Here is a 144,179-nt window from a genome sequence, read left to right as displayed (position 1 = left end):
TTCCTGCCAGTAGGAGAAATGTGTTTGTTTTAGCATGACATTGAATAGATGTAAACATTTTTTTTTTAAACCTCCTTGTGTGGCCACCTCAGTTGTTCAGGATGATGTAAGCCACTGACTTTCCCCCTTAAGTGGTTATGGAGTTAACCTAATACATTTTTTTGGGAGAAGGCAAAGATATCTTTTCTTAGGTGGTTACATGATCTATTAACTGGGTATGCAGAGAGAGGAATTAACCATAAACCAAATGCTGGACAGTGCTGATTTACAGGGAGGATCCTTGGGGTCAGTTTGTGATTGCAATTTCTGTTCATTCCCTGGGCTCTCGTGAGGACGAATGTTCACCATGCGAGGTGGCACTTTGGCAGCTGGGCAGCAGCCAAAGTGTCAGAGGATGACCAACTCCAATTTACAGTGAGACTTTCAGCAAAGTGGAGACTAGTTGTTTGGGGGTGTGTGTGTGTTTTTCCTGTAAATGTAGCCCTCCTTCAGTACAGATGGGCCAGAGTAGGAACTGCTGAAACGTACCTGTGGAGCAAACCCACTGAGATCTCGATGAAGCAGTGGGCTGCGCTTGCTGCCGGCGCTCAGCTGCTCCATGTTTCAATGTACTCTGGAAGTGCCTTTGCAGGTAATGAGCATCAGACCCTTGTGACCTTCAGTTAGAGGTTTTTATTCAGGAAATATTGACTGAGAGCCATAGAAAATGCCACAGTCTAAACTGATATATGTACTTAATGTTTTTTCCAAGTAATTGCATGCTTCTCAGTGCTACTTATTAAAGTGTTTCCTCTTCCATCCCCCATTAGCTGTTTCCAGTGCAAATGCTTCAAATGTAATCTTCACATATTTCCAGTGAAAATGTTAACAGTGTCATGTAATGACAAATGGACCACAAAGTTCTATCTGTAAACTGTAGACACCCCCCCCCAAAAAAAAACCCAAACAAACAAACAAAAAACCCCCCACTAAAACAAACAAACCAAAAAAACAATCAAACAAAAAAGGCAAAACACAAGAAAACATTTTTCCACCTTATGAATAATAACTTCATGAATAATAATGCAACTAAGGATTTTCACCCAGGTGAAAAGACAGCCAAGTGTTAGTGACTGCATCTTGGGACATATATTTGATTTTATTACATGATAGTAGGAAGTGAGGGCTATAGTTCAATTATTGTAGATTCTTGTGGAGCAGCTGTGGTGGCTACATTTCTCTCCACAGAACTTGAACAGAGTTTTTTGAAGCATAACGCAGCTCTATGTGAGCCTGTCTTCCCCAAGCCCACCAAATGTCCCATCAAACACACAGAAGTGTTGACCGTGTGTTTCTGGTCGGAAGTTGGTATAAGTTGCTGTAAGTGAGTAGGATGAGAACAAAAGAAGTTATCTCCAAAATAAATTATTTCCCTTTCCCTACTTCCTTCTTCCTCTCTGACCTCCTCCCTACATTAAGGCCAAGGGACTTTCCAGGAATTTATTGCACAAACAAACATCTATAAAGCTTTTAATATTTATAGCATAGTCTAGATTGTTTTGTTGTCCGAGATAGTTTTGGCCAGAGCTTTCCAGTAAAAATAGCGCTGCTGGCAAGACAGTATTTCCAGGCTCTGGATTTGCATAAGAATTCCTCTCTGCTTAGTAAGCTGTCGGCTTAGATTCTGCTTTGAAGCTGCTTAGACCACCCCAAGCAGTTATTGGACCCTTAGCTCCAAACATACCGTCTTCTTATCACTGGAGAAGAAGAAAGATCTGCTTTTCCTCCTTGCTCTGAGTTTTGTAACTCTGGATACACAGGTCCTGTTGGAGATGGGTGAGACCTACCACACAGGTCTCCTGCCCCTCTCCTGCTGTCCGCGGATTCGCTGGGCTGCATGGTGGAACAAGAAGGTGAAAGCAAGAAGGAGCCCAGCACCTAAATCAGCAGTCCCTCTCTTCTCTTCCTCCTGCTCAGGAGCTGAGTGGTGGGCTTCTGGTTCAGCTCTTAAAGTACAAATTTGGAAGGTTGTTGGTTGCAGAAGAGATGAGTAATTGTTCAGGTATTTTTTTTTAGAAGTAATAAAGACAGGAAGTACAAACGTTTAGGATTGAGTGTACCTAATTGTTTCCCAGTTGGAAGGCTTGTCTGGGATGCTGCTGATGTGGCTGGGCATTAACCCTTGAATCAGCAGGCCACTGGTGAGCTCCATGGCCCTCTCTCCTGCTGTCATGCAGCGATTGCTCTGTGGCTTTTTTGTGGGGATGGGCTGGATTTTTACTAACAGCATCTGCCCTGACAGATTCTTGCTGCCCTGTAGTCAAGTAGGGGATTTCTTTCCTTCCCCAGTGTGGCTCTTTCCGTGAGCTGGGTGAGACTCACTCCCCATTATCAGGGAGAGAAGGAGAGGTTAGTGTGGTGTGCTAGGTCACACACACGGTCCACATCAGCTCTGTGGTGAATAACGTGCACCTGATTGCTGTGACCGTGGTCCCAATGAGCTGTAGGTCAGAACTAGCTTACAAGTATACTTGAATAGCAAATGAATCTGGGACTAGAAAACTAAAAACCAGAATAAAAGGCTAATGTGATATGGTACATAAGTTGTTCTTTGATTTGCAAAGTTTGTTTTCCTGTGAAATTGTGGGAACAGTTTGGAGGGATGATGTGTCCCGCAGCATGGTGTTAACACAGAGCTAATGTGAGGGAGCCATTATTTAAAAAACAAAAAAGTTTGACAGTGTATGACCTCCTTGGATGGCACAGGCATGATTCACCTAGTGCTGCACAGAAAGGTCTTTAATAAAGTAAAATGGGCAAGTAAGCTGGGGTGGACTGGGAGGGAAGTGAGGCACTGAGACAGACACCCAGGGGTGCTCACGCCTGGGTGAGCCTGGCCACAAGAAATGCATTTGACTTGCTACTGACTGGAGTTTGCTGTTGTGCTTGGGATGGATAGGGTCTGTGTGTGGGGAATAAGGCCTCTAGCAGGATGTGGAAGAGGGTCAGGTTTCAGTATCATGACTCATTTTCCCAGTGGTTGACCAAAGAGGGGGAGTGTGATGGGAAACTGTGATGAGAAGTTCTCCCGTTGCCATCAATAATGTGCGGGGAATGAAAAAAACATCACTAGAAATTTCAAGTTCAGAAAACCTGAACCACCCCTGGTAACTGAAGCACTTGATGTCTCCCACAGTTTACTCCTGCAAAGGTGGGGTTTTCTGTCTAGATTCCAAAGAAGTATTTCACATGTTTTCAAAATTCAGCAGCTTTCAAGCACCCCCTGTTCTCACACAGTGCTTGCTGCTGACGTAGCTGGGTGTGATCAGAGACATCTTGGTGAGAATGGTCGAGTCTGGCAGCGTTGACTTGGGGCAGGAGCTGCAAGGTGGTGGGAGTTGCACCAGCCTGACTAGTTTGAGTTGGACATACATAATATGTCTACATCTTAAAATTAAGTGAAAGTCAGTTATAAAAACACACAACCAAACAAAAGCCACTAGTGGAAGAAGAAATGCTGCCAAAGCATGGTTCTCTCATTGTTTTCCAGTAATCTTACCTACCTTTCACCCTTAAGACAAAATCGCAGGTGGTGTCCTAATGGAAAGGGACACACGAAGTGACCCCAAAGGCTTCCTTCTGTCGATCAAAGCACCAGGCCAAGCAACGTTTCTGTTGTTTTTTCTCTAAGTCTTGAGTGACTTCCAGCGATGAACAGTCCATTCAATCTGTTGCTGTCTTCTCCCTTTGCTGAAGCGAGGCGGCTTGTGGTGGCATGGGTGCTGCATGTGCACTTGGGCAAGTCGGATGTTCCTCTAGGTGGCCCCAGCTTGGCTGCCCCTGCTGAGCACCTTGGGCAGTTTCTGCATTGCCATGCTTGCATGCCTGCAGAAGGCAGTGTTGTGTTCATCATGCTTGTGCTGCTTTTATATTCTAGGATAAATCTCCTGCTAAGGAAACAGGACTTGTCTGGCAAGAGGTTCTGTCTAAGGCAGCACTAGGTCTGATTCTTCTTTTTACTTTTTGTGTCAAATCTATCTGATTTATTAGATTTATTATTTATTTATTAAATATTGATTTATTTATGATTTATGGCTGCAGGTGTGAAATGAAAATAGGATCCTGTTGATGAAGAGGATTCAAATAAACATTTTAACAAATGAGAAAAGGCCAAGAAAATTAAAGAAGTAAAAACAGGCACTATTTCTTCATCTTTGAGCTGTGCTAAACCAAAAATACACTAAGTAAGCATGTATGTGTTTTGCATTTGTGTGTTTTTCTTCTCTCAACCTACTGTCTGGAAACTTTTAATATTATTCTTCTACAAGTTTCTAGACAATGAGAATAACTTGAACTTTCAAAATGTAGCTGCATGTAACTTTGCGGGACATTTACAATCAAGCTGCTGCCTATTCTGCTGTTGTATCTGGGAGAGCAGACTGCTTGCAACATCTGGCTTTTCTCTTCCTTCCCAGCCCTCCCACTCTAAAACCAATGCACATCACATCAGGTGGCTTTCAAAATGATAAGCTCGTCGCTAGATCCTCTTTTCATTGCCCTGTTTGGTGCAACTTTTGAGAACAATATAAAATGGATTTTTAAGGGGTGGAAATTCTGCAGTGCACAAGGACAGGTAGATGCAATTATTAATAGGTTTGAGAACTGGAGATATTGTAATGGATACACTGGTGCATTTCAGATGAAAATTTGTTCTTCAAATAGAAATTGTGTTGATCTGTACTTGGACTATTAATTGCGCATTTGATTCAGAAATGCACAAAGTATCATTTGTGTGCACTTCTGAAATGCACACAGTAAAGTTCATGTGGAAAAGCTGAATCATCCAAGCCATTTGAATGATGTACACTATTCTGTGGCTGTTCTCTTCAGTGGGCAGCTGGTGATCTCTCTTCCTGTATTCAGGGTGGGGAGGGGAAGAAAAGGAAGATGGGAAGGAGTCTCCTTCGGGGGGGGGGCCCTCTTGGCTTATATGTGCAAACTATGACTTTCCTGAGAGATCTCTAGATTTGTGGTAAGTTAAAACTGTATTCAGAGGATTGAAGAGGCAATATATATTACAGCTAGGCTATAAAGTGTTTTTTATGTTAAAGTAATAATGCTTTATACACTTTTCAGGCATGATTTGCTTAGTATAAGTTATATTTCAAGCAGTGCTTCAGGGGGAGGACATGGGAGTTGTGCTAAGGCTGGGGATCCTTCAGACTGGGTGGCTTCTGTGTTTCCTGCTCCCCTCTCAAAATCAGGAGGTGAACTGTGAAGTTTGATGCCTCTCAGCTACCAGCCAGAAAATGGTTACTCGTCTTATCTCTTGTGCTGCCTATGTTGTAAAATTAATAGTTAATTTACATGTGTATGTACCTAAGCTCAGTGGTAGTGATGGGCTGTTTAATGCTGGAAAAACTCACAGCTAAGGAGTGGGACGCACAGGTGATAGAGCTGGGTGGGATCAGTAGTTTTGCAGACACCCCTGTACGTACTTCCTGTAGTTACATCTTTAGTTTTCCACATATAGGATCTATCTAGTTTTCTGTGGGATATTTTGTTTACATTGACCTTGGCAAACAACTGCTTTTTATGCTCTATGCCTTTATTACAATCTGTCTTATCTATTTAGATCGTAAGAGTTTGTTGTTTGTTTGTTTGGTTGGTTTTTTTTTTTTTTAGCAAGCCATATCTTACAGTTGCAACTTCCTGAGTGTGATGGGTTGGTAATTTAACTGGCCTCTGGGCATTTTCATACTAAATAGTAATAATACAGTTCAAAAGACCTAAAAACCAGCAGAATTGAAAAAGCAATGCAGAGAAGCTTTACTTAGAGGTCTTTTTGTTGGCTTAATCTTTTTTTTTTTTTTTTCCCCCAAAGCTGAAGAGGGACACAACCAGCAGGCATTCAAATCTTCTTTTGAGTCTACACCAAACTCTGTGACTGTGTCAGTATGAATAATAATCTGCCTGGGAAATGATGGTAATTTGCTTGTGTTTCTAACCAATGCAGAAGAGAAAAAATGGTTGGGGCTGTTGTTCTCAGCAGGCTCTTCAAGAGAGTCTCTCATTGGCTGCGCTAGGAATGCATTTCCATTCCTTTTTGGTGACACTCATTTTAGGGTTGGCAGTGCCTGCCACATAACCTGAAGTACTCACCATGGCAGGTAGTTCTACTTAGGGGGCAACATCCCCCTTATAGGGCTCTTTGCTTAGAAAACATTGGCCTTTGAGGAAATATTAAATAAAATGATGTTGCATAGTCTTAAGAAGAGGTAACTGAATTGGTGTCATAAGAACAAAAATGATAAAGATTTATGTAAGAAATTTATAGGACAAGAGACAGTTGTCTTAAATTACCACATGGAGCTTGAAGTTGGTAGAAAAATCTAATGTCAAGGAGAGTTAAACACTGGCTTATACTGCTGAAGGAAGCTGTGGAACCTCCATTATTTGATGTCTTTGAGAACAGGTTAGGCAGCCTCTGTCAGGAATAGCCCAAGTATAATTGATCCTGCTGGGAGGAACAGACTTAATGATCTCTTGATGTCTCTTTGCAACTTTATGAATCTGCAGAGATGCAAGTAGGCTGTATATAGTTGCATCCCGGTAGAGTTCATCAAGTGCTTTCAGATTGTTCTGGATAAAAGCCACCATATACACTTCAAATCACTATAACTGCAGTGAAGTTTGAGGCTTAAAGGAGTCTGAAGTAATTGAATGAACACATGAGAAGATTCTATTCGGTGGCACCATACAGGAAAAAAGGACAGGGAACAGTAACATACAAAATCAATACTTTTGCAGTTTTGTTGTTATCTAGAATAAATCATCATCTTCTGCAATTACCATTGCTATTCCTTTAGTTGAGGGACTTGCATGATATTGGAAAAACATAGCTATATATTTTGAAGAACTATGGGGGGTTTTTTCCCCTTAACAAAAGTATGAGAGATGGCATTACATTTCTGAGTCTTCAAGGGAAAGTGTATTGATAGCTCTGAAAGATATTTTAGTCTTTGAAAACCAAGACAACAGATATACAAAATCTGCTATTATATTCCTTCTTTTGATATGATAGGATTGAAAGACAACCCACCCACCCCACCCCCATTCCTATTGTAATCCTTCATTTTTAAAAATGAAAATAACTTGCGGACAGGCAGGGTAGTTCAGTGCTTATGGAAGTAGCTTGTTTCTGTATACAAGTTCCTTGTTAAAACAAGCTGTGAAGCAGAAAAGTACCCACCCTCATCTTCTTTCAACCGATGGGTGGCTTAGGGATAAGAGCTTTGTGGGGAGACACAGTGATGGCTTTATATTGATAAATTAATTTCCCACACAGTGCAAGTCATCAGTGCCCAGAGTCTCCAGAAAGCAACACCAGATGCCCTGAATATTTTGGCATGCAAGTCTGTAGAAAACTCCAAAGAGAAGGAAGTGAAAGAATGGTGTCAAGTGTCTTACAAGCAATTTTAGAGATGTGGGACTTCATTTGCACATGAGTACGACAGCTCTCTTCAGCAAAAAGCATGGTGGGAAGTGGGATAGCCATCTGCTGAGAGCCATCTGCTTTTCCATGTCATCACAGAACACTGTCTTGTCTGCTGTCTTTATCTCTGCTATGGACTATTCATTCTTTCCATAAGTAACACACATGTCTCTTCAGGTCTGTCACTATTACCCTCACTGTGATTCAATGTACATGTAAAGGCAGTAGTTATTTTAGGAAGCAATAGCTGAGTCTGTGCATCTGATTCTAAGATATATTCTTGGGCAAGTTTTCAGATAATACATTTATATGCAATTAAAGTGCTTTGAAGATATAAAGTGCCATGTTACTGATAAATACTGATTAGTCATGCAAATAAATGGAAATATTTTAATTAGGGCAATTTCAGCATGACTCATACTGTGGAAAAGAGCCTATATAAACGTATTAAATAGGTAATTTATTAGTGGGAACAACCTGTGATTAAGGGCGTTGTGTTTTAATTTTGGAGGGGGGGGAGGAATAATATACATAGCAAAGTAGCAACGCAAGAAAATAACAATTGGATAAGCTAAAAACCAATAACTAATAACCTCTGTATTTCAAAGTATGCAGAAAACTACACATGAGATATTTGTATCTCTTCATCTCTGTGTGAACTGCAGTACAACTCCAAGTGGGTTGGGGGTGCTCGGATATGTACGGCCTGAAACGTGGCAGCTTTGCCACTGGGCGCTGTTTGAGTCTACTTACACGTCCTACGGTGCTATAGTAATTTTGTTCTAGGATTTGCCATAATTTTTCTGCCAGAACCCTTCTTTCTTGCAAAGTGGTGGGTGTTTTGTTGTTGGGTGTGGGGTTTGGTTTTGTTTTGGGTTTTTTTTGTGATCTGCCAGCATTCTGACTGAGAGTAACAGCAAGTGGCTGGAGTGTTTGCCACGAGGCCTTCTGGTGTGTTACGGTGGAGATGTATGTCAAATGTTGCTAGGTCATTTTATATCTACTTCATAGTCACTTTTGCATGTGTGTACAATTGAATGTAAGGTGAATAAGAATGGACGGCCAGTATCAAGGTATTTGTGTTATGCTACATGTGTTCAGGAAGGCTTTGGAGAGTTAGAGCCAGATGTTTTATGCTCTTGAATGTGGTTGCACCCTACGCTTTTGCTTCCCTTAGAAAACAGTGTCAGGTACCTCTGTGATGGTGAATGGAGCAGAATATCAGACTATTGTTATTGATATGTATGTGTTTATCACCTTTGACTGTATATCTGGGCAATGTAAGTGGTGAATGGTTGATGGACTATGCGTATGCATCCATGAAATTATTCCTTGTCTTTTTAGTGCCAGGACTTGTTTATAGTAGAATGCACCAGAGTTCAATTAACCTCCAATTAAAAATCAGGAGAAGCAACAGTTTGCTTCATGGTAAACACCATGTAGTGCCTCAATTTGTCATCTACCAGTTAGTCACAAACACCCACGGTCTATTTAATTTATGAATAAAATGCAAAGGCTTAATGTAAAGTGAATCTTCCAGTCCAGCTTCCTAGTATCAGTGGAGTTTGCCTGAGCTTTATATGAGTGTGTTTACACAGAATCATAATGGTTTGGGTTGAAAGGGACCTTAAGGACAATCTAGTTCCAACCGTGCTGCCACGGGCAGGGACCCCTTCCACCAGCCCAGGTTGCTCCCAGCCCCGTCCAGCCTGGCCTTGAACCCTTCCAGGGAGGGGGCAGCCACAGCTGCTCTGGGCACCCTGTGCCAGTGCCTCACCACCCGCACAGGAAAGAACTTCTTCCTTATATCTAATTTAAATCTTTCAGTTTAAAACCATTACCTCTTGTCCTATCCTTACACCTCCTGATAAAGAGTCCCTCCCCATCTTTCCTGTAGGCCCTCTTTATGTGCTGGAAAGCTGCTATAAGGTCTCCCCAGAGCCTTCTCTTCTCCAGGCTGATATGTGTATGTCTGTGAGTATAAGTATATATACCCATTTATTTTTGAATCCTGCCCAAATTTAAACTATTCATCTACAATATTTATCAGAGATCAAATGGCAGGACTTGTCAGCTCTGTCTTTAAGTCACTTTTTCACTTTTGCTGCAACACTTTCCAAAGGGTTGTAAACAATAGTCAAGGTAGACAGGTCTTCTAGTTGCCACATTTCCCTCTCCCCACATCAAATCCCCTTACCTAAAAAGGGGATAAAACAAGGCTCAAGTGATAGTTGTAATGATGCAGCTTTTGTGTAACTTGCAACTTTATGTCTGTACGAGAGTTACTTTTCTTGGTTTTGTTTTCTTTTTCTTCTTCAAACTGAGAATATACAATAATAAATTTTCACAATCATTGAGGTTGTAATGCTTACTGAGTAGGTATTTAATTTTTTTTTATGGCTGTCTACCCAAAGTTCAGTGCAAAACATCTTGTTAATCATTGCTATTCTCTTTCTATCATAAGGTTTACACTCCAAGTGCAGCTGTGTCTGCCTTTAAAAAGTGATCAAATTGACATTTAGAGTTGTGCTTTGAAAAAACTGCTGTGACTTCATGACCTTTCTAAAACTGGTATTCTCTGCCTTTTAAATAGGGACTTTCACTTGAAGGAATTTACAACAGATTTTCCTCTCAATCTTTCACACTTAAATCCTGGCTTTGTTCCAGATTGTAGAAACTAGATTTGTAATTGCCTTATTTACAAGGTGCGGTTTCCCCCCCACCTTGTTTGCTTAACTTGACAGATTGTAGACTATCAGGCGCCACTTAACATTTTTTAAAAAATGTTTTATTTCAATCCCTTTTGTCTTAAAGATCCATTTATTCTCTTGAAAAGACCTCATCAGACTGAATAGGAAAAGTAGGTTATTCTGGATTAAATTTGTAATACCAAAGACTTTGTCAAATTGTGGGTTTACCAGAACGGGAGAAACTAGATTAAAGTTGTATTAGCAGACAACTTGACTTAAAATTCCTATTTTATTTTTCCTGTGAATTTGTAGATTTGGATAAAATTTGGGTAAAACTGTGGACTGATTTTCCATTCCAAGCTTCAGACAAGACTCAAAGATGGTAAACATTTCAGGGAACAAACTCCTTATCCCAAATAGCTTCTGGCTTGAGACTGTGGGTTATTTATCTGTTTTTACCTTCAGTCTCTGCCTCCTGTGATATCTGACTGGCACTAAGAATCTGAAGCACAGCTCAGAGGGACACACAGCCAGCACAGGAACACTCATTGGGAAGACTTGTGCATTCAGGACATACTCAAACCTTTCTCCCCCAAACATGCCACCATGTGCCCTTCTGCCTACTTGCTGCCCAAAACTGCTCCTCATCAGTACCTTCTTCTTCCCAGTGACCCTACTTAGCAGGTCCTGGGCCCAGCATTCTCTTTAGGAAGAGATAGTTGATGGGTGAGAGACAGCGTAGTCTAAAGTTTGTTTTGGGACCAGTAAGCTCCTGAGTGAGCCAGTTGTCTTTCTGGCATCTGTGGTTTTCCACTGAACTCCTCCCACTGCAGGAAAGGGCTGCAGCAGGGCCAGGTGCTGCTCATGACGCTGGAGGTGGGGGAGGAATGGTACCTCCTCTTTGTCGTGGTAGGGTCTGGACCATGGCTGGAGGAGCTGGGGTGTCTGTCTGATTACCCTGTTGTGCCAGGAGCACTGGGTGTTGCTGAAGATCCCTGAGGAGGATTCTAGATTGCAGCAAAGAGGAAGATACTCCACACCAAAGCACGTTTGATGTCTGCAGAGTCTACCCACACATCACCGTCATCCTACGAGCTGAAAGGAGGTACAGTTGTACCACCACTGAACTTCACTCCTCCGAGACCGGCTCCAAGTGACTTCCCAGCATTGGTGCCCTGAGGCATTTGTGCCCGTGGTGCTGGTCAGAAGGTCTGTAGAAGAAAGGTCTTTCTCTTGGAGGCAATACCCTTTCGTGCTTGCCAGCTGGAGCCTCCTCACCCTGCCTGTCAGGGTTAAGTGGATCCTTCACAGAGCATACAAGGACATTAGAGGTACAGCTGGAGAGATCTGGTGCTTTTCTGCAAACTGCAGCATCTTGCGTTGGTAACCCTGGCAGATGCTATGTCAGTCTCTGCTGGTTTTGGCCAAGATGACAACTTCTGTGTGAGTGTGCAGACAGTGACTACTGAAATTTGTATTGTTTATACAGCATATTCTTATACATCTTTCTCTAGACTTATTTCAAACGGATCCATGCAAAAGGCTAGCCCTCATCTGGAATTTCTGACAATGTTTTTGTTGTCATATTTAACATTTTTTTTCAAATATCACTGTGTGAGCAGATGGTGTTTGAGGTCTGGTGTGTTGGACAGTCAAGCTTTTATCTGTATAACTGTTGCATGAGAGCACAACGGTAAATATTCAGCTAGCTGGGCTACTGAGGAGTTGCTAGTGGTGACTGGCGCTGGTTGGATTTTCTGCTCAGCCCTCTCTTTTGCCTTATCTCAAATAGATTGTGGAAAGATTCTGAATTGTACAAATGGACTTGTTTTGTAACAGTGTGACAAGCAGCTTGTGTATAACAGCCTGGTGTAGAAGTCCTTTGGAAACTATTTGCTTCTGTGGTTTCCTATTTGTTATTTGTGGCCTATGACTACCTGTCTGAGCCGTGTGGGTCTCTCTCTGCTCTCTGACAAACTTTTACAGTGGGAGAAAGATGTTTTATTGTCCTCTGTGGCTGAATATGGGTATTCACACAAAGCACAGACTTAGTCATGCACATATATAAAAATCCATTCAAGATAATTATAATGAAAAAGGAACATATATAAGTAGAATAGATCCTCTTCTGTAAATCCAGATAATAGCGAGGTCTGCAGAATCTACTTAATTTAGGCCCTGGTCCTGCAAGCATTTATTAGCATGTGAATACATTTACGTAACACTGTTGACTTTTAGAGGACTGCTTGAGTTTATAAGATTAGTCCAAAGGCTATGGAATACCCAGAGTAATTTTGTTAAATCTCATCTATTTTAATGCATTATCATCTGTAGGCTGTGGTCATATGTATTTTGTATTTCATAGGCAGGGAAAGGTTATCTCAGAGGTGAATAGCTGTTCACTGGGAACTTGCAAGCTGTGAGCATAGGTCCCAGGGCTGCTGCAGCCTGCCTATCATCTTGTGTCTCAACAGTAGGAAAAGGGAAGTCGTGGTAGAGAAAGCAATGTCTAACTCTCATGTTACAAAGTCTTATAAGAGTGAATACTTTTGAAAATGTGAGTCAATCAAGAACTAGTCATGGCTCTTTATATTTCCCAGCTCTTTATATTTCCCATTTGGGGTCCACAGGGTGACTGACATTTGGTAGTGCATGTAGCGTATTACAAGGTTTGGGTGTGCAACTTGCTATAAATGCCTTCAGAAATAGAATCTAAAATGACTTATTTGTTCTCATCCACAAACCAAAACAACCAAAGAAAATGGCTTTGGAACTAAATGACAATTTAAAACCACTCTAGAAATTTTTTTTATTTTTTTTTTTTTAAGAAAAGAGATTTAAAGGATGTATATGTTATAAATAACTATCAATGTTTGTTGTTATCATATTTAACTATAGTTCTTTTTGATACGTTGAAGACTTGTAAACGGTGGTATCTCAGTAGATGCTGAGCAGAATGATGCTCATTCCTGCACCATCGTTGCTGTTGAGCTGATTGAAATGTGAAACTTCAGATGTCTCTTTAGGGGACAGTCTCATGCTTTATCATATACATGTGTTTTATCAGAATTCACATTTGAATTGATTCCATGACAATGAAAAATAGTGTGTAGCTGAGTGGTAATGGAAACCTGGATACAATGAATAACAAGAGAAGAACTTGAAGGGAAAGAATGAAAACAGAAAGTCTAATCTTAAGCTTTTCTATATATAGAAAACACTTCAAGGGTAAGCACATACTGTTTCGTATAAATACGTTTAAAATGTGTTTTGTAAGCACATATTTTCAATGTGTTGTCATGATCAGAAACACATGTAGACTCTGAAAAATTATGTGAAGCATGCAGAGCCCTTGCTCATGCACATAAGTAAAAGCTGTGTGCAGTGTATACGTGTGTAAATATTTAGCTGGAGGAACAGCCACATGAGAACTACTTCAGAACACTTCCCAAGTCAGGAAGCCACAAATTATAGGCTGAAATTTACCACACTAGCATATCTGCATAAATAAAACCAACTGGAAAGATAGGAGAGAGAAAAAAAATGCATTTACAAATGGTATTAGAGAAGAGGAAAAATGCTAAACCATTTTCTTTGCTCTAATCAGAAGGCAGGAAGGTTATTAGAGACAGGAGCCTGCAGACTTCAGCTAAACAACTTCCCGGCTCTGAGTCAGAGACTTGATTTTTATTTACGTGTATGCATACAAACAGGGCTTTACACATAATCATTATTTTGATAGAGGCCAAGAGGGGGCATGGTTGGGTTTGGTTTTTCCCTTTCCAGGAACATTGCCACCATCATATTGCCTCCTTACCTTTGACAGATCTTTGGGGGTAGGATGATGTAATTTTCTTTATCTACCCACTATCTACCATGCTGAGGCCTTGATCCTGACAAAGAGTGTTAGCTCTTTCGTGAATGTTGGATTGGGAAGCAGCCATAGGAAAGCTGAATTTCTGTTGCAGACAGCAACACTTCAGCTAGAGTAAATACAACTGATACTTATAAAACCACCAAGTCAACTGCTGGTTGTCACAAGGCCTTATACAGGCATTGGTACGTCAGTCCTCCCACCCTTAGCCTACGCCAGAGCGAGCTCCCAGAGCTTCTCTCCCCACTCAGTTGTCACTCTTGCAACTCAAACTCGGCTGCAGCCAGACTGCTGGAGGCTTGGAAGAAGCAGCTACCTGGAATGGTCAGTTGCTTCTCAGATCCAGGTGTTCCTGGAGCTGGAGTAAGGATAGCAGGTAAAATATAATCCTTTGAACTGAAAGAGTAGAAAAAGGGGATGTCATTAGGTCTGAAGACAGAAAATGACGTAACTGTATTTGTTTGTCTGGAGTTGTCTTTTCCTTCTGCGTCTCTGAAGAGAATTGCTGAGCAGAGATGTAATCATCTATGAAGTGGAGCATCCCCACATGATACAGAAAGTCTGTCACTCACCTCATCTCCCAGTTGGGTCTGGGAGGTCTGTAGCATGAGTGGCAAGAATGTAGCAACGACTGCTCCTCTTCCTCATGCAGACTTCTTGGCTTTGTCCACATCCTCTGCTTCGCTGGCTTGAAGGATCTAAGGGAAGAGGAGAAGAGGGGAAAGCATTATGTAAGTTGAGGAGACTCCCTTACTATCTAGCAATGTCTGAAACTTTTGAATAGGGCAGGTAAAAGCAAGTATTTTCTTGAGACCACGTCATGAAACTAGAATTGAACACACAGATTCAGTTCTGTCACCTGGCTTCTATGGAAAGGAAATAGGAGGAGTTCATTCTGTAAGTTCTTGGAAGCTGGAAGGTTGGTGTAGGGAACTCTCTTGCTACAGGAAAAGGATCAGTAGGTTTAGAAAGCTTAGTTCTATCCTTAGGCTCTGCTGTTAGAGATCGTAAGCAGATGCTGCATATAACCCTAAGGAAAATGACTCTTGAGAACGAATCAGCATTAATGGTCTTACGTGGCAGCTCCTGAGAACTGGAGCACTGGTAGCACCTGGAGCAGAGGTGTTTCTGTGAGAGGTACCTCCTGTTCTCGCACCGAGAGCCAACCTCAGTGTCATTGTAGCTATGGCATTGCCATCAGTTCTATTAAATTAAAATCATGACAGTTTGATCAGCAATTAATATTCTTTGCATCTTTTTAGTTCCTCTGATTGAAAGGCTAACTGTTGCTATTAATGAGGTAGATTGATCTCAATTGGCATCTAATAACAAATACTTGTTTTGGACGGTACCTGGGGACGGCGGTCCCCACAGCAGGAGAGCCGAAGTTCCTTATAATGTTCAGTGGTTTTACATCTGCTCTTCACAACATTTCCATCTGCAGAAGAGAACAGCTGTCGCTTTCCTTGGGTGATTTGGGGAACTGAGATGGAGGTAAGCCAAGTTTGCTCAGCACTGCAAAGCAAATGGGGGAATGGAAAGCCCTTAAATTGTAAACTAGTGCTCTTCTACAGCTGGACTATTTTCCCTGCTGTCATTCTCTTAACTGTTCCGTGGCTGTGGATCATTCAGTTGTAAGTGGTGGTCACTACAAGTTATTAAGTCCTTCATATGGCATCTGCTTGATGGGGTTCCTGTGCCTGCAGGGAATTTGTCTGAACTGTATTTAATGAAGAACATTAAAAACTTCTCTGTCCAGAACAAGTTTTAATTTTATCTTAAGATTTTTAGTCACCACTTTAATCTGTTTGGAGTGATTTCACTTTCTTTTTGTGGTAACAGGAGTGGTCAGGGTCTCAATCTTATTTCTGTTTAATTCTCCTGTATTAGAATGCCCATAGTTCTCCTTACTGGAGAAGGGGAAGGAAATGGTTTGAGCTGTGGTACAGAGATGTTGTGTAAAGAGAGGCTCAAGGTTTGTGGTTTGTGATGCTTCCACTGCCTGATCCACTGTGCGTGCATAGACTGTGTTCTCTGGGGACAAGATATATTTACTGTTGTCATCTTCTGCAGCAGAAGGCTGAGTAGACAGCTGCAGGAGGGAGAGTCTCTGCTGAGTTGTAATAATTGGAGCAAAGCTGTTATCTTCTACAGATTTTGGTAGACTTGAACTTACACATGACACTTCTTTCAAAATATCTACCTACATCTTTTCCTAGAGCTTTTTAGCTGTATGTTATGTTCTTTTTGGACTTCCCTGTATGTGATAGGGAAGGACTGGGGAAGGAAATTTAAATATTTAATTTGACTACTGTTAATGGGATTAAAAATTGATTTCAACTAATGCTTTCTTGAATACCTTGTATAACTGTAATCTCTAACATTTTACACAACTGAATGCTGTTCCAGCATAACCAGCTTCTACCATGTTTTGGTTGGATAGAGCTGATGGAGTAGTACACAGAAACTAGATGTTTTACTAGTTTCTCCTTGTGTTATCTGGAGCATAAGAGGTCCATGGGAGCCTTCTACTGAAACCTGAGCTCTCCACAGGGTGAGCCCTGCATGCAGGTGCAGGTCCCTGCTTACATCTCTGCTGGAGGAGGTCACTCCACCAGCCACCACGTTTTGCTCTTTAAACGAGCACTTCATCCAGCTGTAACAGAGTGGCTAGACCAGGAAGTCCATGGAATATTCCATGGTCCAATAAGTAGTTAATAGTTAAACACTCTGTGGCTGGTGGACGTTAGATGATACACTGATTCAAATTTTTTTATGTGGGGTTAGGCTATAGGAGAAATCTTGAACTGCTGCAGTTGAGTGTTTCTGGCAGACAGCCTAAGGGATGGGACAGAAAAGCTTTTGTAAATACACTGCTGTACAAATGTATGGTTGATGTGTGCATGCATACATAGTATTTATTAAACAAGTAGCTTTGCACAGCAGGAGAGGCGAGCAGCTGTTCTGCATATGGCTGGGGCATGACGATGCTTCCCAGCACAGCCTGGCCCCTCCTCTCTCCTGCTGGGTGTCACCAGCTCCTCTCCCTCCCTCCCTCTCTACTCTCCCTCCCTCCCTCTCTCCTCTCCCTCCCTCCCTCTCTCCTCTCCCTCCCTCCCTCTCTCCTCTCCCTCCCTCCCTCTCTCCTCTCCCTCCCTCCCTCTCTCCTCTCCCTCCCTCCCTCTCTCCTCTCTCTCCCTCCCTCTCTCTGCTCCTCAGCACCTCAAGCCCCAACTTCCAGGTGAAATTGTTATTGTTGTTTTTATTACTGTTGTTAATCGTCCAACTCAGGATTTCTGAGAAAATTGAATATCAGTGCTTAATCTATAGGGATTTTCCTTCTGAAGATGGACAAAAGCTCGCAATTATAAAGATTGTTTAGTAGGAAGCACTTATCAACAAGGAAGAAAATATCCTGGATAAAATTTTAATCCCAGATGTCTGTGGTTAGGGGGAATGTTAAAGAAAGCATCACATCTCTCTCCTTCATTAGGTTAAAGTGTAGAAATCACAATAACTTCAACTTCAGCATCAGCCTGGTAGTTAAGAAATCAAATAAAGTAGCTTTAAAAACTGGACCTAAATGATATGTGAACGTGTGTTAAGATTAAAATAAGAGGACCAGTTAAAAAGGATAAACAGTTTGAAATGGCATCATGTTTAAATGTGCCATTATCAGAAACTAAATGTTTATCACCCATCGAAGGAGATTTAAAAAGTATCAACGAAATGAAAAAGATAGTGTGTGTAAACAGTGAATTACAAGAGTCTATTAGAAATAAAATTATGCTTTTCAAAAAAATAGAAGTCATATCCAGTAGAGTAAAATGGAAAAGACCATAAGTTCTGGTAAATAAAGTTGTCGGTCTTTTTGGTTTGATTGCTAAAGTAATAAAATTATAACTAGAGAGAGGGACACAGCAAAATCTTTTCAGATCATCAGAAACAGAAACCTGAGCGATTTTGATACTGTTTCAGTTGTAAAAGTGGGAAAAGATGACAAGATCATAAGAAACAGTGTTACATGAGCCCTTGTACTAAATGTTTCTAGAGGAGAGCCTTTATGTGTGGAAGGAATCTAAGGAATTGTCTCAAACTGAACTACTGCAAGAATATCCTTTAAAACAAATAAGTAAAAGTGGCTGATAGATCATCAGGACTTGGCACGATTTACAGAGAATTCTAAAGCAACTGGAGAAAGAAAATGCTAAATTATATACTACGAAATTGATAACCAGGTGGATTCACAGGTATCAAGGGAGAGTAATACTAACTTTCTGGTTTTGGAGTCAAGAGGATGTTTTTCACAAACCCAGCGTTCTTTGGATTTGTGAGCCCAACTGAACTGCAGGTGTGTCCAGCTGATAGAGGATGTGGTGCCATAGGCGGTTTAATTCAGATCCCGAGTGCGCTTTGGAAGCAAATCTCCTGATGATCTCCACTTACCTTGCTATGGTTCACACAGTAGACTGTCCTTGCATTATACAAAATTAGTATCCTTCGAATAAAATTAAATCAGATGTGTTCCAGGAGTGTACTGCTAATCAGTCCATGAGACTAGACTACCAATACTCATTTGCAATATTTGTGTGCATGTCAGATCCTTGGCACCACCTACTGTGTTCTACAATTTTGCTGTTATTGGCCTATTGCACTGCTTGTCCATGTGTGTATCAGTGCAGTGAACTTGGATTTCCAGAAATCTGTTGGCAGGACTATTGCCAAAGGCTTGTGACAGCTAGGCAGATACAGGTCTTTTGTGAGTTTAACAGCCAATTAAAAGATGGGAAGTGAAGGTCAGAAGCAAGGTATGGAAAAGGGGAACTAGAATTTCAGTACCTTTGGGCTCCATTGTTTAAAAACGTGGATTGAGAGGTAATGTGATAAAGGTCTACTAGTTACGATTGGCACAGAGATGGTTACAGGGTGGGACTGAATACCCACTTTTTCACAGGAAAACTAATATGCACCATTTATTAAAAAAAAAACCCAAACAAACAAAAAAACCCAAATCAACCACCCGCACCCCCCAAACAAAAAACCCCAACAAGTCTGACGGTAAATTTAAGCGAAGAGGAAGTACTTTTTCCACACACCGTACGATTAAATTGTGGTAGTTAGTCTGGATTTTTGTTTTGCTGAGTGTATAAATGGGTTCCAAAAATAAGGAGAAACGTTTATGGAAGGAGAGGCCGTTGAGAGCTACTGCATACAATGAAGCTGTACAAATCTTTCAAGATCTGCCATTCCATGGTCTGGGCACAAGTCCACATGGAGACCTCACTGGACCTTGTTTCTCTTCCTGTGCTCTTTCAATATCTGCTGTTGGGCACTGTCAGAGGTAGGGTTTGAGATTACCTTCACTCTGGCCCAGTTCAGAGCTTTGAATAAAATTACCACTTTTATTTCTTCTCAAAATCTGGCATGTAAGTAATTCAGAAATAAAAATAATAATCTGTGAGATCAATTTTCTTCAGCTTGTTATTGAAGGTACAGGTGCTTCAACTCTGCCTTCCCTTGGAACAGCCAGATTCTCCATGCTTCTTTTTATATAGTAGCCTTGGGTTAAGCTCTCTAGAAAGTGCTGGGAATGAAATCTACACACGTATGTTCCTCTCGAACAGCGCGTGCACAGCATTACAGTGGCCAAGGAAGCTTGCTTTAATTCTGGAGATCCTGCTGGTGCTGTGAAGACTTGCACGGGGCCTCTCAGCCTTGCATGCTGCCTGTGAACTCACTTGCGGAGTCTTACTGTAGTTCCCAGCTGTGGGAAGTGCCTTGCTCGCGCTGTCTCTGTCAGCTTCGGGAGTGGTGTTGCCCTGAGCATTTGGGCCAAAGCTCAGTGGTAGCAGGGAGGTGGCTGGTGGGGTGTGGGGCAGGAAGAGAGGTGCTTTGTCGAGGACTAAGACAAGCAAGAATGCCCATAGGGTACCTTGGTAGTTTGTAACTGTGGGGAGCACTAGGGGCTTTGGTTACAGCTGTTGTAGCAGGCTGATACTACAGGAAGGGAACTCCTTTAAAGTGATGACACTGGGGAAAACATGTAGAGCTCCTTAGAGAGCTGAAATTGGAAGACCAGGTGGGTGGGTGTCCTGGCAAGCAGAAACTGTCCAGAGGGCTATGGAGAGCTCGTCAAAAGCTATAGTGCTCTTCTAAGTTTCAAAGATCCTTTGAACTCTTCAGCAAAGGACTGGTGCAGACTCTTGGAGAAAAGGTTTGTGGCAAAGCAGTAATTGCTTTGTCTGACTACATCTTCTCTCTTGTCTTCCCACTTCTCTTTTTTCACTCTTTCCATAACCATTCACCTTTTTTTCCCTTCATCTCTTTTCAGAATAGACAAAGAATTCCTATATAACAGGAACTGTTGGAATTAGTAATATAATATGTGAGCTCAAAGTGTTTGTTGAAGTGCTGCTATGCCCAAAGCACTGCATGATGAGTTGTTTGGGTCTCAGTGGCTATTTATAGCAGCAAAACAACTCTATAGGAAGTAGTGATGGGGTGGAGGAGCTCTGAGCCCTGCTTGAAGTGTTGGAGGATGGTGTATGGCAACTCCACTGAGTCACACTGCCTGTGGGGGTGGAGAGCAGAGAAAGGGCTCTTCATCTGCTTTGTTTCCAATAGCTTGAACCTTGATGCTTTTAGGGGAGCTGGCCCAAAGACTGATCATTTTGCGCATAAAAGGCAAATAAATTTCTGCTTCTGGTGATGAACTTGAAAATTTGCATTGACGATACCATAGACAATATTGTCTTTTTAATCAAGGAATATTTGGAAGGCTTTTCTGAGAGCTGATTAAGCAATTGCTCCCTTATGACAAATCAGAAACTATCTTCAGTGCTTTTGCATGGGAACTTTCAGTACCTTTGCACAGAACTACTGTCATTATAAATGTAAACTTGTTGGTAGAGGTGTCACAGTTCTTAGAGTTTTGTTTGGTTTTGTTTAACAAAGGTACAATCTAGTCCTAACATTTTCACATTCCTCATATATACAATGAGCTTAATACTGAGCTGTCTTCCTTAAGATGTTTAGAGATCTCTAGACTTATGTCTTTACCAAGGTGAAGTGACCTGTTGAGGCACATGTGAACCTAGAAGAAAAATGACTTGGTAAAAAAGGAACAGCAAGTCGCAATTACATTTCTTGAAGCCTAGTGCTTCAGTACTAGCACAGGAGCCTATTCAAAAGAGAGAGACAGATTTTTACCACTAGACCACGGTGACTCAAATGTTTACTAAGATGTATCGCAAAATGCTTTTATTTCCTTCTCTCACTTTATTATGACTGACTGTTGATGATGAAAAATGCAAATAAGCTGGGGGAGTGGAGGAAAGGTAAAAATCATAGCTGGGCAGAAAGGGTAACTGGAGAGCATCCTTCACCCTCCTCATCCTGGTCGGTTCGCTGCTGTGCTGGGGACGAGTGCTGGGGGGGAGGAGGAGGGAGAAAGAGGAAGTAGCAATCGCAGACGCTTTGCAACCTCAGCAGAAAAGACTGATGAGAAACAACAAACACGCAGCTGAGGTCGGTGCTCTTCCTGGTGAACGTGTCTGTGTGGCTGCATGACCTGGTTTGCTCCTCGGAGGTGTGAGAGCTCAGAGCCACCTTCCCTCAGCCCAAGGATGCGCAAAAGGAAATCAGCTGGGAGGGAATATGATTTGGGGAACTTAAATTAATACAGATGAACACAGATGATGTGTATATACCTCTAATGATAGTATCATTTGAAGAAACATCATTTGATAAATAGATGTGCAAACAAAAAGACCATGGTATGTTAGCCTTTTCTTGCCAATGTTTCAAAAATTGACCTTTTTCAAATTAAAGATTTTTGAAGGTTCTGCATTTCAGACGGCTGTATCATGATAGTATTTGAATTTAGATGCAGCTCATATGACCCTAAATTATGAGTGAATTCAATGCACACTCAGTGATTTATGTACAAAGAGATTCATATTTATTGATGAATTGTTGAATTTGATGACACAAGTTAATGGCTGTGTTGGCTTTCTATTTATCTTACAGCTGGAATGAGACATCTCTCTTTTGAGTCCTTTACAAGAAATTAGATGGGCTAGCCTTAGGAATCTTAGAGTACAACTCTAGAGTTATTTGGGAAAATAAATTTGAGTTTTGTGAAAATAATTATTTTTTTCAGAAGACTTTCAAACTCTTTAAAATATTTTAATTTTCAAGAAATATACTAACCTTTTTCCTTCTTAATTTTTGCTTTTCTGAAATGACCCTGTGTTTGGAATTTAAATGGTTGAATGAGAATGCAGAAAATGTGTGTGTGTGTGTTTTGTTGCTTTATTTTTCATATTTAACTTTTTTTTTTTTCTTCTCAAGGGAAGTGTTACATTCAGCAACTCCCCTGTTTTCTCAAATAATTTTAAAAACATGAAATAGGTGTATAAAAGTCATTCAATTTTCTGTCTGTGAAAATACATCCTTTAAAAACTTTAAGTTTGGATGACTTGGCAGAACAACTGAAATGTATGAATGAAGGAGAAGGATGTGTTGGCTTAGTGAGCAAAGCAAGCTTCTAAAGGAGCATAATTTTGAAGGTGTATAGTCTCAGTTCATTACCGTATCCCTAACAGTGATATTTTATGGTTGGATTTTAGCATAAATTTTTACAAATGTGTACAAGTGCAGAGATTCTCTTAAACTTCTATCTGTATTCATAAATATCCTGCTTTTTGAAAATACATGCATCTTTCTACTTCTGGTAAGACTTTTTAATATCTTCACTGAAGGTTTGTGGATGACCTGCTAGTCAGAGGTAGGCTTGGATCTAACAAGGAATATCAGGTTCATTGCACCACCCAGTCTGGAGGGGAGCTCAGGAGGTTGCAGCCCAAACTCTTGCTTACAGCAGGCCCAGCTGTGAGCCCAGACCAGCTCGCTCAGGGTTTTATCCTGTCGGGCCTTGAAAACCTCCAAGGATGGAGACTGCACAGCCTCTCTGGGTGACTGGTCCCACTGCCCTCATGGGGAAAGATGTTTTCCTCATAACTGGTCAGAAGCTCTCCTGTTTCAACTTCTGCCTGTTGTGTCTCATCTTTCTGCCATGCTGCACTGGGAAGAGCTCATCTCTATCACCTTGCTGACCCCCTCATAGGTGGTGAGGGCTGCTCTTTAGATGGTCCTTGAAGCTGTCTCTTCTCTGGGCTGGAAATGTCCCTGTTCCTCATCTTCTCACAGGACAAGTGCTCCAGCTCCAACAGTCTTGGTGTCCCCTGCTGAATTTGTTCCAGTTTGTCATCATCTTTCCTATTCTAGGGCAATCCCAATTGGGATACAGTATTTAGATGTGGTTCAAACCAAGCAAAGGTGAATAATTATGTCCCTCAACCTCTTGGCTATGCTCTCATCAATATAGTCCAGGATGCTGCTGGCCTTCTTGCAAGCCCACCACACTCCCAGTGTACCTGGAACACCCAGTTTCTGTCACAGGGTTATCAATAAAATTGTCCATGTGAATATTTACAATGGGAAGCTGTTGCAGGCCCTCTGACAAGTCAATGCATTTTGAACATATATAGCCACAAGCAGCAGCAGTAGTGTCAATATGACTGGAACTGCTGAAGGCTTTTTATCAGAGATGGAAGCAAAGCAGTGCCATAAGTTTGAGCAAAAAATTACTTTGAAGCAAAGAGTGGGATTTAGGATTCTGTACATATATTAAACTCCTTGATTAGTATAGTGCTGCAATAAAATCAGTGTCTAATGTTTAACTTTGGCAAACATTTGTTTTGAAGATATTTAAACAATTTTCTAGTCACTTCAAAGATGTTATTTTCTGATAATGTTGTCATTATAAAGATAGCTAATATATTGCCCTCCTGTGAAATAGTTAATCTGTGGAACTCCAAACACTTTAGAGGTATTAATTAGCAAATTTTCATAACATTCCTTCAATGTAGATAATTACTATGTACCTCCTTTAAAAGTGTGGAGGGGAAGCTCTGAAGTGGTCAGTTCAAAGTCAAGAGGTAAGTCAATGGCAGAGTCAGGGCTGTAGCCTCTGAGTGCTTGTTCCCTTCCCAAAGGCTGCCAGTCACATGTTTTCCATCAGTATTTTATTTTCAAAGTCCCACACTAGGATTTAGCCAAGTGGTAGAGACAAATATACAGCTGATTTTCTCTCCTTTGATTTTGCAAATAATGCTTCCACAAGGTTGACTTGATCTAAGGGGAGAGAAAAATACAAAACTAAAGTGATGTGTATAAAACCCCACCGTTCTCTCAACACTGTTCAAAGACTGGTTAGTGCTCCTAGTTTCAAATTTACTTCATTATGTGAAAAAAAGTTAAAATAGAAAAGAAACCTCACAGAGGAAGCTGGTACAGCTTTAGTGCTTAGAAGGAAAACTTTATGGTAGTGGCAGTTGGTAGCTTTCAATCATAAATGTTAAGTGCCAGCAGCAACTGGTTTGCATGCAACACATCAGTATGGCAAATATGAATCATATTCGTTGGTAGAGACTCATCTCATCCCACTTATGGTCTCTTCAGTCTGATAGAAGTCATGCAACCAATAGTGCTTGTTGGTAAGTGATATGTAATCTGCTCTCAGTGTGTTTTCCATACCTTTCAGTGCATTCATCAGTTAGTTAGTTGGCTGAATAGGCAAAAGAAGACTCAGATGATACCTTACTTTCCTGCCTGACAAGAAACAAACACTAACAGAGCATCTTTTAATAAAAAATACACAGTGCCTGTTGGAATTCTATTACAAATTAGCTGCAAACTGGGTCACTTTTTTTCTGATTCCTGTGACAAATGCTGCTTGGCTCAAGGAGAGAATACAGAAGCCATATCTTGAATTTTTAACCAGACAGATGTGTTTTCCCCTGCACAATACCCGGATCCATTGGATTTGAAATCTGTTGTAGGAACACAATGGAGAAGCAGTTTAACTTGCTTGCTTTCACCAAGCCTTACTCATCTCTATGAGTAGCCCTCATGTTCCTGGTACATACGATTTTGGTTATTCTGCTTCCACAGTCCTTTGATTTCTCACAGTGAGCTTGCCAGATAGATGGGAATTGGGAATTCCTAAATTTTTGTGGTTTCCCCTCCACACCCCATGTGTTCTTGTGTCCTTGTAGTCATGTTGTCAAGCTGTCAAGGACTTGAAAGTCCTGTCAGAAACCGCTCTTTTGCTCTAGCCTCTCCACCTCTCTGAATGGAAGCCTAGCGATTTCTACAGTCTGTATTTGCACAAATGTATGCATCATTTTTTAACTCTCTGCATCACTCATCCTACTGAAATTTTTATTCCTGTGATGCGTAGCATCTACTTCAAAAGTTAGTGAAGGTCTCTTTGCCACTGCTGTGGCCATAAGAAGTTAGTAAAACTCAGAGAATAGTTTTCTTACCCTGTGAAATTTGCCATGTATGTTTCAAACTAATGTTCCTGGAAATTACCTTATATTCTGCTCTATGCACAGAGTGAATCATTATTTTCCCTGCTTCAAATAGTGATATTTTCAATTCTACACCAAATTCCGTTCCAAGTTCATTGTAGCAGTGAGTTCCAAGCACTGTGCTCAAACCCACTTCCTTTTATATTGTTTATCACCTTTAATTATTTGCTCCTTCCCTTTCTGTTTTATATTACTGAGAAAGAGTTGTGTTTTCCTGATATAAATAATAATTCTAAATATTTATGCTGAATCCTTTATCAGTTATGCCACACTACAAAGCATTGTTTGTATTAAAATCCATCTTCCCCATGAGAGCTTTTTTTTTCCCTGTCAGTTCTTGCTCATTCTCTTCACTCTGTTTAGTCTTACAGAATTCTTTCTATTGTTTGTTGGTGATGGTTATTTTACATAATGTTTCATATAAAACTGCCATTGACTTAAACAAAAGCATTCTTAAATCTGTTATATTATTCACCATTCCCTTCCTTATTTGTCAGAACATTTTGTTTTGGTTTTGACCACAGCTGAACATTAAGTAGAAGCTGCCTTTGAACATGTACACCTCTTCTTTTAAGTTTGTTTGTAGCAACAAAGCTATTAAGTTAATCAGTTGAGTATTTTCACTTTAAATATAATTAATGGAAATTTAACAAGAAAAGTGCATATACTTACCTTTGTCTTACTGTGTATCTTCAAATGATATATTGGAGAGAAGTCTTTACAGGCATCACCTTAGTTATGGGTTAGAAAAGTGGAAAATGATGCTGTTGGTAAATGATGAAAAAAAAAAAAAGATAAAGCAACATAAAATAAGTTTATATAGTACATTCTGAAGGATATACAAGTGCTTTCCAACGCAGATGCAATGTACCATATGCATGCAATGTGAATACCAGTCATCGAAGTGTGATGCACTGAATTACACAGTCAATAGCTAAAAAGTAAATTAAAAGTGGAAAAGTTTGTTTGCTTGTTGTTTTTTTTTTGTTGTTGTTTTTTTTTTTTTTTTTTTTTAAGTGTGCAGTGTGCAGCCATTATGGAAACTTTCCTCACATTCATCTGTTTGAGGGTGAGGTCTGTCTTCATAGGAAGCAGTTGAGGATGTGGCAGTTCTCTCCTGCCTCCAGTGGCACAAGCTCTAAGGCAGATGGACTATGAATGCATTGTACTAGCATGTCCCTCTCCCACAAAAGATCCATCTTTGTAGCAAAATATCTGCTTCTGGGTGCACTAAGGGACCTAAAACAATGCATGTTGCTCAGTGTGAACAAGGTTTTCAAGTTACTTCTTGTAGACTGACATGAGTCATCTGGTTTTCACGTTCTTATGCTTCTGCCAAGATTACTAGAAAGCCCAGTAATTATAACAACTGGTATTCATGGCATCAGCAAGACCCAAATTAAATTTCTTCTGGGTGTCCTACAGGTGGCACTATAATTTCAATGTCATGAATAATAAAGCATTTAGATCTCTGGATGTCTCCTTTACCTGCCTTTGGACCCTGGAATTTCCCTGCCACAGTGGAGAGGGGTCTGATGAAACACAGGGAATCCTTAGGCAGCAGCGTCCATCTGTCCTGCTTTGAAGAAACCAGCCTGTAATGTTCCAGTGAGTCAAAAAAGAAAAATTCTCTTCAAAGCATGCGATCATCAACCTTATATTTAGCAAAGCCTATCACTTGAAGAAGGATGAGATTTAACAGAGCATGTGCTCTGTCTTTTCTAGACTAATGCGATACATGAAGTAAAGAGTTGTGTAGGGAAAGCGATGAAAATTTTTTAGATATTTGTGCTATAATTAGACACTTATTCATTCTTGAAGTCCACATACCTGTGGCTGAACTTGTTGAAGATGCAAGCCAGAAAAGTACCCAAAAGTATAATGTCCTGATTTTTATTTTTCTTTGTTCCCCGAGCCTAGTAAAAATATAACTTACAGAGCATAGAATCATAGAATGGCTTGGTTTGGAAGGGATCTTAAAGGTCTTCTAGTCCCAACCCCTCTGCCATGGGCAGGGACACCTTCCCCCAGCCCAGGTTGCTCAAAGCCCCGTCCAGCCTGGCCTGGAACCCTTCCAGGGAGGGGGCAGCCACAGCTGCTCTGGGCAACCTGTGCCAGTGCCTCACCACCCTCACTGTAAAGAATTTCTTCCTAATATTTAATCTAAATCTACCCTTTTTCAGTTTAACACTGTTACCCCTTGCCCTATCACTATAAAGAGTCCCTCCCCATCTTTCCTGTAGGCTCCCTTTAAGCATCTGTCTCATGTTTCTAATAGTGCTATTAATTTTGGTTTGTCATTGCATCAGCTAGTCAGAAAGGCAAAATAGGAAATAAAGATTGTTGATTTGATTCTATTAGATCCATGTGCTCTTCTGCAGACCTTGCTGTCAGCTCCATCTCTACTTGGATGGTGTTTCCTGGAACACACCTTGAAGATGACTCAGAAAATACCAAATTGGTGGTGCTTCATACCCCATCCTTCCTTTTGTCCCAAGGACTCCCTGGCCTTGGTATGGATGGGCTTGGACTGCCCTGAGCTCTCCTGCACCTCAGGGTGCAGGCTTGGACACTGGAGGGCTCCTGGGGGGCTGATGCTGAAGGGGCTCCCTGGGGTGATGGGTTAGCAACAGAGGTTGTCCTAACATTTATTGCAAGGCACCTATAATGTGCTTTCTCCTGTCTCCCATATACCCTGAGTCTCTTCTCAGAAGTATTTGATAGCACAGTTTTAAAACCAATTTCCATTTGTGAAACAAAAAAAATTAAATACTATCTATCTGGGAATATTTCTATTTTTGTAGTCCCATCCTCTACCCCATTTTCACCTATCTTGGTTCTAGTATTAATAGTTCTGGCAGGCATGGCTTTTAGCACTTGCTTTGATGCCTGACTTGTGGTTTGCATAGTCATGACTCGTAAAAGAGACACCAGTTTCCTCTTGGGCAATTTCAGCATTTCAACCAATTTCTGTAAGAGTTTCCTCTCTGCTTTGCAAGTTGTGGGAGTTGATGGGACAAGTGTGGCTGTTTGTCAGAATTCCTTGCTGGTAAGATTGTGGTTTATTTCTTTCCTCTTAAGTAATAAAAGTTAGTAGTTTCTGTCTAATGACATCTTTGTTTTTTTTTTTTTTTTTTTTTTAATATGGTTTTAGCTGATGAGAAGCAACGTTTAATTGGTAGAATAAAGGAAGTTCACATTGGCAAGTAATGGCGTTTCTTTTAAGGGCTGTGTAAGAGATCTTATGCTTCTCTTCCCCTCTTCCCCCCTTCCCCTTCCTTTGGTTAAAAGCTGCAAATAGATTACTTAAAAATAATGAAATCATTAAAAATAATGGAGTTTGTGGAGTGAGGACAAGTGACAGTGTGCATGTGAATGATTCCTATTTTAGACAAATTTATTCTAGTTATGTTTTAAGATCCATCGAAGGCCAGGGTGACATTCTACTTGTAACTGTTTCATGTAAATCAGATATTTGTGAAGACAACTGTATAATTTGTAAGTGGCAGCAATTCCTTTACTGCTTTCAGGTTCCTAGAGAAAAAAATGCAATTCTAGTATTGTATAAACAGTATTTAAGGTGCAATATGGGGGTAGACTGTAATGTGCTATGGTGACAACTCTGAGTAGATTGATTTCTGGTTTTAATGTGAAAAGAATTTTAGAATACATTAATTCTAATGTTTTTCTCATAGACATGAAATTGTGTGAGTAAAGACACAGCATAAGTACTATGTGAATGGGCTTACCTATAAGGTGAAAAAAAGCTGGAATTAAAATCTCCTGTCCTTCGCACTCAAACAGAAAACCCAAACCCCTGACTACATCTCTGGACTTGAATTTTCCTCAACAAAATATACCTCTGGTGAAAGTTGAGACTAACAGCTTGTTTAATCATTCACTTACCTACTTGTTTCCAACAAGTTCTTTTTGGGGGTGTTAGGGTAGTATTTTTCTTTACTGAGGCTAATTGTATTAACTGAATTTCTTGGAAGGTTTATTATCCCTGATCAGAAACTACAGTTCAGCAGGATTTTCTTGTCTGCAAGTTATGCCAACATTTAATGGTTTGTGACAATTCACGAAGGAGAGAGAAATTGTTTGGTAACGTCTCAGGAAGTGGCTTTTCTGTACCTTCCCCTGTGGTGAAATTTTTACACTTTTTAGAGGTGAAAAATGCCTCTCTGGGAAGGAAAGATTCGCACCATGCCCCTCTCTTGGCATTGACTCTGGTGACACAACTGCAGATGAACTGATGAGGTGGAAGTCCTGAGTGCCATGGGTCAGGGATGTTGAACCTCTCTGCTTTCAAATGCTGCATCGCGTTGGCTTTGCCCAGCGTGCTGCCTCACCACTGCCCCTGGATGCTCCTGGGAGCAGAGGGAGCAGGTCCCCACACACTGCCTTCCAACACCTGCTTTCCAACGGAAAGTCATACTGGTTTCGTAGGTGGGAAAAGTGAAAGGGCACATTAAAATGCATACAGTCTGCAAAAGTGTGCTTTGCAACAACATCTGTACCAGAGTCAGGAAGGAACACAGTGATGGAAAGTTCTGTTTCACTCGATAAATGGTAAGAGCCAATAATGCCAGGCTGCTAATGTTCACATCAACTCTTTGTGCAAGCTGCTGGCTACTTGTCCCCATGCATACTGGGAGACCTGGTTTCTCGCGGGGCTGTCTGGTGGCCAGAAAGCAGTATTTGTCTCACTTTTTTGGAGTGTGTTTCCCTGAGTGGGTGCCCAGCCAGGTCCTGCATGCTCAGCATGGCATGCTCTTCAGCAGTGTCTGTGCAGTCTCTGCAAGGTGGCTGGTGGAGGCATCGAGCCAACGTGGGCTGAAAAGCTCCCACAGTTGTTAAGATGCTCTCTGTTTCGTCCTTGTTAATTCAAAATGTTTCCCCTTTCCCCCCCAAATCCACCCCTTCCACACTCTCACATGATCTAGCTAAACTAATAGCAACTTAGTTGTGGGTGAATAGGATGAAGACTGGTTTGGATAAAGACGTAGCAGTAGGACACCATACAGACAACAGTACTGTGTACTTGCTTGATTAAATGGTACAGATGTGCAGCCTGCTGCTAATCAGCTTGTCATGTGGAGGTCCTAGCTGATTCTCAGCTGGTGTAGAAGCAGTAACCCAGAGAGAGGGCTGTGTTGCTAAATGACATGTTGAATAGTTTCACTATTTTGTGCATGGAACTGTCTTCAAGGGATCACTCAACCACTTACTAATGCACCTAGTACTATTTAAGGGCCAATGTAGCTTGTTTAATGGGCCAGTGTTTATGGCCCTGGAGAAGTGGGTCCTGCTCGATGCATTGCTTATTGCTAATGAAATCATGCTGAGTGTGGTTATACAATCACTAAACAGGGAGATCAGCACTGAGGTAATGTTGCATGTGAAACTATACCTATTACCCATTTCTGCATCTCAATTTCCCTCTCAGCTGAAGCAGAGACGCATTTCTGTCTCTTAAGGATTTTTCTGAAAAGCAATACGTGCAGTTAAAGGCGTAGTTCATCAAAATACCTATGTGTGTGCATTGTGTTTAGTGACATACATTTCTAAATATATTGCCCTTCTGCCTCCTCTACTCTCTAATTGGACACTTCTCTTTCCTATCATCAAGTTACAGGCTGGCTGCCCTACAGCGTCTGCTTCTTTTGCTTTTGCTATAGGGCATCTCTGGCATAAGTCCTGTGAATAGACTGAATTCTGCCACGACAAGTGTGTGTGTCCTCCTTTAGCTCTATCTCCTGCCTCTGGCTTAGATGAGTCACACTTTCTCTGTGCATAAGTTTTCAGTTGTCCCTATGTACTTGTCTCTTTCGTAGCCAAACAGGTCTTGCCAATTGCTTCCAAGGAGGCCGGGAGAAGGAGAATCAACATAATGACATGGCATTACCTCACCTACTACTTCTTTAACTGCTTCTTCTGCAGATATGGCTTACTTATCTGGGTAGAGCTCATCTGCCTTTGACTTCCTTACCTTGCTTTTCTCCAGAACTCGTCTTGTTGTTCTCCCTTTTCTCAGCTAGTATGTTTTTATTTCTTCTATTAAATACAATAAACCAACAAACCCCTTTTTTTTCTGCCATCATTTTATCCTGGCACTTACCTTTGATTTTATCTCAAAATCTCTTCTTAAAACCTTACCATCTGATTCTGTCTGCAAACAGTTATCCAGCTTTTTTTCTGAGACAATTTACAAATTGCCTTTCAGAATATCCTGGTATACCCCAAAATATTGTCTATGGTCTGCTAAAAGATCCTAACCTCTGATCCATTTTTCCTCTGCGCCTTATACCCAAGTAATTTTATTCGCGAACATCAGCATGGCTTCTCCTTTTATGAAGGATAGACCTAGTCCTATAACACAGAGTTGTCTTTTTTTTTTTTTTTTTTTTTTTGACCAAATGTAGAGTTTGGTCTGTCTCTCTGATATGTCATGATTCAGTCTTTAGTTGGATCCAGCATGATCAACTTCTCTTTCCTACATCATCTTTGCTCACTACTGACAATAACATTAATGATCTAAGTGCCTTCTCCAATTCTCTGTGTCCTCATTTCCAAGCTATGTTTAAATTTTGCAACACTTGCAAATGTCTTGGCTCTCCATACTCAGAAATGAACTGTCATCTAAGCTGTCATTGTCTCATGTCAAATGTAATGAAGTCTCCTTTTTTCTGGCCTTGACAAAAGTAATTTCACCACCTCATATCAATTCAGAAACTCACTGCAAGGACAATTTTCTCACTCTGTTTCTTTGTTGAATCTTCCAGATGATTTATTTATGCTTCTGGGCAGCATCAAACACACCGAGCTTTAACTCTCATTTTGAACTCCCTCGGATCCCTCCCTCCCTGGGATCCCTCTTAGTTTTACAAACATTTGAAAACATTATATCTCATTATTTTTCAAAGCCACTTACTACAGCACTAACACAAACCTTGACGATGTCTGTCCTCAGGCATGCTGAAACCCGAAATACGATCCTGATGAATGTTGTCTCTCTGTTATCTTGGACGCCATCTGATTCCCATCTACATCCTCTGGTTGTATCCTGTCTTAAACTGGAACCTGTCAGGAGCAGTTACCTTTTCTTTTCTTCCATGTTCCTACAGTACCTGACACATGGTCCATTATAATGGGAATAAATATACTACAATCCCTATTGTTAATACTTTAGAAATGTTTATTCAACAATATTTAGTGTGGTAGTGCTGTAAATCATTTTACATAGTTCCCTGCTTTGTTACATTGTGTAGCTGCTTCGTTATCTTTGTTCCTTCTTGCAGAGTCTCAGGAGAATTCATGCTCTTATTCTTTGGTGCATCCAGGTCTTTAAGGGGTCTTCCAGGAACAGCTTCTGGGTACAAGAACCATGAAAATACTGTACCAGCTGGGTCATATTAATTGTGCTTATTTTCCCTTAATCCAAAACAAATGCAACTGCTAGGTTATTCAGTTTAACTTAAATATGTTTCATAATCAATATGTCTCAGCTGACACATCATAAGCTGCTCATGTGTCTGAGTTTTCTGTAGCTCCCTAAGACAGTCTTTAAATGATTTGTGTGGATCTCACAAAGTGCAAGGAGAATGGAGATGATGTCAAATAGTCAAATTTTCTCAGAAAGCAACATTGTGAAGATGTTTGTACTAAGTACGAAGCAATACTTCCCAAGTTTGTTGTTGTACTTCCCTTCAGTTAAGAGAAAAATAGGGAATGGGGAGGGGATGGAAGGGGGGTGGAATGGGGAAATAGAAATTATTTTTATTGTTGTTGTTATTAATATTTACTAGCAATTTAGTGCACTGGAGAGATTCTTTTCAGGTGTGATTTTTGTCTTGTGGGTTGCACCCAAGTGCACTACCAATGCACTTAAAGTACTTTTTCCTTCTGCTGAGATAAAGATTAAAGCTGTACTCTAAAGTGCCATGTAGTACATGTCATTGGAGGGGTAAGCAAGATCCTCCAGCAGTTTTCTGTTTCCTGGATGTGTTCCCTGTGCCCAGCATAAACTGTGTTTCCAGTAAAGATGCACTGTGGAGATACAATCCTAGAAACACAGTGAATCACAGCACCTTAACCCTGGTATTGGGTTCCTGCAACCACAGAATAGACATCTTGGTCTTGTACTGGTTAATTGCCAAGTCTGTAGGGCTTTCTCTAGTTCCTCCGCTTTGATGACTTCTGATGAGATATACTTGCAGGTGGTGGTTGCGTTCTAGGCTGTTTGACTCCTGATGGAAACTTTTGGACACCTTTAGAGACAGCTACTCAGCATGCTTAACTATTTGCCTCCTACTTTTGGACCATAATATTGCTTTATACTTTATCGTATGATATCATATTTGGGTCCTGTATTGCTGCTTCTGGATGTGCAAGGACATTGTGTGCTCAGTTAAAGTTTGTATTTTTTCTCCACTGATGCTTCCCCTTTTTTCACTTTTAATGAAGTGACACAATAGGAACATATTGGTTGTACATGCAACACGTTATGAAATGTGCTGAAAACTTGACTGATGTCCAGTTTGAACAGCTGTTCAAACTTCTGACCTGACTGACAAAGCCCTGTGGAGTTTCAGCCTTGGCTATCTTGAATTCAATATTTCATCATTCTTTTATCCTAATCTTTGTGGTCAGTTCACTTTCTTCTGCTAAGAACTGCGGCTTAAACTCTGGAATGGCAGACATTTAAAAAAAACCCCAACAAAACATTTTGAGAGTGAATCCTCTGAAGTAGTTTGATTTTCTTGTTTGGAGTAGTTTGGATTATTTTTTTCTTTATTGATCTCAACAAATCACAGACTGATGGTCAAAAATCTGTCTACTTCATGAGAATTGGGTTTCTTGTGCCAAACTTCTCATAAATTTGGGTGTGTTTTATATTATTTCTCAAATGTATGTAAATTATTAAATTGAAATGTAAGGACTGTAATAGAACTTGAAAAATAAAGCTATTAAAATCAGGGCATAATGAATTTTAGACACGATATTATGGCTTGATTCCACTTAATATTTCTGTCATCCTATGTTGGGCTATAAGTTTCAGCAAAAGGAAAGATTAAAAAAAAGGAATCAATTTTGTGGAAAAATAATTAAAAAAAATTTAATTTTGTCTAAATAGTAATTTAGTTGTTGGACTGTTTATCTAATTTGTGTTTTTAGATTAAAACAATTGCCTTTTTTTTTAATGGTAAGAAAACAAGACTTTTCCTTCAAAGCTGTATATTTTTTAACAAAGTTTTTATATTTTCTGTTTTAAAATCTGTTGGGAGAACATTTTTTTTTTTTAAATGAAAACATTTTTTCTGAGATTTTTTTGGAAGAGAAGTACAAAGTAGAATGATAGCTTGAAGATGAGAAATCTGTGTTCATGGTTATGGTGTTAACATTTCAGCATAATAAAACTCACATTAGTTGATGGGATTTAAGATTGTCATATTGGCATGTTAAAGTAGTATAAGTGCAATGATTATCTTGTTCACGTTTAGACATTCTTCAAGATTGTTCTTCATCACTCAAAATATGAGGGTAGAATGGACAATAACAGCTCTTGCCCAGAAAGATGAAGTGCTTACTCATCCTGAGTAGGACTTCTGCATTCAGATGTTCCCCTCAGGACTCAGTGTGCTCACTGAGGTGTTTCTGGCCATGCCCACATATCTAAAAATCACCATTATCCATTATGAGGTAGTAATTCAGTTGTGTTCTGCCAGTGATGTGCCAAGAGGAGTTGTAGCCAAATTTTCCAGTGATCTTTCAATCTTTCCAAACTTCCATGGCTTCACCAAGGCATGAGTATTACAACCTTATTGTGCTTAACAATGCTTGCTAAACAGATGTGCTAATTTATAATATCTGGTCAGAAGGCATGAGAAGCTGTCTAGCTGCCAACAGAAACAGGATGCATTGTGGCATGCACTTGAGTAAAGCCTGGGAGATCAGCTAGAAAGACAAGTACACCATTCCTTACTGTGTCAGACAAAAGCATGTGTTGGAAGTTGTGTCATGAAGTGAGTTGATTTAAACAGAGATAATTTAGATTATGGGTGTTTCAAATCCTTATGTTAGCCTCAGACTCTTTAACTGATATAAATTATAGCTCTACTGCAATGGGACATACTAAACATGGGGTTGTTTTTCTCCAAGCATTTACTTATTGTTAATTATTTGTACTACCATGCGAATTTTGTTGCCGAATTTTTTAGTTGCCAAAATGGCACATGGCATGAGAGGGAAAACTGAAGTAGCAATTTAGAATAATTTATTTAAAGATGATCATAAAAGTAAGAGTAACTATTGAGGCTGCAATTGCTGTGAGATATACATTGCCAGTAAACTTATTTCATTTTTATTAATACTTTTTATCACTGGGAAGTTTAAAACTTATTTTGTTTATTTGTTTTTCCTATGTAAAACTTTCAATATATTTGCATAAGAATTAAGTTAAAAAATTGAAATACTCTATGCTGGAATACACTCATCTAAATATAAAAAACCATAAATAGATGTGGACTGGTTTTGAAGAAAAACAGAGAAGAGAGAGAATCTCTCCTTAGAAGAAAAATGAGAGAGACAGACAGACTTAACTTTGTATAAAGCGTTGTGAGAGTCGTAATATGGTGGGATATTATGGGAAAAAGTTCGGTGAAATACAGTTTATGACATCAAAAAAATCCAGATTTTCTGAGAAAACCTGGAAATCATTCCTGTGAAAGAACAAGTTCAGTCTTCATTTTTATGTAAATAGTTTCACCATATTACCTTCTCCTTTAGAAAAATGCTCACTGCTTTCCTTTCAGATTTTACTACTGTGAGGACAGCCCCACAGAAAAGGAGTAAGGAAAAGTGTTCATTTCTGTAAGATTCAAGAAGCAAGTGCCTGGTGTAGTCAGAGCTCTATTTGCAGGAGTAGCAAATAGTCATCTTTAATGATTTATTTCTGTGTGCAGATGTTCTGGCAAAGGCTATAGTGTTTAAGAAGCAAGAATCATAGTAAATCCTGAATGCCTAGAGGCACTGATGACTGCATAAAAATATTGCAGCAATCTTTTTTGACCAGTAATAGTTTTTTTTTTTCTCAGTTTTATTTCAGCTCTCAGGGCCAGCCAGCTTGTTATGCTACCCATCTTGAACAAGATACCATTTTCACACTGGTAGGAGGCTACTTTCTAGCAGGTATTTCTTACTACACATTTTGTGTGGTGAAGCAGGCTTTCTTCTCTTGCTCATTGCAAGCATAAGTCAAAGTAAAGATGGCTGGTAGCAATTTGAACAGATAATGAGAATTAATGTGATTAAAAGAAAACCAGATCTACTGCTAGAATAGTCTAGAAGCAGGGAAGCCACCAATGATTAAACTGGATTCCCAGGACAAAGTGTTGCTAAGAGCACCTTCTCATCATATCTTTGAGCATTTATCCTAGAGGTGATTTTTTGCCTCTCAGTACTCCATATCTAGTCTCATTCAGATGTACTGAGAACATCACTGGTCTCCCAGCTGCCTTCCCAGCTTGTTGGCCTGCCTGTCCTGGACCCTGGAGAAACTCCATGTCATATACTCACATGTGGACCTGGATGTTGAATTGAGGAATGGATGCTGGTTAAATTTCTCTGGAACAGCTCTGATGTGAGCAGTCCAGTTTTCTCTGTTCTCTTGTTCCTGGGGAAATGACTTTCACCTGTGGGGAGGAGACCACCACATGCAGCTCTCTGTGGCTGACCAGAGTACGCTGTAGTGCAGGAGCAGTTCCACCCTCCTCTGGTGCAACCTGCCTGGGCAGTTTGACACTGCTATACCTCACCCCTCTGAGATTGCTCTATTACAGAAGTGATGTTTAAGTATAGTGCATGTACTTGGTATACTGTGAAGGGTGGAAGGAGATCTTTAGAAAATATGAAGACTTCATCAGAACTTCAATGTTCCTAATCTTTAATGAAGAATCAAACAGGACTTTCAAGACTTCTGTTTCTTGTGGACTTTATGAATGTGGGAGTAGAGGTCTTTGATGGAAGAAGCAGTAAGTCCCTCAGCTATTTCTTCCTTACTTCATCCTTGTAAGCATCAGCATAACAATTCTGCTTTACTTTTTAAAACCTGTTCTCTTGACATTTCTCTGAAGCGTGAACACTGGCCATTCGTAATAGTGCTGTCGATATAATAAACATTGCCTGAGTGGAAGAAAGGAGAAGAGGATTCACATCTAAGCTTCAGAGAGTGCAAACAGTAGCAATTTTTTGTGGCCCTTTGTTCTGAAATGCAGGATCCAACAGTATGCTCTTGTTATCCTGATGTGTTTGATTGAAGTTTTAACGAGACTGAATTTCCTTCTTACATCTCTCATCAGGGTGGCATCTTGGGATATATTGCTCAGGTAACTTTTTTTGGACATAGGGGAAAACTTCATCCACAGTGCTCTGGAGAGCAGCTGTAGACAGACTGGTCAAATTCTGCTCTAGCCTTGGCTTCACTGACTTAAAATTATCGCTGCTCACAAGATCCCTCTGGCAATGTGTGGGTGGGGACAGCCCCCCGGGCAGCCTGACAGCACTGCGGGGAGGCCATTCCCTGCCACGGGGAACTCCTGCCTGTGAGGTGGTTTTCATCCCGATGGCCAGTGGAAGACAAAAGATCTCCAGATGCAAAATGTCACTGTGTTGTGCTGGGCAAAGGGCCTTGAAGTCTATTCTTGAATTGGTGCATGTCAGAGCTGGAAGCTGGGGTGTACCAGGCAGCCTCCCCATGTCAGCTCTATCTAGCAGAATTTTTTTTTGTTAGTCTTATTTTCCTAATTAGGAAATCTGGTTCATTTTGATGACAAAACCTTTTATCTTCTTTTTTTCCTCTGAACCTCACCTTCCAAATTCACAAAATGTTTTGCAGTGGCTTACTGACGTGATTAATTTTTTTTCAATTTTTACATTTTGATGGATGCATAAAACCTTCTGCAATGCTTTGAAAGCAAATGTTTGTCAGAACTGCCTTCCAGTGAGGAAGTCTCACATTCCTGTCACTGCAATGATCTACATTTGTGATTAGTGCAGCAGTTCTGTGCCTTTGTGCTGGGGGACACATCCCCATTGTTCTCTCTTTACCTGCTGGACCTTGCAGTGTTCCCTCAAAACTGTGTTTGCTGAACGGCTGATCTGAAAAAATAGGAGGGAATGATGCTCCCTCTCCCCTCATCTGTGTCTTTTTGCAGGAGACTTGCTTCGAGAGAAACCCCTTAGAATATTGTCTCAGGAGTGGCTATAGGCTTTGGGTATTTTTTCCAGCCTCCCCTCTGCGTTTCATCTTCTGGGCTAGCAAAGAACTGCGCATCATTGAAAGAGAGCAGAACACCAGGGAAGTGCTTCTTTAGACCTAGAGTGTTTCTTTACCCTTTAACTGCACTAACTCTTCATACATTTCTGCAGACGACTTATCTTTGCCTGCTACGGCAAAAGAGACAGCTAGGAGGCAGTAGTAATTGCACTCAATGTTTCTGCAGACTCTTCTTTGGCCTGCAAACATAACAGGAGTAGGAGAACAACTCAATACTATAAGGGGCCTGCATGCAAATTCACATTTGGGGCAGGCACACTTCACTAAGCATGACGTTTTGATTTCTCGTTTTTCTCTGTGAGGCCACAGAGGCAGCTGGAGCATCTCTCTTCTGTTGAACAACTTCTTTCTTTCCAGCCCCTCTCCTCCCGAAGGCGGTGAGCGTGGGCTCCTGCAACTTCTTGCTCAGAGCTGTCAGCGCCTGTAACCTCCCGCTCTTGGGCTTCCCAGCTGGACTGACAGGACCTGGCTGTGACCCAAGCAGGGAGATGTCTCCAGACCCTTTCTGCCTCTGAGATGGGAGCAGTGAACTTTGTTCCAGTTTTTCCTGGCCCTCTCCCAAATGGAGTCAGAAGCTCTCTTTTTGAATTACTTGCAGGTGAGGGGATTGAATAATTTCAAATGCATTTGAAAATAAGGTTATAACCAATGGTGTTATAATGTGACAAATGCAGTTTTTTGCTGATAGGCCTGTGATAAGAACTCTTTTGACTTTTCAAAGGGTAATTTAAAGAAAAATTACAAGAAATTATCTTAAATTTATCCATTGTGGCCAAAGCTGAAGGTCTACTCTGACAATTATGACATGATTATACTTGGCTTCTTGTTTCCGATGCTAATGGTGAATCTGTAGTTTCATTTGCAGTTGGAAACACAAAGTCATGGGGACCAAGGTGGGTGGGACACAACTTAACCAGGGTGGGACGTCCCATCAACTTTTGTGAAAAGTGCTTTATTATCTGTTTGTCATTGCATCATGGCAAAACACCAGCTTAATATCCAACTTTCCTGGTGAGATAGTAAATGAGAGAAAATATGCAAATGAAGAAACTCCTTGTACAATTAAGATAGCCAATTTAGATAGCTAATTAACCAGTTAAGTAACTGACTAGATCTGATTAATTAGTAGTTAATGGCAAGGTTCTGTCAGATTAAATTGATCTCCAGTAACCCAAAGGATAATTATGAGCTTACAGTCACTGTGATTATTTTTCCCCTGTATTGTTGCAAGAACCCCAGGTAGAGGCAATGTGATAATTTAGGACTATTATGTAAGGCTGTCTCCTTGCCACAGGACAGTGTTTCAAGCACTGCTATAATTTGGGGCAGTGCTATTCTTAATGCTTGGTAAGTGAGATATATGATTAAATAATCATTGATTTTTTTAAGGGAAATTTTTGTAGCACTATTGTTAGTTTTATATCACCTGTCAATTCATGACCCACTGAAGTGCAAATTGTTGCAGGCAGCCAAATAAACAGAAAGCAAGCAGAGAGGTTAAAGATGGTGACCAGTGTGAGAAATGTAAACAGAAGGAAGGCAAAATTTTCCAGGTTGTCTTCCAGCCCTGACTTGTTGCTTGGTAAAGCAGAAATTTTTTTTTGAGTAGTCTGTGTCAATGCCATCTGAACAGGAACTGAGCTACGCATATTTTGGTGGTTCTGCAACACAAATAGTTTTAGTCATGTTACATATCTCAAATATTTTGCTCAGAATCAGGAAGGCATATGCCCACTCTGGATGTCATCTGAGGGATGCCTGGAAGGCATGTCTGGCAGGATTATGCCAATATCGTTGCAGATCGATGTACTCACTGTAGCTTGTAACTGGTAAGAGACAGCATCAGGCCTTGTGGATTTTGACTTCCACAAGAGAAATATTACTAATGAATTAAGGTTGTTTTCTGCAATTAGAATCATTAGAACTTCAGTGTTGTTTTGTGTTTTTTTTTTTTTTCCCTTTTTTCCACCCATAACATTACCTTTGATCTTTAACGGAGATATTTCTGTTTATTTCAGAAGAGATGATGTAGTCAAATGGAAATGATTGCAAGATATTTCTGATAAGTCACTTGCTGTGTTTCCACATTTGTTGCATCAGCTATTACTCACGTACCTACTTGTTTATTACTCTTCTTGAAAGATCAGGAGTGAAATGGGTCTAATAAAGCTATTCAATCGGATATTTATAGTTAAGTTGTTGAATCAAAATTTAAAAGCCTCAAAAATTTGAATTAGAAATCTTTTAGCTGAAACTGCTTTTGACATGTATTCAATTCAAACTGAAATTAAATTAGTTGGTTTGGGGCACTTCTAAGAAAAAACAAAGAAATGTAGGTATCATTTACAAACTGATAATGTATAACCATCCCCTTTGCTTTGATCCAATAGATCCATTACATTTTATCCTTCAGAAAGTGAGAGATTCAAGTTTGTTTTCTCCTTTATATAAAGCCATTTGAAGTGGAAAAGGTTTCACTGTGCCTTATTTTCTCTCTTTGGTTTGTTCCACTTTTCAATTTTAGTGAATTGAACATTCATGGCAGCAGACTGAAATCCAACTGCACATTTTCCATGTGGGTGTCTCAATCTGTAGGCTGGAAGTTTTCCCTCTCCTCCTGTTCCTAGATCTTACCTCATTGCAAATGGAGGGGCTTAGGAAGAGGGCTGGAATCCCAAATCCTCACTGTAGTGCTTAGGGTATACCTTTAGGGGTGACACCCCTCTTGAAATTCAATGTCCACCTAAGTGAAGACAAGGATACACATACGGGTGTCTCCACTCTGCAATACAGCGCCCTGAGTGCTGTGAAATGAGGGGGTCTGGGCCAAGTCTTCTCCTGCCACAGTTGTTCCAGTTCGGAATCAGGGTCCCCTCCTGGTGGTTATGAACCCGAGTGCTGACTCCCACCAACCTCTCGCTGGCTTGCCAGGCTCCCAAGCTCAGGCATAGCTTTTGTGGGCTGGGAAGCTCTTCTGCCAACAAAACCCACCAGCCCTGGGCACGCTCCTGGGCTGCCACAGGGTGACCACCTACCATTGCACCGGGGGCACACATGGGCCCCAGCTCAGCACGGGATGCCAACTGCAGCCGGGGGTAGGGGAACACTGGGAGGTGTGGGGGCGCGTGGTTCCCAGAGGCAGCCCCTGCAGATTCATGCTGGACCATCCAGTAAGGATGGGAATAGACTAGCCCTGCTTGAGTGACCGTATTTATCCAGCTCCTTCTAGTTCACCTGTCTGTTTAGAAAGGATAGATGGTTTTCCCACAGTGCACCTGCAGAAAATCGAAAGGAAACACTTATTTTACTGTAGTGCAGAGATAAACAGGTTATGCTCTTCTGAAATGTTGGTTTTGCAACAGTTGAGCACACCTGAGCTGACATAAAAGTCCTGATGCTATTTCACAGTGTAACTAATCTCACTCATGTTGGGTTTACTTAGGAGAAATAAACTCAGGTTATGTGTATGAGAGTAATTTCTGCAGTGAATGTGTAATTTTTTTTTTTTTTTTTATACCTTTCTTTACACAGTGAATAATAAATTATACTCTTAACTAGAGTGAGACAGAAGTCAGTACTGCTTTTGAAAATTGGATGCTGGCTTGAAGATTGCTTATCCGGTTTCTGGAAACTAAACAAAAGTTTGAGTTAAAGTCACTGAGAAGGTTCTGCTGAAATCCATTTCAATTCCTTTGGCACAAAGCACACAGGCGGAAACATATCCTTGCCAGTTAACTAACGCTTCTCCTCTTGATCCTGGTATCGTGGCTGAATCAAATCTGTGCAGTTCATATAATTACACCCCAACCTCCCCAAACCCAAAGCATGCATGAAATGAAGAAATGACAGGAAAAAGGCCACATGTCACAATAATTACTATAATTTAGTCTGTTATTCCCTTGTTTTCTGGCTCGGTATTTGAGGCTCAATGTTAATTTGCTTGTATAACTAAAGGTGTTTCCTCTGCTTGTTTATGCTAGCTATGATTTATAAACATCCTTGAAATTATTTGCCATAACATCTCTCCTCATCATGATATTACTTGAATTTCAGCCACTTATAGAAAGTACTTCTTTCTATTTTTGAACAGAAGCAGTTGGGAGCCAGAAAAATATGTATTTGTTTGCTTTTCTATTTTTGGTTTGAAATTGCTGGAAGTCAGTAGGTGGGGTTTTATTTTCTGTTTTAAGATTTTATTTTCAAACTAAAGCAAATATTATGTATGAGGAATGGCACATATCTTAAATTACTGTTTCTAGTAACAGGAAAAATTTGTTGTCAGAAATTCTTCTGAAGTGCGGCTCTATTTCTGGAAATCCTTTATTGCTCACTTCAACGTAGTCTTGTATCCTCTCCCATTTCACTCAATGTTTCTTTCATACACAGATATGTGAGCTATGTAGGAACTTTGCTAGCACTAAAAAGTTGATATGTTTTCCTTCATCTTGTACACTGCACTGATTATTTCATCATCTGTCCATTCTACCAGCCGAAGGAAAATAATGTAGAGAGTTGACTATTGGTTGTGTATACAAAATTAAATCACCCAGACTGTCACCTAAATAGATAACTACTAACTTTATGTATCTATGGAAAATAAAACCTAGTGTCTATTGTTGGGCTGCACAGATTTTACTCTCCAGAATGGCAAATTGCAATTAATTACAGAATGGGTATTCCAGTATGAAATGTCATCCCATTCAAGAAATCCAGAAGATTACCTAGTTAGAATTCCCAGAAAACACTGGGAATTACTCAGTGAAAGCAGAAATCAAAATCTTATTTATTTTTTTCAAAACAAAAACCAAAATGGACAAAAAAACCCAAACAACCTTCAGTTTTACTTATTTGTTCTCTACACTTTTCCTAAAAAAAAAAAAAAAACCCAAACAAACAAAAAAAAACAAACAAAAAAAAACAACCGCAAAACCAAATCCAACCAAACAAAAAGCAACCACCCAACCACATCCATGTGCTTTATTCTGTTTATTTCATATAAAAGCTTGGATAGCTTTGAGTTAGTGTTCTTTATCACTGGTTGACTTTAAATCAGTAAAATCAGTTCACAAAACATAGCATTATCTTTGGAAAAGGTCTTTTTTTTTTTTTTTTTTGAGAGGGTGGATGGAGTGGGGTAAAGTTGGAGGGTAAAGTTGGCAGGTCAAAGCATATTAACACCCATTTTTACTCTACTGCCAAGACTTATGTTATATGAAAATATAACACAGAACTTAAGTAAACAAAACTTTCTTATTTTACAGCTTTCCCACTAAGCTTTGAAACCATTAATGGAAACTGATGGCAATGCTCTCGTAAGTACAATTGAAATTATAACATAATTACTGATCAGCTGCAGAGGTTATGTGTTGGAGTAGTGTCATAATCATCGAAGACTGTGGACAACATCAATATCCAAACAAAATTTTGTTTATAGACCAGTCCAAGTGGTGAGACTGCCAGAGGCTGCCCCAGTTTTGCTCTAAGGATGAAATGAAGTCTATTGTATGGGCCTGATGTCAGGGGTACCCTCACTTCCAAGTCCTATCCCTCAATAGATGAAAAAGCAGTAACTTAGGATACATGAGCTTAACAAAGGATTTTCTTAGCCACACATCTGTCTGACCCTTAAGAAGCTTAAGGAGATTACAGCTCTGTAGATGAACTGTTGATCATAGTTGCCTTTGGTGCCTTCTCAGATGCATGCATCGGGAGTTGAACTGATGAGACATGAAGTCTGGTCTTCAGTATTAGCCCAATTCCCCTGCATTTGCTTGTAGAACACTTTTTTTCCTTTCCCCAGAAGAGGCTCATACATCTATTTCATCCCCCTTTTTTTTTTTTTTTTTTTTTCCTGGGGAGTTTTCAGGCTGCAAGCCCTTCAGTATCTGGGCAGAAGCATCCTCTGGAGTGATCCTTGACTGTTCCTGGCAGCTCCCCAGAGGGATACTGCCCACCCAAATTTAGTTTTCAGACACAATTGCTCAAGGCCACCAATTTGGAAGAGAGGCTGGGAACATGTAGCCCCCATGCTATGTATTTGCAAATCCTTTCTGGCAGGCAAAAACAAGGTAAGGAAAGCCACGAGGGTGTGGGCCCAAGGAAGCTCTAGTAACTTAATGGTTGTGATCAGCTGACCCTGGGCCAGGGTGCCTGGAGCCTTTGATGCACCTCCCTCTGTTTAAGGAGGGTCAAGAAAAGGACCTGGGAGTCTTGGAGGACGTCAAGTTGAACATGAGCCAGCAACACGCCCTTGATGCTGAGAAGGCAAATGGTATCCTTGGCTGCGTTAGACAAACTATTTTCAGCAGGTCAAGGGAGGTGATCCTTCCCCTTTATTCAGTGCTGGTGAGACAACACCTGGAGCACTGTGTCCAGTTTTGGGCTCCCCAGTACAAGAGAGACATGGACATTCTGGAGAGAGTCTAGTGAAAGGCCACAAGGATGATTAAGGGACTGCAGCATCTAATATACGAGGAAAGGCTGAGTGAGCTGAGACTGTTTAACCTGGAGAACAGGCTCAAGGGGGATCTTATTAATGTATGTAAATACCTGAAGGGGGAGTGCAAAGAGGAGGGAGCTGTGCTCTTCTCAGTGGTGCCCAGTAGCAGAACCAGAGGCAGTGGGCACAAACTAAAACACAGGAGGTTCCCTCTGAACATCAGGAAACACTTTTTTACTGTGAGGGTGACTGAGCACTGGCACAGGTTGTCCAGAGAGACTATGGAGTCTCTATTCTTGGAGATAGTCAAAAGCTATCTGGATGTGGTTCTGGACAATTTGCTGTAGGTGTCCCTGCTTGAGTGGGAGGGGTTGGAATAGATGACCTCCAAAAGTCCCTTCCAAGCTCAACCATACTGTAATTCTGTAGAAAAATAAGATCTCTAAACTGACAGAAGTCTCTCACTGAAGTTATCACTTGTCTTGTATGTTTTTGCTCATTGGTGAAGCCTGCCTGACCCAGAAGTTGCTGTGAACAATGTTCAGCTGTACAGCTCCCTTTGCAACTGGCTCATGGGTGTATTGGCCAAGTGGAGGGAGGAGTAATGGATAGCAAACCTGAAGCCTGAATTGTCCTGCAGAGTAACTGTTCAGCACTCAGGTCTCACTAAACTGATGAGTAAACGAAAACCTACCAAAAAAGATTAAAACCTACTCTCTATATTGCCAGCCTTACACAGAAACGATGACCCTCACAAAGTTGCAAATAACCGTAATCTTTTGCATTTATTTCAGAGCTTTCTGAGGATTATTGCTCTCAAATTTTCCCTGGTAACAACAAGAGCTAGAAATAGATCTGATTTTTTGGGGTAGTTTTTGAACCTGTGATAATAAAATAAATTATTTGTCATCAGGAAAATGAGCTTTATAGAGAAACATCCACCACTGTCAGAAGCATAGTAAAATCATGACATTTAGTTCAGTTTCAGATTGTTCCAGTGACTATATCTGGTAGTTACAGTACATTCACATCTGAAACTGCTGTTACACCCCTGGTCGTTACCACTGGTTTTACTGGTAATAACTCTGCCTTCCACGGTTTTCTCCTTGTTCTACACTGGTGTTAATGTCTGTTAGGAGTGAAATTTAAAAGTATCTCTTAATCAATGTTCACTCAAGTTCACTGAAATGAAATATTGTTGACTCTCATAAGCCAGTTTTCGGAGGAGAAAACTTAAATTTACTTCTTGAGGGAAGGTTTGCCACTGGAGACTTGCTAGCAAGTTACATTCTTGTGGAAAACTGTATCCAAATCCTGCTGGTGAGGCATTTTATGGGTTTTGTGGTAGATTCATTTAAATATAGGTTTTCTATTGGTTTAAGATGAAAACAGTTTTACTGGCAACAGTTTGTTTATTTAATAAAATATCTGAATCCAAATACTGGTGTTTTGGAGAAAGAGGTTGCTTTTGTTTGTTTATAAATCAACAAAATTTGGTGAGGCAATTTAGTGAATAACACTGATTTCTTTGCTGCAGTCTGGGATTAGAGGTTTCTCATGTGCAGAACAAAACAGATATTTTTAATAAGATGATACTGGGCTTCTGAACAGCACTAAAAAACACTTAAATTTGCTGAATTCCTGGTTTAAGATGAATTTGTTAAAAATTTAATTCAGCTTTCAAGAATACTGGGAAAACCAGAGATGTATCTTAATTCACAAAATCTCACTCAGCAATGGTTGTATTACAGATTTATCACTGATTTTATCCAGGTAAACTAAATGCAATACTGACCGGAGAAACTGCCCTATTAATTTCTCAGCTCCTCCCACAAAATATGAAGAGATGGGCATTCATCACCCTAGTTAACTTGCAGCAAGATATTATCATTACTGCTGAATAATAAATGAACATTTGTAAATTCTTTTTGCTATCCTGAGCTTTTACTAGGTAATCATTTTTTTCATCAGTCTGTATGCAAAGCGGGCACTTACAGATGATTTACATAATATGGATATTAACCCTTTCTTGACGGATGAGCCATAGACCATGTTGTTTTGCTTTAGATCATCAATAAGGTCAGTGGAAAGATCTACTTCTTCCTCGGTTGTTTAGAGAGCCACATCCTGTCTCAGTATTGCTCTTGTTGTTGTACAACTTTGTTGGTTAAAGATGAAATGACCCCACTGTAGCATCATGGCAGAGATGTGACATTGCCCCAATACATAGTTTTGTGCAAGGAGAGCTGACTCATATTTGTTTTTCTTAATATCACTTTGGGTAGCTCTAAAGGAAAGTAATTAGTGTGACCCATTGATTTACTGAGGCTATATATTATTTCCATGTATCCTAAATAGGGCATTACTTTCTTCTGAATGAAGACATGAAGGGTGGCCCGTATAGGATGGGGGAATAGCAGAGCCTCCAATAGAGCCAATGTGTTTTCTCAATGCTTTTCTTTGTCTGTTGTCATGGAGAGTAGGCTGAGAGAGGCAGGCAGTGGTAGAATTAAAAAAAAAAAAAAAAAAAAAGAGAGAGAGAAAAAAGGGAAAAAGAGTACATGATGATTAAGAAGTCTGGGATTATTCATTCCTGGCAAAGCCTCCCCTAAATGTGTTGTTCAGGTCATCTCAAATAGACACCAGATGAGCACACGACTGCGATATGTGGTTCTGCACTCTCTGATACATGCTGCAAAGATCACTGGTTAGAGAAAGTTCTAGCTTTCGTAAACACTGACAGTAGTTGTCTCTTCCATTACTGTTTCCAGATAGTGTAGCTTTATTCACCTTTAATTCACATGTGAGAAGAGCCATCAAATCCTTCAAGAATACTATGAAATGGGGTTTTGTTTTCCTGAAAAGCTGGTTGGCTGGGCAGAGGGTCTGCATTAGGGATGTTCATAGCGTAGCTCTGCAGCAGATCAGGTAGCTACCAGCTTTGCATAGCAACGTTGTGGCTAGCGTATTAAACAATACATGACCTTATCCAGCATTTGTCAGCTGGAGGCTTCAAAACCTTCCTAAAAATAGAAAAAGGTGAATACTTTTGTTCCCATGCCTGAGATGTAAAGGTTGAGGCAAAGAGAAGTCAAGTGCCTTGTCCACAATCACATGACCATCCATCCTGTCTGGGGAGAATTTACTCCAAAAGTCAGACTATACATTTCTAATGACCTCTTTTTCGGTCTGTGGTCTTCTGTTTCAGTTTCATTTTCTATGTGTTTATGTGGGATGAAATATATAGACTGCAAATGAGTAAATATAATTCAATTGTGTTACTTTTTCAGTGACTAAAACGCTCATATATGGCATGGCAAACTTCTGGCTTATTTATGTTTTATAGTTTAGATAATCTTCTGGGTTTGTGTGATTTTTTTTTTTTTTTTTTAAGAAATATTATAAAACTCTTATATAGAGGGAAATATATCTCTGCATTAAATAAAAAGAGGAGGGGAAAAATCCCATTTTTTTCTTTTTCAGGATTTCTTAGAATGAAGTAAAGGACAATCAGACACCTGGCATGTATTTTTAATCTCCTCACATTTGCAAATCCCCCTCATGGAGTCTAATGAAGCATTAAAATGTTGGAGTCCTAACTTCTATTTTTGAACTTCTGAACAAAGAATACAATTCAGGCAAACATGTAGCAAAGTAGAAGCTGCTCGTGGGTGTGAAACAGGAAGCACTAGTAGATACACACATGTATAATAGAGTTACGTTTGCTTTTGCTCAACCAGATATACATCAATTTTAATTAGCACGTTTTATGCTTCAGCTACTAACGTCCCTTCAGCAGTGAGTGGGTTATGTGTTTCCATCCTGCATATACCACCAGCATCACCACCACGTCCTTCTCTAGCTTCCCCTCCCCTTTCTACACAAATGTTGCAACACAATCTGAAATTTCCTCTTTTCTTTCCTTCCTGCATTTCTTACAGGTTCCCTTGCGTCAGAAGACAAAAAAGAAAAGTCAAGGTAATGAGAGACTGTTTTTTCTTTTCTGGGTTCCTCTTTTGTTATTTTCTTAGTATGTCTTATTCTTGGGAGGGTGAGGATTTTACACTGCTACTCATCTGGTGGAAGGCTGCTTTTTAACTCCACTGATTCTTCCACTGATTCTGAGAAAAATGACAACGGGCTGTTCCTTTGGACTAAATCCTTGTGGTATGTTAATTGAATCAAAGCTGGAAATCAGTGAGGTAGAATCAGCTGCCTGCACATACACACACACACTAGCGGTTTTCACGTACTTGGCATAATAGTTTTCTCTAGCTGACTTAAATAGATGTATTCTTTTCAATGCAGCTATATGAAGGGAAATATATGCATGCTTGTCTGAAAAGGATCAAAGGATATATTTTTAATTTGCAAAAACTCATATATGGTTATCTTAGCATTAGTTAGTGCCTGCATTATCTATACCTTACTATTTTGTTTCTGCACATCAGAATGCCTTTCAAATGAATATGTGTTACTGCCACAGCCATTATAAAACTGAGTGACTTCTATGTATATTTTAAAATATGCTTGGATGACTTGCTGAGATTGTTAAGCACAGTTGATATCTTTAATTGGCAGCAACATCTTTCCTGGTAATGCACTTTTAAACAAGCAGAATACTGTATTTTTAATGGCACAGGGTTCTTCATAATGAGCCGACGGAGAATATCGTGTAAAGAGCTGGGGCAAGCCGATTGCCAAGGATGGCTCTACAAAAAGAAAGAAAAAGGAGCTTTCATTGGCAACAAATGGAAAAAGTTCTGGTGTGTGCTGAAGGAGTCATCGCTGTATTGGTACAGCAGTCAGCTGGTGAGTACAGTGTCCATCCTGCTCTGGGTGACGGACAAACAGCATCTGCTGGGGCTGAGATAAGGGGAATTGGGGTCACAATTTAAATTTAAATGCACCCTGGAGACCTACAAATGACTGGGTTTATTTCTCAGTCCTGACATTTCTTGTAATCTGGGAAGTGTCTATGTGAATGTGAAACATGCAGTAAACTATGTGTTTTCTAGTTCAGTAAGTACTTGTAAAATGTTACCTTGCTCTCTGTCCTGCCCTTTAAAGGGCTGCTCTTAGGCATTGCTGTCATTTGAATCTGGGAAAGGTTTTCCTGGGTTGGGCAGTTTGAAGAACTTGCTATCAAGGCTCCAAACAGGAATGCTTCTTTACTTCTAATTAGTTTAATTTTCAGAAGTGTCCCTCCTGCTTTTCTCTCTGTCTCCTTCCATACTGAGATTAATCTGTTTGCTTTTTTGTTTGAGCTTTTTTTCTTTTTTTTTTTTTTTTTTCTTTCATTTTTTCCCAGTTTGCACTGGTCAAGTTACAGGTATAAGCACTGTCAGTTGGTAGTGTTTTTACTCCTGGTCTTGCTGATGTCTCATCCAGAGCCCTGTAATTAAAGGTTCTCACGTTCTGCTGATTTTTAACTTCCTGCTCCAATGAGTCAATGCTAACAGTCAGATCTGCAGAACACAGTGTTTTGAATTCAAGGTCCAGCTTTCTGTTCAGAGGATGAGCTTTCCTCAGGACAACTGGTATAAATACTGTTTCTCATCCAGTCCAAGTAGCCTACTCCACTTACAGTGTGAGTGGGAAATAGAGACAAAGAACAGCAGGCCCTGAATTCCTGTGATCAGCTGAAGAACGAGGAATTAAAAATTGAAAAAGTGAAGGGGGTGGGGGGGAAGACATAGTGAGAAATCCAGAGTAACCCTTTTAATGAAAGGTTATGGGTGAGTGCCAAGAAGCAGTGAGTCTTAGGGAACAGCTGGTTTTAGGCTGTTTGCTACAGCTCAACTTGTCTGGGCAGAGAGGGTGTCTTGCATGTCCTAGGAAGATTCAGATGTAATTATTCCCTTCACTTTGCTCTCTTGCACTGCTGCCTCTAAGAAAGCTCCTATCATGTTCAAGTGATGGACTGACTGAGCCCAGAATTGGGGTGAGCAGAAGATTAGGGGATGCTAGCAGCAACATAGGTTGAAACTCGACAGCTTCAGTGTGGAATTGTGGATGGGCATCAGGTTTCCTAACAGCAAACAGTCTGCTCTGGAAATCATCATGTCCCAGGACTGGGAAAGGATGAAAGATTAAAGAAACCCTTATTAATTCTTAGAAAATTTTAGAAATTAAATGCAATATGGAGTTTCCTCTTGTTTATTTCTATTGCAATAATCCCCATTAAAAATATTGCTAACTGTTTCGAGGTACAAATAAAATAGTTTAAACCATAAAAAAAAATAATCCTAAACCCCTAAGCAAAATTTTATTCATATAAAGAGTATTTAATATTTGCCTTCATTTTTTTTTTTTTTTAATAGAATAAAAATGCAGACTGGCATTTAAAAATGGTATTAACTATTATTTTTTGGGGGAAAAGTGAAAACAACTCCGCTGGTCTTGGGCTGTTGTTTTTTGTGGTGTTGTGGTAGTCTGATTTAGCTTCCTTTCAAGACCAAGTCAAATACATGCATGAGAGAAAGCGAAAGAAAAGAAATAGGATAAGTAGAAAAAAAAAAAAAAAAAAGCAGCTTTGTTTTCCCAATGCTTGCAATATCTCTGCTTGAAAGACATGGCCTGGCAAATATATTCGTCACTGGCATTAATACCCTAAAAACCTTTATTAGCATTAGCTGCTCTAAATCACTGCTTGCAGTTGAACTTCTGGCCAAGCAGTGTTAAGAAAGGTGAACTGGCTGGCTGACGGGCCTTTTAGACATGGAAAGTATCAGAAAGGAATTCTGAGGAGTAATCAAGCTGGGAGGAAATAAAATGAGACAAGAATAGGCAAAGTTTGCCTTCCAGGAAGATAAGAGTGGTGGGAGAGAGGTACAAAGTCCTCCACTTCCTTTAGTCATTGTGGCCTGGCTAAATTCCACTCTTGGGATCCAGAGAAGCTGTTGTCATGCTGATCCCAGTGCTCCTAGAGAGCATTCATCATTTGGGTGAACTCATCCTTCTAGTCCATGTCACTGACTACCTCAAAATGAACAAGGCTGAGGAACAGGTAGCAGCCTCGTTCCAATTTATTTCATCTGCTCTAAAGAGCTCATATGTCTTCAAAATACTCTTGGTTTATGTCATCCCTGACTTCTCACCTATCACCGTTCTTGTAAACACGCTAGCTGATAACACCTTTGCTTGAAACTTCTGCTGACTTTCACACAGCATTTTACGTTAAAAACCAGAGGTTTATTTAGACAACTTCAAGTGTGGCCTCTGCATAACTGCAGATTCAGGCAATGTTTGCAGAATGGCAGTAACTATGGGGTGTGGGAAAGAGAGGTGTTCTTTGCTAAAATCTGCTTACTTAAATTGATGAGACCAGAGCCATACTCAGAGTTATATCTGAGAGGAATTAGACCTGTTGTGTTTTCACAGATATTTTCACCTCTAGATTGATGAAGCAGAAATAACAGTGACATATTCACTTGCTTGCTTGATATTTCTTTTTACTATCTGGCCTGGCTTTAATTCTGCTTGCACTTCCACTGCCTTCAGTGGAATTAATCTGAGGTCCCAGCGGAACATCCAAGATGCCAATCTTAAGTCCACAGCTGTGTTGAGAGAGAAGTCCTGCTCCTCACATGCCTGAGGCTTCCCATGATGGGCCCTCTCATAGAGGCAGAAGCCCAAGGCAGTGGCGGAGGAGTAGGGCTGAGGCCGAAGGAACTGGGGCATGCTGGCTGCCTGTAGCTCTGCCTGACCAGTTTCGTTCTTGTGAGAAATGAGTGTGTTTTGTTCGCGGCTGTGTGGAAACCGCAGTCAACCAGACACTGGCAACTGTAGCATAGCAACAGGGTGCTGGACCTAACCTTTTTTTCTAATGGAGATGGAGAAAATAGGGAGTGGGAGGAATTTGTACAAGAATGTGTGCTGTCCTGGATTTGGGTAGAAAACCTCAGCTGACATTGTGTTTTCGGTGAAGTCTGTCTTCAGACACCTCTGAAGCTCTGGATGTTTCTGTTGCACTGATTATTTTTCCTTCAAGCCACTCTGGTTCTGTCTTTCACATGAGGCAGACTGGGGGAGGCGATATAGGACACTTGTGGTGATATTTGCAGACAGTAGTTCCTTCAGTTTAACGCAAAATATGTTGTGAAAGCTACCGCTCAAAAGAGAAAAAATAATAAAATGCTGAGAAGGGTCGGAAACATCAGATCAGACACCCCAAGTCCAGCTTCTCCTTCACTGAAAGCAAATCCAAACTAGCTTTCAACCAGCTGGCTGAGGTACTGGGAGTGGTGAAGTTAGGGCCGCGGTGGTCTCAGCAGGCTTGAGTAGACTGCCCTGAAGCCTTTTCCCATGTATGCCTGCTCTTTCTACAAAACATGGATATCACATGAGTCAGGTAAACTTTTGTTTGCAGCATGGACTTGCCCCCTATCTGGGAAGGGGAAGCTGTTTGGACTATGAAGAAACACAGAAGGGTTGGTTTTGCAATGGAAACACAGAAAATGCCAGAAAATGGATCTGAGCAGTCAGGCTTTCTGGGTGCATTCAGGAACACCAGACTCCTTGGACAATTGCTCTTTGTTAGTATTTGGTCTCCTCTTTCAATTACTGCTCTCTGTAGGGAACTGCCTTGAAGACAAGTGTTTAAAGAGGACAGTGTGTGATGCTGCCTGCCCCTTTAGCAGTGTTAGTTCTCATACCGAAACCCTGGAGAGAATCAATACTCCTGTGTAGGAAGAGGGTGGAGGGGGAAGATCATCACTTTTAATCCCGGGCTCCTGGCTCCTTGTGCTTGTTGCGACTGTGTTGGATAGTGTTGGCTGGGAAGGGACAGAGGACTAAACACCTCTGTCTTGTGGGTCTTTAGGATAGCTTGGCTGGTTTTCCAAGTAGAGTTGAAATACAGTTTTGCAGGATGTGTTAAGGATGGTTGTCATGGGGATTCAGCTGAAAAGAAATATAAATATAAAATCAAAGGGTTGCAGGCTGTGATCTACTGTCACTATTTATCTTCCCCCCCCCCACCACCCTGTTCACTGCATTTAAATTGGTCCTCACTCCCAACAGCTTTGCCAGGAGCTATATAATTGCAGTCTTTTAAAACAGAAACCTTTCACCTTTGAATTATAGTAGCTGCTTACGTGAATGACAAAAAGTCACTGATGTCAGCTGATTATGCTGAGGGCTTTGGGGACCTCTAGTCCAATATCTTACACAAATTATTTGCAGTTTTATAGGTTGTCTCACTGGTAGAATTTGCAGAAAGAAAAAAAGACTAAAAAGGCTTGAGGACTGAGCTGCTCCTCCAACACCCACAGGGTCTTTTGAGAGGCAGTGATGAAACACTGGGGTGAAGCCATGAGGAGCATCCTAAATTGCAGATTGAAGCTGTTCCACAATAACTAGATATTTTCACTTTACAGCACTACTTTAAAATAAATCTTTCTGCACCACTGCATTCACTTTAAATACTGAAAAAGATCTATTAAATGATTTACTAAATCTCCTAATGTCACAACATTTAGACAATGTATTGAGGCAAGCTAAAAAGGACATTAGCCTTTTTCCTTGGATTCATGCATTATGTTTCCTAATATGCTTGAATTTTTTTTTGAGTAAAAAGGTTTTTCTATGAAAACATGTTTACTTTCTCTTTGCCCCAAACATTTGCAGAGACTGTTGTTATTAATGAAATTATTTTCCTACAATTGAGCATAGCAAAAAGTGCAGATATATATGTTAGATTAACCTGCATAAAAACCACAAGAGAGAACAGATTATTATTTTAAACATCCTGATTAAATAGGAAACAGGTCAAGATTCTTTTAATCTTTTAGGTCTATTTTACAGCATTGCAATAAAATTTGAAGGAAGTTTGAGTGAAACGTGTGTGTTAAATAATATCATGCTTAACGTCACATTACAGATAACATTCCAGAGAAAAGAAAACACTTAGAACTTCTATACACTTTTATGGTTTTAAAATGTCATTTTTATTCCAAGAATGACCGAAAAGATGACTTCCACATGTCCTGTTCCTAGTGTTTATTTGGAATTCTATTTGCTGACTGTAATAATGCTCATAAGATTTTACTGTTATGATTTGGTTTCCTTTTTTTCCTTTCTTTTTTTTCTAATAATTATGGAACTATGTACCCATCAAACCCCTGTTTTCTGCTACGTAGATGACCCTTCTGAGATGTGTATCAATAGCGCATAAAAAAAAAAAGCAAAACCAAACCACACCATTATCCTTCTTTCTTTCACTCAGACATAAAATGAAACATTAAACTTTTCTTATAAATGAACAAATCTGAAATCATTGATAGAATAAATATAAATCCTGAATGCATCGAACATAATCTTTTACCAACCGGAACATGCTAAATACTGTATAAGAAATCTGGAGATTTCTCCGTTGTAAAACTGGTAAATGTAAATTACTGAAATCAAAGCCTACAGAACTATTTTCATTAGAAAATAAATCAGAGGAGAGTACTCCTCTAATTTAGATACTTAGTGGATATGTCAGTGGTTCAAGTCCACATTCCATCTTTGCATGGGTGGAAGCTCCCCAGGTTAGTGTCCTCACACTGGCTTACAGAGTCCTGATAATTCATTAGTCCAATACAAAATTCAAATGCTCAAATATTTGTATACATTGATGGTAGAGACAGTGACTTATCTAATGGTATTGCATGGACTTAATTTCCTCATGAGTGCTTGTGCAGCACCCTAAGCAATTTATAGGATGTAGTCTAGACCACTGGCTCCTACACCAATAGATAAAACTGGCAGATCTGTGATTGCATTTGTAACGTATAAGGCTAACCCGACCCAGGCCCCAGTCACCCACTCACCCATCTGATGTCTTACCCAGCTCAAGCCATGTTTATTGGTGTGTTGGTGAGAAGGTACCTGGGTATACCCTTTCACACAGGGTCTTCTGGATCTCTTTTTTTAAAACTGGGTTTATTGATTCATACTGCAGAGAAACAACTGGCATTGTACATGTTTCTCATCTAGCAATGTGTGTAATAATGGCCTTGATACCTCATGAACTGCTTTTTTAAGGTTGGTCTCTGGTGTTCTTGGACTGGTCTTGGGAACCAAACAGGAATTTTACTGTTCTTGCTGCACGTGGTCTAGTAAGTGACCACTATTCCTGGTACAAAAATGCAGAATAGTACCTTCTGCATCTTTAGTGCAATGGAGTCCATGAATAGAGCTCCTCCTTTACTCACCCCTACTCATTTGCTTATCCCTATATACTTGGTGTACTATGGATCTGGGATAGAAATACTAGCTTAAGGTCTAATTTATTGAAATACAGTTCTAAAAAAAAAAAAAAGACTTAAAAAATATTGTTACTTTTTTTCTTTAGTTAATTGTTTGGTGTTTTTTTTTTTGTTTGTTTTTGTTTTTTTTTTTTTTAATCTCAATGAGTCTAGTCTCACTAAATCCCAACCTGTGGAATGGAAACAAAAGCTTACCAAGCCAGTTTGTAAACAAGTTTGACAGATGCAAATATAATCAGAGAAAGTTAAAAATCCACAATAGCAAATAATCACTTTTTGGTATAAATGAAGCCACGTTGCAATATTAAAGTTTTTTTCAGCCCAGATGCTGATAAACATTGTTTCTTCTGTAAAGAAAGAAAATAACAAAAAAGCCCCCTTCCACTGAAGCTTTTGTTGTTGTTGTTGTTGTCCTGGAGCAGGCAAAGCCCTTTACTGGTGAAGATGCAAAATATAAACCTCCCATATGAATATTTAATACATGTAAATTGCAGTAACAGTGGTTATGCCATGATGCATTGTATAGCAAAGAACAGCTATGCAGAGGTACAGGGAAACCACCTACTGAAATATCCATTCTGTATCCATATTTCGGTTCTCAGAGATTCATACTTTCAAGCATTAAAGCTCAAAGGCTTGTCTTAATGAACATAGACTATATTTTTACAGTCTTTTCATATTCATAATGTGACTTGAGATGCTGTCAGTCATCTTCATTTATCCTCTGTCTTTGTCATTGTTGTGTATATTTTACCTGCTTTAACTCGGTGTACGTTTTCAGAATTTCAATGTGCCCAGGGATAAGAGCTGGGAGCAGCAAAAAAGTGATTCAGGAATGAACACTTTCTGTATTTTGGAAAGTATAGTTTTTCCTGACATTACATGCTACAGACTTTTGTCTACATTATTGCTCCTCTTAGGAGGAGTCCTGGTCTTATTGTGGCTGATTGGGTGCATGCAGATAGCTGTAGTAAGATGTAAGATGTTTCAGCTGCAGGCAGCAGCAAGAACAGGGATTTAAGGCCTACTGATAACTTCAGTTTTGCTGGAACCACTCTCTGACACAGAGTCCAGCTGACCCAGAACAGAGATGCCAATGCTCAGTAAAACCCGTCCTGTCCAGAAAGGGGTGACTGCATCTGAAGAGTGTACTTTAAAGGTCTACCTGGCTTTTTCTACCTCCTGAACCATGCCTGCAAATTTCTGGGGGAGTGATAGCTGGGTGGCCAGAGCTGTTCAGGACTGGATCAGTGTTTAACAACAAAGCTCATCTGCATGGCACCATCCCCTTGCACCATTTCACCTCCTGGTGTGGGAACAGCCAGTATCACCTCTGCCTTGCTCATATACAGGAGTATGCAGGTGACCCTACAAAATGGTCAGTGTTACAGTTACCCAGGTGTCCTGCTTTGGACTGGAGTAGAGTTAATGTTCCTTTTTGGTACCTACAATAGTGCTGTGTTTTATATTCAGCTTTGGGTTGGGTATGAGAAGAATGCTGATAGCACATTGATGTTTTCAGCTGCTACTGAGATTTCAAGGACTCTCCAACTCCCCATGTCCTGCCCGTGCACAAGGGCACAAGAAGAAGGGAGGGAGCACGGCCAGAGCACCAGACCCAAATTGGCCAATGAAATATTCCATATCATGGAACGTCATGCTCACTATATAGAGGAGGGGTGGTCGGGAAGGGGGGCTCTCTCTCTCTCTCACTTCTGGGATCGCAATTGCCGGATCTTGGTATTTCAGGATCGCTAGCCGGGAATGGGCTGGGTATTGGTCAGCGGGTGGTGAGCAATTGCATTGTGCATTGCCTGTTTATATTTTCTGTTGCTATCACTGTTTTAATTTTATTACCATTATTAAACTGTTTCTATCTCAACCTGTGAGTGTCCCTTTACCCCTCCAATTCCCACTTCCATTCCCAGGTCGGGGGGAGGGTGGGTGATCAGCTGCAGGGTGGTTGGCTGCCAACCAGGCCCAAACCATGACACCAGGGGACAGTCCTCTCTGCCTTGGATCATTTGGGGTCACTTTTCAGTTCCCATTGCTATAGACATATATTTTTTAAATACGCCTATATCATTATATGTGTTGCTATTATGCATCTGTGTAACACACATGCATGCTGTATAATGGAACAAATGCTCCTTTGAGATTGTATGTAACATCCAAATCTGAGCAGATGATATAACCCTTACTTGTTTTTTCTTATGTCATCTGTCTCTTGAGAGGCTTCCGTGTTTAGAGCTGATTCAGTAGTTTCATTTTCTGTGGTCTACACACAAAGCGTGGCTGGCCAATTTGTTCAGAGAAGTTGTGTGATCATTGATGGCTGCAGAGTGACTGGGTTACTTCACCTTCCTGCTGTTTTTAGTCCTGGCTTGATCCAAACCTAAACTTTTCCCCTGACAGTTTCCAACTCTGGAATGTACTTATGACTTAATCCTGAATCTTAGATAAGGGTGCACTGATACAAATGCTCTGAGTTAAGGAGGAGAGGGAATCTATCTCAGCACTGTTGTAGGAGTTGAGCAACCTTTCTCTTTCAGGCACTTTGATATTTGGGAAAGTATAACAAATCCTATGCTCATACTCTGCCACTTGCACAGACAGGAGTGTTTGCTTTCTAGCATCCAGGACTAGCACAAATAGTAGGTGGTATAGGAATATTTTTTGTTCCCAAATATCATCCAAAACATTGGGTGTTAATCTGTCCCCATGGTGATGAGCATATATTTTCACACTATAAAAGGCTGTCAAAAACAAGCACTTGCATGTTAAATGTCGTCAAGCATTGGAGTCTGGTAGTTTACCAACTGGTTGATGTGGTGGGTTTTTTTTTTTCAGGCTGAAAAAGCAGAAGGATTCATCAGACTTCCAGACTTCAGTGTGGACCGAGCAATTGAATGCAAAAAAAAACAGTAAGTTTATTTCTTGCCTCCGGTTTTGCAGGATTTTTACAATGTTGCAAGGAATTCAATCTTGGTAGTGCTTGACAATGAAGCTGTAGGAAGCTCTTCTGTGTTGTATAAATAATAAGATATTAATTGAGCTACTGAAAGAAAATCATACTGCAAAAATATTTTTGAAAATTCTTTGCCAGATGTGGTCTGCTACAAATAAAGAAGTAGATGAAAATGCCAAATGATTTTTTTTTTCCTTTGTTCATTGATTATGAATAAGTTGTAATCTACCTTAGATACCTTCTCTTAGGTGGAGAGGTCAATAGTGGTGCAAGTAATGCTGCACCCCAAGTCAGGACTGGTTTTTAGGCTACTGTGGTGCAGCTGAGCTTGGGCTGTACTTGAAGCCTCTGATTGTGCAGGGAATAAAAACCTTGTTTAGCTGGGTACATATTTCAAATATTTCCTCCAAACTCTATATGCAGCACTGGCTTCCTGCTGCTTCTGAGTATACTCCAAAGGTTTGGAGGGGTGTTGCTGATGTTCAAAGTTATAAGTCTCATCATGGTTTTTATTCTGTCCCTTAAGAGAAAGCCTTCATTTTTCTGTTTGGGTCTCACGCTGACATTAGCTGTATGTGTTCTTGAGACTAACTGTGGGCTTGACTCCTCCTTGAATAGGGAACAGCTATTTTGAATATGGGGAGCTCCATTTTGTTTACTCAGAGGAAAGGGTGAGTCATATAGTACAGGACCACAAGAAAATGTTGCCCTTCACTTGTGCGACTGTTGGCTGTCAGTGACTGGGAAGAAAACACATGCTCATCATTTATTTGGGGTGGGGTAAGTTAGGAGAACTGAAAGGAGTGACGAGGGCTGCTGGGGCCCAGTCAAACAGTGTGTGCTTCCACAGGACAGTCACCTAATGAGGAACTAAAGAGGGAAGCCACGCAGTCTCAGGATCACAGACTATGTTTTAGGAAAAAAAAAAATAATTCTGAAAAGTCTTACTGTTGGTTATTCAACTAAAGAATAGTTGGGGGCTTAGGCCGACAGGTCAACTATTGGGGGTAGTCAGGGAACTACATCCATTTTGTTTGTTTCAAACCTGCCACCTAGTTGCCTCTTTGGTGCCTCCTAAAACTTGTCATGGAAAAGACAGTGAAGAGTTGGTGCCTATTCACCTGCTGTGTGCTGCTTGTGATTTTATTGTATCATATCTCCCTTCCCTCAACCATCAGTTTCCCATGATGTGGGTCTTAGCCTGATTAATCACTCATGGAAGCTGTTCCATACCTTGGGTCACTCTTGGTGCTTTCTTTGAACCTTTTCCAGGCTTACTATGCTCTTCTGAGCTGGGAGAAGCAAAGCTGCACACAGTATTGAATATGTGGGCAAACAAATGAATTATGTAATGGCATAATGAAGGTCTTTGTTTTATTCTTTATTCCTTCCTTTTTAGTTCCTATAGTTTATATCCTCTGAATAATGGGTGGCCTAGCAAATGAGCTAAAAATAGACTAGAGTTTTAAGGAAAGGGCTATATGGATGGATAAACTGATCTGGATTAATATAGTAGAGGAAATAAATATAATAATTCATCCAGCTACTTTTTCTTTTCTTATGTAAACTAGTTTTCTTCATATCTCTTCTATTTTTTCTTTTCTTAAAGTGCTATTAAGATCAGCCACCCACAGATCAAGACATTTTATTTTGCAGCAGAAAATGTTCTTGAAATGAACACGTAAGTAGGAGCGACTGGCCATGTTTCATCCTGTCTCATGCCTGAGAACACCCTTTGAGTTTATTCTTTCACTGTCAAGCGGTTATTGACAAAGTTATTCGGGGGAGATTACTGAGTCTGTTTTGTTTTCTGGTCATTGTACAGAAGGAAAATACCGCTATTCATTCACTAATGACAGTTGAAATCAGAATCACATTATTAGCCTGATTTTGATTCTAATCTTCCTGACATTTGCTGGTATAAATCTCTTTCTGTCAGAGAGGTGGAAAGATTTGATAGCAAGCTCATCACCTTGGGAGAAGTAAGGGAAGAAATGAAAGAGAAGGAAAATCCCTAAAATAGTTTTGTCCCAGAAGTGATGTAGGACTAGAAGATAATAGTGTCTGCTTTCCGAGTAGCATGTCAGTTAACAAGGAGGGTTAAAGGGATACAGGAGCTATTTCTTTATTGTAGGTAAGCATTTACTTCACCACCAAACTGCATTGCAGTTAAACAATCCTCATGGCAGACCAGACATTTGCTGTGCCCAAATATCTGTAAAAACAACAATTCATCAATACAGTTTTAAATTCAAGAAGTAAAAATGAATACAAATACTTCCATTCTAGAAATGCTATCAGAAATAGGTATTACTTGCTGTTGATCCAGTTTTTGCCGGATACATCTCATCTTCTTTGTCTTTTTTAATTCAGATTGCAATCTGTTCACAATGCTATTGCACTAAATGGCCAAATATTGGATACAAAGCAGTACAATTTAAATGAGAAGAGAGCTCATAAGATAGCCAGGTCAGGATTTTAATCATGGCTCTGCTGGTGATCCTTGTGAGAATCTTCATAGGGCATTGACTGTTCTTTCATTCTATAAACAGGAGACCTACCTCATACGTATTTACCACAACAGGAAAGGATAGAAGTTGAGAGGACGTGTGTGACCTTACAAAAGGGCTACAGATGTAGAAATGTACAATGCTACAGTAGTGTACATACACAGATAGAGTTTCATAAATCGGTACTGTATAGAGTTATACAAGCAAATATAGATGGAAAGAACATTTTGCTCTTTGCAGCTTGGAGCAGCACAGAACATACTGGTGGGGACATACCCATCCATTTCTGTATTTCTGCATTTCCTACCAGAGCTCCTGAAAGGAGTGAGAAGTTCTTGAGGCAGATGGGCCGAGGGTGACTGAGAATGAGGGACTGCCGGACAGGAATATTTCTGTAGAGAGAGTAACCCTGGTTGAGAGAGAAGAGACGGAAGGATATGGGGAGAAGGAAAAGGAAAATTAGAGCTAATGGAGGATGTTAGTGAGTTCTAACAACCAGTTTGGAGTCCAGCTGGAAATTCTCAATGTCTTAATGACAGTTTTGAAATGTTTAGTCTCATGTGAGTGAGTGATTGAAATCTATGCAGGTGTCCCAGCTCTTATGCCCCCAGAATGATTTTCTTCAAACTCCACCTCTCAAGTAAATTTCATCTTGGCTTAAAGCTAGGTAGCCTAGCGTTAGAGCAACTTGCACTGTACTGCACTAATACTAATTCCTCACTGTTGTAACTGACGATGTGTTCCTTGGCAAAGTATAAAATACATGTATTTAATACATAATATACACGCATACTCACGCATATGTCAAAACAGACTAAAAGACATCTGTCCTCTTGGCTCCAGTCCCACAAATACATATGCATGTGAGTGGTTCCACTGAACTCAATGGGGCATTCGCATGTGTCGAGTTACTGGTGTGCATAAATGCTTGACAGATCATGACCTTTTGTAACTCTTCATGCATATATATCTATTAAATCAACAGTGGATTTATTAATACTGTCGTTTGCTTCATTAATTTAGCATGCATTTGCTATTGTCACGCACACATGCAAAGTAAATGTGTGCTGGCTAGCTGTGTGCATTTACCTGGCCAGCTGCACACAGTTACTAACAGTCTGTTTGACCCTATGGTTAATGAAGTCCTGGATATTTTATCAAACTTTTTATTTTGTTAAGATTTTTTTTTTAAATCATTCTGTTATGATTAACTGTTAGAAGAAAGTCAATAATCCACTCTTATAGTTATGACACTTTGTTTTCCTGAATTATGTGGCTCTATTGTTCATACTGCAGTCTAAAAATACAGTTACTTTGACACCGATCGTACTAGCAAATTTCCCATTGCTTCAGTAGAACCAAGGTAAGACACAATTTTTTTTCAGAGTTATGCATCTTCATTCCTGCCCTTCACACATTCACTATTTAGGCCTTGAATTTTAATCTGAAAGGCTTGAGCTTTTTTAGTGATTTGTTTATTAAAACCTGGATAGAATAAAATGGCCTACAGGCAAACAAAATATACAAAAAGTATATCTAGGGATTGTTTCTAGTACTAAAAAAATCCAACCACCTAGGAAGAGAAATTTAAAAACCCCAACCTGGTAATAGTTTAAAGCAATGCAGGAAGTGAGACTTACTAAAAACAAAAGTACATAGGGAGTTGAAGCAAGCAATGTATAATGGTTAGAAAGTCTGGTTTTAAACAGCTTAGATTCTTAGACTGTGCTGCGATATTGGCCAGGGCAGCTGACACCATCTTCTATGGCTCCTACGCCTTTTGCTTCATCTCAGGTGAAAGATGCCCGCTCAAGAGCAGAACTAAGCCATTGGCATTGTGTAGCACACATACTTTTCTTTTAGCTTCCATGAATACAATTCCTTGATCATCAGTAGTGCTTTTTTCAGGACCAGGGAAAGATGATGTCCCAGGAACTAGTCCTGCTCACCACAGAGAATATTAGTATTCAGGTAACTGGTGCCTTTCTAGAAGATGGTCTAAGGAATAGAAAGAAACTGACATTTAGTCTTCAGGTTAATGAAAATAGATGTGGTGATGTAGAACATATCTGAAAGGGCCAAAACTCTGCCTGAGCAGCATGAAAGTATCCCTAACTATATTCCCTCTGTTTTAAATGCAGGTGGCTAAGTAAGCTGGGGATGGCTGTAGACCCTCAGGCACCCAATGGGAAGAATGAGGAAGGTATGCTCTTACCCGTGGTTTCAGTGTGTAACTACATCATGTTCAGCACAGGTTTTACTTGGCCAAATTTTTGTCAGCTCTTTTCTTTCTTTTAAACTGTCAACTTGGGTCCGTCTACACACTGAGCTCAGGGAAACCGCACTGACACAGCACAGAGTAATTACAGAAAAAGAAACAATGGTGAGAAACAGTGCCACTGAGAGACGCTCGGTGATCTTGTGAGAGGTGTGTAACTACTTTCTGGCAGTTTGCTGGCTTGCTAAGCCTACCAAGTGCAAAGAGAAACAGCTGTGATGCTCTGGCTTTTGAGCTGGTAAGGTGTTTTACAGGAGTTGTGCTATGACCCAGGAGCTGTCTAGCTTGGGAACATCTTGTACATTGTAAACCTGTCCCTAGCGTCTCCTTCATTCCTAGGGGTTTCAACAACAACAGTGTTGGGAGGGGTGGTAGTGGTGTACTGAATTCCCTTCAGAGCTCAACCCAAGAGTTCATTCTGGAATTAATAATTTTAGAAGTTGTCTAGCAATTTATTTATTGTCTTAATTTCAACACTGACCTAATAGAACTCTTTGAAGGGAGAATAGTGGCACTTGAATCACAAATCTGGGCAGAGGACAAAGCAAGTCACCTGCCAGAGTGCTTGGAAGAGCTTCTGGTGAGGACACATGCTGGGAGCTGGTTTAGAATGGGAAGTGGGTAATATTATGTTAGCAAACCATGAATGGACTCTGAGATGAGGAATGTGTATCATCTTCTGGGCTTTTGACCCTCCATTTTTAGAGTATTGGTACACAGTGCTTTTTTTTTTAGAACTGTTCAGGTTGTGAAGGAGCTGTCATTATGAAGAAGAAATTGGTATTTGTAGCAGTATGAACACTTACATGATGCAGCCTGTTTTGTCTAAGCACTGAAATGCTCCTCTCTGCATCCCTTCTGCTGTTTTCCAGAATAAGGTTGTGGTTTATGTCCAGGCTTTGGATATGCAATTCCATTATTGATTAGTATGATCTGGCTTCATTTATACTCTGCCATTAAAAGCAGCGTTGGGGCTGGTAAACATAGATACCACCAATTTCTGGAGATTCATCAGGTCTCATCAATTTTTCTGTTTTCAGTTCATGGTTCCTCTTTATTTCTTGTGAGGAAACTTGTTAATTCCCATACCCTCAAATTCCTCCAAAATGCCTGAGTCCTCTTTGGACCTAATTTTGTAACAAAACAGCCTGAAATAATTAGGATAAAGTGCTATATTGAGTATCAGGCTGTGTAGCAAGAACTGCATGGCAATTGTACTCAGGGAGGAAATGTCAAAAAATGTTGTCCATGTTTTCACAAAGGATTTTGATGGAAGAAGAGGATGGTCAAAATTCTATACATTAAAACATTTTTTTTTCTTTTAAAGCCTCAGAAAATGTAGTATTTGTTGTGTTGGCTGAGTTGAGAATAATAAAACAATCCAAAACAAGTCAGCCCACTAATCTTAATTAAAAAAAAAAAAAAAAAAAAAAGACAGAAAGATACAAAATAATCCACTGAATAACCTCTGCAACAGGTTTTCTAATTACCCTGCAATAAACATAACATAGCCAAGGTTTCTTCAGCTGTTGAAACTGGTGGCCCATTTTCCCCTTCAGAAAAAAGCACTTTAATTCTGGTGTCAAATACCTCCTCCTCTTCTCACGTGTGTTCTGTCACAGGTGCTCCAGCTGCTGTGCCTGGATGTGCCTGGGTGGACGAGCCCTTGCAGAGGCACTGCTACATTTCAGAAAAATGCTGTCATTACCCATAGCCACTTCTGTTTCTGCTGACCTGGTTCTCCCCTTTATATCACACATCATAACTCTTCAGGAGGGTCTTGGCTCATTTTATGGCAGTTCTTGTGTATTCATGTACTTTCTATGCATTTTAACACTCCCTCAGCCCCATTTGCCTATTTAGAGTATCAAAAACAGCTGTTGATTCTTTTTCAGTTTTTCTGTGTGCCTAAACAGGGAGCTGTAGAAACAATAAGCTCTTTACTAAGAGCTATTCAAGAAGGCATTAATAGAGCCTTAGAATTTGATATAAACCTTATTGCAGCCAGTCTCAGTCCTTTATGCTAAAATGTGCCAGCACATATTTCCAGTAAACAGAATAGCAGCTATGCTATTAAAAACCCTATAATTCTGCAAAGAGTATGGGGAGAAAAAGTCATGAAACTTTGTTTCACTTTGTTCACAACTTAGGAACCTCTCTCTTGCGTATAAAATTATTTTCTCTTAAAACTTTGTTCCCCTTGTTCCACTCACACTGTGGTTACTAACCATTCCCCCACCAGCCCCAGGACATGCACACAAAAAAAAAAAAAAAAAAAAAAAAAAAAAAGCTCGTGTGTGTATTAATTTAGTTCAAAGATAAGATAATCACAGGTGATTTCCCAGAGACTCTGCTAACACACTACTTTCTAGTGGTGTGAAGCCATGAAGTCCAGCTTTTGCAAAGTACTCCCAGAACATAAACAACTCTCGCCTGGTTGAGGAGAAGAGTGAGAGGGTTGTTGCTTCCACCAGAGAGACCCAGGGGCCCTCGGACAGCAGAAGCTGCTGCCTGCAGCAGGAGGAGGGAGAGGCAATGCAGAGCGCCGGCTCCCGCGGAGGCCACAGGGACAGGCTCTGCTCTTGTGACACTTGGCACTCGTTCGTGTTGTCCTCATTGAGCTCTGACTATGTCTTTGCAAACTCTCCTGGCCCCAGCTCAGTCAGCGGGGGAGTGAGCACTGCCGCCCTTCACACGCGGCGCAGGGCAGGGTGCACGCACTTGCTCCTGTAAGGGTTGGATGTGAGAGGCCGATGCGTGCTGGGAGATTTAGCAGAGGGAAGTGATCTTCCACTGTGGTTACAGCCAGGCCCTGGGAATAGGAACCAGCAATTTACTGCCTCCCCTTTTCTATGTCTCGTTTTATCAATGATTATCACTTCATTTAATCCATTTTTAAAAAGGATCTGAGAAAATTATTTCACCTGCCACACAGGTAGTTGAAAGAAATAAGAACATGACTGCTGCTCTGCCACATGTCAAGGGATACTGAGGTTCTATCAGCTTGCTTTATATATATATATATATATATATATATATATATATATATATAAAAGGGTCAGTGGGGCATATAGTCCTAGAGTACTGTGTTTACTTTTAGCACTAGCTCTGGATGTGTACTGGCATGCTGCGTGGCCTGTCTGTGTGAGATGTCATGTGGTGACAGAAGACTTTCATGAGGCTACTCTATGGTTTCCAAAGCACCATGCGAGCTATCTGTGTTCTCCAAAATTGCAGCCAAACCACCAATGTCTGTTGCCAGTTCCAGGAAAGCTTACTGGTTACAGAGATTAAGGAACAGCATCTGCTTCTTGCAGCAGATCTCCCTGTCTTATACTACAAATGATGCAACCTTTCCTTTACAGGATTCTGAGAGGAAAAAAAAACCCTCCCCAAATCTATTTGTGAAGCTATCTAGAGCAGTGCCACCTAGTGTTTCCTGCCATAGCAAATTCTTTTGCTTAAAAAAGAGATAAAACGTTGCCATGAAGTAGTGTAGCATTACCATAAGTGGGTTAATTTTCACTGTAGGAGACACTGACTTGTTACAGCATAGTCCTCAGCCCAGAACCATCCTACTTGGTGATCTTTGGTTAACACAGCACAGCAAGGAATAAATGAGTGTTGGTCTAACACTTCGGTTTTGCTCATTTTCCATGTCTGCCTCAGAATGCTACAGTGAAAGTGAACATGATGATCCAGAAATAACAGACACACCACCTCCCCCCTACACAGTCCAGCTACCACCTCCTCCTCCGGTAAGTGTCACAGTAATTAGCTTGTTTCTTGTTGCTAGCCAGTTGGAACAAAACTTTCTTGAGGTGGTGGACCTTTGAGGAATAACTAAAAACAGGGGCTGGAAATGTTCACGCCACATGCCTGTGAAATGAGGATGCACTGATGGCCCCTGCCCTGTGGCAGAGCACGCGGGGATTGCAGCCCGCGCCGCTGGGGGCCTCGCAGTGTAAGAGAACAGCTCCTTCGGATGGAAGTATATTTATCTTGCTGGAGAAAGGAAGGTGTCACTCTACCTCGTACACATGCTGTGTTTTTTCTTTACAAGGTTTTTAACACACTGCCGTAACCTAGTTTTTCATACTATTCTTTTTTTTTTTTTTTTTTTGATCAGACCTAAATCTTCTTTCTTTTTGTGATCCTGGTAGCATCATCCAACAGATTTATATTTATTTGTGTGAGTTGTTCTCAAGACTGATGAATGTGAAGCTGCTTTTGTGGCAGTGGAGAGATGCCTCTTCTCACAGTGATAAAATTGGTTCTTTACTTCTGAAAAATAGACTATAAAAAAAGAAAATAGGCAGCCTCCCAAAATCTATGCTATTTTTCTCTCTTGCTGTAGAGTATTTGCCCAGAATATTCCTTCTTGCATTGCTTCATTTTGTAAATTATAATAAGCACTACATACCCTCATGTGCCTAATCAAATTGACTCGCCTAATTATTAGCCACTTATCACCCTGTTAATCTTGTTTCTATATTGTTGCTTTTCCCAGTGATCTCATCTCCCCTTACATGTGCTTTAAGATACCAGATTTACTTAATACTGTGTTTAGAAATGAGTAATCTGGTTTGGGGTGGTAATGCAGATGAAATAAGGAATCCCGAGTTCAAGCCTTTCCCTTCCCCAGCTGAAACTTAACATTGAGGGCTAAGCAGTAATATGCTTAGTACTAAATCATCTCATTGCATCTCATAGAAGGGAAGAGTCTGCTGCCTCACTGGTGCGGTACAGGTTCTTGTACGGCATGCTGAAATGACATTCAGTATCTGGGGTTGGCACAGAGGCAGCAAAGCAGGAACAAATTTGAAATATACAGATGAGCCAGAGAAGCTTATGCGGTCACAGGCAATAATAAAAGGGCATGAACAGGGTTGCCTGTCCGGCAATCTTTAATTAACTCACATAAAGCTGGAAGCGTATGTCACACTGCCACCCACTTACCCCGTCCTGTTTCAGGCAGACAAGTCAGTCTTCACTTCCCCTCCTGAAACAGTTGTGTAATGTTAATCACAGTAAACCAGTCTGCCTGGCACTTGGGGGGTGCATGGTGTTCACTGCTGTGTAAAACATAGTTCTTTATTGCCTGCATTAACTGGAAGTTAAATGTGGCTGAGTGGCTAAAAATATCATAGAAAATAGGAACCTTGGCAATACATCTCTAAGAGTTATTCTGGGCCGAGGTCTGATAATGAAGCTTCTTGAATTTTATACCTTAGTGCCTTGCCTTTAAGAGGCTGTAGATGTCTTTTCCATCTGCTCACCTCTGAGTGAATGTGTGCATTTTTTCAGATGATGAGGTATAAACAGGTGATTTTTTTTTTAGTTTTCTGTTTTTCTGGCTTCCTGCTGCTTGTCAATCTGTTGCTGCAGAGGCGATCTCCGGTTGTCTCCTTCCCATATGCTCCTCTTGAGTGTTGGCCCCCACATTTTAGCAGGGGACACGTGGGAGGCAGGCAATGGTGCAGGTGCCGAGGCATCCTGCTTCCTCAGTTTTTCCCTTAAAGGTTATCTTCCCTCTAGCCTTTACCTCTCTCAGCTGATTTCCTTTCTCCTCATCCCCAGTTTAAAATCCCTTCCCCCATGGATACAGGTTAGTGTCTCCTGAGCAAAATTTTCACCCCAGAAATGCAATAAGCTCCAGCTGCCATGGGTGATCTGCCCTATGCTCAGCTTGCTTACATGGCGGGTAGGAACAGTCAGGTATCAGTGCAGGGGTGTTTGACTGCAAATCAGAGTCTTCTTTTAAATATCCAATTTAATGACCCTTTCCCTTCTGGACCAAGTACTGGAGTAAGAAAACCACTGGAAGGACTGGAAAAGCACAGCTTCTTCTAGAAAGTCAGTTCTAGGATTGGAGCTCTTGGTTGTCTCAGGGAAGACTGGTTAAACATTGCTGCCTATTTATTTGCTGTGGAGTTTTTGAACCAAGCTGTGAAGTCCCAAACAAGTGATGGATTTGGCTTGATACTCTGTGGGTACATCACTTTTGGAAGGCCTGCTTGAACCTTTTCAGATTACTACTGGAAGAGATACTCATCCTGGAAACCCAGCCCAGCATCAAGAATGCCCCAGACATTGAATGGGGGTTCATTTTCTTTTTATTCTTTTTATGGTTTTTTAAAGTTGTACTTCTTCCCAAGTGCCAAAGGGATTTTGCAAAATAAGAACTAGGAGCTATGGGTATTTTGGAAAATCAAACCAATGCTGTCTTAAGCAGAAAAGCTTCTGAACTTCTTGAGATCAACTCCAGATTGAAAACTTTCAGTCTGGAAACTAAGAGCCACCCAGGTGCAGGCTCTGTTACATTTTAGAACATTTTGCTGTACTTCTAGCACAAAGTTTTCACTTGATTTTCTGCTTTCTGCTGGCCCAAACCATTTTGATACTTGCAAAGGGAAAAAGTAGTGATCATGAGCTTTCTGTTTATGCATGCTTTTGGGTACTGTGGAAGAAAGCAGCAAATGAGGAACAAGTACATTTTAACATCTGTAGGACAAAAGTTAAACTGGCTGTCTGCATTAATTTATCCACATATGAATGGATTTACAGTTCAAAAACCAGCAGCTATATTGAGACAATAGATTGCAACAGTCCCAAAAGTTTCATGGTGATAATTTTTCTCTAAAAAATTCCTAGAGACTCACTGATCTCCAGTGGAATCCTTATGATCTGCTGGCTCAAGCATCTGCTTTTTAAAATGTCCTCAAATGTAGATGACTTATTATATGGTTGATGGCAAAGCTTCCAAACAAAGCACTTGAGTAAGTTAGGTAAACATTTGTCATGCCAAGGAAAAAAACCCCACAACACACATGTAGAGAAAAAGAAACACATTCTGGCAGTTGTTTTTATTTTCACCCACATTTTTTTATTTAACACACAATGAAAATGAAAACAAAAAGATATTCCACTTGGGAAGGCACAGTTTTCATTTCATTGGCCCTTTCTTTTGCATGGGCAAATGCCAAAAGAATAGAGGTGAGATCTAACATCTTCCTTTCTTGTCTTTGAACAACTGAAATTAGACCATCCACACCATGTGAAGAAGAGCTTTTACTGTTCAGTTGTTCTGTTTGACTATACAAATGCTTCAAAAATTTGTCTTTGCAATAGGAACTCTTAGATTAAATGCTCCAGGTCACCTGTGTTCCCAAGGGTGTTTTTATCACTTGTACATGTAGATTATGACAGCATTTCCTTGTCCTTTGCTTTAGGATGCATTTGTGAAGGTTTCCTTTTTAAAAACAAAAATGCAACTGAATCACAATGTTATACTTCTTGTAACAGGAATATAAATTAAGTCTTGTCCCGCAGTGTTTGGGACAGTCTTGGAGGAATGGCTTTGAAAATTTACAAAAGTGAAGAAAGTGATACAAATAAATGGTGACCCACAATCTGATATTGGTTCTCCTCATTTTCTGACTTGATTAGTAGCTACCTGATACAGCTAGATTAGAAGAACTTGAAGGCAAATCTAGTTTGCCTTTTTTAATGTAAAAAGGAAATAGTGCATTACAGAAACACTGAATTGCAGAAGTTTATATATCATAATAAAAAAAGAAAAACTGTCACTCTTGGTTTTGTTTATGTGAATACATCTTATTTCTAGTTTACCAGGTTATAAATAAGTATTCCAGGCTAGTCCCTTTATTGTGTTTGCAGCTTGTCCAGGTTTCCCTAGCAACACCTTTTCAGTAATTTTCAGTATTCCTAGACTAATTATCATCTGTTTTAATCCTTACACAGATCTATTCTACATATATACTGAGAACATAAACTTGCCAGAATTATGGTCCATCAAGTCTGGTATTCTGATTCTGGCATTGGCCAGTAGGAGATACAAGACTTCTGGCTTTCATATCATGATGATCTCATCACAATTTCTGATAGTTTCTGCTAAGAGCTTCACTATAAGGCTTTGTTTCCCCTTGTCTTCCATTACTTACCTTATTACTGTCAATTAATCCTCTTCTGAGTATTTACATGTATGTTTGTATATGTATTACTCATGTATTTGACTTTCTTGGCTAATATTTTCAGTGGTGTTTGGTGGCTAAGCAGCAGACTAGTCTAGTGTTAGTTCTTCTTGTCTGAGTTCCTTTTGCTCACCAGATAATAGTACAACTCAAGCAATGTAAATGCCTAATATAGACAAAGACCTGGGCATCTATTTGCTTGTCTGGGAAACTAAATACTTTCCAAAACTTTGTCCTTTCTCTCAACCTCTCTTTACATGGAATTGGGCATTTATCATACCCTCTGTCATTCAACTCCTAACTCCTAATGACGACTGTTAGATGTGTCTCAGACCTCTCTGGTTATATGTGCTGTTTTTGAAGCAGGGTGACCAATGCAGCATAGAAGGCCTTAGGATGTCTTAATGATTTTTTGATGTGTTTCTACTGAAGTTTGGGTTCCTTTCCGGATTCACGTGCTGAAGGATGAATCTTAGCAGGTGAATGAGCAGCACAAATCTTGTACCATTCCCCTTTTCCTGCCCTCTGCCCCATGACTGTTTCTAATTTCCACCATTAACTTGCCACCATACTACTCATTAGCCTTCTTGCCCTGATGAATGATTAGTCCCTTGAATGGACCAGGTAAAATGGCTTTGTGTACTGAGGAGGTCAAGGTTCATCAGTGCTTGGGCCCATTTCTGTCTATCCATGGTTATGGCATTGGTGGATTTATTGAATGCTTAAAAACAACTTCATGCTCAATGGGTAATTCAGTCTCCTGCACTCCTGATTAGACCAATAAAGTGAAGACAAACTAAAAAGTGAATGTGAGTGTGAGACCTAGCATGGAAGTTGGAAGTCTACATTCAACACAATATATTTCCTTGGTGTTTTGTTTTAAGGCATTATGAGGGTTTTATCCGTTTTACCTCTGGCTTCCTTGTGGCTTAGTTTCTGAAGTTACTGCTCTGTAAGAGTTTGGCTGCCATACCTCAGGCTTGTTTGGAGGGATTATTAATCAGATTACATCAATTTTTGGTCAGTTAGAATTTCAGATGCATATCTATAACATGCAGAACCTAGGAACAGGAATAACTTTGAAATAATTTTTCTTCTTTCTTCCCTCCTCCCCCCCCCTTCCCATTTGTTTCTGGAAAGCAGGATCAGCAGAAGTCTTGTTTCACCTCGACTCTGTCAAGCGAAGCATCTTGTTCTCTATCCTCTCCTGAAAGCACATTCAACTCCCAAGAGTCTTCATCTTCCTTGACATCCAAAGTGGTTTACTCTGAGAGGCAGTCCTGGCTTGACCTAGTTAACAGCTCTGCCACAGAAGATGGTGATCAGCCCTTAACTTTCTGCGTACAGATTCACTCTGATGAGCTGCCAGAAGTAGACTGTGGAGAAGTGGCAGAAAGCCAGGAGGTCCGGCTTTCCAAACCCGGTGGTGGATCCCAAAACTCTTTTTTAGGTCCGGATACACATTGTCTAGCTGTGCCAGATGTAACAGGACAGAGATCACTAGCCAAAGGTGAGCTAATGAGAGAGGAGATTTTTGTTTGCAGAGCCATACAATATTAGACTTCACAGGTTTTCCTCAACTTCCTTTCCTCTTCCTTCCTTTATGCTCTTCACTGAACAGTTTTCCAGTGGCACATCATTTATAACACATATTTGGTTTACTGCGCATTAAATATATAACCTAGTATCTAATTGGTAAGTACTTTTACAGCTTTTCTCAAATTCTACCTATATGTTTAAGAGCATAGCCTCTGTATAAAATCCTAACATAGACATATTTTTGTTAGCTTTCATTATTTCGGTACATCTGTCTTTTATTAGTTAGGATTGAATCAAAATTTTAATAAAGTGTGTCGGAGAACTCACACACTGAGGGAAATGGCGTATGTAGGAACTGGTGAACATGAGGTTAGGTCAATCAAATTTTAAAAATAAAAGCAGTTGTGTTTACTTCCAGTACATACTTGTTTCACTGAGCTTCACTGTAATCAAAGGGAAGCAACTGCAATCCTGAATCAAAGTCCATTAAGACTGAATTTTCTTTAAGTAAATGAGTATCTGCATAAGTATCCTCCTCCTGATATATACTGCTGAATTAAAATGTGGCACAGTTCCAGAATTTGGTCATTGTTACTGTTAGTAACTCTCCTGCTGTAGTGAGGCAATGTTTCTTGCCTTTTGCCCAAATGAGAAGATACTCAGCATGCTACCTAGAGAGGTAATACATATGGAAGCAACAATATTCTTGTGCATCAGCTCTACCCATGATTCCAAATCCTTGTAAAGCTTTGAAGTGAGCACTTTGTCGATGAAAGAGCAGTGTTGTCTCAGTACAATGCAAAACAAGGTGCATGCGAAAGCTTAGGCTGAAGGTAATGCAAGAGTGGAAAGAAACAGCACTGCAGTCACTGAGAACTTAGGGTTTTTCTCTGTAGGTGAACTTGGTACTGATTGAAAACTGTTAGTACAAGGCACGTTAGTTACATATCAGTCTCCTAATTGTTTTACAAGTATCAACAGTTAACACCTCTTTAGCTTGTCATATGTTTTGCTGATTTTACAAAAGAAAAAAAAAAGAAATTAAGCAAAGTACATATTTTAGCAAAAGGAAAATGAATTCAGTGTTCTGTGTTCAGCTTCATTATCAATCATCTAGGCTGCTCTGCTAGAGACTTCTACAGTAATGAAGATCAGTAAGAATTAAAAGTGAGAGTGAGCATATATACTATTTTGATGTGGCAGAAAGGTGGATGTTTTGAGAGAGTTACTGTGGAATTTAATTCCCATAAGCTCTGGCTTTGCAAATAGTGAAAAATCTGGGGCTGGCAGAAATGGGGTCCCTAATGAAAATGTCACAAAGAGATAGTAAATGCATTGTCTTCCATAATTTTACCTTATGGGTTAAATTTGAGTAAGTAATGCCTTTGGGAAACTTTATTAGGTACATTTAGGTGGATTGATGGAGTATAGGTCATATATAGCATGGTGGCTTATAGATCCTGTTGAGTGAGATTCAATGGATGCTCTTCAGAAATCTAAACTTTTGCTTAGGATATGTTACTCTGGTATTGTCAGCAATCCCGCAATAATGCATAGGTTAATGCTTTTCGTTGTAACCATAACAAGTACTTTTATAGATGGTCATAGAATTAGCATGACATATTCATAGTCATTTAAAGCATAATTTGATAGGCTTAATAATACTAACCAATAAAAAATGGAATTAAAACATAAATCAAGGCACATCTTGCTGTATTCCTGTTACTTGCAAGGTGGTTTAATTTTCTCAGAAATATTCACAGGGAAATGAATTCTTCTGTTGCTCACTGCTTAGCTGATGGCCAGCCCTGATCACAGAACACTTCCATCCTAACCATACTGGTGATGTCTGATGGAATTCCAGAAATAGATAATTTCAATGAGACAGTCACTATGGAAACTGTATAACCTCACTAGTTGCTGTCTTCATCATAACCCGTTGTCAAGCAAGTAAGACATACACCAAACACACGTTTCTTTCCTTTATCAGTCTGCATAATATGGGGAGGGATGGAGAGTGTTGGTGTGTGGGGCCTTCCCCCACAATGGCCACTGAAAAAAATAAATGAAATAATTTGCAAGATTAGTTAAGGTACTTCAATTTGAGAATGAGGTAGGAGAAAAAAAAAGGATTAATGTAAAATAGCAACTCATTTCCAAATGAAAGTTATGAAAAGGGATGCAATTCTGGTTCTGTGGCTTACCCCCCAAGAATTTCCTCCCTCCAGCTAGTTGATAAAGACATGCACAAATACTGTGAGATGAATTTGAATTGTGTGGTAAAAGCTAGCTGCAAAACTTCATGATTTGCAGTAACTAGTAGGAATACCTCTGTTATCTGGTGTGAAACAAGAATGCATACCTCAGTGCAGTCCTTATTATTTGCTTTACAACTCTTCTGAACAGTGCGTTTCTGGCAGCTCATCGTGTTTCAGAGTAATGAGACTGTGTCCAGGAGGAGACAAGTCTGTCTGTCCCGAAAGCGCATGTCCCGTGTGCGTAAAGCCGGCCCTGCTGTTATCAGAACAGCTATGTTGTCTTTTGAACCCACTCCCCTCAGAGCCTTCATGTGTGTCCATGCTCTCTCCTTCTCCATGTGAGGATAGAAAAAACCTGTCATGTGCTCTGCTTTGTGGCCACATTCTGCTTATTAAAACCCCATAAGGAATTTTTGATTGTAGCTGATAGCAACCTAGAGCTGAGCTGAAAGTTTTCAAGAAGTGAAGAGCACTTCTGTTGGCAAGAGTCAGAAATGGGGTCCAATGTCAAAAAGTTAGTACCTAAAAGGAAGAAAGAGTAGCTGTGGCTTCGTGGGAAGAGTTTATCGTGGAAATACAAAAATAGTAAAGAAACCTCAGCAGTGAGTTAAACAATGAAAGAAAAGTTTCACAGATGCAAATGGATGACTCTCTGTAAGAGAAACTACAGATTCAACTAAAAGATCATGGATTATTTTTTTAATGAAAATTATTTAATAAAATCTGATAAGCAACTGTCCGGGGCAAGGAGCTGTACCATATGATATTTTTAATGATGTTTCCAGCCACGCTTAGTGGTGTTATGACCATTCTCACCACCAATTTCTGGCAAGAGGCTACATATCAGAGAGTAATATAAAGGTACAAAAAAGGAGAGTTTAACAATTTTCTCTTTTGAAAGGAGATCAGCATTATGTTTCAATTTCCTTTGTGGGAATATTTAATACTTCCATGTTGCAGCTTGCTACATGCACGATGACAAAGGATTCAAAGTTGCCTGTGACACAAAGAAACTGATAAGTAAACAAGAAACAATTAAGAATACAAACAACTATCTGACTATGTGCTCTGTATGCAGAATCTGGTCTTGCACTGTCTGGGATGGCTAGACATGCTCTACAGCCAAACTCCATCCTTTGTATTTCTTCTGGCAACCACTGGAACAAAAACATCTGACTATGACCCACCACCATCATCAGCAAAAACTGTGATAACAAAAGGAAGCTGTAGAAATTGAGAGGTTAATATAAGAGAAGAGGAATGTGTGTTTGTATTATTTAGGGATCTTCTACTATAGCAATAACATCCTTCTTCCTTGCGTTTTCTGAGGGTTTTATGATCATGTGAAGTTAATGCATCCTGTCAAGGAATTTTTCTGGTACCAGTTCTGGTTTATGTATTTTACTCACAGTAGCTGATAGAAGATCTGGTGTGTGCTGATATTTTGAAAAACCTGGAAAGCTTTTCAAATACCACTTCATTTTTATCTGGGTTGGTTCTGTGGGAAGGATCTGGTTAAATAAGAGCTGGATGCATTAAATTCCTTCTTTTCTCAGAACTGACATCCTCTTCCCCTCTGGAGTCTGCCTGTGCCAGTAATAGCCAGAACAGATCCTCTGGTGTGCTATGGCCCCTTTGTTCCTTCTGCAAAAGTTGCAGAAAATGGCTAGATTGTGGATGAGACTAGCCAAGAAGTACACCTATGGTGAGAACAAAGATGTAGAGAAACAACCGTGTTTGATTATTTTGTTTCTCATCAAAAAGGCTTTAGAAATCACAGTGAAAACTATGGTGTTACGTTTTTCTGAATTCTCTGAAAAAGAGATACTTATTTGTGTTGTTTCCAGTTCGGTCACAGTTTGTTAAAACACGAAATTTCACCACTGAGTCCACTATACTGTTACAGTCAAGAGCAAGTATCTGTTGGTGGTAATGTACTTTTCCTGTTATTTTCTCCCACTCTCTCCTACCTTTAGTCCTTCATTTGCCAGTGAGGAGTTTGACTAAGCTATGCCCACCTAATCCAACTATTTCCTCTCTTTTCTGTTCTGTAGTTATATGGAAAACTGATTTCCCTGGGGTGTCATCACATTCCCATTGAAAACTCTACTACCACTGTGGAGAAGGGATGGGGAGATGGGAGAGTGGGTAGGTAGGTGAGGGCAAAAGCAGTTCATGCTTTTTTCCTCTGTTCTCCCCAGGCTGGCTGTATATGTTGTCCCATTGGCAACAAAAGCTTTGACAGAATCGGAAGTGGAGGTGCTGGCACAAGTACAAGAAGCTCAAAAGAGTAGCAAAGACAGGAGGAAGAAGCAGATTCTTTTTCCTGCAATTAATACACAGTTGGAGAGCTGTGAGATCTCAGTTAGGGAAGAGGAGAACAAGTATTTACATTTCAGTTTAGATTTAGTAAGATATGTTCTGTTGGAGGTGGTTTTCAAAGCAAAATGATCTTTCTGCCGAACATTGTCAATTTCTTTATCTTTACTTCTGGGAAACAATCAGCTTGATTTTTCACAGCTGCTTTGTGAAAAGTTTTGGGTAATTTCACTTTTGTAGGCTTAAAGAGCATTAAAGCTGATATTTCAGGCCTGCTCCTGTTGTGCTGCTGCAAGGTGGGGAGTCTCAACACCGTAATGTCTCCCACCTGTGGCAAGTTGGCTGACAGGAAGGTGGAAGCTGAAAATTGAGGAGGTGAACCTCTGGCAGTGTGCTCTTGTCTGAGATATCTCCTGTTAGTTAGAGGGAAATTCTAGATAAGTGGTACTGAGCCACAAAATTGTGTTTTACTTCTCCTGAAACAGAATTTGTCAGAAGTTCTGACTTGCCTGAAATATTACTTTATTTTCCTCACCCCGAACCAGAAGGTCTCTTTCTGTTGAATGCTAAAATATCTCGGGGCAGAACTTTCCTTTTCCTCAGGTCAGCACTGGTTCTTTTCCACTTTCCCCACTGTGGAGTCTGACAAAGTTGAAAGAGTTATACAATACTACACAATTTTTCCCAGAAGTGTTATGAAGCTTTAGCAGGCTGCAAGGCTTGTGAGTGAAGGGCGTGGGTGCAGGATCCCAGGAAGACTGACCTTTCCAGTGGCATCATTCAACAGACTTGCTTGTAGTTAATACTGCCAAGGGAAAGGAAAAGTGCACAATGCATTTGTTCCCCTGTGTGCATGTACATGCTCTTAAATGCACACGATATATAATATCCTCACACTGTTGCTGTTTGTACCTTACCACTAATCCTTCAGAAGGTCCTGAGAGAAGAATTAATGTATTTTGTCTTTAAAGTAGGGTGAGGTAGAGAAGTGCTGTAGCAGCATTTCAGTTTCCTAACTTGCATGCCTGAGACAGAAAGTGTTTAGGTTGAAGAGTACTGGTGGAAGAGATACCTTGCAAAATCACTTTGAAGTGATTTTGAATGTGCCTGATGTTAGCTGTGTGACCCAACTGGAAAGACTCACTCCAGAGCAGTGCTAGTGGGGCCCAACCTGTTCATGTTGTTAAGAATTTTGCCAGCTGAATATAACCATCATTATAAACCTTCAGAGGTTAACAAAGCTCAGAGAAGGGGTGGTACATTTATCTTTGTGAGATTGACACAATCTGTTCATTTTTACACCAGGGCCTGAGACTGTGTACCATGTGCTTTTTGCATAAATTTTTACTTTGTGATGGAAAGCAAATATTTTGTAACAATTCAATAGTATGGTCTAGACAGCCCGGGTTTCATAGCAGGAATCCAAATCACTGAAGCCTAAAAATATGGAACTGATGAAAGCCTGTGTTTCTATTAGAGACTTGCTCATCTGCAGGTCAGTGCTCTGACTCCAAGTACTAGGCAATTAAGCAATACAGAGTTCTGGGAAAATGTGCTATGAATGTTTGAATCTGGAGAAAAAGTCCAGCTTTGAGGCACGTTGCTTTATCTCTATTACTCAACCTTAATTTTCTCTCAGGTGTTTTATGGGGAAAACAAGCAAGCAAACTTCAGGTAGTGCTTTCCTTGTTTACTTTTGTGGCACTAAGACGCTTGTGAAATACCATAATGCACCACTGTGTGAGTGAGAAAAAAGCTATTTTTCTTAACACAGATCATTTTATTGGGCTTGTTAATTGATTGCTAGACATAGTGCCTCTCCCCTTTTCTCCATTATGTCTTTCCCTTTCAGATTTACAGCACCAATTTAGTGTGTTCTGTGGCAGCTTCAAGCCTGCAAAACATGAGCTTTTGCTTTCTGGGCTTGGCTCGGGGGAGCTCAGGACATTGAAGGTAAAAGTCCAGATAGGTATCAGACAGTCTGGCCTCAATTTATAGAGGTTTATTGGCAGACGTACTCTTTGTCAATAGCAACAGTATCTGCATCTATACAAAACCACAGTATTAAGATACTGTTTTGTTATCTTTTAACTGTTTTGGAAGAAGCTCACTGCTTATCAGTGTAAATAAAGATGGAGTCAAAAGTATTATAGAACTCATGCCTGGCTCTGCACAGCCTGTAGGTTTCACTCAACCTTGTTTTCCAAATGTTTCTTGATACTCTGTTGAGCTGCTTCACTGTCACTCCCTTTATCCACCTGATCTGAAGAATCTGGCACATTCCTTTCCCTCTGATGTTACCTGACCCTGATCAATCCTTTGGGGGTGGGAGTGGTGGAAGAATAAGAAATAGGAGAGGAGTTTAAGGTTGCTATCTTGAAAGAATGCAGGAGCTGAGTGCACATTGCTGGTCAAGTGCATCTTCTAGGAGCCTTTTGCTGGGCTTTTCTGACTTTGGATCCATCTTCTTCTGTGGTGAGTATTACTGTCTTCCTTACCTTCACCCACAAGTACGTGGAAGATTCTAGAGTACTTAGCATGGAAGAAGAGTGTTCAGTGAGGGTGTTTTCTCATGCTTGCTGCTTTGTAACCTTTTAGGACACTAAGGAGCATCATGAATTAGCTTTAAAAAAATATGTGGAGCAGTGATCTTATGTCCCCCATGGCTTGACTATTTTTTAAAGTAGCTGTACAGGATCAATGCATTTTTTTTTTTTTTTTCTTCTTATATACTCTTTCTTGGGTATCTGATAAGGGTAAATTTATCTATCAAAGTGATACCGTGCCCAGTCCTGATGGGTGATGTTTACAGTAGAGCTGAGCCAGTCCTGTGCAGGAGCTGGCTAATGAAACAACCAGCTGCTTCATCCCAAGAAAGTAGGCAGGAAGCTAGTTATGATTACGAGCCTTATGACATGAGCCAACAGTTTTCAGGAAATACTACTGCCGTGTATTATGCCTTACACGTCCATTTTTTTTTTTCTATTTCCCACAGCTTGTTAAATATACAACAGTTCTCCTTTTCCTCCTCCAGCACTGTACTAATGTTGGAAGCTATATTTAGTTCTTGTCAAGTTACAGCAGGCTTTTTATAATCACAAAGTAGTGAAAAAAAGGCCAGCAACACAGTGAAGGAAAATATTTGTAGCATATCATAAACCTATCTTTTCGCCTAAATATTTAGAAAGAACAAGGGTGTAGGAGGATACTGTACTTTTCAAAACATAGAAAAGATAAAGACCAGCTTCCTAAGTGTGCTGACATGTTGGAGAAGTCTTTTTGCTGTGTCAGGAGTGAACAGAAGGACTTCTTCCTTTTGTTCAGAAAATGTTTGCTGACTGAAGATGATTTAGCAAAGTCAATGTTTTAAATTCTCATGAAAAGAAAAAAGTGCACAGACACTTTGATTGGCACGTGGAGGACAGCAATTGAGAAGAAGCACCACCAGTATCACCAGTGAAATAAAAACAGATGTTATTCCAGTGGATCTTGAAGGTCTCATTAGCACCCTGAAAACACCAGTAACTTTAAGATTTTCCTTTATCAAACACTGAAGTAGAAAAGCTCACAGTGTGGACTGCGGGACAAGAAGCAAGTTGTGCAATCTGTTGCTGAAAATGGCCTTCTGCCAAAACACCCCTTTATATTCCTGGAATATTTTTAGTTGCTGACTGTTCATTTTAAAGTTGTTTTATTCTGAAAAATGTCTTTTCTTCGATTTTTATCTCATTTTATACTATTTAATTCTCAGCTGTTTACTAGTTTTTTCTTTCATGTCCTTTTTGCCATGGAAGATGGTGCTGCAGCTTGGGAGCCATCAGAAAATTAAGGTGGAGATAAGGCTTTGCTGGGAGGCACCACGAGCAAATTCTGTGCTACAGTCTGTGAATCTCAGGGGTTAGGCATCAGGTGCCCCAAGGGTTCCTGCTTTAATCTGTTTTCTAGGGACCTTCTCTTGGGGCCTCTGAAATGTTCCTATGTTTAATTTAATTGCTCAATTTTTTTAAACTCTGGTTTCAATTGTTTCCAAAACCTGGTGATTAATTTTTACACCAAACAGAATTTGACTTGTAAGTTGCCAGGTAGAAATATCATTCACTGTGTGCAGCATGTAGGGAAGGGTGTGTGGCTGTAGAGGCTATCAAAGTTGTTTTCATTCAAATGTAGCATTACTGACAGTTGTGCTGAATGTCTGTGATATATTCTGAGCATTAAAGCAGCACTCTGTCTGTGGAAATGCATGTTTGTATCTGTTTGGATCATGACATGATTATTAAAAACATTTGAGTTTGGTAGTATGTCTTTCTCATATGCATTATTACCCTAAAAATTGTCCTTAGTTTTAACTCTATTACCATTACTTTTTGACTTGGCTAAGAGCCTTCCTGATGGCTGAACTTAACATTTCTACTATCTGCTGCCACATTCATGTTCTCATACCCAATTTATTATTTTCTTTGCAGATCAGGAAAAATGTGATGACGATGAGATGGAGCGACTTTACAAGTCATTAGAACAAGCAAGCTTGTCTCCCATTGGTGATCGTCGGCTGTCAACAAAGAAGGAGCTGAGGAAGTCATTTATCAAACGCAGCAAAAACCCCTCCATTAATGAGAAGCTTCACAAAATTCGAATGCTGAACAGCACATTAAAGGTGAGGTAACGGAGCTAGCCAAGGAAAAGCCTGAGAGAAAGAAACAGCTTGGCTGAAAGAAGAAGTAAGCCTAGACTTCAGCCAAACTCTAACTACATGTTTACTTAAAGCCCAAGAGAATTTGATTAAGTTTTTGAAATTATGTTCTACTTCATTCTAAATACTGATCTGTGTTTTGTTGTTCAATTTGAACTGGAAACAGAGGCAGTAGTTCAGAAGGGACTCTTCTTGCAGAATTTCCAGTTCATTTGAAAAAATTAATAAAGAAAGCTTCTCTTAGTTTGCTGGAAAACTTGCAAGCTCAGCTGAATGCACTAAACAGGGGAGCCTTAAAAAAGGAAGAGCAGACAAAGTACGTTGATGATAAAGGACATGAAAATGACCCTGAGCCAAAAAAAGTTTTCCTTATGTGATTATTGGAGAATGTACAGGATGTGCCAAAGCTATTGTAGAGACCTCCTGTAACTAAAACATTTTTAATAACAAAAGCATCCTGCTTTTATGTTGGAAATGTATCATGAATTGAAGGGGTGGAGGGGTTTAGGGGACATTCTGTGAAAGGGCCAGTAAATCTGTCTGGAATATGGGGATTTATGAGGCTGTTTACTCACCAGCATCAAGTGTCATGGGATTTCAAAGCCTGCTTCTGAATGGTACTGAGGGAAATAGAAAACTTAACCACAACTTTTGAATTGTAAGGAGAAGAATTAATGAATGCAAACCTGGGGCTTCATCTGTTTCTTTTTGTATGCATTAGAAGCAGGAATTGAGTATCTTTTTTCAAGTGTGTGTATTTGGTTTCAGGCATATTAAGCTGGAGAAATACATGTAAATACTTCTTCTATCAGCACAATCATTGATTTGATTATTAGTTGTAATGGAAGGTTTGGCTTTGTCACCCTGGCCTGTGTTAAAATTCCTGAAGATACCGTTGAAAAGACAAGTGGGAATACAGTCATTCTCCCTGGCTCCATATGAGACCTGGTGAAGTCTCTCCTCAGTATCAAAGAGTCTTCAGTGACATGGTACTGACTATAGCAGTATCCATCTGCATCAGCAATAAAATGAAACCACCACTAACAGCAAGTTAGTTTAAAAAGTATGTCTATTTTATGAGACAGGATGCTAAATATAGAAACATACTACAAAGTTTTCCCTGATAAGAGCCTCCCTAGTAAACCTAAGAACCAGTGCAAAATAGAGTTGTATCTTGTGGGACAATCAATTTCATTAGTATGGAGCTGAATGGAAGCCTTACTGCCTGACATCATCAAGGAGGACAGCTTTGCATTGATTTAGCACAGGGGCATTGTAGAAGTTGTGATCAACAGTGTTTATAACCTTAGGCTTGTCTAGAACTTGTATTTAATATGGAAAAATCATTCTTGGAGTGTTCCTAATGTATAAAATGTGTTGATCTTTCTTTCCTTTCTTCATTCTAAGAAACTGGAATATTGACAAGACAAATACAGCACAGACATTTTCTCACAGACACAAACAGAGTTCTATACACAGCAGTGTTTAAGTTAGCCTGTATAAAAAGCAAATGCCTTCAGTGGGAAAGTGCCACATTATTTGCATCAGTGGGATTATGTGCTTTTAAAGTCAATTTTCTTAACGTATAACATGAGATAATTGGAATGATCTATTGGAAATTTTTAAATCAGGAAAGTTTTGCATCTGATCCATATTTGATCTGTTTTAATTAAAACTCTATTAGTTTGAGAAGCGGTTTATGCAAGATTCAGTGCAATTTTAATTTTGGACTTTTGACTCCACATCTTTAACTACAGATTAATGTTGCTGCCACGATATATCATTAGCAAAACATGCTTTGAATAGTTTGGAAAGGAGGGAAGATGTGTGCAAATGTATCACAGGCTTAAAAAATGTGGGAAATAGATTTAGCAGTACAGGAAAAATTCCATGGCATGGCTTTTTGCCACCAAGTTTCTCCACTGGCAATACTCTTCTCTCCTTTCCACCTGCCTATCTCCTCTTCTTCTCTTAGGCTAAATGTGCATATCTCTGCCACAATGCTAGAAGCATTCTTACAAGGGCTGGCACTAGGTCTTGAGGGTAGGACCTCTGTAAACCAACAATTGAACAAGCTTTTGTGTTTAAAAAGCAGCTAAGTCATCACAGGGATTAGAGTACCTGATAGTTCATTAGAGTAGTAGTGGGATATGGATGTGTAAGCAGTCAATTGCTACTATCAGGAAGTGTCTTGAATGTGCGGGATTGTTTTCAAGGTGCTTTCAAGACGTTTTCAAGCCATTTTCAAGGCAGCCACTAGCAGGCATGATGAAACCGGTGGCAGCAGAAGATGGCTGGAACCATTCAATTGCTTTCACACACTGACTGGAGGGGGTTGGAGACAGGCAAAAAGCAGTAAAGGTTTGTTACTGCAACATGGTGCCTCCATTAAGAAACTGAAGCTGTTAGCTGGGGCTCCTCTATCCTGTTGTCTACTGCATGGATGGGCAATAGCGGCTGGAAAAGAAAAGTGGTTTGTTGTGTCAGAAAATGTGAGGACATCAATGAATATAAATATCTGAGAGGAGGATGTAGAGATGACAGAGCCAGGCTCTTCTCAGTGGTGCCCAGTAGCAGAACCAGAGGCAGTGGTCACAAACTGAAACACAGGAAGTTCCTTCTGAACATCAGGAAACACTTTTTTTACTGTGAGGGTGACCAAGAACTGGCACATGTTGCCAAGATAGTTTGTGGGGTCTCCATCCTTGGAAATATCCAAAAGCCTCTTGGACATGGTCATAGGCAGCCTGCTCTAGGTGTCCCTGCTAGAGGAAGGGGGTTGGACAAGATGATCTCCAGAGATCCCTTCCAACCTCAAGCATTCTGTGATTCTGTGACATAAAGGGTGTAAGTGTCCCTATATCAGTGACTGTTCATGTCTCACAGTTGAACGAGGGTGCCTGAAATATACAGTGCTCTTGTCTAAAAGTAGAGACCAGATTTAGTGATAGTAGCTGGCAGTAGATGTATTAGCAGCCACATGTGCTCTAGCCACTCTACTGTCAGTGCACAGATCATATCCAAAATTATTTTCTGTCTACCTCCAGAGAGGAGACCTTTACAATGTGTCCAGGGAATAAGTATTTTTTGAGAAACTTGGAACTGGTGTGAATTACAGAAACAAATGCTGTTTTGTCTAGTTTCATGTAAGTACTAACTTGTTGTGAAACAGCATAACATTGTCTAATTTTCGCATGAATCCTCTCTCATCAAGTTTTGCTAAGAATCCTACAAAATTAAAATTCTACATGAAATCATAATCTAGCCTTCAACTGGGACAAATTTCTGCTGTGGACTTAACTTTGATGATCTACATTATAAAAATGGGAACATGTTGCCAGGAAGATGGATAGTTGGCCATGTCCTTGTGACATGGTTCTTTAATGTTCCCAATGTGTTTTGATTATGGACAATAAGCTTGACAGTTTCTGTGGGAAATAACTACTTGTTCTCTTCCTAGTGTAAGGAACATGACCTGGCCACAATTAACCAGTTGCTAGAGGACCCAAAGTTGACTGCAATGAAGTACAGAGAGTGGAGAAACACAAACATCATGTTGGTCCAAGATATTTATCAGCAGCAGGAGGTCCGGGATGCGTCCACAGAGAATAGTGAAGAGCAAGAGATGACTCCACAGCCTATCACCGAGAGTGCTATCTGAGGCCACAGTTCAATGGTTCATAGCAAGATTTTTCCCTACAGGTCTTCACATACAGGCACTTTAAACTGCTGCATTTTGAGGTTTGTTTTTTTCCAAGTGTTCTTCAAAAGGAAAATAACCCCTTCTCCAAAGCTTTAATTCCTCTTGCAAAATTCATTTCATGTCAAAAGGGCAAATTCCCCAAATTAAAAAAGCTTGCCTGAACCTGGGCTGCATACCTAAGAAGACTATTTATGAAGCAGCAAAGAGTTGTTTTTCCATCTTTGGAGAAATAAATTAAATATGTCCAGCTCTTGGAAGCCACAGAACTGTATAATATGTATTGTATAAATGTGAGATCCTTGGGGTTGTTTAACCATGTGATTTACTGATAAAAGAAGCTAAAACAATGCCAACAGAATGTAGTCTACTCTACCTTTTTAGCCTATAAGGTAACCTGCTGTATGCATTGTCATCATTACATTCATTCACTGCCACCAGTCTACCAGTTTAAACTGAGACAAAGAGAATAGTAATTATGCATGAGTTTATACTACAGACATCTGTCAGGCACCCAGTTTGTGCTCTGCCTGATGTTTTATGCTTTTCAAACTTATTTATGGACCAGACCAAGGTACTGTCTGTCTACATAAAGAGGCCTCTCAATGTTTGCTAACATGTAATTTACTCTTCCGTGAGGCAGCTAATGCTTCAACAAGTTTCAGCTTTTCTGATGGATTTGCAGAATTCCTTCAAGATTGTTTTCTTCTTTTCTTATTTCTGACAATTGTGAATATATAAGGTACAAGTTCATCCCAGATTCCTGCTTGGGAAGGTGATCAAGTTCACAATGCAGAAGCTAAATAATTAAATTCCTGATATGGACCTGAAAGTGTAAAACAACTAGTTTTGTAAATATATGTCATTTTACGGCTTATATGAATGTGACTATGTATTGTATATATGTTTTATTTATATATTTATATACGCCAAATTTCCTAATGTAGATAGGCACATATGGACCAGACCCGCCCAGATGAGAATGCTTACAGATTGACTTGAAATGTCTTTTTGTTTTTTGTTCCATTATAAATCACAGTAATGGCTCTACAACTGAGACTACACTGGGACATCTGCTGTAAATTTTTCTTCTGTCTTTGCATTTTAGATTAAGAAAATCTGTACAATTTAGGGCAGGATAGTAAGTTTTCTAGGATGTTTCAGGATTTCACTTTGGGCAAATAAAAGTAAATATGTTAAGAGGTTTTGCTGGAGGATCATAACTTTTTGGCTTCATTATCCCCAGTACAAGGTTTGGGTTTTTTGCCTTCCCTTCTTCTACACATGTACAAGTTTGGGGAACTCTGCAGAGTGTTGAATTTTGAAAAGCAAGAACTAGCCCACCATTCTCAAATTAATGTGACTGCAGGGATTGTGGCAATTTGCCTTTCTTTTGGAGATTTTGTAAAGATATTCTTTGTCATTAGTTTTCAACACAGTTTATCTTTTAAAACAAAATACACTATACAGATGCAGCCATATTCATCTGTCTTTATACATTATATGTTTTATCATAGCTTGACTAAGAAAACAAAAGTAAATAGTGTTAGTAGCAACATGTGAAATTTTTTCCACCTATGTAGTGATAAGTTTGACTGTCAATGCTGCATTTTTAACACTCAGCAGCTTTCCTTTTAAAATAGAGATATGGAATTATGTCCCGGTGCATCCAAAAATGGTAGTTAAGGCTGTGTCGAGTGTGAGAACTGAGGAGCAGATTGTAAGCTATAAGAAAGGGGAAACAGAAGGAAGAATGTAGGCTCTTTTATATAGGCTTTAATGGGAGAGCGCCAGGGAAAATGGTGGCTGGTTGAAGGCAGAAGCAGGACTATGCTTGGGATAGCATCACTGCCTCACAAAGGGTTTAGGAGTGTAAGGGTAAGGACTGATATTGGGTCAGGACTTAATAATTGAGGCTAGTCTGCTGGTGATAAATAATTGATAATGGAGACCAAATTGCATGTACATTTTCTCTTGCAAGTGCAAGTTTTTCATGAAACAAAGTGTGTAAACACCATTTTTCTTCAAAAGCTTCTTCACTTAGATCTTAAAAACAAGCACATGCTTACATGGTCGGTCAAACTAGGCCAGACGAGTCAGTGCCTTGCAGTTCTCAGCAAAGTTCTAGTCAGCTTTGTCTGCTGAAGTAGATTTGCACTATACAAAGGAAAGCACTAAGTGGCCTGCACATACTGTGTTGTCTCCTTTCACACTGTGCTTGTATATGTATTTACAAAACAGATTTCCCAAATATATAGAGAGACAAACGTCCTTGGACTGCACAAACTCTACTGTTGGTTTTGACAGGTTACATAGCCTAAACCAGATTTTAAATGACTATCTCTCAGATGATCAGTAGACACTTATTGTTGAACTATTGAGGTTTTGGAAAGCTGCTGAGGATGGTCGGTATCACCCTTCTAGGAAAGAACAGATAATTCTTGAATGGGGTTATTTTAATGTAGTTATTATTTTAACAAATTTCTGTGTGTTCAAGAAAACAAATGTATATGTTTTATGGAAGGGCAGCACTGGGAGTCTATCTTCATTCTCTTCAGCTTCTATTTAGACCCAAGACAAATGGAAAATGTGGGAAATATGAAGCAAAAAATGTAGTAAAAGAGGATTAATTTTCCAGCATTGCTAATCAATGTGACAGTTTTCACCTGATGCTCAGTTCATCACAAGGGGCTGCGCAGCAACATGAGAGCGACAATTGGAGTAAGAAATGTGCACAAGCAGACAGCTACAGCTGGTGGATGCAGTGGGGAGCCACCTTGGCAGGAGAAACTTGGACAACTCTGTGCTCCACTGTCCTGGGTTGAGTGAGTGGTGGAGTTTTTTGGTGGCAGGGGAGGGGGCTATCGGGGCAGCCCCCTGTAAGAAACTTCTCGAAGCTCCCCCAGCTCCACGTCAGCTCCACTTCTGTTTGGGAAATTGAGCCAATCGGCTGCGCCTCTGCGATAACGTATTTAAGAAGGGACGTGGTGACGGGCAGTCGGACTTGTGAGGAGGAGTTGCTGCAGCTGCGTGAACACCAAGGTCAGTGGAGGAACGGAGGAAGAAAGGAGGGGGGAGGTGTGCCGGAGCAGAGACCCCCCTGTATCCTGTGGTGAGATGGCAGGGCGGCCCCCCCCTGCCACCCATGGAGATCTACGGTGGAGCAGACATTGATTTACAGCCTGTTGTTCCTGCTCAGCTGATCAAGGTTCTGTGCCTGAAGAAGGCCGGGGTCTCATGGGAAAAGGTAGCCCCGCTGCTGTAATTCAGCGCTGGGAGGATTGCAGCATGCGGGGGTGTCCCACGCCGGAGCAGCTTGGGAAGGGCTGCAGCTGTGGGAGAGAATCCAGTTGGAGAAAGTTAGTGACCCATGACAGAGCAGTGTGGGGAACGCTGCGGCCCATGGGAGGAATTCAAGTCGGAGAAAGTTTGTGGAGGACTGTCTCCTGTGAGAGGGGGACTACGATGGAGCAGGAGGAACAAGTTTCGGACACTCCCCTCACTGAAGATGAAGGAAGTGGCAGTGCTGACTGCACCCCCCATTCCCTGCCCCTGCGCCACTGGGGGAGGACGTAGAGATATCGGGAGCAGAGCTGAGCCCGGGAAGAAGGGAGGGGTGGGGGGAAGGTGTTCTCAAGATGTGGCAATGATTCTCACTGTCCTACTCTGTTATGTGTTGTTAGTGTCTGTAATAAATGTATGTTCTTTTTTTTCTTCCCCTAATGAGTCTGCCTTTTGCTTGTGATCATAAAAGGGGGATTTTTCCCCATCCCAGTCCTATCTTGAACCCCAAGCCTGTCTCTCTGTCCCTTCTCATTGCTGGAGGGGAAGGGAGAGAGAGCTGCTGCATTGTGGTTGGCTGTCAATCAGGCCTAAAACACGACATCCACTTGGTGATACTTGGGGTAAACGGTATCTGCTGGTCTGAATTTGGAAGGCCTGTACTACTGACTCATAGCATAGGGAAACTGTGCATCCCTAGTCAGTGTCCAAAAGTCTTTAACCATCTGCCTCGAGGGATTTGTTTTATGTACTTTTTCAAGAGAAAGTGCATGTGAGTGGATGTGTGCATGTGTGCAATTATGCCTTTGTCAGTAAAGCCTTTTGGTATTGGTGCAGTAAGCCCAGCTATACAGATTTTGGAGTAACTAATGACAATACCTAATTTCATCTGGTTTTGGTGGCTTTTCTGGAAATTGAATTTCTCTGTTTTGGTGGCGCAGATCTCACGAGCTGCCAGAATTAGGTGGGATCGCATTTCCTTTCCTAAGATGGGAGAGAATTCACGTGGGGACAGTGAATTTTTTCTGCATCTAGTTCTGATGATTTACTCAATACTGGGTTCCACCTGAAACAGGAATAACCATGTATAAACAATGTGCTATAACCTTTTATTTTATTTTTTTTTTCCTCAGTAATTTTATTTTTGGATGAAATCTTCATATTGAGAGAAAAAGTTTTGAGTCAGCTAAGAAGGGAGGGGAAGAAAAGAGGCGATATTTGATTTGAAACTATGTAGAATTTCAGAATTTAAAATTATTTCTAACTAGGAAAAATTAGGGACATGCTGCATCTATCGTGAGCATGTAAGCTTACACATCTATTACACATCTAATATAAAAACTTGTATGTTTTAACTCTTAAAGTAGCAAGAGCGTTCATGTACGCATAGTTCTATGTGAGGAACTCTGTGTACTGTGGTTGAAATTTGGGGTACGGGCTTTTTCTGTTGTTTTACTTGTTAGGTGGGACAAAAGTGACCAATTGCAATGATAGCTTAGGCTTACTTAATTTATGAGATGTGTCTTTCTGTTAACAGGAAGCCAAAGTGGTTTTCTTGTAGTAGTAGAGCCAAAGTGGTATTTCCTGTTTTGTGTGGGTCATTTTTAAGCAGCAGATGTTTTAAGGTATCAGTCAGCATTTCCTTGACAGCTTGAAGATTCATCCCATTTTGTTCTGCTTCAAGCTGCCACGTTCTTGCATTTTTAAGGACTGGCTTCATTATTACCTAAAGGAAAAATTGAAGTGAAAAAAGGAAAAGGAAAAACAGAGCATAAAAGCTCTGAGTTAAGATCAGGCTGGAATTCTTGTCTCTGCATAAGGGTAACGGGAGATAAGCTTGCCAAAAGCTAGGCATTTCAACACTGAAGAAAGATTGTCAGTTGCTGAGGAGAGTACCACATTCCTTGAAATTTGCTATGGGAGAAGTTCCAAGACCTGTCTGTTCAGGAAAAAATGAATATTTTTCTAATTTATTTCCTCCTGGTGAGAATCCAAAGGGAGTGGTTTATAAGCTTGCAGAAAGTTAAAAATGAAATATGCATGTAATTCATTGATAGTTCATCAAGCTTGATGTATTACCTTGAAATGATTGACTTCAGATGACACAGCCTTTAATGCAGAAAATCCATTTCTTTGGGAAACCACTGTACCTACCACAGTGTTTGAGGCTTTGGTACCTCATCTGGCCCACATAAGGTTCATCTGGAAGATGTAGGTATATGGCATTTCTATAGGGTAAATAGCTTATGTCATCATACCATAGTTTAGGAACTCTAACACTCCCTGTCTCCTAGATGCCTTAGGACCTACCCAAATTATTCTGACTCTTGAAGTTGCTTATGGCAATTTTACCTTCTGCCATCTAAAAATAAAGAAAAGAGGATATGAAAACATGTCTCCCACTCATGTGAAGAGAAACTGGCACTAGTCTAGCAAAGATTCATGTAAGTCACTTCACTTATGAATGTTTAGCAAAATAACTCACCTGGTGAAATGCCATATATGAATATTAATAGCAGTGCTCTTGTGCAAAACATTCAGTGTTGAGCACTGGCCAAAAGGAGGAATGGGGCTGTCTATTCCATTATCCTCTGAGCAGTCAGGGAAAGCCATGCACAGAGGTGTATTTACAAGGATATCTGCTAGGCCAGGGCAGCGGCAGGGCCTGCAGCACCATGAAGGTATATGGAATCTCAATTTGGTATTTTATCTGCTAAGTCTATTTTTTTTTTTTCACTGATTTCAAACTCAAAGCACAATGTTTGCACCCAGCGCTGCCTTTTTACTGCTTGTTGCCCACACATGTGACTTGATTTTAATGGAATGATACACACATCTTGCAGAATGAGAGCCTTATGTTTGCACTTGTCAATTAAACACTGAAATGAGAGAATATTTTGCTCAGCCTTTTTTTTTTTTACTTTTCACTGTGGGTTTTTCAGTTTACTGCTATATAATAAAATAAGGGTTTGCTGGTTGCTTAAACAAGCAATTTCCTCTTTGAACTTACTATTAAATTGAATAATCTGGAAGCAGGAAGAGTCAATGAATGGTTGGATTGAGGAATGCCTTCCACTAGTTGGCAATGTAATTTTTTAAACTGCTCTTAAATTAGTTAATTATCTTTAATTGGTTGCTGTAGCCACCCTTAAGGAAGGATGGTGTCTTCTGACAGGCGTGGGATGTTGCTGGATTTTTTTTTTTAGCTCACAGAGCAGCTTGTTTCAATTAAAAGAGGATTGGGATCTTTGTCAAAAGAGTTGCAGTTTAGCCAAACAGACCAGCCAGATAGAAGCACAGTTGAAGGTGTTTCCTAAGAAATGAGCTTGTCTAAGGGTTCAGCTGCCCTGAAGGAAGAATGTCCTCATCCCTCTCTGTTCCCCCAATCTCCTACACTGCCTCTGGCTAATCTGCTCATCATTTGGCACCTCTGTCAGACCACAAGGAACAGATACAGCAAGGTGGATAGTTGTCTATTATGATGGTGAATAAAATTGGTTTACAGAAAGGTTCAATGCCTGCCAGAGCCATCACAAGAGAGGCAGCTGGATTGTGTAGGCAGAAGCAGAAGGAAGAAGAGCTCCATAAGCAGAAGGGAAGAGGGGAACCTCTTCCTTTTAGGAGCAGAGGATTAGCTTGACTGAGCTTCCCCCAAAGTTTATAGCTTCACTTTCACCAAATGGTGATTTCCCTTTTTTCCCCCTATAACACATGGTTGTCAAGACAACCTGAGGGAACAGTTTTTATGTGGGGTTTACTGTGATCTCAGCCTCTGCTCTTGTTTTCCATGCCTCATGCATGGCCAAATGTTTTGTTTCTGGGTCTGAAAGTTAAACTATACAGAAAACAATGCTATGTTTCCTTTGGATCCTTCCTGGCATGCTTGCTGCAGGGATGCTGGTGCAGGCATGAGAGAGGCAGTGCCTGGGGCTGGAGCACCATATGCACACCGTTTACAGTAGCTATGAAACTGCACCTCACTGGCTTGAACTGCCACTTGTTTTCCTCTGGCTTTTGATTTACACCCTCATGTGGTATTACAAAACATTACAGGTTCCAAAGTTTTATAAGAACAGAAATGAGTTGCTCATCATGATTTGGACATTTGTCTTTTGTCTGATTAAAAACCTGCTGGACTTCACCTGACTTCCAGACAGTCCCTGTGAGCTTGGGATCAGTATGTTCCCTGGCAACACAGAGGGCAAAGGTGCCATTAATGGCATCTGTTTCATCACTTCACATTTTGGAAAGGCTCAGTCATCATTTTTCTGAGGTTATCACAGGCTGTTTCTTATTGCTGGAAGAAGGTACCTACTGTCAGGGGGAATGTTCCTGTATTATCTTCCTGTGCTCTAGAAATGACCTAGCTGTCACTAAGGAATGTTCAAATTTGTCTGACAGAAGCCTTGGCAGTACATGGTGACAAACTGCTCTGTAATTTTGATGAGGAAATGTGTATCTTTTGTCTTTCCATTTCTGGTCAGAGCAGTGTTAGTCTTGAGCAGACACACAAGCTCTCCTTGTATTGCTGGTGGGAAAACACAGCTTCTTGCAAAGGGGTCTCAGCAAGTTTTTCTCACAGAGAAAACTGATCCCTTAGCATAGCCTGCTGGCTGTTTGTGAGACAGCAAGCAGGGGTGAAAATTACAGGTTTATTTGTAGAGGGGAAGTAATAGTGTTACTGCTGTAGGCATGATGGTTTCACTCTACATCTGGGCAAGTTTTACAATGAGGTGAGAGCATTTACTGCAGGTGGAAAAATGAACATGCTGTCTGACACATTGACCCTCTCCAGACCTGAAAGAGAAGCGATAAACTGAAACCAAGTACAGTCTGAGGATAAAGATGCTCTGTGAGGAAAAGGAAGTTAATGCCTGAGGAGCCAAGGCAGGTGCTAGGAAAGTAGATGTGGTAAATCTGGGGGAGGGGAAAGGAGTAATTATTACCTGCTGGAAAATGAGGGACCATGGGGTCAGTGGAAACCCACAACTTGCCATAAAACTAGAGGGTGATTATTTTTAGTGTCTGGTTATTTAACTTCCATGAATCTCAGCCAGTAACTTATTAAAGCTGTTTTTCAGAGCACCCTAAAAGATGAGGGTTGAGAGGTCAGAGATTGTTTTGTGGAAAGTGTTCTCATGCTGGCACTAAGGACTGTGGCATGTTTCTGTCCCTCATGAAATGTCTGTGCAAGTTTGGTAAAATCCAAAAGCTACCATCACAGTTTGGCACAGGAAGACAGCTGAAAATTCAGAGGCATTTCCCATGTCCTCAGCCCTTGCAATGGCAGCGATGTCCTGATAATCTACCTGTGCTCTTGCAGTCCTGTTGCTGAAGTAGAAGCTATGTTTCTAAGTTGTGTTTTCTTAAATCTTATTTTTATTAGAGACAGAAAATTCAGTTCACCTTGGCTAGAATTTAAGTTCATAAATTTCAGCAGTGATGAAGATGACCCTGGTGGTGGTGTCCTTTCCTGTGTAATTTGAAAATTTCATTCTACAAATGCCAGGAGAAGCCTCAAATAAGATTTCATACTGCTGTAAGACACACACATCACCTTTCCAGCTTGATGTGATATTTCATCATGAGCATAATTTGTTTTCTGTGAAATAATTTATTCTGCTCATCTTACTGATGACAAGTTGGGGCAATTTGGGTGGCTGTGTTTTAAGTGCTGCCTCTGAACTATGTTTTCTAACACACAAGAAAGGATGAATTATGGTGCTGGTATGGTGATTGGAAGAAGTATGTGAGAGTCTCAGGACTGAGGCAGCAAACAAAGCTTAGCACTTTGGAGACAACGACAAAAATTATGCATATGTCTTGAAAAGGGGATGTGGGAACCTCACTCATTAAACAAAGGAAGAAAACCAGTCCCATAAGGAATCAGAGGAATGATGAAGGCAGAGTTTGTGTGACAACACTGTTTATACAAAAATCTGAATGTGGAGTAACCTCTGGGAATGAAGTCCAGATGCAGGAAGGTGTTGGCTGGTTTGGGAGCACGGCTGCTCTGAGTGATCGCAGGAAAAGCTGGTTGGGCCATACCCCAGGCAGGCCCGTGTGCTGGGCCAGAGAGACGAGAGACAACATAGCCAGGCCTCTCCTCCAGACATTAGAAACCATACTAGCTGTACTCTGACACAACACTGATTTGTGGATCTGGGCCCAGCTTAGATCATCTGGCCTAGTTCTGCATTTTTATTTTTGCCTGAGAACATCTCACCTGCAGTAGGGTTCAGGATGGCAATGGCTGAAGGGCCTGGTTTATTGGCCTCATCATGTGAAGGCCCTTGGCCTGTGGTTGTGTCTAAGGCTGGCTAGGGTTTCTTCTTCATATTTCAGTGTTGGTTCAACTGCTCTTGCTGATAAAGATTAGTCTAAAGTTAAGGTAAGCTTTTGTGTCAGAGAAAATGTGAGTTGATGTTGGGTATAGGAGAGGTCTCAGAGGTAAGTAAGCACTGCATCATGCACTCATCTTTGCTTTGTTTCTAGCTGTGGCCCTGGTGTGTGCCAAGGGGTGGCTCATGACTGAATTTAGGCTTAGACTGTGACAGGATTCAGGACAGAAATAATTTAGGATCTCTATTACTAGGTCCTTCATGAACAAATTGAATTGATTTAAGATAAGAGATCCAGGGGTAGACAGAAACTTGTCTCTAGGGTTACATTCAGTCTGACATAGTGACAGCTGAAGTTACAGACTATTTTCCAGGTAGCAGAAAAAGCTCAGAGGATATTTTAAGGTTATCAAAGGCTGTTCCCTTTCTTTTAGTTTTGATTTGGAGTTGGGTGGCATTCTCAAATTAGGGTAACAACTAATTTTTGGGTTATGGTTAGGCCATGTGCTGACATTTGCTTCTTAGTGTCTGCACACCCCAGACCTGTTATACCTGTGCCCTAATTGTCACTTCTGTCTGTAATAGCCTTAAATGTAACTTGGTGTCTCTAGACCCAGCACTACTGCAGGCTCATCAGTCCTTGATTACATGAGTGTTATCCCTAAGTAGACAGAGACTGAATACTGTGTCAAAGACCATAAATATTCCCCTAAGCTTTTATCTCTATTCTAGAAGGCAGTTTTGTGCCTCAGCAAAGATGAAGGCAGAGAGCAGAAATCCTGGATCAGCTCTGACAGATGAAATTACAGTTTGACTGTGTAAGAAAAAGGGTTGCATAATTGTTCTTTCTAATGTACATGGGGACTGGCAAAAGGGATTCAGATACTGGCTCAAGTGAAACCAAACTTGCACAGCCTTGGAGAGTGGTGGCTGCCTTGTGTGTCTTCCTGATAAATAAAGGGACTTAGACTGCTTTCTGACAGCAAAGTTTCACCTGTAGATGTGGATATACTGGAAACTGTTACATTTGTTACATTCACATTGCCAGAATTAATTTTAGAGTTTCTAGTGGATTTTTTCTTAAATGCACTGAGCTAGAAGGTGGGACTGTGTTGGGTCTGGTGTAGGCAGAGAGGCAGAGAAGCCCAGAAGATGCTCAAAGAAGCTGGAGCACCTGGAGCCACGGGCAGGTAGTTCATAGTTGAGGTTGCCATGAAAAGGCTTTTGGACTTCCACTTCCCTGTTAGGAACTCTCCTGTAGAAAAATTTGGCTGTGGAAAATAAGAAAAAAATAATATATATATATTTGAATATTTTAGAACCACAAAAGGAGACAATAGTGCGGCCCTTACGCTATTTATGTTCCACGGCCATTCCCATGCTCTAAGTTTGGCCCTCCTGCCCTGCTCCCTAAGGGATGCTGAGTGTTTTTTTGGACAGCAAATGTAACACTGCATGAAAAGAAGTGAAGTATGACATGGCACTAGGTGGTCAGGTAAGTTAGAAGTAGCAGTGTCTGTAATTTTGTTGTGCAGAGGAAATGTATATGGTTGGAAAATATAATTTAAGGTGTACAATGTTGGATGGAGATTTGAAGGACCAATGTTCAATTTCCAGTCACAGATAACACATGTGATTTTGATTAATTCACTCCTACTCAGTCACTCAGTCCCCTGCTTGTAACTTGGTGATGAGAAGTGTCTGCTGCAGAGGGCTGTAAATCCAGCAGTGATACTCTACTGATTAAATAGAGGATGATACAGAGTTGACAATACAGCCTGTGACAATCAACAGTAATATGGTGTATTTTTCAGAGCTTGAGGACTGATGATTAGTACCTGGGTTGCTGCTGGCAATAGAGAATCACAGAACAGTTTGGATTGGAATGGACCTTTAAAGGTCATCTAGTTCCAACCCCCTGCCATGGGCAGGACCATCTTCAACTAGATCAGGTTGCTCAAAGCCCCGTTCAGCTTGGCCTTGAATGTTTCCAGGGATGGGACACCTACCACCTTTCTGGGCAACATGTTCCAGTGTTTCACCACCCTCATTGTAAAAAATTTCTTCCTTACATCTAGTTTAAATCTACCCTCTTTCAGTATAAAACCATTAACCCTTGTCCTATCACAACAGGCCCTGAGAAACAGTCCCTCCCAATCTTTCTTATAGGTCCCCTTTAAGTACTGAAAGGCTGCAATAAAGTCTCCCTGGAACCTTCTCTTCTCCAGGCTGAACAACCCCAAATCTCTGCCTGCCTTTACAGAAGAGGTGTTCCATTCCTCTGGTTATTTTTGTGGCTCTCCTCTGGACCTGCTCCAACAGGTCCATGACTTTCCTGTGCTGAGGGCTCCAGATCTGGATGCAGCACTGCAGGAGGGGTCTCATGAGAGTGGAGAAAAGGGGTAGAATCAGCTCCCTCGACCTGCTGGTTATGCCTCCTTTGATGCAGCCCAGGACACAACTGGCCTTCTGGTCTGCAAGCGTACATTGCTGGCTCATGTCCAGCTTTTCATCCACCAGTACTCCCAAGTGCTTATCTGCAGGGCTGCTCTCAATCCATCGATCCCCCAGCTTGTATTGACACTGGGGGCTGCCCTGACCCATGTGCAAACTTGCTGAGGGTGCACTTGATCCCACTATGTCATTGATGAAGATATTAAACAGTACTGGTCCCAGTATGAATCCCTGAGGGACACCACTTGTCACCAATCTTCATCTGGACATTGAGCCATTGACAACTACTCTGTGGATGTGACCATGCAACCAATTCCTCATCCACTGAACAGTACACCCATCAAATCCATGACTTGCCAATTTAGAAAGAAGGATGTTGTGGGGTACTGTATCAAAGGCCTTACAGAAATCCAGATAGACAACATCTGCAGCTCTTCCCTTGTACACTGATGTAGTCACTCCATCATAGAAGGCCACTAGGTTGGTCAGGCAGGACTTGCCCTTGGTCAAGCCATGCTGGCTGTCTCAAATCACCTCCCTGTCCTCCATATGCCTTAGGAAAAACTCTGAAAATCAACTAAAATGTGCCAGCTGCAGTGGTCAAAATACTGCATCAGTGGCCTCAGGTGGGTTCCTGCCCCAGAGTGGGTTGCTTGAAGCTATGGTCCCTTGGGGTGTGTCCTGGTCTTTCTTGCTACTTATTATTCACTGCTTTTTTTTGACCAAAAGAGGTTCCAGCATAGGGTCAGTGCTTTGGTAAATTAACATGAAAAGAGATTAGCTATGATTTTCCAAAGGCCATTCAATAATTTTTACAGAGGCTTACTTCTGAGTTACTTGATTTTCTCAGAACTATTTTTTTAAGATTATGTTGATTTCTCTTGAAAGCCTTTTCCTACAAACAAACTGAAAGGTCTCCTTTCAATTATTACTTTGTAGCAAACTTTTATCTGCATCATATAGGATCAAATTTATTACTCTTGTGGCAGGACTGATAACTGATTGGAAAATAAATCATATGGAGATAGTCAATACTGAAATCACCAGGCAATAAGATTAATACTTTACCTTCAACTAGTATCCAGTTTCTAATTTGACTATCTGCTGTTTCTATTGAACTTTTAAAAATTTTCTTCTGATTAGTGCTTCCATTTATTACATTTTTGCAAATAGAATTAAGGCAAAACTACTTGTACTTTCATATATTTTGGCTTAATTTTTATCAGGCATAGGATCATATTCTTCTTCTTTTCCTGCTGAGATTTCTAACAACTAGTGTTTTCTTTTGAATTTTGGGAAAAAGCAATATATTTGTGAATAAGGTGCAATTTAATTCAGGATAATCAAAATTCTCTCTCATTGCTTCATAAGTCTGTGAATGTACATATTCAACCTCTTTTATCGAATGTTTGCTTAGTTTAGTCAATAGTGCAGAGATGATATAGACTGTTCAAATTTAATTAATTTTTTTGTATTCCTTCATTGGAATATTTCCTTCTATCTGATGTTCCAGAGAACTGGAAGACAAAAGAACAGAGAATGAAGGACTTAAGGCATACACCATTCACATGTAAACAATGCATTACCTGGGTGTTTCTGCACATCTGTTTACTGTCACAGCCTCTTTTTGTAAATATCTATTTTATTTTTCTCTTGTAATGCTGTTAGTTTGCAGCATCAGAAGAAAGCATTCTTCCTAGTTTCCTGCACATTGAGTCAGATGGATAAATACAGCCTGGTGGATCAAAATGTGTTAGGGGACTGATGACAAAGGCAATCAAACTCTCTTGCTCTGGAAGATTTACAAATCAAGATTGTTTCCATGTTTCATAACACAATTAGATAAAAGCAGAGAATGGTGACATCATAACACTAGCACAAAAGTTATTGTACAGCATTTAAGAGATTTTGGTGGGGGTTTTTTTGTTTTTTTTTTTTTTTTTTGTTTTGTTTTTTTTTTTTTCAAGAGCGGATCAGACCAAATTTAAACATCATCTTAATGATTTCATGCATTGACATTAATTCTTGATAATGGGGAAGGTGAGTATCATCACTAGACAAACTCTGAAAAGGAGTCCTCCCACTGTTGTTGATAATAATTATAGCCTCCCTCTGTGCTGGTGGTCTCTGGCTTAACGTATTTCATTACAGAGCAACACAAGACTAATGTTTTTGAAGTATTTGATAGAGCATTTACTTTGCCTTTTTATATTGCCATCATATTGTCATTTGGAACTTGAATATAGGATAATTGTAAGTAAGTGTTTCTTCTCTCCATAAGCAAGCCATGAGTTAGATGCGGCAGAGAAACTCTGTGTTGTGTTAAAATAAAAGTAGCAGCAGAATTACACATTCACAGTCACATCACCTGTGTTTCTGTCTATTGGTTGTGCTGAAGTGGATTCATAGAATCTTTTAGGTTGGAAAAGACGTAAGATCATTGAGTCCAACTGTTACCCTAACACTCCCAAGTCCACCACCAAACCACATCCTAAGTGCCACATCTACACATCTTTTAAATACATCCAAGGATGGTGACTCAACCACTTCCCTGGGCAGCCTGTTCCAATGCTTGACAACCCTTTCAGTGAAGAATTTTTATTTAATACCGAATCTAAACCACCCCTGGCACAACTTGAGGCCTTTTCCTCTCATCCTAACAATTGATACCTGGGAGAAGCAACTGATACCCACCTTGCTCCAGCCTCCTTTCAGCTAGTTGTAGAGAGTGATAAGGTCTCCTGTCAGCCTCCTTTTGTCCAGACTAAACAACCCCAGTTCCCACAGCTGATAGTCATAAGACTTGTGCTCTAGACCCTTCACCAGCTACAAGTTTTAAATTTGAATGTGGATACCTAATAGAGTTGTTAAAAACCCCATTTATTTATTTTATCACTATTTATTTTTCTCAAGTTAGTTTTTAGGAAATTGAAGAGTTTGCTTCAGTTTCATGTTCAAACATGTTTGCTCATTATATTGGTTTTTGATGATTGAGCTTGCTAAGGAAGACTCATTTGAACCTTGTATGTCTTAATACAGGAAGACACATTATCATGGACTGGGAGCAAAAAAAATATTGCTGAAATAAAGTAACTGTGACACATTTGTAGATAAAAGAAAACAATTAAATGAGTAGGAGCTCCTGGTATGATGCTGATGAAGTGAATAAATCCCTTGGAGAATACAACCCCTGACTGAACGTGTGTGTGTGTGTCTCATGTATTTTTCAGTAAGGACAGTGGCTAGTATATGAATGCACTTCTGAAATGTCATGGATGTGTCTGAAACGGGGTACTATTCTCATTTCCACACCAACATAGACACTGGTATTAGCAGGCTAGTTGGTAGTGATACACAGTGAATGGAAGTCTGGAAACCATGCCTTACAGGAATAAAATTAAGTAGTGCAAAGTGTTTCATTGAATGTATTCAGAGACACAGAAAGATTCTGCAATAGTCTGTTTTTTCCTAATGAGGTTGAACCTCATCCCAGTTCAGATGAGGCTCCCAGTAATAAATGCTCTGAACTGCCCTGGAGGAGCCTGCCTCTCTGCCTTGAATTTACTCAAGGGAAAGTTGGGAGAATAAATTCACTAGATCAAAGTTGTCCCTCTAAGAAGCATCTCATACAAACCCAATATCCAAGAAAGTGGCTTCTAATACCAGGGAGTCCTTAAACTCTCAGAAAAGACATTGCAACTGGAAGGAAGAGAAGCAATGGCCAAATCAGGTAGCACTCCTGTGTAAAATATATGTAGCAGATACATGTTTTGGACAGAAGTATCATGGGAATATAACGGGATTTCTGTCCTTTAAGCTCACTGAATCAAGAATACATTTCCGCCCCACTTTTCTTAAAAATCCCCAAACATGTTACATTATTACTGGGAGATCATTTGGACTTGGTTAAAGACTAGCAGAATTGTTTTGTAGAAAGTCTAAAGAGAAGGTTATAGCATTTGGTTTTGGGCTTCAAATATCTAGATTGGTGAATTTTCCTGTAAGGGATGAGCAAAGCACCATCTGAAGAAATGCTCAAAGTGTTTTGATTTAAAAGTAATAATACTGGTCACTACTAGCAGTAGATTTTATGTAACCATGGCAAAACTTCAACAAATCTCTTACAGGCCCTGAACAAACATACATCAACAAAAAAATACAATTTAGGAGTGAGAAAAATAAAACAGACAGAGCAGTATAAGTAAATTTATTATACAGAAGAATTCAGTGAAATCAGGATTGCCTGTACTAGAGTAAAGGCCAAGGCAAGTTTTAAATGTCATGTAGGTGGTTATCTTCCCCTTCCCACTCCCCCATCCCTTTCCCTTTAACATTACTGACTCTGCTTTCTAGTTGCTCTGTTACCTCCTGTCTGGTGTAAGCTCAGTGGACCTACTTCTCCTTCTTCCCCAGCACAGCAGCAATCTTCTGTTCATTGTGTAATACTTTTTTTTCTGGTCCTTCTCCATTCTAGAAATGTTTGATCATTTTAAAGGCATAGTTTCTATTAATGTATTTGATGCCTGTTGCTAGGCTTTTTGCAGAGATATCAATGAGAGTGCAAAGAGAAGCATCACTGTTTTCCTCTAAGTTTATGATGCAAAGAACAGTGAAACAGTGAAAATGTTATCTAAAAAGTGTTATGCAGCAAAAAATACTGTGAGTGTTCAATAATTTTACAGGCTTTAACACACCTTTCTTCAAGCTCAGGGTGTTTTGCTTTGGTGCAACCAATATCAGCACGTTAATCTGTGAATCTGTGGGTACGTGCAAATTTATGTGTACTCCAGAAAAGGCTATTGGATTAGAAGTGAGTAATTGGAGTAATACACAATAAATACCTGTCTTTCATCTTTAGCCATATTACTTTTATATTCCTCATTAATGTAGCACTTAGGAATTTAGCTTGATATTATAAATCCCTCAAAAATTTCACTGAATTGTCCAACAAAGAAAAAATATCTTCTGTTTCTTTAGCTAATGCCAAAGATGAATTCTGTGCAGTGGAATTAATTTGATGATACATTAAAAACTGAATACAGGTTTGTGTATAGTTACTGTGCTGATTCTTACTGCAAATTTTAACAGAGAGTAGGAGTATGAAATGGTTGCAAAGATCCTCATCCAAAGAAAACATTATGTCCTGCCCTTAACCTGATGAGTCATTTTACTGTGGGACTGGGAGTCTGCAGATGGCTATACATCCCAGAGATCAGCTATGTCTTACTGGGGAGCTGTGCAGCATCTGTGCAGCTTCCCTTGGATCATAAACAGAATTTATCACTGCTTCCTATCCAGGTGGTAGATGGTGCATCAGGGGAGATGTAAGCTCATGTAGTGGGGTTTCATCTCTTCCAAAGCAACAAAATCATTGAAAGATTGAAGGATGGAGAAACTGAATTGTCAGTGCTGCCCAAAGTGGTATAACGGTTCAGGCCGAGTCCAACAGTTCAGGCCCAGGGACTGACTTGTTGCGGCTGCCTGCTATATGCAAATGTGTCTTTGGGAACTGAATCTACTGTGGTTTCTCTCATGTCACCTCCTCATCCTTTTTTGACACCAATACATGGTTTACTGTGTTTGGATATTCACTTTCTGGCCAGGTGGTGTATATGAAACAAATGGAACTTGGGGATTGATGCAGTTTTGCATCACCTTTTTTCTCTGCAGAATCCTCTTGCCTTGTGTCATTGGGCTGGTTCCTGATGTCAGCTGATGTGCTCCTCGAGGACAACGGTTCTTCTCCAGGGGGCTTACGCAAGCTGGGAATGGCTGAGAGCAGTGTGTTCAGCACCTGCTGGCTTGCTTCATCTCATTTCTATTCACAGAGAAATGTGAGTGCAGAATGGACATAAAGTGAGGCCATTAAGATAGAGCATTTTTTTGCTTTCTTCTATATCCAAAACTCCACTGAGGTCCTGCGTGCTGTACTATGCAGTCACAGAATCATAGAAATGTTTTGAAGGGATCTCTGAATACAGTAAGTTACTTCTCTGATATTTCTCCAAATAATGCCGTGTCTCACTCTTGACAGTCATCATAGATCAGTTAGCTTTCTTTCTATGGACTTAGCTTCTTTGACTACTCCTATTGTATATTAGTAATATGAAAAAATATCCAGACCTAGAGTAAACATAGCATGATAAACTGGAAGACTGACAAGGGTCTAATAAATAAGTAGGAAATAAAAGACATAGTGGAAAATTAAAAGGTATGTCAATCCTTCACATGAGAGTTCATTACAGAGAAACTTAGGAGATTTTCTGTGTTGTATCCTCCATAGAGGAGAAATCTGAACAGGCTTCTCAGCATGAAGTGTCAGCTGAAGTGGCTTAGAATAAATCATGTTTTCCAATAGGATCAAATAGTGAAGGCCAGATGTTATTCACTCAAGGGTTCTAAAAGGACTCAGTTATGAAATTGCTGAGCTACTAACTGTGTTATGTACTTTAAAATCGACTTTAGAACTAAAATAATACATGACAGTTGGAGACTTCATACTTTTTAAAAAAGAAGAGTTTGAGGAAAGGGGAACTACTGACAGGTAATCCTGATTTTTCAGTAAGTCAGGTATGGGCAAGAGCAAAGTGGGTAGACAGGTGGCAAGACAGAATGAGGAACAACTGACCCAACGTTTCAGAGGTCATTGGAGGAGTTGATGAGCACGTGGAAAAGTGATCCAGCTGAGGTACAGCATGCATTGTCCGCTGTACCTCACCAAAGGCTTTTAAAGAAACCAAAGTGTAATGATATAAAGGAAAAAAAAAATCCTTCCTCAGTTAATAACTGAGTGAAAGGCAAGAAACAAACAGTAGGAATAAATAGCATGTGGAAGGGAGGTTTCCAGTGATATCTCAAAATGTTGCTGTCCCATTTTTTTCATACATTCCATGTAAGAGGGACATGCAGTGAAGTAACAATGTTTATAAAAACACAGTTATTTAAAATAATAAAAGCTAGGCCAGATGTGACAAAGAGCTCATAGTATTGAGTGACTGGGGGATCAAATGATGGATGGCATATAAAATTGATATATACAAAATAATGTGTGTGTGTGTAGAAAAAAAATCCCAACCACATATATACAACAGCAGGTAGTAAATTAATTGTTACTGATTGTCCTGGGTTGAGTGAATGGTGGAGTTTTTTGGTGGCTGGGGTGGGGGCTATAGGGGTGGCCCCCTGTGAGAAACTTCTCGAAGCTCCCCCAGCTCCAAGTCAGCTCCACCTCTGCACCAAAAACTGAGCCAGTCAGCTGCGCCTCTGCGATAACATATTTAAGAAGGGATGTGGTGACGTGCAGTCGGACTTGTGAGGAGGAGTTGCTGCAGCTGCATGAACACCAAGGTCAGTGGAGGAATGGAGGAAGAAAGGATGGGGGAGGTGTGCCAGAGCAGAGACCCCCCTGTATCCTGTAGTGAGACAGCAGGGTGGCCCCCCCTGCCACCCATGGAGATCTACAGTGGAGCAGACATTGATTTATGGCCTGTGGCTTCCGCCTGGTTAATCAAGGTGCTGTGCCTGAAGAAGGCTGGGATCTTGTGGGAAAAGTTAGCCCCGCTGCTGTAATTCAGCGCTGGGAGGATTGCAGCATGCGGGGGTGTCCCACGCCGGAGCAGCTCGGGAAGGGCTGCAGCTGTGGGAGAGAATCCAGTTGGAGAAAGTTAGTGACCCATGACAGAGCAGTGTGGGGAATGCTGCGGCCTGTGGGAGGGACTCATGTTGGAGAAAGTTTGTGGAGGACTGTCTCCTGTGAGAGGGGGACCACGATGGAGAAGGGGGAACAAGTTCCAGAAGGTGCCCCCACCAAAGATAAAGGAAGTGGCAGCACTGACTGCACCCTCCATTCCCTGCCCCTGGGCCACTGGGGGAGGAGATAGAGATATCGGGAGCAGAACTGAGCCTGGGAAGAAGGAAGGGGTGGGGGGAAGATGTTCTCAAGATGTAGCAATGATTCTCACTGTCTTACTCGGTTATGTGTTGTTAGTGTCTGTAATAAATGTATGTTCTTTTTTTTCTCCCCCTAATGAGTCTGCCTTTTGCTTGTGACCATAAAGGGGGATTTTTTCCCCAAACCAGTCCTATCTTGAACCCCAAGCCTGGCTCTCTGTCTCTTCTTATTGCCGGAAGAGAAGGGAGAGAGAGTGGCTGCATGGTGGTTGGCTGCCGATCGGGCCCAAACCACGACACTGATCAGGCAAAAGATCTTAAGAGTCATTGTGGGTAATCCCCTCAAAACATCCATGCAGTAATCACGGGTGTTCAAAATGGCAATAAGCATGCTAGGGAAGAAACAGCTGAGGACTTACATGATAAAATCTGTAAAATCATGACTGGCATGAAGAAGGGAATAAAAGTAGTTGTGATTATTTCTTACTGAATAGTCATATTCATATTGTCTTGCTCAAATGTTATACTGAATGGCCATTACTTTTTTTTTTTTTTTCCTCCCCAGATATAAGAAATAGCTATGCCCAAATAAAATATCTGGCAGAACTTTTAAAATCAACAAAACAAGAATATTTCAGCAGAGCTCAACCATGGGTCTTCTTGCTACAGGACATTTTAAGTAACAACCTCTAGCAATTTATAGACTGATATATCTGTCCAGTCACTTCCTAAAAAAAAAATTCACCAACATCTTTTGAAAACTGTGACTGGTGCATGCAAGTCATCAGGGAGCCAGGCAGTAGTGCTGGGCTCTACTCTGCCTCCTGGTTTAGCTGCACAGGAAAGTTTCTTTCAGTGCATGGTCATGTGCTCAGGCTGTTTAATTTATTAGAAAAGAGCCTGGAAAGCCTCCATCTGCCAGAAGCTGGGAAGGGAAAATTTCCCTCTGCTCTCCATGTCTTTCTGTTTCTGGCGACAGGCTCCCGCACTGGCTGGATCCTGGATCTGAGTCCCTGCAGTGAATTGTCAGCACAAGACGGACGTGAGGTTTGGATCAAAACCAAATTCTGCCCATCTGCTTTTAAAATTTTTTTTTATAAATAATGAACTATTAGGATTTTCCTTTTTTTTTTTTTTTTATAATAAAAAATACAACTCATTCTTTAAAGCAGACAGGTAATTAATCTAAGAACCTTCAAGGCAGTTGTGTTGGTATTGGTTGATTGCATGACATTTTTTAAAGCGAAGCTATTAATCTGGCATAACATGTTAATATGAATTTGAATACAGTATGTTGCAAATATACAAGAAACACAAATACCTTTATTAAAGGTTTGCAATGCAGATACAGACGTGTAATAATATGCTACTTATTGCAAAGCACTACCAATGAACATTGAAGCCTTCTGGAAAAAGCCAAGATATTTTACTTATTTTTGCTAATGCTCTGTTAATAAAATTTGCTTCCTCATATCCTTAGACCATCAAGGCTACAACAACATTACTACTGCTAAAAATATTTACAGTCAGGTTGCTCATTTAATTATTGGACTGTAGAAGCCAAAAATATCTTTAAAAATATTAGGCTGTCTGTTGGCAAGTCATAGTATTTTGCCTATGATCTTCATTCCATTCTAAGTAGAGAAGAAGTAATGGAATCAATTCATTATGTAAATTCTGTGAAAGCTGATGAACTTTTGACTAGTCATGAAACTACAATTTTAAGTTTAGTTCAACATATTTCTGATCTATCACTTAAGAGTTTTCAAATAGTCATTCAATGTATTTCAATTTTGTGAGGTGGTTGTGAGCATAGCAGACTACTCAGAACCCATCAGATAATGACGTTGCATGATATTCATCTGTTTGCATTTCTGGTGTATTCTATGTTCTTTTTGTTATCTAAATAATACTGCTGTATAGTGAAAAACAATATGTCAAATTCTTCCAAGTGCCTACCTTTTGCTGCTTAAAAATTAGATACAAAACCTCTTAGAATGGTGATGACTCTGGTTTAAACTTTAATGATGACTACGAGGAGATACTGCTAAACTAATACAAAATTAAATATTAAAACCCTATGACAGCACAGTGGAATTTTCAACAGAAAAGGAAAAAAAAAATAAGGCACTTCTGCTATATCTAGATTCATATCTGCTAATATATAGGGCTACATATTTGGCTTCAACACAGTGATTAAACTCAAATATTACTTTAATTTACAACTTGCAAGGATTTGGCCTTCAATCTTTATTATGCAGTCCATGGCAAAACCAAACAATTTCACATTAAAAGCATATTGTTACATAGATTTTAACAATGAAAATAAGAAATACATTTGGCTGCAGAAATAGAAAAGCCAAAAACCCCCCTGCTCCATAGAGTTGTATTTTAGAATATATTCAAATTCATCAAAGTACGTTTGCCTCTGGTTAACTACTGATGATTTATTTACAAAGCAAGTAACAAACAATGGCTAGAAAATACCATTGCACCACAAATTATCTACATGGATATTTCTATTTTTCATACTAGAAAACAGCTAAGGTGGTATTTACTTCAGTACAATGTTTCTGTCATAAATCTTAATGTGTTTAGCAGCTAATACAAAATGGAGATGCAGACTGTATCACATTAGTTAGAAAAGCAAATGTGTTATAGGTTTGGTTAAGAAAAAATAGATGTCTAGCAAAATGTAACTCTTTTTTTTTTTTTTTTTTTTAATTATTATTATTAAAAAAGGTCTAATGCATTAACTGCTCCAAGCACTTCACATAGAGATTCAAAATGTTGCTGATAGGGCAGCTGAAATTTGAGAAACTACTTGAAATACTTGAAAGAGAAGACATCATCAGCCTGTGCTAGTTCTGACAGGCTTACAGCTAGATTTCTGTTCACATAGGAATTTATGTTAATAAAGTCTATGCTGTTTTGGGGATCATTTGACAATCAGTACAACATGGGATACTTTCATTTACTCATCTCTTTTAGAAGAAGTTGTAGCTCATTGTTTTGGTTTTAAAGTCTATTTTTTATGTGAGAAACAGAAGAAGAAGGTGAAGCTTGGAGTTTTGTTTGCTAAGTGAACACTGAAATTATATTTTCCCTTTGAAACTGTGAAACATGAAATCCTTGTAAGAGAAGACCTCTTGAACTGCAAATGTATTGTTCTAGATGATCTTGTGAGACTTCAGTACACAAATAACCTGCACAGAAAACACCTCTACAAATAAATCTTAAGAGTAAATTGAGTAACCAATACTATTACAACTTCATTTCCCATTATTTTCCACCATTAAAAGCTCACCTTCAGTTTTCAAACTATAGTTGTCTAGCCTTTGAATTTTTGTTTCCAACCTGTTTAACACCACTGTAACTTGTCAAGAGCATGTCAGATTGTTACAGGTACAGTAGCTTTGTTTAAGACTAATGTATATATTCCTGGTAAACATGACTGTTAACACTGGAGCTTGGCAAGCCCCCGTAACTCTTGGCTCTGCTTGCTGTTAAGTTTCATGCTTCTGTTTTATGCGCAAAGTAGAAGTGCTGCAGAAGCAATTTTTGACAGACTGGAAAAGCAGGCACTTTCCTCTGTGGTATTTTTTTGAGGGAAGGTGTATCCTACACCTTCCCATAGTATACTGCCCAGACACACCATGGCACCGGTGTGCAATTGCTTTGAGAGCCATGCGGCAGGAGACCCTGTCACGGCAGTGGAGTAGTTTCAGCTTCTTGAAGTTCCAACTGAAAGGAAAGAAATTGCAAATACAATGAACCATTACTTGATTTCTTCCCACCCACAAGTTTGTGTGTGTGTTTGCATGTGTGGGTTCTTTTTTTAAGAAGAATTTACTTCTCATTTGCAGCTACTGTCCTGCCGTATAAGGCTAAATGGGTAGCCCAGAGAGTAAGGTAATACTATGACTTTGCCACAAAGCAACAAAGGCAGAGGAAATGATCAGAGGAGTTTCATGTCTGACCTTAAAAGACAAAGAAACCTTAGTAGATCTGAAATTTGAATTAGAATTAGAATATATTTAATTCCAAGCCAGTTCTCTTTCTAGAGGGGAACTCTCCATGAATATCATGAGTATGGAAGGATTTCACTCCCTTCCTATATTCTTTTTGTAGCAATTGCAGGGGAGTTAGTATTTCAGATGATACATTCTGTGCTCACATCAGTACATTGGTTAACTTTTGGATTTGCAGTTAAAGACTAGTTTAAGTTCTGTGTGAGATGGACTTACATCACCAAAATAACAAACAAACCCAGCAACCTCTCAGCCTTGTGTGTCCACAGTATCCATGTTAAATACTATCTACAAACAGGCACAGTAGCACTACAGGTATTTTCATCAAGAAAAATCTGCTCACTGCACAGCATGTTCTGAAATTCTGCAACCCTTTTTACTTTCCAGCAAATGTCCTGGAGCTCTATAACCTGTTGAAAACAGGGTGAGAGACACTGCAAATAAAGGGCTTATGGCATGGAGAGTCACAGATGAAACGTGACTGAGACAAGAGAGGGAACGTGCTCCTGTAAAAGTAATGGGGCACGGGTAAGGATTTTGAGGCAAGGAGAAGGAAAGTGTGTTTTCGAATTGGATTGTTTTCCAAACACGTTCAGGAGAGTGGAGGCTGTTAGGACTTTTGGCCAGAAACTGACCTGATCCTAAATGTGAATGTCCTTGTCTTTTGGAAAAGTCTAGATCTAGAAATTAATTTTGAAGTCCATATTCACTTATCTTTATGGATTAGATAAAATAGAAGCATTTCTTTTGTATTTTTTTTTTTACCGATGAACTTTTTCTAATTTATTAAGGAAGATATTAAAATGTTTTTTTCCCCTTTTATTCTAATTAACAGTTTAAGGAAGCCACAAACACAAGCAACTTTAGAAGCCACCTAACTAGTTCTGTTCCTCATAGCATAGTTTATTCCTGCTTCCTTTCATGAAGGAGTCTGACAAACACATTTTGTTTTCTCTGCTATATGTAAGATTCACAAAGGACCCATGTAGCAAATCAGCTACAAAAGAAAGCCCAGTTTTAAGGATCTATTGAATTTAGACAAGCTTCTTATAGATGTCATTGTCTTGCCAGAAATTGGTTTTATAAGCAAACAATACTTTCTAAATATTATTGAGATACACTATAATTTACAAAGGAGATATGTCTATTTTCTAAAAATGCACAGAAGGGCCATTCTCTATTAATACAGGTAGATGTGAATCTGCCCAGCTTTTGTCATGTTTCTGGATAGGACTCACCAGCATTCTTCATATTTGTTTGCAATCTGTCAGATAGCACTAGGAAAATTAAAATGTAATAAAGTGCTTTCTTAATTTATTTAATTGAAGTGAAACTAGCTTTCAGTTTTTCCTTGTTTCAACTTAAAAATAGTTTTTCTTTAATCTGATATCCTTTTTATTTCTACACGTGGCTGCCAATCTGAGCAATAAGGGCAAAGCTTTCAGGGCTGAGCACAAATACCAGAGCTTCCGTTCACTGAACATATCTGAAGCTTCATTTTCAGCACATGAGGAGGATTTGCATCTTCCATTATGGCATTTAGACACTTCAGTGGTTAAGGAGAAACCATAAGAAGGTAAAGATACAAAGAATAGTTACATAGGATGACTAAATAGTCCTGAAAATGTGCCTATACATAATTTCCTTACTTGCTTGGACACATTCAGGTGAGGCTGCTATAAAAACTTAAATGGGTATCAAAGAAACTCACTGAAACAAATTAAATTTCTCAGATTTCTATAATGATTAATAATCCATTTTCCTAAGTATTTAGGATTTTTTTTTGTTATTAGCAGATTCATATTAACAAAAATAAAAGCTATTTGGAAAACATACTTTTCAGGAAAAAAGAATTGTCAATAAATTTTGAATTTTAAACAATATCAAACTTTTTAAAATCTCAAGAGATAAATTAATGCAGAGAGTCTTTGTGCATCTGAAGTAAAAGTAAAAGCTATTTCAAAATACTTGTCCAGGTCTTTGTTATGAATCAGGTTAATGTCAATGACATCAAAAAACCTCAGCCATTTGCAAAAGATAGTATTTGATCCTTTATTACCATTCCCTACCAATATTCAGTCATACAGACAAAAGTTCAGAATAAGCAGCTTTCCTTTGCAAGACATTTTTTCAGGATTCGATCACGCCTACTCATTTTAACTCTTCATGCAAATGCACTTATAAGATTGAATATGCCTCCCTGAAAACTAAAGTGAGCCAAGAGTTTAAGCTTGCTTTGGAACAAATGTAACGTATGCATTTTACCACAGAAGTTAGTTGAGTGTAACACAGGATGCATCCCCTGCAGATGTGAAACATCTCAGTCTGACAGCTCTTCCAGTTTTTGCATGCCTGATTAGCCAGTCTTTTCTCCCTCAGAACTATGTTGCTCCACTGAGGAAGTACAATTTCTATAAATGCTCACATCAGTGTTATGGCTCGGATGTTACTCTGTGCATTCGAAAGAAGCTGCATTTCTGGATGAGTTTTGAACTTTCTCTGCTTTTCCACTTTTTATAAGTGCTGATAAAACAATGATCAAACTCTTAATATAGATCTTTTTGGTAATGCCAAAGCCACAGAGTAGGTGAAAAGCCACTATCTTAACTCAGAATAATATGAATATTTATGATGTTTCCTGTTACTGCTTTTGCACTGATTGAAAACAACAGTTGTTCCACCAGTGAATGCTTATTTTTAAATGCTTTAAGAGTTTGAGGCCTTAAGCTGTTGAGCGATTGAGCGCTTGGAGTTCTCATTAATTTTAGCAGGAATAAAGAATTCTCACTTGGCAGAAAAGCAACCTGTAGAACATGTTTCTTCGAAAATGACATGAAGTGTGCCGAGTACTATACAGTCCTGCAATTAGAATTCACACCAAATGCTCTCCAAGGCCTTGTCTGTACAAGAAAGAGCTTGTCAGTATACCAAGACCAATACAGATGTACTAACTAGACTTTCTTGTACAGAAAGCACTTACCTGTGAAAAGAATGCCTTGTCAATAGAATTTACAAAAACTCACTGTTTGAGCAAACAGTGGTTTGCTTGGTGATTTTTTCTTTGTTTTTTTTCTTTCTTTCATCTTTTCTGAGAGCAAAAGCTGCATTTACCCTAGGGCTTTCTCTGTTTAAATAACACTATTATTATTATTATTATTATTATTATTATTATTATTATTATTATTATTATTATTATTATTAATAATAATAATAATAATAATAATGGATGTTACACTTGTAAGTACTGTCCCAGAGAACCTTTTTAGTGTAGATTAGTCCTACAACCTTGTCTGTCATTCTGATAGTAGCAGACAACAAAGATGTTGTCTCTTACAGAAATGTTTTCTGGAGAGAAAAAATAAAGTTTAATATTCAGGTTTGTACATGGCTTGATATGCATGTATTCTATGGAAATTGTGGAGACTCAGAGAGACTGCACCTGATAGCTGTACTCCAGGGAGTACAGCAGTGAGAAGGCTCAAATCAGCATTCAGTGAGCACAGCTGGCAGAAATAAACCAGTGGTGGCAGCTGCCAAAGCAAGGACTGCAGGGATGGTGGTGAGGGAAGTGAAATTGGGCCCATTTATGGCCTCTTCAAATTCTTTCAAATACCAGACCATGCAAAAAGACCTATCCACCCATCTATGAGGACATGAGCTTCCAAGTGTTGTCAGCTTCTCCCCAGCTCTGGGGAAAATTGATGGCTTGGTGCTAGGAAGAGCTACCAAAATAGTTAAAGCTGGGTAGTCAAACAACTTCTTACAGCTCTGCATACACCTTTTTTATCCCATGTCTATTGGCTCTTTGCTTCAGTTTCCTTCTTACTGCCTCACTTGGACCTCATTCCTGATGTACCCCTTTCTCCTTTACACTCTTCCTCTCACTTCCTTCTCCCTTCAGCACCTTCTCCTTCACTTCTCTTTACACATGCTTTATCTCTTCTGAACTAATTTCATCACTCTTCCCTGAATGGAAAAATAAAACAACCAACAAAGAACCCAGCTAGGAGACTAGCTTCCTCCTTCTTGCCACTATAAAGCTCGTTTCACTTGCTTGGTCCATCCCCGCCTCAGCTGGCTCTCTCCCTTGTTGGTGTAGGTTGAAAGATCTTTGTGGGAAGGATCATATTCTATTCTGTGTTTGCTCATTGCCCAGGGAAGTGGGCAATGAGCAAACACAGAATTTCACTCAACCTCTGGGCAGTACTACATTAATCTTTGCTATAGGTAGAAGTTTAGAAGGCTACAGCTCTCCTAAAAATAATGTAAAGATAACTAAATGCAGAAAATATGTGCATACACACTGCACTGTAAAAGTTGGAATTGTAGTATATATAGATACAATCTTGTTGTCAGACACATGCACAAAATTGAGTCCTCTGAGGGTTACAAGTTCATTATTAACAGCTGAATCTGTCTAATAAATTTTTGCTACACCTAGTAAATACTACAAATATATACATACATAAATACATTTATGTATGCACCAATGCCAAGTCTGGCAGTTCTGCTCTACCACAAAAGTGTGTGTAAAGCTGAGCAGGTGCTAACTGATTTCATAGGCCACAGTCTGGCATGTATGAATCAGATACTGCTGAACACCACCACCAACTGCAGATGCTTAATAAAGCTTCTCCTTTTAGCCCCTTCTCCCTTTAGCCCACTCCCTCCTCTTTTCTGGTGCAATTACTATTTTGTCTGCTTGGAGACGGTAATGTTCTAATTTGGGCTTTCTGGCAGCACCTGAGTGGCAGATGTGCAACTGTTTTCACAAGAAACCACCGACTTCTGCACCTCGAGGAGGCAGCTGGCTTGGGTCTGAAGCAGCAGCAGTGAAAAACTGGTGCAGGAGCAAACTAAGTATATTGCTAAAAGGTGATGTGACAAGGAACGAACAAGGTATGTGCCTTTTGTTCTTCTTTTTAAAGAATTACAGAGATGACTCGAACTTTTTCTAGTGCTTGTGATGCGCTTGAGTTACTCTCATGAATGTTAAGATTTGCTTTCAAGTTTTGCTTGATGTTCACTGAGGGATGACTGGAAATTCTCAGGACTAATCAAAGCAACATGGATGTTGATCGTGTAACAAAAGAGCTTCTTTTCAACAGCTAACCAAAAAAGCCTGAATAATAAAAAAAAATAATCTCTTTCTCTTGGTATCTGCTGTGTCATAAAATCCCTACTTCTCAAAAGCTTTTTCTACATGCAGAAGGTATATTCTCAGTATACCTTAAATGGCAGACTACTCCTTAATGTGTGTATGTATTTATATATATATATATAGCTAGCTACCACTATCTATCTCTGTTTCTCTCTGTCTTAAAACCGACCTTAGCCAACACAGATAATTATCTGATACAAGAACTGCATGTAGAAAAGGCTTTGTCTACTTCTTGCATGTCATCCAGGACAAACAAGGCCAGGTAGGCCTTCTCTGTACATCAATCAAAAATGTACAACCACAGCTTCTTCTCTTTTTTATTCACTGTTGCAATAGGAGAAGAGAGCTCTATATTCTGTCCTACTCCTGTCTCCATCAGCAGACAAGGCGTATGAATAGAGAAATCTGTGCTTAATCTCCAACCAGTTCTAAAGCAGTCACCTGTTGTAAACATCCTGCAAATGAAACACTGTTTTGTGTGCTTTGTATATGCATGCACGCTGGACCTGGTCATGCAAGGTACCTTTGAAAGCCCTCAGCTTCCAGAAGAGAGAACAGCTAGCACCATGCAGGACTGGGGTCTCTGTGTACGCATACACCAGTTTCAAATATAACCCTGAAGGTATTTAGATCTTCAAATATCTACAAATCAGTATAAACTGTAACTTCAGAATACATGTCATCTCCAAGCGGGAGGCCTGGATCCAGAGATGACATCTCCACTGCTAGTCATACCTGATGGTTAGTCCTGTCCACAGTGTTGGCAGTGGAAGCATGGTCACGAGTGTTTTGTCGGACTCGGGTGGAGTTTTGCTGCTCAATGGTTGAGGAAGTGGGGATGCAGAACTCTCTGAAACACCTTTTGAAATTCTCGTCTAGAAATGCATAAAGGACTGGATTAAGGCAGCTATTTGTATACCCTAGAGCAATACAGAAGTGCCAGGAGACAGTCTGGAAGGTAGTTTCTGGGATGTTGACCAGGGCTTTAATGATGACATAAATATGGATGGGAGTCCAGCAGACAATAAACACTGCCACCACTACAAGAACCATCCTTGTGATTCTCCGCAGGTTCCTGTCCTTCTCTTTGGAGCCAGATAACATGCGAACGCTCTTCAGGCGTAAAATCATCAGCCCATAGCACACTGTAATGATCAGGACTGGCATGATGAAGGCAAAGATGAACACACAGATTTTCAGGAGGTTCTCCCAGTACCACGCAGGGTGGGAGAACGTAAGTGTGCAGTCAATAGAGCCTGGAGAAAAAGGGAAACAGCAGAGAAGAACAAGCAGGTCAGTTTTTCATTTGTTTTTCTTTAAATCTTTTTTTATAATCTTTTAAATATCAGAGGCAAATAAATGGAGATTTACTAAGTAAACAGGTAAAATAAAGCAATCTGTGAATTGTCAATGGCACAAACACTTATAGGACACAGTGCTGCAAAATATGTATGAAGTGTGAGTTAGAAAGCAAAACCCAAGTAATTTGTTCTCTTTTGCATTTTATTGCTTGGAATTGCATGTATATTAGATCAGAGTTGAATTGTCATAAATGCTTAAACTTTGACTGATTTTCACTTTCAGTATAAAACCTGGTGAAAAGAAAGGTGGTTTAACCACTGTATCTGCTGAGAGCATGGGCATTTCAGGGCAACGGGGAAGAGAATGACATGACACTTGGTAACTGTGCACAATGGAGGGTTTGGATTTATGCTGAGATGCTGTCACTTCATGGAAGGGCTTTGAGCACCAGTGATCCAGAAGTTGCTCTCTGCTCTGTACCGCGTCCTGCCAGACCAGGTGCAATGTATCTATGACTGCTAACTTCAGTGGGAATATCCTGGGTAAAGCACAGGCTTCTGTGCTGTAGGACAGTGCATAACTGCCCCACGGCAGAAGGCAAGCAGGCATATGCACTTTTCCAAACACCACAGTAAACTGTGTGGGGCAGCAAGACTCGCATGGACCCACAGAAGGAGCTAGAGCTGCCTGTTGTAAAAGACAGATCATGTGCAGTGCTGTGTCCAGTCAACTACAGCCAGATGCAAAATTGTTAGAGGCTCATTTACACTGACACCTGCTTTATACAGGTGGAAGGTCAGAAGTTATTTCATCGTCTCTACAATACAGTGAAACAATGCAGAAAGGACTTCAAACACTGAAATACTCAATTTAAGAATGAAAGCCAGACTTACCATGCCTGTATTTAGTAGTTGCCATGAACATAACTGGCAGGCCAATGGCAGAAGAAAGAATCCAGTTGCAGACATTGACAATTTTAGCATTTCTGGGGGTACGGAAATCAAGGGCCTTAACTGGGTGGCAAACAGCTACATAGCGATCCACACTCATGGTGCAGAGTGTAAAGATACTGGTGAACATATTGTAGTAGTCTATGGATATTACAATCTTACAAAGGATGGTACCAAACGGCCATGTTCCCATCAAGTAATTCACACTCTGGAATGGCAGAGTACTTGTTGCTAGGGCATCTGCCAGTGCAAGATTGAAAATATAGATATTGGTGGCAGTCTTCATTTTCGTGTACCTAGAAAACAAATCGGCAAAGCATGTGAGTGACCACAACTGACAATGGTAAACAAAACAGAGTCCAGTGCACCATCTGCAAGAAAATTCTGTGAAATAATGTATTAGATACTGCCAAAGATCACCTTTTCTGCTTTTAACCAAGTAACTTTGGTATGGTTTATCTATAACAATGTCTGCAGTTCAGTGAGGCATTAGCTAAGGGGTGTAAGAAAGAAAAGATTAATATAACGTGCAGAGAGAAAGGATACACATAGATAAAACAATATTATAGATGCTAAAGAATTGAGATGATGAAAAAAGGGTACATATCTGACACTGTACTAAATGGATAGATTTTCTGTACCTGCTGATGTCGAGTATCAGAATCGTGGTCTGTAAAAATAGAGAATTCATTTGTAGGTTGTGGAGTGGTAATTACGTAATTCCTTAGGTAATAAGCACCTAAAAGATTAGCATAATTATCAAATCTGCTGTGTTTAAAAATTCAGGCTTTTAGACTTTCTCATTTATTTATAATTATAAAATTCTAAAATAAATTGTAATGATGGTTACTACATTGTTTTACTAATCTCAGTGTCCAATGTAAATTGGACAGATGTCCTTTCAATTACACGAGAAGACAGATTCTATTAACCATATGCATTTAATGTATCAATAGAGCCATGACCCCGGCTGGATCCTGCAGCCCTGTTGCTTGAGATACGAATGCTCGTTCTGATCCATAGTATCTATTTTGGCAGGAGGGTCTGCAACCTCCATTGCACCCCTTCTTCCTAAATCTGTGTTGCTAGCAACCCAAAAAACACTTCTTGAATTTTGAATATGTCACACTTCAATCACAGTTGACCAGGAGAAGATTTTTACGTTTTAATTTGTATTTGCATTGCTCAAGGTAGAGTCCAAATTCCTCCTTAGTTTCCTCAAAATTTTTAAAAGCCCTTCACTGTTTCAAGCAGAACTTGAAATCCACTTTTTATGAGGATGATATACTTTTGCAGTGGTACAATGAATGTATCACTCTAAGTAATGTTCCTGGTTATGCTGTCCTGCTGTGCTGATTGCTGCCGAGGTGGCTGGGCACTGTGGCTGCCTGGCTTTTGGGATGTCAAATGGCTTGCTCTTTTGATAAAACTCGCCTCTGTTTCTGTAAAGTAACAAGTACATTGTTTGATCAAACATTTTACAATTTAAAGAGTGATTTGCAAGAGGAATAGCCCATTTGAAAAGATCTTTCTGGCGACCTGCTGGGGAAGACAAAGTGTAAAAAAAAAGTATTTCATGTTTTACCATGCCTCTCTCTGCTGGGATTGATTTAGAAAAAATCTACAGGATTGCAGTGTGTGAGAGGTACACAATAAACTGCAGGTCTAAAAACAGTTTGAAGGCAGGAGAAAATATTTTCTGGGTAATTTGCCGGAGAATCTTCCAGATTCTCCAATGAAAAATAGCAACATTTTAAAATTTTTCATTTTATATTTTTATATTGACTTTACTGTTACCCAGAATGAAAATGTTGTGCTAAGCCCTCTTTTTGCCATGTCCCCTGTTGTTTATCAAAAATGAATGTCCTCTCCATAGGTCTGACAACAGACCCAGGACTAGCTAAAGCTGTGCCCAGAGAGCTAACCCCAAGGTTTGGCTGCGTTGTGAGCAGACATATCCAGCTTGCTCCAGTCTGATCTGCTCAGGCAGCAACCGCAGTGGAGGGGCAGTGGCTCCTGATCCTGCGCAGACAAGGGAAGGCGATGAGGATCCCGGGCCCTCACTCAGGCTGCTGATCCCTGCTCAGCCCCGGGGGGATTGCCCCAGCTTTATGGCTGGACAAGAAAGCACGCTTAGGTATGCTGCTCCATGCTGCTGCCATCACACAACAGGTCTGGCACAGTTCTGTCTGGAGAGCACATCATCAGATGATAAGGGTTTTTTTTTAACAGCAAATAAAGTCATTCTTGTGATTTAAAGGGAATGCTTGATACAGCAAAAAAATAAATACATCAACCAATGTGTAAATGACTCTCAGTTTAGCATGCCAGAGGATGGGCCGGGAAAAGCTCTGAATAGATGGCATCAAGTTTCTTCACTGGGACGGGCATGAGCCTTATGCCACTTAAATGCTACACATTTTCCAGTTTTGCTATCTTGCTTTCATTGTCAGTTTAAGATTAAAGGTTCTTGGACTTATTTCACTTAATGGGCTCTATAGGATATTAATGAAGGATTTTGCTTGGTATACTCTGTAATCTTTATATTTCTAATCACACTGTACTTACAAAGAGAGGAAGCAGAGCTTTTGCAGTAATAGAAAGTATTTACCTCCACAACTGCCTAATCAACAAAAGCCTATTGAAATTCACAGTATTCTTTTCAGTAAATTCTATGGAATTTGGGTGTTTCTCTGTACTAAATATTTCAAAATTTTATAAAGGGTTTACTTCTGCAAGGTACATTTTGTTAAACATGTATTTTTCCAAATAAGTAGATTACCCATGTCCCCAGGAGTTGTTTTTTTTTGTTTGTTTTTTTTTTTTTTTTTTTTTTGTATGAACAAATAAATACTGAAGCAATTGATTAAAAGTAATTTTAACAGCATGAAAAATAACAGTCCCTCAAAATGGAGTTTTTCAAAGAATTGATCTTAGCTGTTATTATATCTTTTGCTAAGTCTCAGTCTACATATTTGAACAAGCAGCACAAACATTTCTATCATCCAGACATAGATATGCATGTGATAAGATTTCTATACTTCAGAGGAACCAGATTTTATATGTAATTAAAGTCAAAGGTTATCTGTATAACTTATAATACCAGAAGTATTTTGTCTATAAATGCAATTGTTTAACAGATACTGTTCTCACACTTTCATTCAAGGCCACTAGAGAATCTAAAAATGAACAGATGTGTAAAGAAAGCGTCTTAAATGCAAACCTATGAAAATCTGAATGCTGGTATTCAGATTACATTGAAATTTCACCATCTAAAACACTAAGTATATTAAATTTTGCATGAGAATGAACAAGGTAGCAAGTGAAGACAGAAGTTGGCTTTGAGCAACATTACTTTTATTTTTACAACTCTGCAATGAAAGACTAATAGCGCAACATGATGATTCAATTTTCTGGTGAATATTTAACTTGATACTGCTCTTGATATATACTCAAATTAATGATGCTCGTTATAATGCTGACACTCACTAGTATGCTCCTTCTATCTTCTCAATGCAGGTTTTGTATCATAAAATGTCTATGTTCATGAAACATTTTTTTCTTGGTAGTAGTAAATGATAGATCAGATTTACAATAGTAAGAATACACTTTATGTCTGTCTAGTTCTGTGGGGAAAACTCAACCTTGTCTTTGTATTCAAACCAACAAAACTTTAAAATATACTTGAAGTTTGAAGATCTGAGCTGTAGAGGTCCCCTCAACAGGGATTTGCTTGGAATAAGAAAAAGTAATAGAGAAAAGCATGAGAATCCTACTCAGATAGTCACTAAGTTCCTACCATTCAAGTATAAATGGAAAGCCTTGAAATGACCTCCTCAACTGGCAGCCCATGAGCCTCTTGTAGTTTGCAAACCAAATCAACAGTTCACCAAACTAACCTAGAGAGAACCCCAGCTCCATCACACAGAGTGTAGCAGCATCTTGAGCAGGAGCCACAAGCACCTTCCTTTCTACCTCACAGTCAGGCGACAAGAGACGTGTGAGCACGCTTCTGCCTGTCTTTCTGCAAGACACGTGCCACAGCTCTGTTTATGGCCTGCCCACTCTAATGGTTTAGTCTCCACCTTATCACCTCCAAAAAATTTTTGAAGTCTTTTCTTTTAAGCCTCCATGGCTCAGACGTAAAGAACAAATAACACAAAGACCTTTTATTTTCTTAAAAAATAATGAATTTTTTACTTCACGTTTTATCTAAACCTAATAGCCACAGCTGGTATAGCTGCCACCTGAGACTTGTCCCTACCGCTTCTTGGACAAGCTGTTTACATTCATGTGGACTGCTGAAATGTACCCTGCTGCAGGCCCTTCAGCCCTTCTGTACCAGATCAGTTTTATCACATCCCTGCACCACGAGTCTGGTGCAAAGAAGCCAGAGAGCAGAGTCCATGTTCAGCCCAATGAATGTAGTGATACACAGCATTACGAATTAATTTGAAAACTGCTCCTACTTGAATAACAACAGTCAGGAGAAAAGCAGAAACACTCTTTTGCACTTAGGAAATGGGCTGGCTGATGGCAGATTGGTAATAACTACTTTCAGCAACACAAAGACATGCAAGCTTTTGTCCAAAGAATCGTAATTTGGAGACAGGCTGCTTCAACTGATTTGTGTTTAGGTTCAATGCAAAATATATGAAAAACTGTATTAATTGCAGGAAATTCATTGCAAAAAGCAGTTGTTCACGAAAAAGATTTGGCTGCTGAAAGAAACAACAGCCAGCAATTAGGTCTTGCATACAGACAACCTGACATAACTCTTGTGGATGCTGGAATAGATTAGGTTAGTGTTTCAAATTCATGTTCTTCTTGCATAAATGACTTGTTAAACAAATGAAGACTCATTATATGCACACATTAGATTAGTTGAGGTCTCCTTGGGTAGGAAAATTAAAATATGTGAAGTATGCCTAGCTGAACCAATTTAAATCAACTTTTATTTCCATGGCTACTCTGGTGTAGCTTGTATATGCAACTCAGAAACAGTAGGAAAAAGGGATTATTTTGCATGCTTTCCTGAGATATCAGGTACTTTCAATTTCCACTGAGCCTCTAAAGCTTTAATAAAGGTCATGTCATATCCAGGACGGTCTGGAAAATTCCTCAAAAATTTATTCTGTTTGCTGATTTAATTAGTATGTTTGACACTGAAATGAAATCTCTCAGCTAGGCCACATTCTGAAAAGTACCTTTGAGCTAATAGGTCTCAAATAATGGACTTAACTGATGGCCACCCTCCCTTATCGTCTTTTTTATTTCTTTGCATCGTAGTGGATCTCTATAGAGTGAAAGACCCATACTGTATCTAAGCCACAGTTGTGACGTGCTGTGGGAGACTTACCTACTAATATTTTAAAGTCATATATACTCTGGATGACCCTAACCTACCTGTCCGGGAGCATATGATTTAATTAGCTTGAAGATTTTGTCTTTGATTTTTCTATTCATGGGTACTTCAGAATGCTTATGCCTTAAGCCATTCAATTCAAGCTCTGGGTACAAGCACCATAAATTTGTGTACAACCCTTACATGCTATTAGGTGGTCAGGCCACCCAGATCGGAGGTGACATACTGTGGTTAACAATCTACTCATCCTTTTGATTTGTTCATCTGAAGAGATCATATACAAAGATGTAATTAAAAAATAATAAGCCCTCAGGGAAAATAAACAAACAACAAATTGAAAAAAAACCCTCCCGGTACAACATTATAGCAGAAAACATTCACACTTAGTTACAATGAAATTGTGCAATTTGCAACACATTCACTTACTTCCTGCACTGATCCTGAGTTTGGGAGTAAAAGCTGAACTGGGGAAGGGAGGAAGATTTCACTGCCTTTAAGAGAGACAGAGGCAGTGGTTGATTCCTCCTGTTAAAGCCTTGCATCATGACTCCCAACATGGTGCTACCCAGTCACTGATGTGACTGGTGATGGTGGTTTACTTAGAGAGATGAGAAAACATATGAATATCAAGCATCACTTCAGGTCTCAAGGCATGACATAGTAAGGGAGTGTACTAGATCTAAAATTGCAAGGCCTAGTTATTTGACACAGTCGGTCAGGAACACAGCAAGGCCTTCACATACATTATGCTGGAGCAGCCTTCCCCTCTCTTCCTCACACACTGGCAAAGGCATGTCCTTTTTCTGAAGGAGTTTGAATGTATATGCTGAATGTGGATCTGAACATAAGGCCGATAACTGACGGACTGTAGTTGCTTCAGCTGCTACCTCTTTTCTCCCTAATACTTTGTTTTCCCCCTGCCAAGTTCCATTTTCACTTTATTCTCCATAACACAAATGGAATTAAGCCAGAATTTCATCAAAGGTTACTCCCCTCAGGCTATCTTGCTAGTACCTTTGACTTCCCAGCTTGTCCCTTCCTTGCATTGGGGCAGCATCAAGGCATGTGCAGATGCACCAGTATTTGCTTGCAGGACCCAGGGAGAAGTAAGCAGAGCTCACCACTTTGCATGGAGGAGCATCGGCTCAGGGCCGTGTCTCCTGTGCTCAGAACCAATTACAGACTTCTCCCAGACCTCAATATTGGGAGAACTAAACGAAAACCTTTTAGGCAGAGTCGACTTTCTTCAGACTCTGGTGCCAGTCTTTTGGGGGCACCAAGAGAGTTGGGAGGGCATCTGACCCATCTGGTTTTCAATTAGATACAATACTGTGTTGGGCTTTGGGCTAAAATTGTTGCTTGCTTTCCTGCTTTTTTGCTACTGAAAGGCATCATATAGAGGTCCTCTTTCTGCTATTTACTTTGAATCCGTGAGATTAGTCCCTTCTTGGAGAAAACAAACCAAGCTGCTTTCTTTGGGAAAAACAGCTATCTTGGGGAGGAAGGCTGGTCCTTTCCCTTGATGTCTGACTGAGAGGATTAACGAGCAAGGAGATTACTTTGGACAGAACACATGAACTCCACAGTAGTCATAACAGGTAACTATCTTATTATTTCTCTCTTATTATTTTCATACCTTTTAAAAAAACATGTATATGCAAAATATCCTGGCAGAAATCTGTACAAAATAAAGCTGATGTGATGCATTTTTTCTTTTTTTTCTTTTTTTTTTTTTTTTTTCCAAAAAGGGAAAAGGAATCAACCAAGAACAGGTTTTTATAGATATATTCATATCAACTTGCCACACAAATATTTAAGAAGTTGCAATGTCTTATAACTCCTATTACCCTCATTTCTTTTTGTTTTCCCAGACACCATAAAAAGCCACTTTAATGATAAAAACCAAATGACAGTAATATGTATGCTCCAATGCCCAGTCACCTGCTGGTACATTTTCTTTCCTTCCAGCCTAGTTAAATGGGGGAAAAATTATCTGCCAATTACTCCAGGACTTAATCTGGCATGTTTGTTAAACCACCTTTAGCTGAATCTCTGTTTGCTTGGTGCTGAGGCATATATGGGTCTCCAGTAAAGGTTGCTGCTTTTGCCATTATCGTGTGACACATCTCTAAAATAAATCAATGGTGCTAAAAAGGCTAACTCCAGTATATTGCCCTTATCCAGCAGTGGGTGCTTATTGCTGAAGTTTTTGCTTTGCTAGAAGGAAAGCTGTTGGTGTCTTCAACTTAACTTTCTCCCCTCTGCCTTCAAGGAAACGCGATTGAGAGTAAAAACACTGACTGCATCTATGATAACTGCAGTGACTTTCTCCTAGAGGGGGCAAGTTAACAGCTGTTTTCTCTGGTTTCCAGGTGCTGGTTCCCTCCTCCTGATTTGCAGACTGATCACCTCAGGTGAGGACTGTAAATAAAACATCCCCGGCTCAGCAGGGAAGCTGGCAGGGAAGTCTCTGAAGACAGTTTTACCTCTAGAAGATGTGAGATCCTCAAAGGTGTGATGGGGAACAGCAGTGGTAATCTCCCCTGGTCAGAGGGTGTTGGGGAGGTATCACGGGCCTTGAGGCAAGGCCGTGGACTGTACAGATCAAAGTAATGCTAAGCAAACAAGGTATAGCTTCTCGCATACAGGAGACTGGGATCTTCTAATGAAGCTGTTGAGTGTGATCTGGAAAGGAGCGACAGAGGTGAGACAAAGGGATTGGAGAGAGAATACACATGGAGGAAAACCTGCCTGTGATGGAGGGAAAGGGGAAAGTAGGTGACAGTGGAGGCAGGCATGAAAGAAAGAGGGAGCTTGATTTTTTTGAGAAGACTGGATCAAAGTACTAGGAATCATGGATTTAGTCTCCATGTGACAAGGATAAGATTGTGTCTGAAACTGGGGCTCTGAGGGAGGTACTGAGACCATCACATTACGAGAAGGATCTGGGTAACCGGCTTCTTGGATGATTTTTCTATAGAGGCAGCACATCCCAGGGCTGGAGGTTAGCACTGTGCAAGTGGAAAACAGGAAAAGATACCCTAACTGCTAATGCCTGTTCCCCCTTAAGAAAGAGACTTCCCTCAGCTGGGATCACTCCATACAACACAATAAGGAGGAGATGCTCCGTTTTACACATTTTTGGTTTGAAGTTCTATTCCTGATCTGAGGTACAAGATCTTACAGCTGATAATTGAACACTTCTCAGTAAGAAGGCAGAAAAAAATAGGCTATTTCATGTCTTTCACAGTTATTTGATTAGCTGTGGTCTCTCATCCCTACCTTTTTTTCATCGTGTAAATTCAAATGCAAATATAAAGACAATTTAGAAGTGTTTAACATTAAATGGATAAATGAGAATGCTTCTTAACACAGCTGGGCTAAGCTGTGGAACTCCTTGCTAGTGAACACCATTAAAAGCCAACTTCCAAAAGGGAGCAGGAGCTTTGAAAGATAATGATAGCATCCCCACTTATCATACCATCAAACCCAAACTTCATGGTATAAACCAAAGAAGGCACAGATGGTTATAAAAAGAACTTTGAGGTCAGCCTAGCCACATCAATTCAGAAAACAGTTGCTTTCAGGTTTTTAAAAAATATAATGAGTGGATTTGTATTTTGAGGAGAATCATCAAGGATTGGAATCTCATTTTCACTTGGAATGATAATGAAAATAAATAATATTTTGAAAATGTCCATTAATCAGGATCTCTACAACATCCATCTTAGAACACCTAAGCTTAAAAATAACCAATTTAGAATCTGTAAAAATGTTTCAGAATTCTAAAATTTTACTTTAGAGAACATTTGTTTCAAAGTAGCTTTGTTTAGAAGTGGTAATATCTGTAACCTTTTATTTCCAACCTTATTTTTGTTTCTGATTTTTCTGGGGCTGCTGCATGTTAGAAATATCCACAAAAAGCTACTGAATAAATGCTGATGCAAACTGCAGCTCAGAAAATCTCTCAGCAATCTAACAGACTGCCATAAGGATTCTCACACAGGGATGCCCCTATTTTTTTCACTCTTTGATTGAATACCAGCTGCTGGCTATGGTTGGAAAAGAGGTTAGTAAACTAGACTATGATTCTGAGACATTTGGGCTTACGTCATGTGATGCTTGGGATTTTTGTAAGTATATCACCTTTTGATCTAGAAAAATTATAAAAGCTTACGAAGTGTTCAGCAAAAGCTATGCCTGATGATTTGACAAAATATTCTAAGTTAAAATGAAATAAAGCAGTACTTCTGGATTGTTAACTAGTTAGCTCATTAGTCACTAGCTTGCTAATATTTACATAATATAAACAATATGTGCTTATACTATTTTCTAATTTTACTTAAGCCATGAAAAATTGGTATAATATGACTTATTTTTATAAGGAAATTAAAAAAAAAAAAGAGCTATTACCAAAATGCTGCTCCAGGAAAAATACAGTGGGATCAAACCAGCTTTTTCAAGAGAAATTGAGTGAGAGGGGATGTTTTCCGCTCAGAAGTGCCTGGTGGTAGCCTCCAGCAGAGCAGGGGGGTCTGCCCTCCCGGGGCAGGCGTGCTGTCCCACGGGCGAGAGCTGGGACCGGGGCCAGGCACAGGGTCTGGAGGCGAGTCGGGGGCTGAGGAGCTCTCACTCATCCTGCAGTTGCCTCTGCTCCCTCAGGGAGACGGGGGTTAGCCCCAGGATCCAGGCTAATGTATTTTCGGCCAAAGTCTGACCATGACCGTGTCAGTATTAAAAAAACAGAGAATACAAAGGTATACGTGCCATTTTATCTCTCTGCTTCCCTCAACCTTGGGGGAGGGAGGGGAGCTGCTTGCTTATCAAACATTTACCAACGGGCAAAGGTTGGTAAACGGTCACAAACAGTGTGCAAACAGGGACACCTGCCTTTCTGTAACGCAGGATGCTGAGGGTCACCCCCTCACTATGCCGCTCATTTAATTCAGCTTCTGTGCTGTTCCTGCCCAACCTGACACCCTCAGTTCTGTCCTCAGATCTTCTCTGACTCATGCTGGTGAGCAGTGTCAACTCATATTTGACACGACCCGCTAAGGCTGCTGTGGCTTTAGTTAACAGCATTTAGAGTTGGGGTGGAACCTTTCCTTTGCAGACAGCGGAACAGGCAGGACACATATTAGCACACGCAATGCTATCCAGATGCAGGGAAGTTCATGCAGCTGTGGACAGCAAAGAACGAATTTTATGCATTTCTTTGTTTCTAAGTTTCCTGATCAACACTGCTTTAAGAGATGCTGTAGGCATTCTTTCACACTGCATCCATAATTCTATGTTGCCTTGTAGAGAAAAACCCCCATTTTTCTAAAAAACTTGCTTTGCTTCAGCCACTTTCAAACTTGTGATAATTTTAAGTTTATTTCTCTAAACAGACTCTCTCCATATGTTATGACCTCTTTCCAAATCCTTCACTTTTACCTTTCTGTGCACATGTATGAGAATATTTATTCCTCTGGTGAAATCAATTCTTTCTACAATTGAAATTTCACCCCAAATTCCATTCTACTTAGTAAAGGAGTTTTCCTTAAGCGAAATGAGCTGAAGTAACCAGAGCTTTCAGTACTGCACAGTGTTTCCAGATTAGATGATGTTTCAGTCAGCTTTTTTTTTCAAAACACTATTATGAGGCTGTTTTGAGAACTGTAGAAAGAAATCTCTTTGTTTCAGAGAGGACTCCCTTCCTTTTTTTTTTTTTTTTTTTTTCTTTTTAAGCACAGTAATCATTTACTCTAATGAAACGACATTTCCTTCCTCCTGTGAAGGATCACAGAGAATCTGAGGCACCTTTGTTTATGATATGTGACAAATTTAATAGCAAAGCAATTAAGGAATCACTCTTGACTTGTATGACTTGAGCGGCAGTTGGTGGAATTACAGCCACTTGGCAGGCATCATGGAGAACTGGGACCTCCGAGAGCTGTTCCTCCCTTTCAGACCACCAATGCTGAAGATTTTAATCTATGATCTATTACAATTTTCTAGCATATTGCCTTAATCACAGGGCATATTCTTCCCACTCTGAAGTGTGACTAATATCCCACTGACTAGACGAGAAGGCTGGAAAAGCCTATAGATTACTGTGCAAATTAATTCAATACCACATGGTACTAATTGTACACTGTCTTGTTGTACTCTGCAGTAGCTAGAAGTAGCATTTGCTGTTGACACAGCCATAATAACACCGTGTTCATATTAGTAATTTACACTTCTACAAAGCACATGAGGAAAACAGATAATAAAAATTATCTACAGATTTTTCAGATTACAGGAAATTTATGGCTGGGAGTAAAACCTGACTATTACTGCTGTCACTCAGAAGGCATTTTTTTGTACTTGACAAAGGAAGCAGCTCAGTGTTGGTAACATGAGGTTCAGCCTCACACACTACAGTTATAACACGTAAATATTAATTCAAGAATGAAAGTATTCAGCTAAACAGGAACCATTTGGGAGAATGGGGAGGGTGGATGAGAATGCATTAATTATAAAGTAACATGCACACAGACTAGAAATCCATGGACATGCTTTGCATGAAGAGCCTGATTTTCGTATCGATATTGACAATACATTTCTAACTCCCTGTTGGACATGTCTATTTTCTGACCCCTGTTTGCCCCAGCTGGGATAACAGGGTGGCATTGTGGACTGACAGTGACAGTTCCACATCAGGCAAGCGCTTGGACGGCTCTGGCTCCAAACCCATGGATCTGCTTCATGCAGAAAAGTTGTAAGAATAATAATGTTTATAAGAATAATGTAATAATTAGTAAAAAAATATTTCAAAAGAAGCCAAGCATGAGATATTAGCATGCAGCACACTGAATATGAAGTCACCGTTGCTTTCACCGGGGCTGGACTCTGAAAGGTAAGTAGGGACAGAGTTTCAAATATCTAAGTACCTACCTCCCAACTCCTAGTATTTTCAAGGCAAACTAGGTACTAGTATCACTTTAAAAACTTACTTCTAGTAGTCTCAATTCTTCTCAAAATGAATACAAACTTCGATGTTTTGTTCTTCCTGAGAAGGTACAGTGTGAAAGGTAGATAAAGAAAGGGAGCTTTATCTGGTGCCAAATTCAATCCGGTGAAAGGTTTGTCTCCTGTCTGTAGCTGGATCCAAGGATACATGAATGTGAGCACACATGCTCACCATTTCATATATGCATATTATATGACTGGGAATACTGCCATGGTAGTATAGCTTGCAACAGGAAATAAATCAAAAAGTTCCCTGTTGCTGCCCAGATGTACTAAACCTATAGAGAAGCACAGAAGGGAAATGCATTTCTATGTTGCTTAAACCACACATCCTATTCAACCATCAACATGTAAACTTTTCTTCATCCCAAATTAGTAAACAGCTGTGTGATATTAATTGGGAAGGAACTTTGTCATACCAAAGGCTGTTCTTGAACAGGAAACCTGGGTTCGGTCCTGCCTTTGGCATAGAATTCCTGGATTGTTTTGGAGAAGCCATTTATTTGTGTTTTCCTCTGTAAAATGAAAACCTATTTTTGCTTTCTCATAATGCTTCTGGATTTTGTTTTTAAACTGTAATCTCAGGGAAAGATGCCCTCTTTAGATCAAAATCTAAATGCGTCTCATTCAATTTGGCTTTGTGGTGCAAGTGTAATTCAATTAATTAATGTAAGAAATATGAACCTAATATGGACTATACCCAGTATAAATACATATAATTCCAGGTACAACCTGTGGCATATGTCTCTGCTGACAGTTAGCCTGGCTCTGTTACGTTGTGCATCTGCTTTTTCTCCCAGAGGAATGCATTTAACGCTGCTCAGCCGATCGCAGCCGTGCCCCGGTTCAAGGAGCTTTTCTGCAGCTGCATCGTCACACAGATGGCTTGAGTCCCGAACTGGCCAAACCCACCGGGCAGAAGAGAATCTCCCCAGCTCTGTGAATTTACAGCGCAGCCTCTACAGCACAGTTAAACCCACCGGGTTTCTGCACGACTCTACTCCGACCCGCCGATGCGCGTTGCTCGCGTTCCCACCGGGTCCCCGAGTTGCAGAGGTTTGCCACTGCCGTCCCCGAGAGGCGCCGAAGGAAGCGGCCCCCCTACCCCGACCGCCAACCTCGCCCCGGGGGTTCGGTAGTTCGGCTGCTCCGGCCCGCCGGCTCCCCGCGGCCGCGGCACCCACGCACGACGGCCGCTACCCCGACGCCGTGGGAACCGCAGGGTTCAGAGGGAAAAGGGACGCGCTCTAGACTCGGGGAAACCGGGCGGGAGGGAAACGCGGCGGGGAGGGAGCGCACACCCCCCGCAGGGCTCAGGCGCTGCTGGATTTGGAAGCGGGGAGCAGCCACGCAGGAAGGGGAGGCTGGCCGGCCCCGTCCCGTCCCGCCCCGCCGCTCCCGGGAGGTGGCAGTGTTCCTCCACCGGGCGAGGGAGCCCGCTTAGTCCCGCTCTCACCCGCCTGCCGCCGGTTGACGGGCATGGGATTTCTCGTGCGTGAGAGACACTCTTGTGAGCGGGCTGTAAAAGCCAGGGTGGGCTTGCGGGCGAGAAAGTTGCGAAGTGCTGCAGGGCAGCCGGGATGACGGATCGCGACCGCGATCCTGGAGTATTCATGCACGTGTATACGCACGTATGTATATATACATACGTATATAAATACAGACGTATGGATCAGGACTTGAGGCAGAGGATCCACAAACGCGGGCAGAGAGCAGCGTTTAGCCGCGATGCCATTTACATGTTGCTCGTGCGTGTGGGAGAGGTGGGGGGAGGGAAAGACGCGTGGATGTGTGCCAGGTGTCCGTGCGCGGCCCTCTACCCGCACACGCTCCCAGGCAGCGGCTGAAGACCCTTTAAATCCTGCCCCCCCCTCGGCGGACAGGAGCGGGATTCGGGACTCGTCGGCCAGAGCAGCTCCCGGGGATGCCGCTGCACGGGAGTGTCCGCTGAGCATCCCCAGACCCGCTGCGGTTCCGGACAGACCTCCCAGCCCGGCCGGTCCTCCCGGCCCCGCCGCAAGTTTTTCTTCCCCATCGCCCGCTCCGGAGCTTCCTCAAAAGCCGCCTTCCCTCTCCCGCGGGGGCTGGAGCCCCTCCGCGCCCGGCGGCGAGTGCGGCCCGTTGCTTGCTGCCCGCCGGGGCTGGACCGTGGCGTGGCCCACCGGGACGCCGTCCCGCACCCCGGCTCCCCGCGGCGGGGAGTCCGCCCCGACGGCAGCGCCCGTGGGCTGCGGGGCGGGGCCGGGCGGGGCGGCACTCACCTGACGATGACATACATGACCAAGAAGTTGCCGAAGAGCCCCACGACGCACACCACGGAGTAGAGGGCCATGATAGCGATGGCCGTGACCACGGAGGGGCCGCCTCCCGCGGGCGCGCAGGGCCCGCCGCCGCCCGCGCTGCCGTTGGCGCCGCCGCAGGGCTCGGAGCGGTTCCAGCCCGCCGCCGAGGCGTTGCCCCAGGCGCCCGGCGGCGCGGCCGCGCAGGGCGGCGCGGCGGGGCGGCAGGCGGTGGAGGCGTTGGCGGCGAAGGGCACCTCCAGGGCGCCGGCCAGGAGCGGCGCCGAGCCGTTGCCCAGCAGGTAGGCGACGGCCATGGTGAGCGGCGGCGGCAGCGCGGCCAGCGGCTCTCGGTGTCCGGCGCGGTGCCGGGGAGGCGGCGGTGCTCGGCGCGGTGCGCGGTGCCGGGGAGGCGGCGGTGCCGGGGAGGCGGCGGCGCCCGCCCGCCCCGACGGCGCGCCCCGCCGCTGGCTGCGGGCACATGTGTGCGGCGGGCGGGGCGGCCAGGGGAGGAGGGGCCTGTGGCGGTGGGAGCGGCGGGGGAAGGCGGGGCTTTCCCTCCCCCAAACCCTCCGGTCCCTCCCGGTCCCGCGGGGCGCGGGCAGCCCCCGGCGCGGCCGCCTCCCGCGGAGAGCGGAGCCCCCGCCCGGGCGCAGCTGGGGCAGAGCGGGGCCTGCCCGCTCCGTCGCGGCGCGGGGAGGCCGGGGGTAGCGAGGGGGAGCGTGGGGGGGGCCGCGCCGGCAGGTTTCCCCTTCCCTGCGGGCGGCATTTGAAAGCCGAGGGCTGAAAATGTTCCCTTCCCGAGCGCCGCGGGCATCGGGGGTAAACACCAGAGGGGAAAGTGCCGGGAGGGGAGAGGCTGACTTCGCGGGCTGAGGGCCGGGGCAGGGGGAAGGTCGGTGCGCGACTGATTAATGTGATGAGTCGGGGATCTTGACAAAACGGTGTCCTCTGTGATTATGGAGGTAGCTGCGCCCTGTAGTAAAATATGGTGAACTGTATGGCACCACACCGGTGCTTTGCAAATGACTCGGATCTCACGAATCCTCAGGATTTTCAGAGGGCTTGCTGTGCCGGAGCTCCACAGACACTCTCCCCTAGACAGTGATTGTGTGATTGTGATCGGATGCGATAACGCAGATCAGGAAGACATCAAAACCATTCTCTGAACTGTAGGTGCGTTGTACCGGGTGCTCAGCTCGCACACTGATTGCTTGCGTCAGCACATTTCCGTGATCAGTTTGTTCTAGATGAGCACAGAGAGGCACCTCCAGGACTTTCTGCTGGGTGGCTGGTCATTAATTACCAGGACTTGACTCTTTTACTGCCTCATCAATGAAATCAGGGGGGATCCTTGGTAAGTCAGAAAAAAATACCTCCTGGTGAGCAGGAAGGAGATAGAGCAGCAGTGATTGCTCCTGCTGCCTCACCATGGCCGTGCGCTTGGCGTACCTGCTCACTGTGTGCAGAGCACCTCTCGCTCCTTTGAGAGTGGTGATGGCAGAAGCAGAGAAGCAGCAAGTTGCACCCCAATGGAAAGATGCAAAATCACAGGCATTTTAGTTTGATGAGTTCCTGTGTTTCTGTGCCACAGGCAATGGGGGGCCAGTGCAGATCCGGGCAGGCAACAGTAGCAGAGTTTGACCACACGCTCTTCCAAAGTATCTCTGATCAGTAGCAGTGGAGAGGAAGAAGATGGAATGAGAAAGGGGTGTCACCGGATTTTGAGAGGGACATAGATCTGGGTAGCTGGTATTCCTTTTTTCAAGTTACGTGTTGTCAAGTCTTATCAGGCATATAGTGGAACGGAGGAAGAAGATCAAGTAAGCTGATAATGGGCACTTTGGTAGATAGCATGTATTACTTCATGGCCAGAGATTTTCAGCATCCTTTATTGATAGGAGGGAGCCATTTAGCATCACATTCAGAAAAAGAGCTTTAGAGTAGAAGTTATATTGCCGCTGGAAAAAATTGTGGACAAGGGGAAATTAAGCAAGAACTTGGAGATTTCACATGGCCCAAGTTACTGCCTCTTTATCCCCTCATAAAGTATAGCATTTTTAGTCATACACAGAGTGGGTGGAACAAGGCTTTAAAACTGGGCCATTCCCAATGACTTTCATCTCTGCGTATGTGCATAGCATGCAGGAGCCTCTCTCTGTGCTTGCCCTTTGTTCCACCAAAGTCATCAGAAGAGTTTAATGTAAGCCTGGGCACAATTAGTATTCAGCCCTTTGAATGCACCTGTGCCTGGCTGGGGAAGGGACGGGGAAGATGGGGAACAAAAATCAAGGCTGCCAGGAGATCCACTCAGTATCTTCTGTCATAGCCAGATTTGTATCATACTCACTGTCAGAAGGTCCTTTGGCGTATTAAAAATGAGTCTTAAAACAGACTTAAAAATAGATGCCCAGGTAAATCTAGTGTTATATACAAGTCTTTATTATTAAAGGTAGAAGAATTATTATGCCCTATTAAATCAACCTTTTGGCAGGTGCAGATGAAAACTCGGGCTGCAGAGAGGACTGGCAAAAAGCCCTGGGAGTTGAGCCTTTTTAAGATAGGCCTCATGAAGCAAAATTTCAAGGTAGGGGAATGATAGTTAAATGTACCTCTTTGCAAAGTTGTTACAAATGTTATTTCTCAAGGACATAGGTGATATGAGATAAATCTTTACAATAATGCTTGCAGATGGTAAAGGACATTTTAAGTATAATAATGCATGAGACGCTTTCTTCAAATAATTTTAGGTAATAAAGGACTGTGTAGTCAAGATTCTGCTGAAAAAGTATTTGTGAATTTGCAGACCAGTAATTCTTTCTTGCAGGTAGTAGTGTACTGCATGTAGAAAAGGGAAATACATAGCTTTGAGACACGTAGCATTTAAATGGATGCCTCAACATCAGGTTGGGGTCAGAATCACAACCTCCATCTCAAATCAAATTTTTGCTTGTCTTTTCTGCCAAAGCACTATCGATAGGAAAGTTTCCAGGGCTGTAACTAGAAATGGATGGACTGAAGACTTGAGAAAGACTCAAGACTTGCAGAGAATTTTAGGATGAAAATAGTTTGTCAAAGACTTTATTAGGAGTACTGGTTGGTGAGGTCACTCCAGTGCAGTTATATCTATATATCTATCTCTCAATAGCAAAACCAGAGTTTCATGTAGCACGTTCGCTTCCACAGTCTCTCCATGAGTCCTAAACTAAGTGGAAAAACCATGTGCCTTGCTTACAGTCTAGTTACAAAACAGAGCTGAGAGATGAGTTGTTATGGCTTGGCACTTTGTAAAGATGGTCTGTATATGAGTAGTACAGTGGTGTTTCTTCTAGGAGCAGAGCAAGAAGGGGTCTGGAAGCAGGCTGTGCCCTCCTTCAGCCTTGCTGGTGGAAATATTTCTTCTCCTCGCAGTGTGTTACCGAAGAGCTTGTGCTGTATCCATGTATCCCAAGCTGAGCAAGGAGCAGGAGAGAGGGGAAGGACAGCACTACCTCAGCAACCCCAGAGCCATTTGCATCAGAGCCTTCAAACAGTTCTGAAGTCCTCCATAGACACATCCTCCTTTTTCCCCTCAAGGATGTCCTCGAGGTGATATAGCAATAGTGTTTTGGTAGCAGCATTGTGAATGATGGTTTAAATCACATATACGATACCAGCAGGCTGTATGACCCGGTCTTGGGTTTGGATGGGGTTTGGGTAGAGCCCAAGTCACCATACAATGTAAGGAATATGTGGCATGGAAAATGCTGTTGAAGAATTTACAGGAAAGTCTGTTAATTAATATTAATATTTCAGTGGCCAGAAGGGCCAACTGTGGTCCCATTGGCTGATACCTTATGTAGCTCAGATAAGTTCTCTATGTCTTGTTTCTAAGTCATTTGACCAAAATCATACTAATCATGTCTCTGTCTCCTTAGTTTCCATGCAATGTGTTATCCAAAACTCATCTGTCTTCCCTGAAGTAAATAAAACCTCCATTGTTCAATGTATAGGGATTTTAAGAACGATATTTGTATAATGATGCTACATAATCCTGGAGTTTAAGACTTAGGCTGCAGAATTCAGATGATGACAAATACACATAATCTAGAATTGTAGATTTCAACCCTTTTTTTCACATAACTTAAAGATTTGTAAAGATGCTTAGCATTGGCCTATGTTGTTTTGAAAATTCTGTTCCTAATCTTCATAGACAATGAAAACAGAAGCACAAATGGCATCAATGGTCTCATTCTGCTCCCTTCTCTGGCTGTTCGGGATGAAGGTCTGCTAGTGGTAGTAGATACACACATACATCATCTTGCTCTCTGCAGTGACCAACTGGGATCAGACGCAGTCTGCCCAGCAGCAGCTCCTCGCATCCCACCCATCAGCACCAGGACAAGCCCTGAGGCCACAGCACCACTCCAGCTGCCCATATGTACCCCCTCACAGATGCCAACGCACAGGGGCACATGTTAGGGCCCCCTAGGAACTGTCCTTAGACTCTCAGGCTACCCAGAATCTGGCCTGGATCCCTCCCTTTCCTCACCTGCGGTTCCTCCCTTAAGCACCTTGTGATATGTTTTCTGCAATCCCAAAATGTTGCTCCTCTGCATCCCATATTGTGTCCCATATCCCTAGGCGGTGACACCCCTCGGTCTGTGAGGTGCTTCAGGAAGCTGCTCCCCTAGACCCATGGTGCTGGGTGTCATGCCTGGCCCATGGGGCTGAGGATCCCTGGGGGCAGACCAGGGACAGTCTAGGGAGGGATCTCATTTCTCTGGTGGCATTATTGGTGTTCCCCCCCTGCCCTTGTGCCCCAGTGCTCCTTCCTGTGTGGAGAGAGGGGTCTTTTATGGGCTGATGGCTCCTGTGGTGGCCCCCGGAGTAGCCAGGGCAGAGCATTTTTTAGGTCTCCCGTCTACTGCTGTCTCTCTGTGCCCTTTGCATGGGTGCAGACACATAACTTAAGAGCCACCTTTGGCAATCTCACTACTAAATAACAATTTCTCTGATATGCCCAAAAGACATACGCAAAGGATGTACCCATTGGAGAAATACTGTCCCCAAAGAGACTGACTCCTCTGCCCAGTTGCAAATGGTAATGTAGGGAAAAAATTTTCTGTAGTGATACAACTGGCTTTTGCTGAAGGAGGAGATTCAAATAGGCAATTAAAAAAAAAATTACATTCTTTGAGGAAATCCTCGGAATGCAGTAGTGAAGTACTTGTTATGGGCCTCACAGGTTCCACAAGGCATTTTGAAATAAACAGAAGACTCTGAGGAGCCATCATAAATTGCCCCGTAACGAATACCGCTTCTAAATCACAGTTTAATGCCATTTTGGTATCACTGAAAATAGATCATTGTGTGACACTAAGCAATTGCCACCCGTTATTTGTTTAATCAAATGAAATAATACAATGTTGCAGAATAAAGAGCTTAGTTTGATTCTTTGAGTGGAAGAACACTAGTGAAATCACTGCAGAGTGGGCATGGTGATGCCTAGCTTTTTGTTTTCTCCATGTGATTTTATTGTGAGAAATAAATTAATTTCTGAATTAAAAGGAGAGGTGAAAATGTTGATTATATTTTTGAGGTTTTTCCAATGTGTGCTTTAGTTAATTTTAGAAATAGTTAAAAGCTACAGAATTCAAAATCTGACAAAATCTACTTATTTCCAAATGAGGAAATAGTCTCAATTTGTTCCTCTGTGAAGTGTGAGCTTATGATTCTTTCTATAAATCCAACTCTGGGATCTTGTTGCCTGACACGTTTATCAAACTTAACATTTCATTGCCTCTACCTGCTTACATTTCTGAAACCTGTTCCTGGGCATTCTTTATGGGTCTTTTTTAGGTCTGCATTATTTATTTCAGCCTTCAAACTCAAATCCTGTTCCCTTTCAAATCCTTGCTTGTTTCTCTTTTCCTCTGCAGCACTTACAAGAAGTGGTAAGAAAGAGGTACATTTGATCTATCATGGGGAAATCTTCTGTCCAGCGTAACTCTACTGATATACTTGCCATCACTCATGTTCCCATAGGAATACTCTTGATTTGAAGTAATGGGAAGTCTTAAATATATTGACAGTTTTATTCCTTATTATTCTTACATATAAAAATTAAAAATGTCAAAGATAATGCATACCTTGGACAACAGCAGCTGTCCAAGCACAGTTTGGTCTCCACATTGTGTGTTTATAGGGTCATTCTCACACATCATGAACCTCGTTGCACCAGTGGTTCAGAGATGAACATACCATCAGTCATAGTGTGCATTTTCACCCGGTTCTCTGTGTCTCCATCAATTATATTCTTTAGCTGCTTTACAAGGGAGAAGATGGGGGTCTCTTGCAAACTAAAAAGCTAACCTGACTCTCGGTACTTGTGCAAATGCTCAGGATGATGCCAGTGTCCTAGATCACAGATATTACAGAATGGATGAGGTGAGGAGGCCCCTCTGGAGATCATCTAGTCCAACAGCCTACTCACAGAAAAGTCATTTGCAGTAGGTTGTTCAGGGCTGTCCTATCAGATTTTGAGTAACTCTGAGGATGGAGACTCTACAACCTCTCTGGGCAACATCTTCCAGTGTTCAACCACACACAGAGTAATGAAGTTTTTTTCTTATGTTTAAATGGAATTTTCTGTATTTCAGTTTGTGCCCATTGCTGGCTCCAACATCTTTATATTGCCCTGTCAGATACTTGTACACATTGATAAGATCATCCTGAGCCTTCCCTTCTCCAGGCTGAACAGTCCCAGCTCTCTCAGCCATTCCTCATGTGTCAGATGCTTCAGTCTCTTAATTATCTTTGTGGCCCATTGCTTGACTATCTCCAGAACATCTATGTCTCTCTTGTACTGGGGAACACAGAACTGGACCTAAATGTACCTCACCCATGCTGAGCAGAGGGGAAGGATCACCTCCTTCAACCTGCTGGCAATGCTTTCTTTAATCCAGTCCAGGAGGCTATTTGCCTTATTTGCTGTGAACACACTCTGCAGGCTCATGATCATCTTGATGTTTGCCAGGATCACCAGGGCCTGCTCTGCCAAGGTGCTTTCCAGGCACTCAGCCCCCAGCTCATACTGGCGTAAGGGGTTACTCCTCCCAGGGGGCAGGACTTAGCATTCCCCTTTGCTGAACTTCATGACATTCCAGTGGGCCCATTTCTCCAGACTGTTGAGCTCCCTCCAAATGGCAGCACAACCCTCTGGTGTATCAGACACTCCTCCCAGTCTTGTATCATCTGCAATCTTCTTGAGAGTGCACTCTGCCCCATTGTCCAGGCCATTAGTGAAGATGTTAATCAGCCCTGGACCCAGTACTGACCCCTGGGGTATAATATTAATGACTGACTGGTCTCCAGCTGGACTTTGTGTTGCTGGTCACAATCCTCCGAGACCAGCCATTCAGCCAGTTTTCAGTCCACCTCACTGTCTGCTTATCTAGTCCATACGTCTTTAGTTTGTGAGTATGTTATGGGAGACAGTGTTGAAAACCTTGCTAGAGAGAAGATAAACAAAATCCTCTACTGTCCTCTCATCTACCATGCTAGTCAGTTTAATGTAGAAGGCTATCAGGTTGGTCAGGCATGACTTTCCCTTCATAATAATCTGTGCTGACTACTCCAAATCACCTTCTTGTCCTTGAAGTATCCAATAGTGGTTTCCAGAAAGATTTGCTCCATCACCTTCATAGGGACTGAGCTGAAGCTGACCAGCCTGTCACTACCCATATCTTCCTTCCCACCCTTCCTGAAGACAGGTGTGTCATTTACTTTCTTCCAGTCCTCCAGAATCTCCCTCGATCACCATGATCTTTCAAAGATAATCAAGAATGACCTCACAGTGACATCAGCCAGCTCCCTCAGCACTCATGGGTACATCCCTTCAGAGCCCATAGACTTGTGTATGTCCAGTTTGTTTAAATGTTCCCTAACTTGATCCTCTTCTACCACGGGTAAAATTCTTCCTTGTTTCAGACTTTCTGAAGTGGCTTGGGCATGGGATTGAGAAGGGCAGTTTTTCCCAGTTTTGGCTGAGTTAGAACTATTTTTTTCTTCTTAGTAGCCGGAATAGTGCTGTGTTTTGAATTCAGTATGGGATTTGGTATGAGAAGAATGTTGATCATGCACTGATGTTTTTAGCTGCTGCTAAGAAATTAAGGACTTTTCAATTTCCCATGTCCTTCTAGTTTGCAGGTACAAAAGAAGCTGGAAGGGAGCACAGCCAGAGCAATGGACCCAATTTGGCCAATGGAATATTCCATATCATACAATGTCATGCTCAGCATATAGATGAGGGTTGACTGGCAAGCTCGCTTTTGCTTCCAGGATTGTGGTTTCAGGATTCTTAGTTCTCTGGGATTTCTAGCTGGGAGCAGGACGGGCATTGGTCAGTGGATGGTGAGCAATTTCACTGTGCATCACTCGTTTGTTTTTTCTATTATTACTACTATAATTATCATAATTATTTTCATTCTATTTTATTTCAATTATTAAATTGTTTTTATCTCAATTTACAAGTCTCCCTACATTTACTCCTCCAATTCTTTCCCTCATTCCCTGGGGCGGGGGAGAGTGATTGACCTTTTGTGTGGTGTTTGGCTGTCGGCTGGGTTTAAACCATGACACAGTTTTATTTGTAAGAACTGAGGTGAAGAAGGCATTGAATATCTTAGTCTTTTCCTTGTCCTTTGTTCCCAGGTCTTCTGCCCAATTAAGACATTAGTCTGCCCACTAATCCTGACCCATAAGCTCTCAGCTGGCTCCTCATCTATCCCTAGGCAGAAGTCTGTGCATTCCTGTTTCTCCCCTCTTTGCTGCCCCACACTGTCCTTCCTAAGGAGCCTGTAGCCATCCATTGCAGTACTATCCAGACACATGAGCTATTCCACCTTTTCCATGTGATCCCAATGAGATCATAACTCTGCAACAGCACGCAGACCTCTAATTCCTCCTGTGTCCTCCCCATGCCATGTGTGTTAGTGTATGGGCACTTCAGAGAGGCATCTGGTCATGTAGGTTTTCCAGAAGAGGTGTTGTTACAGTTCCCCCCCCCGACCCCGTGCTGTCAGGTAGGCCCTTGCTTGTTTGTGTGCATACCCTTGGGGTAGGGCCCCTTATGCCCTGTTTTGTTAATTACACATCATTCTGCACACTTTGCTTGTTGCCCCAGTCCACCACCTCCTCACTTGATTATTCTCACTTCATCATCCATTCAGTCCCTCATGTCTGCTATGCTCCAGGACTCCCCTGGCTGCTGTGGTGCAGGGAACAAAACTGTAGAGAGTTAATAAAAATATAACATGAGCTGCACCTTCCTGCCTTTCTAAAATTTCATAGCTTAGAGAAAGAAAAACAGGATGCCAAGTCTGAATAACTGCCTTTCCTCATGACAATCTCAATATTGGGATATGAATCCCAACTTTTTGAAGTTTGGGTAGAGCATGTATGGAATCTTGCTTCAAAGGCAAAATCGTGATCATCAACCCTCAGGAAAGCCAGATGTAAGCTTCTAAGTTTGGAAAATTGAAAATGTTTGGATCCTGGCTAGTGGAAAGACGGCGAGAAAGGATGAGACAGGATTTGATTTAAACATCTGATTAACTTACCCCTGGGACATATCCCCTGTACCACTAAGCATATTTATCTTTGTTGACAACAGATTCAATCAGATTCTCAGCCTTGTCTTTTGGCATGCAACAGTGAAGTTGTTCTTTTTATCAAAAGGGGGGGAAATCCAAAAAGTACAAGCAGTGAGCAGCAGTGACATCTCACAGTTACTCATATATCTTTCCATAGAGAATTTTCAATGCCTCACTACTCAGAATGGGCCTGATTTGGGAAATTACTCCTCCCTGTGCTGGCCAAGAATTATGTATCTGTTATTCCAATCTTAAATTTATGCAGTTTAAGAAAAAATATATGCTGAGTTACTTTAAAAAGCCCCCTAGTGAAAACAGTTTAACCACATGAGCTGAAAACATCATTTAAAAATTAAATCTGCAAGTTCCCTCTTGTTATCAAATGTATTTTTGGTTTTCTATGAGAGGGACTGCTGCCCCCTTAGAGCAATATTTTGCCACATTTCGAGATGAGAACTTAAAATCTAATGACTGGCAAGGCTTTGGCAAATTTTCTTTCTCTTTTTGATAGTGACATCCTGGTGTTATATGTGTTGCAAAAGTCATGCTGCACAAAAAAGGATTGCTGCTTATTTGTGTTATGATGTTCCTACTTTATTGGCTTTTTGCTGCTGTTTGCTCAGAAGGGGTGAATACAGAGACAAGATGAAAGTGCTGAAAAAAGCGTGCAGCTGTAGCTGACAGATGACAGCGCAGTGTCAGCAACTTGCCTCAATCAGAGAGATGTATGCTTTTCCTTTTGGGGTGTTCATTTGCAGCTGAAATCTACTTTAAGGGTTAGTTATATTTAAATACTAGGTGTTCAGCATTCTAATGGATCATCCTGGTAATGTTTTCCATAAAGGGATATGTTGTTTTTTATGAAAATTCAATGGGAGTTTAATTTTCTTTGTTCTTCTGGAAGGACCTCTGATTGTCTTTAGTGAGCTTCTCTTAGATTAGTGAGCTCACTCTTTCTTGTCTTCAGTCCCTTTAGATACTCCCTTAGTTTCCACACAGTTTACGTAGGAGTTTTAATTTGCCTTAAATGAACTCAAATATCATCCTGTCATGGACAGAACTATCAAATATCAGGAGGATCTTGGTCAGCAGGATACCAGGATAGTTTAGGCTCTGAAGTTTAAAATTATGAACCTGTCAGTTTTTCCTTAATTCTGGAGAAATCTGAGATCCATAGACACCTAGATTTCTACCTTCAAAGTTGCTGAGAAGCTTCTTTCTTATGCTTAGATGAACTTCGGCCTCCACAAAAGGAGAGTGAGGATTTTTTGCGAAGGGTAAGTGCTTGTGAGAGATTTCTGGGCATTGGGGAGATTTCTGGTTCTGCTATAAAGATTGCTTGTGTATTTTGTATTATGTGATAAATGGAATATGTTTCTTTTTAGGGGTAGTAGAAGGTCTTTCTCTATGATCTAATCATTAGATTATAGATTTATGTGTTTCCTTTCCTCTTCTTCATCCACTGAATCTTGAATTTCCTCCTATTAATCAGACAAGTTCAACAGGAACAGCAGACTGCTTTCCAAAGGTTTTCACAGGGTAAAGGAAGGATTTGAACCCATGTGTGTCATTATACAGAATTACTAACTGTTATCTAAAAGCAATCCCTTTCAGCTTTATCTTTGAAGACAAAACTGTCCTTTTCTAAGCAGGGGCTGGGAGAATGATCAAGTGGAGGGAGAAATCTCTTGTTATCTCCAAGTCACTGAGAAGGGCAGGATGTCACACTCA

General features: G+C 40.7%; 2 protein-coding genes across 4 annotated transcripts; one reads left to right on the top strand and one right to left on the bottom strand.

Moving 5' to 3' along the window:
- The first annotated feature begins 28,441 nt into the window (after positions 1 to 28,441).
- Positions 28,442 to 87,962, top strand: IPCEF1 (interaction protein for cytohesin exchange factors 1). 3 transcript variants are annotated; one of them, XM_042795820.1, is made up of 11 exons: positions 28,442 to 28,525; positions 44,074 to 44,124; positions 49,193 to 49,229; positions 49,894 to 50,063; positions 59,357 to 59,430; positions 61,084 to 61,155; positions 64,126 to 64,187; positions 67,932 to 68,020; positions 73,400 to 73,766; positions 82,836 to 83,026; positions 86,523 to 87,962. In XM_042795820.1, the coding sequence occupies exons 2-11, from the start codon at positions 44,101 to 44,103 to the stop codon at positions 86,721 to 86,723; spliced, it is 1,287 nt and encodes a 428-aa protein (XP_042651754.1). In that variant the 5' UTR covers positions 28,442 to 28,525; positions 44,074 to 44,100; the 3' UTR covers positions 86,724 to 87,962. The 3 variants fall into 3 exon arrangements, with proteins under 3 accessions (XP_042651754.1, XP_032867467.1, XP_042651755.1); XM_033011576.2 differs by lacking the exon at positions 28,442 to 28,525 and adding an exon at positions 39,175 to 39,410; XM_042795821.1 differs by lacking the exons at positions 28,442 to 28,525; positions 44,074 to 44,124; positions 49,193 to 49,229 and adding an exon at positions 49,343 to 49,418.
- A 20,765-nt stretch (positions 87,963 to 108,727) lies between these two features.
- OPRM1 (opioid receptor mu 1) lies at positions 108,728 to 133,274 on the bottom strand. The gene is made up of 4 exons (XM_042796091.1): positions 132,796 to 133,274; positions 118,117 to 118,469; positions 116,657 to 117,177; positions 108,728 to 110,473 (listed from the first exon to the last, which is right to left on the bottom strand). The coding sequence occupies exons 1-4, from the start codon at positions 133,128 to 133,130 to the stop codon at positions 110,435 to 110,437; spliced, it is 1,248 nt and encodes a 415-aa protein (XP_042652025.1). The 5' UTR covers positions 133,131 to 133,274; the 3' UTR covers positions 108,728 to 110,434.
- Between the last annotated feature and the right edge of the window lie 10,905 nt (positions 133,275 to 144,179).

Source organism: Tyto alba, unplaced genomic scaffold (genome assembly GCF_018691265.1).
Source record: "Tyto alba isolate M040663 unplaced genomic scaffold, T.alba_DEE_v4.0 Super-Scaffold_22, whole genome shotgun sequence".
In the NCBI taxonomy this organism is placed as follows: Eukaryota; Metazoa; Chordata; class Aves; order Strigiformes; family Tytonidae; genus Tyto; species Tyto alba.
This window is presented reverse-complemented; position numbering and strand designations above follow the sequence as displayed.

Coding starts and splice junctions, on each gene's coding strand:
- IPCEF1 (XM_042795820.1), top strand. CDS start 44,101: ATGGAAACTGATGGCAATGCTCTC. Junction 49,230..49,893: donor GACAAAAAAGAAAAGTCAAG/GTAATGAGAGAC, acceptor TTAATGGCACAG/GGTTCTTCATAATGAGCCGA. Junction 73,767..82,835: donor ACAGAGATCACTAGCCAAAG/GTGAGCTAATGA, acceptor TTTTCTTTGCAG/ATCAGGAAAAATGTGATGAC.
- OPRM1 (XM_042796091.1), bottom strand. CDS start 133,130: ATGGCCGTCGCCTACCTGCTGGGCAACGGCTCGGCGCCGCTCCTGGCC. Junction 118,470..132,795: donor GTCATGTATGTCATCGTCAG/GTGAGTGCCGCC, acceptor TTTGTTTTCTAG/GTACACGAAAATGAAGACTG. Junction 117,178..118,116: donor AACTACTAAATACAGGCATG/GTAAGTCTGGCT, acceptor CTTTTTCTCCAG/GCTCTATTGACTGCACACTT.